The 126,566-nt window shown below is 40.4% G+C and overlaps 1 protein-coding gene and 1 pseudogene across 3 annotated transcripts; both read right to left on the bottom strand.

The window, feature by feature from the left end:
• Window positions 1–1,248: 1,248 nt before the first annotated feature.
• LOC127042114 (insulin-degrading enzyme-like) lies at window positions 1,249–60,559 on the bottom strand. 3 transcript variants are annotated; one of them, XM_050935759.1, is made up of 14 exons: window positions 60,526–60,559; window positions 42,216–42,400; window positions 40,409–40,616; window positions 38,445–38,614; window positions 33,140–33,262; window positions 26,184–26,296; window positions 25,556–25,718; window positions 21,796–21,888; window positions 21,100–21,191; window positions 17,492–17,572; window positions 11,971–12,074; window positions 5,682–5,784; window positions 4,162–4,284; window positions 1,249–1,362 (listed from the first exon to the last, which is right to left on the bottom strand). In XM_050935759.1, exons 2-14 carry the CDS (start codon window positions 42,373–42,375, stop codon window positions 1,264–1,266), a joined length of 1,632 nt encoding a protein of 543 aa, XP_050791716.1. In that variant the 5' UTR covers window positions 42,376–42,400; window positions 60,526–60,559; the 3' UTR covers window positions 1,249–1,263. The 3 variants fall into 3 exon arrangements, with proteins under 3 accessions (XP_050791716.1, XP_050791714.1, XP_050791715.1); XM_050935757.1 differs by lacking the exon at window positions 60,526–60,559 and adding an exon at window positions 60,205–60,398; XM_050935758.1 differs by lacking the exon at window positions 60,526–60,559 and adding an exon at window positions 60,261–60,357.
• Window positions 60,560–64,466: 3,907 nt separating this feature from the next.
• On the bottom strand, window positions 64,467–113,066 carry LOC127042115 (insulin-degrading enzyme-like; annotated as a pseudogene).
• Between the last annotated feature and the right edge of the window lie 13,500 nt (window positions 113,067–126,566).

The raw sequence follows: 126,566 nt of genomic DNA on the forward strand, positions 1-126,566 counted from the left end.
GTAACTACCACAAGGCCCTCTACACATATATTTGCTATTTTCTAATGAAGGGAGCATGATCACTGTTGCTGTTTTTCACTGTTGTGTATGCAACAGATTCTCTTAGAATGGCTCTATATGATGATCTATTATTTTGATTATATTATATGGATGGCAATTTTTTTATGCTGGATGTTTGTTAGGATACTGAAGAAACTCCTAAAGGTCTGCCAATAGCACCTACACCACACTCCTAATGGCGATTCAAGACAAACATTAACCCATGAATGACTATAACATCTCATACTCTTAATCTTTTAAAAATCATCACTCTGATCCATCAGGAAAAACAAGGAGAGGTTCTGAAATAATTTAGACGCTCTCTGGCCCAGCATGGGGAATCATTGTCAAATGACATTCAACAGTCAATGCTGCTTCAAAACCAAGAGCTGAAAATGACTGCTCCAAAAGCAAGATCCACAGCACTCGAAAGATCGACAGGTTTCCACATTCCTAGAACTATTTTCAGAGAATTCCACCTGGAAGTAAATCTCTTGCCTTGGCCTTTCTTGCTTTTATCAATTTTTTCAAATGGTACAACTCCCCATGAAGAAAATAATACAAGACCTGATTTAACTTTACTGTATATGCTGCCAATGTGATGTTATGTATCTTCATTTGGGATCCCCATATCTGTTGCTATCAAAGATGTATCCCCCAAAATCTAAAAGTGACTTGGTAACAGTCATAAAAATAAAAACTTTGAATAATGTTTAAATCTTATCTATGTATGCATTATAGAAGCTAAACAAAACCTACTCTGATTTGTGATTATATAAAAAGTATATAAAACCACATCAGCATAATATTTAATATGTAAAGTTCTACCATCAAATACTGAACTTGTAATTTATTCATAATTTAAAATATAACATCTTTGAAACAGCAAAGCGAATAATAAGTAGTAGCTGTTGTCAGATGTGTTTCAGGTACAGCAAATAAAGGATTAATATATACTGTTTTGAGACTGGATTAAGTATTTAATGTTATTACCAGCTTCTCATAAATATTTATCTGAACACCCCCAACTGCTTCTTTCTTCAACTATTGCATAATATATGAGGTTTCCTGATGTGTTGTATTGTCTAATATTACCAAACCAGAATAAACCAGTACTCTAGATCATTTTGAAGAGTTAATGCATGCATGAAAGTTTCTGCAACTTAAATGAAGATTTCCTGTAAAGAATAAGAAATTTTTGGGAGTTCAATTAGTGTGACATACTTAATATACTGCATACCTGAAAAACTCAAAGTTGAGACAAGCTTTTGGCAAGAAGAATTTGTCATCTTGCTTGAACCATAGTTTGCTCATAGCGGTGTCCTGTGTCAAGAAAAAAAATGTTTAAATTTTTTTAATGTAAGACTTTATATTATGCTGTTTTACAAACTGCATTTTATCACGTCTACTCTCAGTTCACATTTTTTCCTTAAATACATGTATACATAACTGGTGAACACAACCATCTGGCCTTGGAGTGAGATTCTCACCTCACTGGGCTCCTTGACGCCTGATATAAAGGCTATAATGGTGTAAAGGAGCCCTAAAAACTCCATGTCTAGCTGGGAGAGGAACTGTGGAAGAAAGCCAAAAAAGCTGCCATATGAGAAACTTTATAAGCTCTAGTGCAGGGATGTGCCAGGACAGGGCTGAATCATACAGAACTGTGGATATTATGGGTAATGTGTGGCTAATAGGTCAAAGTAGGGAGGCTGCTGTAACTCACTCCAGAGAGCAGCTGAGGAGAAGGAGGACACAAAGATGGCTTAAAGTCACCATAGCTGTCCCATTCCCTCCACCCTTAGCACTGGGCCTGCAGACAATCTCACCCCCAATACTTCAGGCTAAGTATATTATTTCTTAATCACCAGTCTCTTAATAAAATTATCAACACATATTACACTCTTATAATGATACTGAAAACAAAAATATCCATCCATCCATTTATAAACAGGAAAATATAGTGATTAAAAAAAGACAGTCCTCTAAAGTTTTATTTTAAAATTCTCAGTGGAGGAAAAAATTCAAAAGAACTGCAAACAAACTGATGTAAAACTGACGTAAAACAGACAATCTTCATATTTTAACCCTAGCTATCATTTCTCTCCCGCCCTCTTTATATATTTTAATTTCCATATACGGTGAAAGAGGTAATGTTGTTATGGCAGGCTGATTTTGTAGGGATGAGGCATTCTTTAAACATCTATTTGTCGCTGCTCATAGGTTTGGAATGCCAGTAAGTCCAAGAAGGAGATGGACTAGTGAGCAGAGTGCAAGTGGGACCATCAAAGATACACAATAAATACATGTTATTGCATGGCTTTTTAATTTATAACATAGACAATCACCTTTGCCACTACCACAAATGCTATAGTGTATAAAATTTACTTTTCACATGCTTTTTACATATAAAAACTAAGCATTTTCCCTCACTGCCCATCTACCTATAAACAACTCCTCATTTACAATGCAATGCTGAATTTTCCACATAACTTATTTCTATCGTAACAGAAATTCTCATTCTAGTAATATTACTGCTACTATGCAAAATTCACAATAAATTCTCTGCTGGTAGGAACAGAATAGTAAAATGGCAGTTACTGTGTCCATTGTGTCAGTTCAAGAAGCTTTGAAAGATTTTTTTTTTTTTTTAAGCAAAAAGAGTTAAAAAGCAAATCAAGTTTCAAAAGCTGTGACGCACTAACCACGGCTCATATCAAATGGTTTCTTTTGGTATGCTGCTAGCTTCTCAAGTTTTTGTAGAATTTAAGCTTTAATTTAAAAAAGTGTGTAGCCTTTGTTCTTGTGAAGATAGCTTTCTGAAAGCAGAATATAGTCTTGTTTACTGAACCTGATGTCCATCCCTATTCAACTCTATGACTCTAATTCAGGAAAGCACTTACGCTCAGACTTAAGTCATCCCTGTTCATGACAGCATGTACGCATGTGCTTACGTCCCAACGAGCTGGAACTTAAGCACATTTTAAGTGCTGCTCTGAATAGATATACTTTCCTGATTGGAAGTCTATGTTCACTTCAAATTCAAAAGACATCAATGTAGATTACAATATTTTACTGCTACTCACTGATGCACAAATATTAATCTCCTGAATTCTCTACTGTGGTTTCATGTCACAGAAATTAGATACTGAAGAGATCTATTAGATTTGGTGTCCTGCCAGCATACATGCTTTCAATATCTCTGGAAAAGCAAGAGTGAGAAGACCATAGAGCAGCAGCTCTCAGCCTTTACAGACTACTGTAGCCCTTTCAGGAGTCTGATATGTCTTGCGTAACCCCAAGTCACAGTTCACTTAAAAACTACTTGCTTACAAAATCAGACAAAAAAACCAAAAAGTCTCACAGCACACCACTACTGAAAAATTACTCATTTTCTCATTTTTACCTTTTAATTATAAAATGATTGGAATACAAATCTTATACTTACATTTCAGTATATAGTACAACAGTAATATAAATAAGTCATTGTCTGTACGAAATTTGATCTGTACTGACTTCACTAGCGCTTTTTATGTGGCCTGTTGTAAAACTAGGCAAATATCTAGATGAGTTGATGCACCCCCTGGAAGACCTCTACGTACCCCCACAGTTACATGTATCACTGGTTGAGAACCACTGTCATAGAGAACTCCCAGGTGTGCTAGATAAGCTACGTTCATTAGGTGATCCAGCAGCAACGGGATGGAGTTGCAGAAGGTTCATCCTACATCCAACTCAGCAAAGCTCATCACTCTTGAAAGAGTAAAACTATTTCTTGACTCTAAATAGACGAGAAATTATTTTCTGGTACTCAGAAATGTTGAACTTTGCTGAAAGTGTGAGGGGGGACCTTGCTTGCTGCTACCAGAAAGGTAGGGAGCAGATAGGTGTCTTTGCTTGCAATTGCAAGCTCTTTTCATGCACAGCTTCAATGGAATGACCTTTTCTACTTTCTGACTTACTAACAAATGCTCAAAAAAAAAAATCTGTATGAATAAACTATATATGACAGGTTAATCTAGATAATTTTAAAGCTTTTATCAGGGAATAAACAGTTAACCTTCCCAGCAAGCTAGCTGGCTGACATAACTTCCATTTGACGTAAGTAATACATATCCTTACCTTGATAAGAGCAGGGTACTGTGGTGCATCCTTTTCTAGTGGCAAAATTTCAAAGTTAGTAGGAATAAACTCATTCTTCATTGGAAGCTTGAATTTCCCATTTAGGTCAGCATTTTGCCATTTCTGGATAAACAACAGTATGGTTATTAGTTAAATTTCTGACTAGCAGATGGATATATACTTAAATCCTGTAGCTCTGTAACAGAAAACTGAAAACCAGCAGAAAAATGTCTGAACTGGGGAAGGAGGTGGGAGAAGGCCAGCCAATAGGAGAGAGTTCTCTGAACGAGGGAAATGGGAAAGTAAAAGATCATTAGAAAAGGTATATAGGGGTAGAGAATCTTTCTCCATTCCATCATTTTCAGCCCTGTGCATCCTCTTGTTTTTTGGCTCAATAAAAGCACCACATAAAATGTATACATAGAAATTCTTCCAGCTTTGGTTCTACTTGTTCAATTAAATATGCTGAATATGGTGAGGAATTTCTCGACTATTTCTGTTCTAAGCAGATTAGGATGTGTGGCCTGACAGAGCCTTAGTATTAATTTTGGGCATACTGCAAGGCCAACTCATTTTAAAGTGGATAGATAATTTTATCTGATGAGGGTTGTTTCACCCTTCCCTCTTTTTTCTAAGGTTTTCGTTTACAGAAGTCCACTAAATTTTATACAATATATTCATTCTATAAACTTGAGAAAAACAAACATACATTTTGAAACAGCCTCAGAACCATAGTTAAATGTGATGGCATTTCCATTATAAATTCCTTTTTCAGGACAATTATAGTTCACAAAAGTTACTTTAGCTTAAGTGTGATTATATAATTTTTAAAATTCACTCCTTTGTAGCAAAACAAACTTTTTATTTTATGTTGGATCTGTTTTTACAGAAGAAAGAAAATTAGTTTATAGCCAAGTCAGAAATCCTTGTTTTCTAACTAAAACTATATTTACAAACAAAATGTTGTTGATCAATAGTTTTTGGCACTGAAAACAAATAAATTGCCCAGGTTGTTTAAAAAAAAAAAAAAAAAAAAAAAAAAGGGTTGAAAAATCCAGGCCCTATTGAAGTCAATTGCACAACTACTATTGTCTTCAATATGGCTAGGATTTCAGACAAAAATTCACATAGAAGGCCAATCAGAAGTCAGTAGGAGTTTTACCATTAACTCCAAGGTCCAGAATCAGATAAATAAGCCACAAGTTTTTTGTAACTTAAAGTATGTATTGCATACTATCGAGGTCTTACAAAGAAAATGTGCAAAGACCCATTGATATCAGAGGATTTGATTTATAGCTACAATAACAAAATACCTCAATGTACTATTTTGTAGCATGCAATGAAAAGTCTTGAAACACTTTTAAATGAAGGTCTAATCTCCAGTGCTGCTGAATAGACTTAAATATCATTGCTAATGGCAGTTGTAAGTGCAAATTCTCCTTTCCATTAATAGGAAAATTAAATCTAGATGCAAAAAATTTTATTTCAGAAATGGAAATCTAGTAATTATTTTAACATGCCTGGATGACTTCATCAGAAATTGCTTCTTGCTTATACTGTGTTCCATACCACTCTTCCGTTCGATCAGTTTTTCCTTCAAAAGATTTAGAAACTATTGCAACCCTAAAAACAAACAGACAAAAATCAAACACACTTAGGTACCAAAATACTTTACCAACAAATATACAAAGTAGTGTGAGAGATCACTTCACTCACAGCTGAAATGCAGTCATCTCCAGCATGGAACTTAGAAGCTGTTCAAGACGCATACTGCCTGCAACTGAATACCATCTCCAAATGAAACCGCAGGAATATTTAGGCCAACAGTATGCATGTACCCAAATTTAACACACAATCATAAGCCCTTAATCATAAACTTTCAATTTGTACTTGTTCAGCCACAATAATTTTACGGTTGAGAGCAAATTAATCTCTAGAGGTCAGGATTGTGTGCAAACTTGCATGCCATTTCTGATTTCTTGATTCTCCATCTTTGTTTTATGATTTGCATTGAGCAGCTTTAGAACAATGATCCTAAGAGATCCTATACAAAATCTGTAATATGACTACTGCATTTTTCTCAACACCTACATCAGAGACCAAATTAAAGTAGTAACTGTACAAAGATAGGATTTTCAATATGCACATTTTATGCATGACCTAGTTTATAACCACACAGATTTAGGTCCTAATCCTGCATGCCGAACCTTGTATGCAGAGTTACACATAAATTGCTGTTTATTGGTTAGCAATGGACTTCTTCACTGTGGTAGCAGTTTATTTTACACTTTCTAAATCAATACACATTGTCAATCAGAAGCCTACAAAGGACATGGCCAAGAGGAGGAAATCTAGAATAGAAGAGGAGAAACAGTACAAGTAGCTAATTACAAATCAAAAAGTTTTCAAAAGTGTTCACAGTAAGTGCCAAGAAAACAAAACCTTGAATTCTATAACAGCTTTTACTGCAAAATAGTATATTCAACAAAAGCTCAACAGGAATTAAAAATTAGATTAAAAGGCACATAAAATTTATGAGAATTCTGAAACAGTTATTGCATATCCAGAAAGGTCATATCTTCATTATCTTCTTCATAAATTCAACATTTCATAGAGATGTTTAATAGCAAAATAATTAACAAAATGTCAAACTTTGTGCAGATGGTTAAAATACACACTAAGACACATGTGCTGTGTATATTCTATTAGACTATGATGAGCTCTTCAAGCTAGGGACAGTCTCCTATGTGATTGTACCACACAACTGGGTCCTGATCCCATAGGAGGGATGTGGACCTTTACCAGTATCAAATAAATAATAATGAGTATGTTTCTTGTGAAGAATTTCTTTTATAAAATGCAGTAGAAAAGTTTAAATGTATAGAATGTAAGTGTTCTTAATGTGCATTGATTTACATCTAACTATTCTACTAACTAATGGATTATGTGACCACATTTTTAGTGGGGCATGGAGGGGAAATCTGGAATATATTATACGTAACTTCAAATACAATGTTTCACTCATTCTAGAAATAAAAATTCAGAAATGCTTGTGAAATTAGTCTGTGCCTTCTAATAAAGGCACATAAGGGGTTGAGGGTGTCACCTGATGTAGTAAATGATAGGCTTGCTGCTTTTTTTTTTTTTTTTTTTTTTTTTTTTTTAAAGGAAATACTCCCCTACCCCCAACATCTAGAGTCACTGCCACAGAATATCACCAGAGGTTCAAATACTGAAGCAGGATTTGTACAGTAGGCTAGATAATTTTGAGACCAATATTTCTAGTCAGGCATGCTAAGGAGGGATGATCCAATCTCATGCTTCAGGGATACAGATAATTACTGCAGGGGTCAGGAAGATAATTTTTACTTCCCACCTCAAAAACCATTGGTCAACTGGCATTGAAAAAAAAAAAAGTTATTCAGAAACAGTAGCTTGAGACAATTATCAGAGACAGAATACTGATCTGATTTGCCATAGCAAATGTAATGGTCTTATAAACATTTTTATTCCAATCATATACAAAACTGACTCATGCCCTCATATATATTTAGTGTGTATTTTTATTTTTTAAAATAATATATAAATAAAAAGAAGGTGTAGTAAGTGAAGACCCTGATAAAGGCCCAGTATGAGGCCTGAGGCCTGAACTAAAGTAATGGTCAAGACTTTGCTAAGATAAAGCAAAGTGAATCTGTGAGCCAGAGGCAGGCCCTGCTCACAGAAGCTGGCAAGGAAAGGGCTGATGCTGCAAGAAGATACGTACCTAAAAGGTACTGAACACTAGAGATCAGAACATGCACATACTTGCACATTCCACACAGATAACAAGGAACAGACTGACTCATCCCAATGACAGGAGCAAAAGGGTAATATGATGGATAGAGTTGTTTTGATCGAACCAACATATACAAGGTGAGAGGCGGCACTTTACTATGTAGAGGGGTTGTACCTTATTACGTAGAGGGGCTGCACCTCAATACGTCAGGAGTGATGTGTAACTTGTTTGTACCCATGTATAAAAATGTATCCCTGGGGCGATGTCTTTGTCCGGCCTAGGGGGCAGTGGAAAGTTCCGCCACTGACTGAGCCGGGTCCATTGCCAAGAGGCACTTTCTCGTAGTATGCCCTGTAGAGTAACAATCTAGAGGGAACTGCAACTGTGTCCGAGATCGTAATAAACCTGGCCGACATGCCTTCGTACCTTACTAGACTCTGTGGTCATTGGGGGTTCTCTTCGGGTCTGCTGTGTCAGCTATCTGCAGAGCTGGGGCAGCGCAAGAGGGAACACACGCACGCAGCCGAGTGATACCAACAGAGAGAGAGCAGAGCACCACACCGGTAGCATCTGACAACACACTTCTGACGACAGAAGGAATGTTAAAAAGCAATAAGTAGCAGAGAGGAAAGCCTTCCATCATTAGAGAAGTATTTGTCCTCACAACACAGCAGATACTTACCCACTTACCACGATAAAACCTGCTAGAGATATTACTGATTATACAAAAATGAGCTATATAATTCAATTACATTTTACAATCTGACTTGGACAGCTGGTGAAGCAGCTCTGTTGTTTAGAAATGAAGTTGCTAAGAGACTATGAAAAATTAAAAAAAGATCTTTCAGAATTTGATGTGCTTCTCAGACTTCTTTTTAATGACCTTTTTTTTCCCCTTTGAAAGCATCCTACTGAACCTAAATATTACTTCATAAAATAATTGTTATAAACTAGATAAAATTCCATGGACTCTACTAGCTGAGCAACAAAACCAAGGTGTTGGATTTCTTCACAACTACAGCGGTGCATAGGTCCATATTTCATCCCCCTCACCTTGGAGACTAAATATCCCAAAGAACTAGTAGAGATACACTCATCTATCACACTGGTGGGTGGGGGAGGTGACTGAGAGAGACACAAACAAACTAGAATCTTTTTGAGAGAACAGCTGGTACATTACAGTCAATAATAGCTAAATAGATCTGGCAGAGATCAAGCTAAAGTCCTGGGAAATCACACTGAGATATATGGATACCAGGTGTAAAAAAACTGAACAGATTTTGGGTACCTATGAGGGGGCCTGTGCAGTTGTGAAAGCTTAGAAATACAGTAAATAAAGTCTTTGACAATATATATCTGATAGGTAGACAGCATCAGATGAAAACTGAGAAAATTCCTCCTCTCTCTCCATTTGAGGAACCTAGAGATTAGCGATGCCCTCAGTTGAGAGAGGCAAATTTCTGGAGCAATTAGCCACTGGTCCATTGTTTTGCCTTCTCATTTAGTAATCTGTAGAGTTTAGAAGATTTGGCTGCGAATAAGCAGAGTGAGGTGCTTGTAGAGACAAAGTGCTGTAAGTTACCTGCTGCATGGTTAACAGCTCCAGAACAACTGCATTATCCAACTTTTTCTGAAAGCTCAGAGGAAGTAACTCTAGCTCCTCCAAAAGTGAGCCGTTACCTTCCGTAACTTGATAATAGTTCAGTATAAGAAAGTAGGTTATTATGGACAAAATGCCTTCCACGTTCACATAGTTCCTCTTAGAGACTGTCCTCGTTAGATAGGTCACACTTGATTAGGTCAAAATTGCAAGAAACAGCAGGGACAGAAATGGAATGTCGGAAAGTTCTAGGTTAGTGCTTTTCATTAAAAAAGCAACTCACAATATTTAAGGATACATTGTCAGATGGGACAAAGGGAGTAGGAATGATTTTAGCTTTTAATGGTGGAACCAAGGAGGCCTTAATAGTAGGTCTTTTTCTAATAAATGCAGGTGTTTGCCTGAGGTTGGCAAAAATGAAAGAGTTCTCTAGACGTGCTCTTGCAAGATGCAAAGATCTTGACTATCAGAAAAACTAGGTGAGGCAGGAAGGAGAGACAAGGAGAAAAAGAGTCACATTCCCAAGGCCAAGTCCTATCTTGGAAGCCTAGGGAACTATCTGAACATAAAGCTGTTTTGTTGTTGAACTCTAGCTTCTTCTCTAGCTTAATTTCAGGCTGATGTTTGTTGCCTTCGAGAACACCAAAACAATGGCTGGGGGTACGTCCACGCTACCCGCCGGATTGGCGGGTAGCGATTGATCTATCGGGGATCGATTTATCGTGTCTCGTCTACATGCAATAGATCGATCCCGAAACACGCTCCCCCTCAACTCCGGAACTCCACCAGGGTGAGAGGCGGAAGCGGAGTGAATGCGGGAGCAGAGGCCGTCGATCTCGCACCGTGAGGACAAAAGGTAAGTCGATCTAAGATATGTTGACTTCAGCTACGCTATTCTTGTAGCTGATGTTGCGTATCTTAGATCGATCCCCGCTCCAGTGTAGACCAGGCCTGGGAGGTTTATCATAAGAAGTATTAGAGACCTAGTCAGGCTGGTTTACACTGCCCTGCTACAAGTGGAGTAGCTATGGGTGTGTCTAGTTTGGCTAGTTACTTTTTTCAGGAGCATATAATGGCTGTTACGATCAAGAGGAAAACATATCTCTACACTGCAATTAAACACCCATGACTGTCCAGGTTTTAGCAGACTCGGGGTAACAGGGCTCAGGCTATGGGGCTGTAAAATTGTGGGGTAGACGTTCGGGCTGGGGCTGCAGCCCAAAGCTCTGGGACCCCACGAGTGGGATGGTCCCAGAAATCTACACTGCAATTTTGAAGCCTCGCAGCCCAAGTCATACAAACCCAAGTCAGCTGACATGGTTCAGCTGCAGGTGTTTAAACTGCAGTATAGACGTATACCCTACACGTTTTCCTCTTAACCATAACAGCCATTTTATGCTCCTGAAAAAGTACCACAGGGAAATTCTGGAAGTAAAAGGGAGAGTTAAAAACTCATGCTATTCAGTCCATACACTCACAAGAGCAAAACTGGGGAAAGCAACAGTGCAAAACTGTTGATAATGTCTGCTAAAGGGAAGTCTACCGCTAGAATTAATTATGTTTTGTTTCTTGAGCACTCAAATGTTTGCTAGGCATTACATAAACAAATAAGGCGGCAATTTGCCTGTCTAGGGAGCTTACGATTTAAATATATGACAAGATGTAACAGTTAAGAGCAACAAATAGCATAGCAGAAGAGTTACATATACAAAGTTACGCAGTTAAGTACGCCCCATGTGCATTTTAAAAATTAGCAAGATACGTTACATTACTTGTCTTTCACAAAAGGGGTCATGAGACCCTTCACTTTCATCCAGTCAGCCAAAGTCAAGAAGAAACAACATTTTAACTGAAGTTTGTACTCCTGTCCTCTCGCTGTACACTTCACTGTAAATTAAGGGTAAGAGCCAAGTCCTAATATGGGACATGATCCCTTGGCTCAACCGCTACCAACCGAACCAAATCAACCCAGATTTATGATAGATTTACAGAAATGTGGATATAGACATACCAGCAAGTTTAAACGGCAAAATAAACCAACAACTGATGGGTAGCCCTAACTGAATGTTAATAAAAATAAAAATGCAAAATCCCCTAACACGTGCGTGAAAAGTAGCCACATGATTAGTGACCCTGCCATGTGACAACTGTCTAATTTTTTTTTTAAACTGTGACATGGCACATATCCAAGTGGATAAACAAATAAGAACTAGCTTGTCTTACCAGAATTCTTGTGTGCTACGCCTCTACCAGCCTGTGACAATTTTTAGCACAAATGGATCAAATAAAGTCACCCAAATACCTGGTCTCATTGTTTACTTTTATTTCCCTATCTGTCTGTATTAGTAGTAGTAGTTACACTCACTTATTCATTTATTTTCATCACAGAATATTTGGTTTAAAATATAAAAGTTATTGCAGAGTAACTTACCGGACATTTTCTGGCCTCAATTTATCCAGCACCATCTCTATTAAATCAGGCCTAAATTCTTCAAGTAAATATTCAGCAGCAAGCACTTCTTCTATGGGATAATACTAAAATAATAATAATTAAAAAAAATTTTTTTAAAGCCTTTTGAATAGAAAACCTTTTAAAGCAAAAAAAAAAAAAAGGCTTATTGCATTAAGCTACAATGGAATTTACAAATAATTACTATGACGAACAGAGAGCTTTTATATTAGGTTCTGTATACATTATTATATGGTAATCTAAAAAGCCAACCTAACTACCGTGGTTATTAATATAAAACTAAGTAAAAATCATATGGTAAGATAGTGACCCCTGGAGGATATTTTTAAAGTTAAAAGCAGCAAACAGTATGTGTACACAGACTCTCAAGAATTCAAGTTTCAGAACTCTAAAATGACCCTTATAACCGTAACTTAGCAAATTTTTCAAATGAAAGAACATGTCCAGTATCTAAGAACATAATATATACTGCTACAGTAATTTGGGGTTTTCAAATATTTCTTTAGAATGCCAAGTTATACAATCATTTTCCTTAAGATTCTACAGACTAAGCTGGATTTACAGGAAAAGTATATTTTTGGACTGTGTGTTCAATGGGCACAAAGTGAGGTACAAATTGCAACCTCTGCAGGCAGTGATGGTGGAATTAGGATTCAAACTGGGGAAGGCAAGCAAGCTATTGCAAGGATTTCACCAGGTAACAGCACAACCCATGTGTTACTGGTCCACCTCTGTGCCTATTCACAGAGCATATGGGTTGCTACTGCCCGCTGATACAGAGACTTAGCTTTTTAGCTCAAGCTGTAGTAGCACAACTTTAGGTCTAAGATCCCCCATTGAGTCTCTGGTGTGTATGCCAAAGGAGTGACAATGGCACCTGTACTTTCCTGCTGGGGTCTCTATCATTGCCTAACAATGGAAACTGCCTGGGGGAGCTACTGAAATCAGTGCATCTCCTAGACAGCCTGGCTATGGCTCTGCTGTCTGTCAGGCTGGACTTGCCTAATTTCTGATGGTGCCAGTTTGGCTCCTTCAGACCAGAAGGCTCCTTCAGACCCCAGCAGCTGTTAGCAGCTAAGCCCTGTCCCCTCATCCCTGCTGTGCGGAGATGAGTTACATAGGGGAGGGGACATCCTGACATCAGCATCCTCCCCTTCCCACTTCCACATAGTACAGCAAGCAAGGGGGTCCTGGGAGCAGCTGGTCTGGGGCTCCAAGGGAGAGGGCAGGAGCAACACGGCTGCAGAACAGCAAGGGGGAGGGACACCTGAACACACATCGCCAGATGTGCACAGTTCTGCTAATCAAGTGCACAACACTTGATTGACTCTTGGGCAGCTGCATGGTTTAAAGGGAACACAGCCAGCAGGATGGAGCACCCAGTGACATAGGGTATCAAATGTCTCTTGGCCAGTCATGTCTGGTCAGAGGCTGGAACCCTGCTCTTCTAGGCTTGAATCTGGAGCTGCATCTACTCTGTGCTACAGAGACTCCCACGGAACCTCTAACTCATCAGAAGAGAAGCCTGGATCCCAGACTACCAGCTGAACCAATGGTACTGATGGCTGCTCCTCAAGCCTGGCAGATGGGATGCAGAGGTGTAGCGAGCACCCTCCGTACCCTCCGACCGGAAGGGGCCCCGCAAGGAAGGGGGCCCCTAAAAGTGGCAAAAAAAATGTAAGGTATAACTAGGTAAGTGACATTTATTGATGCTATTGCACAATCCATGTCGGTTTTACTGACAAAACTGTGAAGTCATTATGATACATCATAATGCTATTGGCTACATCAGTTGTCTGTTGGTCAGTTTCAAATTTTAGTTGGACCCATTCAAAGAATGTGTATTTGCGTTCATAATGGCAGCCGGCGGATAAATGTTATTAATTTAGTTGTTTAGTTTTTTATCGTTTCCAACGCAGAAGCGTGCTTTGTGATGTCTAAGAGAATGTACAAGAGCGGAGCTAGTAAACGAAAGGCAGCAAAAGATGCCGAGAAGGAACTTGAGAAAATTCCAAAGTTGTCAACGTATTTTGCGCTGCAATCCAACGTACAGGTACAGGCACATGAAACGGACAGCGCTAGCAGCGACAAATTGTATCCAGAAGTACTTCAAGTGAGGTCGAAGGTGAAGCCAGTTGTTCTACCAAACAAACTCTGACAGATATTCCAGCTTCTGCCGGGAAAGAAGTATCTGAATCTGAACCACTGACTGATGATCCAGGAGATTGGCCGTCTATAATATCGGACAGGCAAGTGTGTGACATTGTTGCACGTGGCCCACCGCAGCAGAATGCAAGTTACAAATTTCCATTTAACGAGGAAAGACGGAGGTTCACAAGTACTCATTTCTATCGAACCATGGCAAATGGCGAGAAAATAAGACGTTCATGGTTAACGTACTCAGTTCAGAAAGATGCCAGTTTTTGTTGTAAATTATTTGGCACTGGCGACATACCGCTACGTCGTGGAACATCTGCTTGGAAAGCACTGTCAAAAAGACTTCAGCAGCATGAAACAGGCAAAGGTCATCAAGACTGTATGGTGAAATGGTTTGACCTTCAGTCAGGCATAGTAAACCGTACATCTATTGACCAACTCAAATTGCAGGCTTTTCTGAAAGAAAGGTTTCTGGAGAAATGTTGTCAAACGCATGGTTGATGTCGTTATTTTCTTGTCTGAAAGAAATTTGGCATTTAGAGGAAGTAATGAAAAGCTCGGCGATCCTTCCAATGGCAACTTTTTGGGACTGTTTGAATTGCTTGCAAAGTATGAGACTGTCCTCAGCGAACTTTTACAGAGGATTAAGAAGGCAGAGACACATGTTCAGTACCTCAGTCCACAGATCCAAAACGAGCTGATTCAACTTGTTGCCAGTAACATTCAAGAGGCCAACATAGCGCAGCTTAAAAAAGCAAAATATTATTCAGTTATTTTGGACTGTACTCCCGACGTGTCACATGAAGAACAGATGTCTGTGGTGTTACGCTTTGTTGAACGCAACGGTGAAGATGGTGTCAATATTCGTGAAGCGTTTGCTGGTTTTCTTAATGTTCATGATACAACTGGCGAGGGCTTATTGGAAGCATTTCTTGAAAAGGCAAACAACTTAGGAATAGACATTGCTGACATGAGAGGCCAAGCTTATGGTAACGGCGCAAATATGAGAGGAAAGAATAAAGGAGTTCAAGCCCGCATGCTAGAAATAAATGACCGTGCCTTGTATGTACCATGTGGAGCTCACACTTGGAATCTTGTGATCTCAGATGCGGCAAAGTCATCGAAATATGCCGTTGACTTTTTCGGTCTGATTAACAGAATATACTTTATCTTTTCTTCTTCACCTTCACGTTGGGATATACTTCAAGAACATATGCCAATATCTGTTAAAGGGTTATCGGACACTCGTTGGGAGTTGAGAATTGATGCTATGAAGCCATTGCGTTATCACCTTGAAGAATTGTGCAATGCTTTGTCATCTTTGCGAGAATATGCGCTCGAAAAGAAAGATGGCAATATAGCAACAGAAGCCAGTGCGCTTTTAGACCATGTTACTACGTGGCCTTTTGTTCTGACTGTGTACACGTGGTACGATATGCTATTTCACGTCAATAAAACCAGCAAATTAATTCAGTCACCAGACGTGTAAATTGACTTACTGCAGGCAGAAGTCGGTGCTACAATGAAGTTTTTGGAAGACTATCGAAATACAGGATATAACTCTGTGGTCACAAATGCACGTGAAATAGCAGAGCATATGGGTATTGAGCAGGCCATATCTTCTGTTTCGTCGCAATTTGACCAACTCGTGGAGTGGTATAAGTTATTTGGATTTCTGTACAACGCTAACAGCCTGAAGCAGTGTCACAGAGAAAATGAACTGGAGAATCACAGCAAAAATTTTGAAAGAAAAATGGGAGACATTGATGCCAATGAACTCACAATGGAATTGAATCGTTTTATTTATGTCATTGAGAAAGAGAGAGGACTTCTCACGGCAAACAATTTTTTAACGTACATATACAAGAACAGCCTTCAGGAGATATATCCGAATCTTTGCATTTGCATCAGAATTCTTCTGACCACACCAGTTACTGTCGCTGGTGCTGAAAGGAGCTTCAGCAGAATGAAACTGATCAAGAATATCCTGCGCTCAACCATGACAGATGACAGGCTTTCTACATTTGAAGTTATCTCAATCGAAAACAAGATTGCCAGATCTCTGGACTATGACGCATTGATTAACCAATTTGCGGAGAACAAGGCTCGAAAGAAGCGCTTTGTGTAAATACGGAATACATGTACACTGTAGGCCTATGTATACATAATATGAACCCTGTATATTGTATAAAATAAATACTGCATTCCAGTTTCTGCATTGTAAGGGGCCCCGGACATATGTTCGGAGGGGGCCACGTTCTTTGTTGCTACGGCCCTGGTGGGATGGGAGAACAATTCTGCATTCTTGGGATAATCTCTTCCTCTGATGGAACAATGTCCCTGTAACCGTGCGGCACCCATCTCTCACAAGCACTCCTTCTGGTCTGGTGTCTCTACAGTCTTTAAACAGTCCGGGCCCTGGTATCAGGCTGTATCCCAGGGCTTCCTCCCAGGAGGCAATTGTTTCACCCTCTTGGTCTATGCTGGTCCCAGCTCTTCAGCAGGGCCACTACCTAGTTCAGTTCCCCTTCTGGGGATTTATCACTATCTAATTCTAGGCTAGTTCCCCAGTGGCCTATGGGGGGGGGACGGGACCCAGGCCCACCCATTACTCCAGTTCCCAGCCCGGGGACCCTAAGAATACCAGCTACATTGCCTTCTCCATCAGATATTTTCTAAGTCTCTGCTCCCAACCCCCTAATTCAACTGAGGGGTGAGAAGTGACAGGGGGGCGGGGGAGGAAGAGTAGCAGATGCAGCAATTGGCAGACGTGTGAGCCTCACCCAGGCAGCAGAAGCAGCATTGATGTTTGCTGCTCACAGGAAAAAAGAGAGAGAGTGAGGGCAGGAAAAATTGTTTTTTGGACTCTGGGCATAATCCCAGACTTTTTTTGTGTGCAGGTGAAGAGGTTGAATTTCCCAGGTGGGGAAGAAATAGGGTAAAAATACTAAGTATACTATGCTATACTATGCCATAAAAACTACTAGACTTCTAAAAACCAACTATACACAACATATTTAAAGCTATGATGCAGCAGAAAGGAGCTGAGGACACCAATGATTCCAACTCAGACTCTGTGGCGGAAAGAAGAAAGTGGAGAGGCATTTTTCCACACCACCCTTTATGCCCTTGGTTCAGAGCACGAGGAGAACTACAGGGCATGTAAGGGCCAAATGACACTGCTTGTAAAAAGATTCCAGATTCAGGTGCATGGCACACATGCAAACCCACATGTGCAATACGCACAGAGACCATCACTTGTAGAAGAATAGTTTCGTATTTCTTTCCATTCAGAGATTGCCCAAAATTAAAATGCTTTACTTACATGCAAAATCCCTCCAAGCTTTGATGTATAACCTCGTGGTCGTTCTTTATCTTTAAATCTGAAAGCCACAGCATTTAGATCCTAAAAGAAAAAATTAAATCAAATTATGCATGGGAAAGCCATTTTCTACTTTGTAAGAATAATCAAAGCTTAATTAATACACTTTACACTCAAGATTAAACTAGTCATTTAGTTAAATAACTGAAAATAAAAGGACTGGACATTTGATCAAATGCCTGTCAGTTGCTTACCAATTTAAATAACCAAATGAATCAGTGTGTTACCTTTTTTTGTACACTATCATATACCATACAATAACTGAAAATCCTGTGATTTTATATCACTGGGTGATGACTTCTTTAGCCAGTAGTCCAGTGATATCAGCTATTACATTCAAATGCTTCAAAAAGCAGCTCACCTTCAGAAGGACAAAGAACAGAAAGGTGGCAAGATCAAAGGCTTGTAACTGCCAAGCAGAGCTGACTAGGAAGGCTCTGCTCCCAACCCAGCTCTGAGACTCCTCTTTCCTTAAATCCTCCCTGATTTACACATGGGGGTCTTGCAGCTCCTAGGCCCTAAGCAATAACATTTAATAAATCCATCACCACCTGAAGAAGATTCTTGATGCACAACTTCTCTTACAGACAAAGCCTTATCAGGATTTACATCAATTTCTTACTACTATGGGCATGTTAAATACTCAAACTGGCTATAACAAATATTCTTTCCGTTCTTCTTAGAACACCTAGAGTACAACACATTGTTGTCTTTTGCATATGTTTGAAACACGAAAGGCCAAACTCTCCTCTCAGTTACACAAAAGTGTAGTAGTTATTATTTGACATATAATAATTCAGTGCACACTAGTTGGTTCCAATAATGTTTCTTGGATCCATACCACTCCTACCACTGTTCACAGTAGAGAACTATACAGCTAAGTCATATCCTTCATTACCAGAAAACCATTTTGATTTAACTTATCAATATTTTGATTTATCCTCCCTCCCAAAAGAGCATGATAAAAATCTCTGATTACATTTTCTATTTTTATTTTTTATTTTTTTGTAAGACTGTATATCTCCTGCAGTGGTTTCCAGTTAATTCTTACAGAAAGTGTTATATTGTTTATGGAAACTGAGCCTAAGATTGTTTTTAAGGCCTGTAAAGCTTTCATGCTCTTTTCTCCTCTCTTCACATATCCAAATCCAAGGAAACTTCATAGGGAATGGGGGTGGGGGGGACCAAGCTGTTGAAATTTAATGAGCTCTGGCAGCTGTGAAAAGGCTATGCAGGAGAAAGTAAAATTTACACAGCAGGATCTTGAGAAAGAGGAGCAGCAACATGGAACTGAAGAAAAATTCTAGAGAACGGATCAAGACTAGAGGCTGAGTGGGGATAAACTGGAGAGGTTGATGGGGAGAAGTAGAAGGAGGAAGCTGCCCAATTAGCATATGTGAGCAAAGGGTTGGAATCCAACAGGAACACTCATCCAAAATAGCACTTTGGCAACAGAAGTTTAAGTTTTTGAATGAAATATTCAAAGTGTTACAATGAACAAGAATAAAGAAACTAACACCTGCACTTTTCCCTTTTTTCTCCTGATCAGTCAGCCAATGGTAGAAACAGAGAGGCAGAAGCCTTTCAGAGCACCTGCAGAAGGCATAACAAGGAACCAGGAGGGCGAGAAAAGGTTTTCCTGGTGCTGCCTTTAACCATATGAACTGGAGAAATCACCCCTCAGACTGTATTACAAAGAGAGCAAAAAGAGACATCTCTTTGCAAACCCTTGGCATAAAGATGGCAGGAATAAAGAAGACAACGGTTGCATTGCTGGTCCCTCTACAACAAAAGGATGAAGAGACATAATAGCAGGGGCTCCTGAAAGCCATGCGGTTGAAAAGCAGGGGTTTGATGTGAAGTGGCAATTGAAAGGGAAGAACTTAAAAAATGAATTCACTAAAATGGGAGTCCTAGTTAGTGTAATTCATGGTTACACCATGTAAGTTATATTTATACTCTGTAGTTTGTATTTTGGAACAACAGGTAATCAGTGTTTCAAATCATGATCATACAAATGGTCAATAGTCTCATGGTCAAGTGCTACTAGTTTGACAGAACAACATATATATTTGCTTATAATGGCTAATTTGCAGAGTAATATACATATCTACACAAAATAAAAAAAACACACAAAACTTCACACCTAAATAGAAAAAGAGAGAGAGAAAGAGAAAGGCCTTCCTCAACACTGTTACAACAGGGGGAAAGTAACTTTTTTCTTCTGACTGTCAACAAGGAAAGATTTTTAAGGGACCTTATGGCCATCAATAACAGAACTCCCTAAATAATTTTAGGTAGTACATGTAGCAAAAGTAAGTACAAGTATTCAGACAGAAAAGTGATTTTTTTTCAGTTGACTGTCTCTCTAAATTCCCGCAGACTGTGTGAATCCAGCACTGACGGAAGGAAGAAACTGCAGCTAGGGCGTAGCACAATATGGGAGGAATAGAGCTGATAACATTATATTTCCTTCCAAAATGTAGTCCCACAAGACCTCTGTCTGTGCACCAAGGACATTTTTTTTTTATTTAGTAAGTACCTCGGGAAACAAATTAAATTTTCTCCAGTGTACAACTAGCTGTTATGGAGTTACAGTCTATGGCATTCTGCAGCTTGTAAAGCTTTGAAATCTAGATATGTACATGACTGGATAAGACCCTTAATCATTCTATACATCTGATATTATCTTATATCTTGTCAAGTAGATAAAGATCTTCTGAATAGTCTAAGGGGAAACTATTACTAGTTACTAAGTTTGACAGGGTATAACTAAGGCCCTGATCCTGCAACATTCACTTGCATGAGTAATCCCTTACGTGAGTAGTTCCAGTGACCCAATGGAAACACTCTTATGAGTAAAGGGTTGTATTACATTTCACACCACCACTGAGAAGTGAAATTTTATTACTCAGTATTAATAAAGCACTTCCCAAGTTTGCTATCTATGTACACACAATCACACAGAACTAGATAAACTTTAATAATTAGTTCTTTAGAAGGTGCAGGATACAGCTCTACTGCCCAGGAGGAGTCCAATCAAGTAATTTCCTAAGCTCTTGTTCCACAAGGTAATAGAGAATACTAACCCCCCCCCCACATGCCTGTGCCAACAGAATTGTGCCCGTTGATACATGGGGAAGAAGGTGGTCCCATCCATTCCCCACTCACCACCCAGGTGTGCAGTTCCTGTTTTCTCCCACACCTGTCATGAAGATGGAAGAAAACCAGGCAAGTGCATTGAGGGGGGATGTAATACTTCTCCTGACACCTCTATGCAGCCACAGAAGGTAGGACTATGATCTAGACCACTCATCTGGCTCAGAAATAGCATTTTGTATTTATATTTAAAATACTAGTGTATTCAAATTATAAAGTTCTGCTTTAATTTTTTAATAAATGTTACAGTGTCATACAAACTGCTTCTGTAGATTTGTGAAAGAAATTCTAATAGGGATTGGACAGCCCTAACAGGAATTTGATCCTCTAACATCCAAATTCTATCTATAAAAACAGATTAATAGAGAATTGCTACTATAATATAAAACTACCTTGCATTCTTGGAAAACCCATTCTTGAGGTCCTTCTGCACGTAGTTTTTGAATATACTGAAACATGTGCAAAATTATATCTTCAACGTGCACTGAAAAACAAAGATTACACACTTAAAAAATTCCTTTCTGCATCTTGAAAAACAACGTCTTCACCTAAAAAATAGACTTAAAAAAATTATGAAAAAAAAAAGTCTTCAACTTTGGTTAATTAGGACTTAATTCAACAAGGTATTGAAGTATGTGCACGGTGAAATGAAATGAGGCATGTGTTTAAGTACCTTATTGAACCAAAGCTTTATTTTCTATATAATAATACTTTGAACAGCTTAATTTTTCTCTGTGCATATAAGCATTATTATTTCAATACAGATTTATATGGTATGTACCATCTAGCATGTACAGTGTAACAGCTTATTATATTTGAGGAGAAATTAATATCAAACATTTCTTTTGTGAAATGGTCTTATTCAATACTTTCATTTACAGTTGGTTTCTCACTGCTTGGTAAACAACACGCTTGTCAACTTATTAAGAGGATCAACGTCCAGAACACTTTCACGGGGCACAGTCAATGTACATAAATGTATCAGTTTGTAAGTTATTAATATAATTAGACTCTTTGGATAAGAGAATAAAAGCCAGAGTGCATCTTGCTTTTTAATAGAGGAGACTGAAAAACAATTCTTCACTTACAAAGCCCTTCCTCTGTCAGGTCCACGTTAATGATGAAGAACATGAAACCCCTAGCACCTTCTTTCTGTCCTCCAACCAGAGTATTTACCCAGCCTATGAAATTAAGAAGAAAACATATTTCAAAAAAAGTGTGTTGATTTATGCTGTTTCTCTAAACATTTTCAGTGATAGTAATTCATATATACACATATGCACTCTGAAGAAAATGTGTGTCAAACAATTTATATGTGGAGTACCTATTTCATAGACAGGTTAAAAGAAGGATTAAATACACACAATATTATCAGAAGCTGAAGAGGATATGTGCATGTAAACTGTAGTCCCCTTGCCAGTTTGGGGCTTCAGAGAAGCAGCTCACAGGAGCTCCCAGAAACACGATCCCATTCATGGAGAGATCCAGGCAGTTTGCCCCAGCTGATGTGGAAGACGTCCGGTAATACTGGCACCGGCTGACGGCTGCTGGCGTTACCACTGAGTCAAGAAGGCAGCATGCTTCTCCCATTGTATTGACCAGGAAGAAAATCAGTACTGTCCACATGCACATCAACTACTGGACACCCAACAACAGGACTATTCTGCCCAATACAGGATGTCATGAGTGGATGATTTTGGATTGTCTGACTGGGTACAAAAGGCATTTGCACTGTGTCTATTACTAGACTCCAGTGGGGGTAGAGTTCAAGGAGAAAACCGCCTTCATTTGTCCACTAGATTCTACCAGTTAAAGCACATGGCCCAAGACATCCCAGGTGCCTCGGCCACATTCCAGGGACTGACGGAGAAGGCAGAGAGAGACTGATGGCAGTCTTGGTATAGCTTGATGACTTGGCCGTATTCAACAGCACCCTAGAGAAGCATGAAATTTGGCTCATGAAAGTCCATGATCAGCTAAAAGAGAGAGTGGGTTGAAACTATAAATAGTAGGGCTATCAATTAATCGCAGTTAACTCGTGCAATTAACTCAAAACAAATTATTCACGATTAATCGCAGTTTTAATCACACTGTTAAACAATAGCATACCAATTGAAATGTATTACATATTTGGATGGTTTTCTACATTTTCATATGTATTGTATTCTGTGCTGTAATTTAAATGAATGTGAATATTATTTTTATTACAAATATTTGCATTGTAAAAATGATAAACTAAAGAGACAGTATTTTTCAATTCATCTCATACAAGTACTGTAGTACAATCTCTTTGTCATGACAAAGTACAACTAACAAATGTAGATTTTTTTTTTTTTTGGTTACGTAACTGCACTCAAAACCAAAACAATGTAAAACTTCAATGCCTACAAGTCCACTCAGTCCGACTTCTTGTTCAGCCAACTGCTAAGACAAACAAGTTTGTTTACATTTACAGGAGATAATACTGCATGGAAGCATGTCCTCTGGAAGGGTGGCCGAAGCATGAGGGGGCATATGAATGTTTAGCTTATCTGGCACATAAATACCTTGCAAAAAAGCCTTACATCCTACACACAAATGCCAGTCTTAGTGGGCATGAAGCTGTGCTTTACCAGGAGCATCCAGAAGGGTAACATTGTATAGCCATTTGCTAGCAAAAGACCATTAGACTCTGAGAAATGATATGCTGCTCACAAGTTGGAGATCCTTGTGCTCAAGTGAGCAACGGTAGAAAAGTTTCATGACTAGTTCTATGGGGTGAAATTCCAAGTTAGAATAGATAACCTGCTGACTTATGCACTCACTACTGCAAAACTGGGTGCAATAGGATAACGTTGCGTGTCTGAGTTAATAATACATGACTTAAGCCTGAAGTACCATCCTGGAAATATAAACATTGGTGCAGACACTCTGTCGTGTGTAGACCACAATAGAATAGAAACCCTTAACAGAACTGCCTGAGAAAAGTGATTGGACTGAGGCGTGACTGAGTGTCTAGTTGTTGTATAGACATATCCGAGAGGACAGCCCCTCTCATTACTATTTCTAGTGTAGAAGCAACAGAGCTAGTCTCTCTCTGGAAACAGACTAAGAATATTGGGAATACTTTAGTCATCGCTGACCACTTCACAAGGTATGCACAAGCTTACCTCACGAAGTATCAACTTGCCAACACATTGTAGGAAGAATATGCCAATGTATTGCACATTATTGGTTACCTACCAGAATCCACAGACCAAGGATGAAATTTTGAAAGTTGCCTCATCAAGAGCTGCTACACCTCATAAGAGTACCAAGAAAAATTAAAAAAAAAAAGGAACTCCCCCTTATCACCCACAGGGAGACCTTCAGAAGGAGAGGTTCAACGGCATGCTGTTAAAACATGTTGGGTACACAGGACTCTCATCAGAAACACAATCAAAGTCAGTGTCTCATCTTGTATATACCTACAATTATACACATAATGAAGCCACTGGACACTCACCTTAGCTTCTAATGTTTGGTCAATAAGCTATCTACCTGTAAAACATTGTTTTGGCATTTCTGCTAGTGGACTCCTACTCGGAGTAGTAAAGGCATGTCAGCATGCATGGACTTTACTGTAGAGGCCTAAAAGAGTGTCCTTTTATCACTGCTACCAAAACATCCTTCAGTCCTAGATCTGTCCTCTGAGCACCTGAATGTTGGATTTAGTCAGCTGTGGTAGGGAAGCAATGTACAGGCTTGTGAAGTAAACATACGCATGAGAAATAGCTTTTGGTTGTATCCCCAACTGGCAAATATTATGCCCTACATTGGAAGTTGTGGGGTGCCCTTAAAGATTACTATCTGGCCCACGGCCCTCACTTCAGATGGAGAGACATCAGTTCAGTATACTGTTTTCAACAGACTACCCGTCTAAAAGAACAACTTCAAGAGACATATCAACAGGTCACATCCGCTGCACAACAGAACAATCATAGTAATAAAACACTCTATGGCCCCCAGGCCAGACACCAAGAATTGCAAACAAAAGACAGAGTCCTCATCAGAAACTTGCACATTTTTGGGACACACAAAACTGTAGAAAAGTGGAAGTGAGCCACACACAGTCAAAGAAAAGATGCCTGGCCTGCCACTCTATCCACTCAAGCTATAGAAAGGAATGGGTCCCTCTACTATCCTGCATAGAAGTCATATCCTGACAATAGGATATTTGGTGAAGATACCGGTCAGGACCTCCTCACTTTCATCTATTACCACACAACAGATAATATGAGGGCATTGTTGATCTATTATTATACCTTGCAATCCCCATTGGCCCTAAGATGGGTCACAGAGCCCCTTAAAGAGAAGGAATAAGAGGCTACATCACCCTTGAGAATCAAGGGTGCCCCAGAAGAGACACAGAAAAAAATAAAAAACTCCTTCTGAGAAAGCAATATGTATAATTACCATAAGGGAAATATCAACGTCTATATTTCTTTGCAGTTGTTTTGGGCATGAACTTGTATTCTGGTGGTTAATGGATCTCTCAGTGGTATACACTGTAGGCATGGATAGTATTCAGTAAAATGGTTTGCAGTTAATAATTTTATATTAATAAAAATGATGATATGTACAGAAAGTTACCAATCACAGTAAAATGGGAACCAAGAAACAACAGTTTCAGTATTTGAGGTTTTCTTTGTAACCAAACAGAGAAAAAGGAATACCTAAGAAATGCCTTAGAATTAAGATTTAATTTATTTTGATTTCTGATATTTAAGCTTTTAATTTTCAGAGGTCAACCTCAAGTGACATATTGCTCCGAAGCTTAATGGCATATTTAATGCACTACTTTTAACAGTTCACTTCCAGTGGGCTTACCTTTAGCTTTGAGTTCTGATAAAAGACTTCCTGGACCTTCATGCCCAATGAGATGACCAAGGTAATGACCAGGGTTTGATTTATAGTATTTCTGAAGGTCCGGTATTGGAAACGTGACATAAAGATTTCTAATGTCCTTAATAGGTACCACTTTGTAAAGTTGCTAGAAGTAAAAATAAAACATTCCATTAATTCCAGTATTTCATCTTTTCAGGAGCATGTATTATACCCTCCTATACACATTGTTAACTACATACACACCTATATCATAAGAAAAAAAAACCAAAACATTTACTTAAGAGTTAAGGCTATTTATGTGCATTTCTTATCAACACAATTGTTAAAAATTCAGAAACAAATTAACCAACATTTACAATCATAGCAATCTCAACTCACAAGCCTTTGCACCCAAACACATATTTGGAATCTTCATTTCTCAATTTCTCTCAATCACATTCAAATGCACAATTTTAACTATGACCTTAGCTAGATTAAGCTGTATTGTCCATAGACACCTGTAGTAGTAGTTGTAGTAAAGTGTATGATGGTGTTATTTCTACATGAAAAAAAGCAGGAACACAGAGTTAAGGTCTTCAGAGAATGTATACCAGAAAGTCTCACAACTTACCCGAAGATGTTCTTCTTGGAAAGGATGTTCAGGAAATTCTGGTAATGGAACATTTTTGTTCTCTACTTCTGAAAATAGCTTCACTACCAAACCGGTCAGCTCATCCAAGGATTCTAAAAGAGAATAATTACAAACAGCACAATCATTGTCAGAATATTCCAGCAATCTGGGACTTATATATTTCTTTTAAAAAAATAATAATTATAAGATTGGACTTCATGCCTCTCCCACCACCACCACCACCAAGTGGAAAGAGGGAAAATATTTTGAGATTTATTTTTATTACTTATAGATAAGGTTATGTGCTTTATAAACAAGCTCTCAACTGTGGTTAAAATAAATTCCAAACTAAAAAAGTCTTTAAGTTGAAGTTAAGACTGCCAAGAACAGTTCAAGAGATGACATATCAACCGTATAAACACATACAAACATTAAAAACTATTAACATGTAAAAAACATAATTAACAAAGAATCCAGTATATCGATCCTCAGCACTGCCCCATGCACCTTACGCCTTTCCAGAGTGTGAGTTTAATTGCCAAAATACAAACAGTGGAAAACCAGAAAATACAGAGTTAAAGTGATATTTCCAATACCACCTTAAGTTTGCCCCCTTGGTTCTCTACCCTATGGAGTCCCTCAAGGAGATCACAACATCTTACTCCTCAGCCCCTGCCAAGCAGCAGCAAACCTCCTGGATCAATGGTGCTTCACAGAGCACAGTGAGAGTCTGCTGGACAGTATGAATAGGAGTGCTGATTTGGAGTTGTCTTGCATGCGGAGAACATGGCAATTTGGTTGGTGAGAGGAAAGGAACTATTAAATTCCCAGTTCCATTGCCATCCCCACAAGGCAAAGTTTTCAAATGTTTTGGTTTTGGTTTTTCCTTGTAATGTTAACCTTTTTATTTATTAAAACTTTCCCATTCTAGAATGGCATGAGGAGCACTGGGCATCTAAAACCTTAACTCCATGGTAAAGTTTTTTTGAATGTGAATTTTCCTTGTTTTTCTGATAAAGTGGTTGTGAAGAGGCAGCTTATGGCACTCCTTCCAGCACCTTAGTTACCAGATGGAGATACTGCCACACGGGTCAGGGGAGTCCTAGACTGTGTATTGCTTTCAAGGCTTTCAGCAGATTAGTGCATTTTAGACTGGCCCTTGGTATCAGACACTAGAGGAGTTCAGGGGCCAGAGAGAATATATTTTTGCGTGGATATTGCTCATAGTTTTTAGCTGGATCTACAGATCCAACCTGCATGAACTTAAATCATGGGAGTCAACCAAGGAGGGAGAGTTGAACTTACGGTCACTGACACTGCAGATCACTACCACTTGGCATAAGCTAGCAGCTGAGTTGTTCTATAGGTTAATCATTCAGCATCCCTCTTACTGAACTTGTCCATGAGGAGCCTGAGCACTGAGCTGAGCATGAGACTAAGCAATTTTCCTGATCTCAGCTCCCCACCCAGTCTCAGTATTATGTGCCTACAGGATGCATTGAACCTACCTATTTTCAGGTCCCCAAATCAGCAACCTGTGTCTGTGGTACACATCAAGCATGCCCATTCTCAGCTCTCCAGTTCTGTTTCACACTATGTAACTGTGACATGCGCAGAGTATATCCTCTCTCAGCTACCTTGTTTTCAGTGCTGCAGGCCTGATTCTAAAGCACTCTAAAAATTAAAGCTCACTTGAGGGAGAGGCTTTATCCTGGGAAACCTGCAATACACTGTGTCTAAATCTGCACCTTGTACTCTTGACGTGGCATAGCTATTTTCAAAGCAATCTGCCTACACATTAGAGCACTCTGAAAAATAAAAGCAGTATTTCAGAAACCTTTTGATTAGGTGAACCCAAATTTATACCTCAAACTGTATCCCATACTCTCAGCTGGTATAACACATTTCAAGATGACCTGAACATTTCTGAAAGTTTTAGAACACGTTGAAACCGACATGCTGTGTTTCAATTTCTGGTTTGCATCAGCCTTATGCACCCTGAGCACTGAAAGAACCAGGAAGAAATGGCAGTAACTTTTTTAAGATTGCACTGTGAAACTAGTTCACTAGCTGAGATCAGGGGAAGGAAACTGTTGTCATTTTCATGAGAATCCTGCCTACAGATTTTTACCTAACCACGGGCAAAAAAAGAGAAAAGGTTATAAGAATTAGTGAATTTTCAAATGAGGTGTTTCAGGAATCTCTTCCCCCACTGACCCCAAATTTGTACCATTAATTCTATCTCTGGCGCTGATGTGGTACAGCAATTTAAGACAATCCGTCTACGTGCATTTTAGAGAATACAGTAAGCTCCATTCTCATTCTTAACAACAGAGTCACTAACACACACTGCTCCATAATAGAAAGCCTAAATTAAGGTTATATAAGTACGGTGACACAAACTTTAACATTTAATTCATGTACAGAGACTATTAAAAACACACTCACAATAACCAGCACCCAAACAACTAATACTTTGTCACTGCTTTTGTGTTAGTATTTTAGGGTCCAATCAAGCTTCTTGAGTAATAAGACTTGGCTGCAATCTTACATAATTTTATAACATAAATTTAGATATTTGAATATATGTTTATATTTGTCCTGCAGCATTAAATTGAGGGTTCATTATGACATGAATACTTCCTTTTGTAATGCAATGAATATTTTTATCATCAAGTATAAAATTTATATTAAGTCTATGTTCATAAAAGTCTTATCTCTAATGATATTCATCTAATTAAAGTGGAATTAATGGACTTACTAATCAAGATACAAAGAAGAATGAAGAAACCGATACAAGGTGGGACTTAAAGCAGCAGGCTACAAGTTTATTAAACACATGGATGTGGCGATGGGGAGTGGTGATGTTAACAGGGCCCACTGAAAGGTTAACTGCCCTTTAGCCACACAACCACAGAGTAAGGATTAGCCCCCTTGCCTAGGTCATCCCTTACTAAGACAGAATTCAACCCAGCTATGGAGTCTACTCACAAAGGGGAGAGAGAATACAGAAAAGGGGTGCCTCAGTCTGCAAAAGAATCAAGATCTCCTTGTACCGAACAGAACAATGTGGACATGCCGGCCACCTCCTTGGTCCTATGCTTGGGTTTACCTAGGTGTTGGCCTTTTATCACACTGGATACCAGCCCTAATTTATTACCTTCATTAATTTCTCTCTTTTGTTCTATTTTAAATTACTATCTAATATTCTTTTTAACCTTAAAAACCGGGCTTCCAGGATGCTCCAAGGAAGCATAAAAGCTTATCAGATGCCATGCCAATTATGCCCAGCAGAAAAAAAGATTCCATCTTGACCTCAAAAAAGATGATTTAGTCACATGCAAAGCAAGCCCAAAAACAGCTCTGATAGATACAATAGTACTGTTAAAAGGTACTGTTAAAGGTAACCTGCAAAAAAATAAAAAATAAAAATATTAAGGGCTTTAATTATTTATTGTTATGCTTTGCTTTTGTATAAAAAGAGTTTTTTCCACTCCCACTCCAAAAATGTTTTTTCCTTATACTTGTTTTAACACAGAAATATCAAGTCCCGTTTTCCTAGGCCTACTCTACATTACAGTTCGGTTGACGTAAGACAGCTTATGTTGATCTAACTCTGTAAGCATTTACACTAAAATGTAGCTCCCACCAATCTAAGTCTCCCATTTTATTGACTTAACTCCACCTCCACGAGAGGAGTAGCACTTAAGTCAATGTAGTCACAGTGACACAGTGTCCATGTGGACACTGTGTTACTTACATCAACTGTTGACTGTCAGTCCTGCGTGGGGCTCACAGCTGGAGCCCGCCCTGTGCCAGGGCTGATAGCTTGGGCTATCAGCCCCCCGGGTGGGGGCTCCGGCTGTGAGCCTCAGAGCAGGGGGGCCCACAATGCCCCACTCAGTTAAGTCAGTTGTAGCACTCCTGGTGACAACACGCATCACTGACAGGAGCATAGTGTGAACATGAAACATCCCTTTAATTAATGTGGTGACTGTACATCGACTTAACTTAAGTCAACTTAATTTTGTAGAGTAGAATACCCATAGAGAACCTCCTCGGAGGCTTAGAATATGTGTATTTTGGAGTTCTCACACCTTTACTGAAAAAGTAAGCATACTGAGTCTTTAACAAAGACATTTAATAGCTAACATGTTAATTAGTTATCAAAATTAAACAAGTATCAACAAAGTTTTTAAATAGTGATTAAAAAATCAATTGCCCTCTCAGATACTCTACTTTCAAGCTTTTGCAATCTTACTAGCTCTCCACTGATCAGAGTTTTTTTTCAGGACAAACAAGTACTGAATTTACAATCTCAAAAATAACAATGAATGAATGAAAGAATAAATAAATAACATAGTTCTTAAACACCTTCACCCTCCTTCCTGTTAGGACATCTAAAGCAGTGGCTCTCAAACTATGGGTCAGAATCTGTTTTAATGGCGTCGCTAGAGCTGTAGTTTAGATTTGCTGGAACCCAAGAGCAAAGTCCGAGCCCTGCTGCCTGGGCCCAAAGCCAAAGCCCGATTTGCACTGCTTCATCCCGGGGAAATGGGGCTCAGACTTCGGCTTCAGCCCTGGGCAGCAGGGCTCAGGGTTACAGGCCCCCTACCTGGGGCTGAAGTCCTTAAGCTTGGTCCCTCCCCACCTCCAATCTGGAATGGTGGGGCTTGGGCCCCTGCACCCAGAGCAGCAGGGCTCTGTCAGGCTCAGGCTTTGGTCCCCCTTCCTGAGGTCATGTAGTAATTTTTGTTGTCAGGAGAGGGTCATGGTGCAATGAAGTTGGAGAATCCCTGAGCTAAAGGAAACAAGAAAGAACACCTTAAAAACAAACACACACACCAACAGTTTGCAGGTTAAATTAAGACTGTGGAAAAAAGGACGTTCACAGTTCTTAAATCAACATGTAACGTTACAAACCACATGTGCACCAATACTAAAGCAGGACAGCATGAGTCAGGCATGCGAGGCCTGATCCAGCAGTTCATACTTGCACAAAACTCTCATTAAGTAATACATAATAATAATACCACCTAGCTCTTATACAGTGCTTTTCATCAGAAAATTGTAAAATGCTTTAAATGGAGATCAGTATTTTAGAGATGGGGAAACCAAGGCACAGAAAGATGAAGTGACTTGCCCCATGTCATCCAGCAGAACAGTGGAGGGGGGGGTAATAGAACACAGGCAATTCAGTGGGCCTATAGTCATAATCCCACAAAAATAGTTAGTCAATTAATTACATAACTTGAATTTCATATTAAAAGATAGAAAAAGGCGAGGTACCACAGAGGTTGATGATAAAAAAAGCAGATGATGGAAAAAAGACAACTAAGGGGGGATATGATAGAGGTCTATAAAATCATGACTGGTGTGGAGAAAGTAAATAAGGAAGTGTTATTTATTCCTTCTCAGACCACAAGAACTAGGCGTCACCAAATGAAATTAATAGGCAGCAGGTTTAAAATCAAACAAAAGGAAGTATTTCTTCACACAACTCACAGTCAACCTGTGGAAAGAGGATGCTGTGAAGGCCAAGACTAACAGGGTTCAGAAAAGAACTAGGTAAGTGCAGGGAGGATACGTTCATCAATGGCTATTAGCCAGGATGGGCAGAGATGGAAACCATGTTCTTAAGTGTCCCTTGCCTCTGTTTGCCAGAAGCTGGGAATGGGCGACAGGGGATGGATCACTTGATGATTACCTGTTCTGTTCATTCCCTCTGAAGCATCTGGCATTGTCCACTGTTAGAAGACAGGATCATGGGCTATATGGTTCATTGGTCTGACCCAGTATGGCCATTCTTATCTTCTTATGATAGCATATACTCTTAGTAGCCCTGATTTAGGAATGTTCTTAAATATGCAAGTAGTCTCCATGAAGTAAGTGGGACTACTCATATGTTTAAGATAAGGTACTCAAGCACATGCATTAACTGGGATGTACTAGTCATTATACGGTTTGTTTATGTTCCATGCAATGTTGAATGTCATTGCCGTAGCAATTTTTTATTTTTTCTCAAAAGCAGTATTTTCTAAAAGTAATTTGACAGTTCATCCTGCTGTTCTTCTTTAACTCTTCCTTAAAGCATGAGTATTATCAAATTATGTTACTTAAGAGACAGACAATTTAGCAAAATCTATCAAATTCCATTATTTTAAAAATTAATAATTTATCTCACATATTTGGAAGTTTGAAATTGAAATATCTGCTTATTCAATTTTGTCTGATCATGTATGCACCCCCCGTTATATTATTGTAATGTGGCTCATGAATGCTGGTCTCCCAGTATATTTAAAAGTTTTTCAACACATTGTTATTAAGTTTCTTGAAACCCTCACAAAAAATATGGTCCTGATTCTAGGGGGTGTTGAGCATCTGCAACTTCAACTGACTTAATTTAGAATTTGAGTGCACAGCAGCTCTGAAATAAAGGCTTTGAATCTAATTTCTAAATTTCTAGAAAACAAATATCTAGATTAAACTTTGGCTCTTCTATCTTTGCTTATAGGTCATTGTGGAATTACACAAATATGCATCAGAGGAAAATCACAAATTATGCAAAGTATTTTCAGGGTAGATCTGCTAAACTGCTTGTGGTAAATTTCTAAAACCTCTCTTATCTGAGGCACAAGTACTCCTTATCTTGGAGTATTCCATAGCAAGTTTTAGGACTGGGAAAAAAAATCAAAAAAATTCTGCACAGATTTACACACACTCAACTGTGCAGGCAATGAGTATCCTCACTGACTTCAATGGGACTGTTCACAGTGCATAAAATTAAGCACATATTTACAGGATTGGGATCCCAGCCTCCTTTGTTTAAAAGCCTGGAGAAAAAAACTCTTAGCTTATTTAAGTATGTCTTATTTTCTTCTATAAGAATTCAAATAATAAATGTAAAAATCATACTCAGCTAACCAAAAAACTACCATTAAAAGTTTGGCACTCACCCCGTCCTAGGACACAAATCGCCATTAAATTTGATGAATAATAAGTAGAATGGAACTTCAACAGCTCTTGTCTTACATCTATTCCTTCTTTAGTTGGTCTAGTTTCCAAAGTGAATTTGTTCCCTGTAATACAAAGGAAAACTCATGAAGATATTTAGTGCTGGACATACACACACACATTATATTAATTTACAAACTGAAAAACCCTCTCTGATTACCCTGTGTTCTAGGTGCATGCACAAACTTCTATTAAAAAAAAAAAAAGTACATACCAAAAAAATCAGATTGGATCAATATCAGCTAAACTCATCAGGACCAATCAACTCTTCCATCCTCAACCCACTCCTTTCTTAAAAGGCTGGGAAAATAGATAACTTTGCAGTAAAACTTACAGGTCAAACAGACACTTTCAAATAAAGGAAAATTCCCTTTTAAATAGTTATTGCTATTGATTTTTGAAGGTGTCACATTAATGTACTGATGGCAATTTTTACTGTAAGAAAATATTTAGGTTCGTAGTTAAAGCAGCGGTCTTGGCTGCTGCAAGTAGTGAGGGGACACTAGAAAAAAATCAGATTTTGTGAAAAGCAAGCTGATCGGAGTTGGATTCTAGTTCATTCCACTTCATTTGGTAATCTTTTGTTGCGGTCACGTGGCTGTAAAAGAAACATTCTAGAACAAGACTATTTTTACATTACAGCCAAACAGAGAATTCAGAAAACAGGAGCACTCAATAAGAAAGTAGGAGTGTAGAAGCAATAGGGTGGAGGGAGATGATGACACAGGATATGCAACAGCAAGAAGGATAAACATGCTATTAAACAAATCTCCAACACAGGCAGCAATTAACATACATCACCAAGGCAACAAGTAAACACCAGGCATAGTATAAACTTGCACCAGAAGTTGCAGGTACATAGTCTCAAGGCTTCAACCAACTAAGAACCACAGGTAGCCAGTACACAAAGTCTTCATGAAATGATTTATTACTTCTATTTTAAAACTTATATTTGAAATTGAAGTAAAAAGAGCATATGAGCACATAAATATAGTTCTTTAACCGTATTTGTTTTTAAAATGTTGGTTGTTTCCTTTTCCTGATCTCCCTCTACCTCTGCTAAGCAGACAGACCACAGATGTCAGGAACTTACTGGCCTTTACAGAGCTCAGCCTGAAGCCAGAATGCAAAAGTACATGTTCCAAAGACTCCCCTAAATGTTTAAGTCTATCATTTCCATTCCCACAGAAATGGGCAATGGATTGGCAAAAACAGGGTAAGGTACCAGAAGATTATTTTATAAAAATTGTGCTGCTAGGATATATACAAGTTCCAGAAAGTGTCTGGGGTATGTGGGTGGGCAGGCAGAGCACCAGACAGTGCTTCATGTCTGGGAGAGGTGGTTGCGGGAAGAGTGCTGGAAGGTATGTGGAGTCAGGGGAGGGAGTTGAATCGCTGACAGATATCTCGGGCTGCTGGATTAGGTGGGCCATGAGTGTATGGGGGTTACTGGAGACTGAACGGTGATACTAGGAGGAAAGCTGGTGGGCTGACTGCCTATCAAGCACGAGAAGCAGCACAAGAAGTCTATGCTTGGATGATGGCAGAATAGGTTCCACAATGACCCGTGGTGCCCTGAAGTAGGAATTACAGCCATTCCTGCAGCCCAGCAGAATGCATAACATCTCAGCTGCAGACAGGGCTGTCACATGTGTGCATCGTGCAAAGTGTACGACAGGGGACGGCAACCTTTCAGAAGTGGTGTACCAAGTCTTCATTTATTCACTCTAATTTAAGGTTTTGTGTGCCGGTCATACATTTTAATGTTTTTTAGAAGGTCTCGCTCTACAAGTCTATATATTATATAACTCAACTAGTGTTGTATTGTAAAATAAACAAGGTTTTCAAAATGTTTAAGAAGCTTTATTTAAAATTAAATTAAAATGTTGATCTTCCGCCACTGACCCACTCAGCCCACTGCTGGTCTGGGATTCTGTTCACCTAGGCCGGCAATGGGCTGAGTGGTGCCTGCGGCTGGGACCCCAGCTGGAAAGGGTCTGGCAGCCAGAACCCCAGACCAGCAGCGGGCCGTGTGGGGCTGGTGGCCGGGACCCCAGACCAGCAGTGGGCTGAGCAGCTCAGCTCACTGTCGCTCAGGGGTTCCAACCTCTGGCTCCTGCCAGCCGGGATCCCAGCTGCCGGACCCGCTAAGCCCAGTGCCGGTCTGGGGTCCCGGCCCTGCCCACATACAGTGGGGACCTACCTTCTCCCTGGTTCTGGCCCATTCTCTTCCTCTCTCTGCACTGAGCTGAGAGTTGGAATAGACCGAGCACAGGGCTGGGGGCGAAGGGTCTGGCCAGGAGCTAGAATGAAGGAGGGGGCTCAGGGTTGGGGCAGGAGGTTTGGGTGTGGGGCACTTACCTGGGCAGCTCCCATGTGGTGTGAGGGGTGCAGGTGGGAATGTGAGTGAGGGTGCAGGGGCTCCCATTTGGTGCTCGGGAGGGGGTGGGGATGTGCAGGGTGCATGGGATATGGGGGGTGCAAGAGTCAGGTCAGAGGGCTTGGGGCATGTGAGGGGGTGCATGCGTCAGGGTAGGGGGCTCGGTATGGGTAGGGGGGCTGGGTATGTGTGGGGTTGCCAGTCAGGGCTGGAGTCATGGGGGAGGCTGAAGGAGTCAGAGGGCTGGGTGGTACATGGCTCAGGGCAGGAGCCTGGGGGTGTGTGGGAGTGCAGGGCTCAGACTCAGGTCAGAGGGCTGGGTGCGTGTGGGGGGGGTGGGGGGTCAGGGCAGAGGGCTGGGTGATTGCCCCCCTTAGAACCCCCAAACCCTCCCCGCTCCTTGTCCCGACTACCCCCTCCTGGGAACCCAACCCCTATCTAAGCCTCCCTGACCCTTATCCCCTGACTACCCCCCTAGGACTCTACCCACTACCTGTCCCATGACTGCCCTAACCCTTATCCACACCCTCACACCAAGACAGACCCCCTGGACTCCCATACCTATCTAACCGCTCCTCGCCCCCTGACAGGATCCCCAGAAGTCTGGACCCATACAACCCCTGCCCCCTGCTCCTTGCCTGCCCCAACCCCTCTCCACACCCCTACCTCCTGACAGTTGCCCCAGAACTCGACTCATCCAACCCTCGCAGCTCCTTGTCCCCAACCACCCCCTCCAGAGACCCCCCACACCCTAACTGCTCCCCCAGGACCCTCCTTGTTCCCTGTCCCCTGACTGCCATGACCCCTATCCACCCCTCAAACAGACCCCAGGACTCCCATGTCCCATCCGACCCCCGCTGCTCCCTGACTGCCCCCTCCAGAGACCCCCGCCCCTAACCACCCCGCAGTATACCACCACCCCCATCCAATCCACCCTGCTCCCTGTCCCTTGACTGCCCCCACACACACTCCGGCGCCGACCCCTTACCATGAGGCTCCTCACTCATCCGGAGCCCAGCCACCGCCACCCCTGCATGCGCAGCTCCACCCCACCCCTCAGAGCACTGTGCGCGCAGCAGCAGGGCTCCGGATGAGCGGGCAGCGTCTTTCCGTCCTACACGGAGCCAAACGCTGCCCCATGGGAGTGCCTAGCCCCAGCCCCCAGAGCGCTGCTCGAGCGGCGGCATAACTCTAGGGGAAGGCGGGGGAGGGGGCAGCAGTTTGCTGCACTCGGGCTGGCACTCCAGCCCGGGACCGCAGACCCCGCAGCTTGCCGTGTCGGCAGGATTTTTAATGGCACGCGGAGTCCCAGCAGGCAGCCACGTGCCATAGGTTGCCGACCACTGGTGTATGACATTTGGCAACCCTCTGTGTAATTAAAAAAAAATTAACCACAAATTAAGGCTTTGGTTCTTCAACTACAATCTACAGAAGGTCCTCTTCAAAATATCTAATTACAGAATTGGGGCCTAAAATAACACTATACGTATTGAGAATTATCAGCTAAGTATAATTACTATTGAATTTGAATACATTTCAGCCACCCTATCTAGAAAAACATCTGTAATCCTGACCAGCCATAAATTCCCACAGCTAGCTATGGATATGACAATTGCATAAGGCAGAAATATTTCAACAGAAACTCTTCTAACCTGCAGTAAATGTCTTCTGAAACTTTCCTGGATACCTCTTGGGAGAACAAGGATTTAAAATTATTCCGTCCCACTCCATCAGCACAGTACTGATTCATGACCACCGAACCCTGGCTCGCTGAGATTACAGAAGCTGTTCCTTCCTTATTAGAAATTAATCCACAGACACTGGATTTTTTCCCATGGATCATCAGATAGGTAACCTGCAACACTTCCCTTAGATTTTTTCTCTATACATTTTTTAAACAAATTCTTACTTCAGAGGGTCCTTCCTTACTAGGAGAAAGTCAACATGTCCTCATCTAAATGATCTTACCACTTTAGGACACTAGAGCCAATTAGTCAGACATTGCAGCTATTAATCAGCCTGAGAACCCTTCTGAAAGCCTTACATCCAAATGTTAAATATTAACTGAGAATCCAAGGACATTATCATCAATTGTAATAATGTTCTTTCTGCTCTCTTCAGCTGTTAAAGGGCACCTAAGGAGCAACAAACCCTGTAAAAGCCATTTAGCCACCTGATCAGTGTATTTATCCAAGGCCTCACTTTTCTTAGCCATCTATCGCTGTTGCCCACTGTGATTTATGCTCTGGATTTTGTGTTGATGCTCACATCCAATAATTGCGCCAGGGCTTTCCTGATTTACTTAACCTGATTTACTACAAACCTCAGTTTGTCCTCCCAATGCAACAGTTGTTAGCAAAATGCTATTTGGCTGCTGGCAATTTAAATACTCTTCATCCACTTTCTCTCTCTTTTACAATGATTTACAGTCCCAACTTGGGAGACTCACTTCCAGTCATTACAAAAGAATCGTCTACTGCTGAAATCATCGTCATAAAAGCTGTTTCATCACCAAACACCTAGTCTTGTATCAGTTTGTTCCATGTGTTTTATCCAGCTTTTTTTAATCTATTGTGTGAAAGATGTAATGAATCCTCACAACAAACATGTATAAAGGGAAAAAGGAAATTGTTTTCAGTTCGATCTTCACCAGTTTTACATAAACAGTCTCAGCATGGATTTTATGCAGAACTTTAACTGGGCATTTCTGTGCCTGGGGAGAGCAAGCATATTTGCATCCTCTACCATTTTTTTCCATCTTCTTCCACCCCATTCTTCCACCCTTGTGGCTGCTGCACTTCCCCACCCTGGTTACAGCCCTGATCTTATGTCAGCTCTAATAGATGGGTGATTATATTCTAACAAACCTGTTCCAAATTTACTGAAGGGATGATTGGGATTTCCAGTTGCTTTCTCCAACTGAAACAATCGCCAGGCATCATTCATTAAATTCTTTTCATGCTCGGAATCAACAGCATTCACCTCCCTTTCCTTGCAGCTCTCATCAAACAAAGGGCACAGGAAAAACTGGGCAAACCTAAAAGAAAATTTTACAACTTTACACAACTAAAAAGTAAACCTTTTCCAAGACAGGATTATTGCACATCAAAAAAAAAACAACAACAAAAACCAACCCCCAAATCATGAAGTCTGAAAACTCATGTAATGTTTTAATTTGTTGTTAATTAAGATTATAAGACTAGAACCTCGGAACTCCTGAAACCAGTCCTGGCTTTGCCACAGAGTCGCTGTGTCGTTTTAGTCAAATCACTTACTCTCCTCCTTCTCAGTTTCTCAAGCTGTAAAATATCAACAATGACTTACTTACCATAGAAGAGAGTGTTGTGAGAATCCAACACTCTTGTTAATACAGTGCACTGCATCCATGGAGGATGTCAGATGTTTATTTTTTAATATTTATTGAAGGTTACATAAATGTTATACAGACTTATGCCAACCTAAGTAAAACCAAACAAAATATATAAACCTTGATCTATACACAATGCCATAAATATTTATATATATTACATTATATCACTCACTATAAATGCATTTCCTGTAGCTGATGCAACTCAGCCCATAAAATTTCAATTTTTCATTTGATCATTCATTTAATAACCAAGATGTTCATACCATGTTATTTTTGTCACTTCCACCTAAAAATCTAACTATTCACCATCATGTCATCTTTATCGTTATAGCCTTAGAGGCCCCAACAGAGATCACAGTCCCATTGTATTAGGCATCTTGCAAACACATAATAAATAAGGCTCCGTATTTGTCACAGAGATCATGGAAGTCACCATTCCTTGACTTTCTGTGACCTCTGTGACTTCTGCAGCAGCTAGTGTGCCTTGCCCAGGAGCCACCTGAGCAGCTCGGGCAGCCCCTGAGCCAGTTGCACCGGGTGCTGCTGGGGAAGTCTCGGGTCCCCCCGCCCCCTAGCAGCAGGAGTTTGGGTGTGGGGGGGCTCAGGACTGGGGGTTGGGGTGCGAGGCCGTGCTTAGCTGGGGGAGGAGCTCCCCGGAAGAGCGACAGCAACTCCCACTCCCTCAGCTCCTAACTCCACTTGCTGCCTCTGCCCACAGGCACTGCCCTGACAGCTCCTATTGGCTGTGGTTCCCAGTCAATGGGAGATGCAGAACTGGGGTTTGAAGCAGAGCAGAGGCAGCACATGGAGCTAGGGTCACCGTTTCCCAGGAGCCAGGTGGGGAACCTGCCCCAGCCCCACACTTGCAGGGTGGCCCCCCCCCAGGCGCCTTCCCCTTCCCAGCACCTGCAGCATTTCTCAGACTGCCCTCTCGAGTCTCTCTCCCCCAAGTTTTAGTCAGGGGTATATAGAAAAAATCATGGACAGCTCACGGGCCGTGAATTTTTCTTTACTGCCCATGACGAGTTCATCAATTCTACTAAAAATACTTATGACTAAAACGTAGCCTTAATAATACGAGAGAGTCCCAGCCCAAAAAAGCTAACAGTCTAAATAGACAAAAGGCAGGAGAAAGAAAATATTGTCTCCATTTTATAGACAGGAAAATTGAGGCAAAGAAGGCCTGACTCAAAGCCTATTAAAGGTAATGGAAAGACTCCTACTGAATTCAATCAAGCTTTGAATCACATCTTAAATGATTTGCCCAAGATCACATGGAAAATCCATGCCTTAAACACAAGTCAACCTTAACAGTCAGTGCTACCAATCCCAGCTATAATACAAGATGTCATGCTGTCAGCAAGAGTTCAACATATAATTAACATGATTTTGTTTGAGATATCACAAATATCAACCAAAAAAAACTCCTCAGAAAACTAGAGGTAACAGAAATCTACTTACCTGTCCAATGCACCTTCTAGATGTTCATGTGACACATCAAAGTAATAATTGGTGTGTTCTCCACTGGTGAAAGCATTTGAACTTCCTGCATGCTCACTAAGAAACTGACTGTACTCATTCTCTTTTGGGTACTTCTTGGTTCCCAAGAACAACATATGCTCACAAAAATGGCTTAGCCCAGCAATGTTTGGGGGGTCTGATAATGATCCTGTGGAGAAAAATATACATTAAAGAAGTCATATTATAACATGTATAGTCTTTTAAAAATAATTTATATTATACTAGTGTGCAATCATGTGAATTCTGTAGTTATAAAACTCCACTTATCTCCAGCCCCACAGTCACAGGAAGCCAAACCCAACGTTCAGAACAAGTATTTTAAAATTTGCAACTTGGTTATCTTGAGAGGGCTCAAACTCTGTTTCTTCCTTTTGGGCCATGCTAGGGTAGGATCACTGCACACTCATGATTCCTAAATTGAGGCCCATGGACCATTTTTAGTCTGGAGAGAACTGAATGATCATATGGTTCTGGTTTCTCCTCTTTGTTTCCAGCAGCTACACTGCATTAAAAGGCAGCTAAGAATACACTAAATGCTTTCCTGATATTACATTTCCATACAAGTCATTGCTGCAATTTCCACAGGGTTGCTATGCAATTGTGAATAGAAGGGAGAAGTGTCACTTCAAAAGGGACTGGAGGTAGTCCATGAGAAAAAACTGTCTATTAAGATGTGATGCACACTATGAAAAATATCGATAAACTCTGCTGTAAACTCTGAAATTCATGTATCAGATTTCAGCATTGGAGAGGCTAGCTAGCTACTCTCTGAAGTGTGTAGATATGAAAAAGTCTAGACACTGATTTGTAACACATATCTTTCCTACAAGCTATGGAATATGTAAAGAGAAATATCTTAGACTTTTCAGATCTTGAAAAAGATTGCTTTTCTGTTACTGTAAGAGTCAGAAACAGATTAACTGCCTTTGTTTTTCCACCCCAGGCACTTTATGTCCACACTCTAAGAGCTTGTCTACATGGGAACACACTCAGGAACGTTATGATTAACTTTACATCTTTAGTTAATTCATGTGCACAAATTTAAGACATTTAAAATCGTGTGTGGATGCTCTCATTCAGAAGAAAAGTGATTTAATTCTCTCTAATCCTCCAGCTAAAGCCACTTTACTTCTGGATGGGAGCATCCACATGATGGTTAAAGGAACTTTTAATTTATGCACATTAATTTCACACCTTTAGTTAATTCACCTTAATTATCCTGAGTGTTCCTGTGTAGACAAACACTGCCATATCAAAGATTAAGGTTTTCCTCTTGGCACTTTATGCTGCTTTTCTTGCCCTTACTCATTACAATAAACATGCATGAAACAAAAATTTAGAATGGCAGATAAAGCAAGACAGAATGATTTCTCCATTTTTTTTAATTTTTTTTTTAAATGGCTCCTTCAGAATGTGGAATCATATGGTTAAAATTACAAGTCTGATTACTAACTAAGCATGTGTTACATCAGGAAATTTTAACCAGCTCTAACAATTTCTAACAAGATTTACGGAGAACTAAAACTGGAACTCCCAATAACCGAAGGTTGTGCAACCTGCTGAAAACAACAACTCCTGTAAATGCTACCATATTTTGTGCTATGTCCCATCGGTTTATTTGCAACTAAAATATTGAAATTAGTGGCACATTGAAAGTAGGTCAGATTCCTTTTCCTCACAAAAACATACTGCAGTAATTACTTGCAGTGCAAAGCTAGTGGAATAGAATACAAAATAAATTAAATACCTATGTGTACATCAAGTGCTGCTGAAGACTTATCTGTGGTGGGATCGCAGATGAGCATTGCTTTGATGCCATTTTCCAGTTCTAGTCCACGATATTCTCGCTTATCCTCAGGTGATTTGATAATTTTGTTTGCTAGTCTCTTAATAGCTGGATTGCTCATTTTGTTATGGGTATCCTTCTGAAGCCTAGAAGGAAATAGTAGAAATTCAAATTCCTAATTTATATTTAAGTAACTATCTCAAAGGAGAAATTGTGAGGAAAACCTAATTCCCTGTGCAGAACCCTTAAAACCTGTCCTGTATGCCGAACTGTGGTCCAGATTCAGAGAGATGCTGAGAATCTGCAACTCCTATTAAAATCAGAATATTTCATAGAGGAGTGGATCCTATCATTGAATCTACAGTCACTTCCACTCTCACAGTAATTAAAAATTAATAACTTAGCATCAAAGATACACGTCAGCCACCCTATTCAACTATAATAAAAAAAATTAAACGCTACAATGAATGCAATCTTGCCAAATCCATCTTCAACCTGTTGGTGTCACTAGGCATAACCCTAGATAACTCGGGTGGGTAGAAGGCCACGAGTGTCGATGAAGCCCTCCTCTTCAAGGGAAAAGCGAACCAAAGCCCCTCCATGTTGAACTCTACTCAACCTAGAAAGCTATCAGTCGCAGCACAGTTCATATCGGTCTAAAGCAGTAGTGATAAGGCCTCTGTGTTGAAGGACAAGATAACTGGCAGAAGGAAAACTTACTAACGAGCTGCCGTGGCCAAGATTACTTAATGCACCTGCACTTACGTAATTGCTACAGGGAAAGGAGTGGGGAAAAAAAAAAGAATTTAAAAAGGGAAAAGCCGCTTGTGTGTGTGTGCAGGATTTGAGATTGTTATTTCTCCCTTGCACCTTATTTGAGCTCAAATAAACTTGTGTTTTGCTTCTCCACCCTGTATGTTCATTGGCGCTACGCACTCTGGGCAATGGACCCCACTGTTGCTTGCCTCGGGCACCCTGTGCCGGCAACAAACCTATAGAAAAATATTTTAAATCTCTTTGTATTTATATTGAAATTTTACAAAAATCTACACTTAAAATCAAAAGAAAAACATGAAACAACAACAGGTATGTTTACTATCATGAAGACTACTACTATCCAATCATAAACTGCCTTTCATCATAGGATCTCAACGCACTTTTCTGAAACTGTGTGTTAACTCAGTTTTACAGATGGGAAAACACAGGCAGGGAAGGGTTAAATACTTGCCCAAGGTTTCACAGTAAATCACTGGCAAACTGAGAAACAGATGCAACCTTTCCTGTTCCCCAGGTTCCTCTAATTCAACTGCCTCAGTTCTTAAAAACTACTTTTAGAGCTCACTAGTTCTAGAGATACAGTAAGAAAGTCTCTGGGTGTGGCAGCAATATTTTGAAATCTTTAACACCAAGTGAGATTCTGGAATAACGTTCTCTTGTTATTTTAAATTTTAGGTAAACTGCCAAAATAAAAACACGAGACATCCCAATCATGAATTTTGACTTTTAAAAAGTGCTTAATTTTATTTGAAACCACATACTTCTTAAGAAAAGAAATCAGAGAAATGGGAAATGAGAGAGTAATATTTGAAGTAAGGCACCGTGCAGCCAGGTAGTAAATTTCCACATGTAACTTTGCCAATGAATCTTAATCTGCTTTACAAGATTTAACGTTTCAGTGAAGGACATGTTCCTAAGAGAGAATGATCAAACAAACAACATTTTTATCTGTGGCACAACATATTGGTAAGTGACCACCAGAGACTGGTTAATAGCTAGCGAACTAAACTCACTTGGGAGCTAAACCAGATTTGAGCCTAAGCCTCCAAATATGATGAGCTTGTGTAATAAATCTTTGTTTATGGTAAAAACTGCTGCAAGTACAGTTCCATCAGAAGCACAGTATAAGCTATTTCAAGGGTTTGACAGTATTGCTGCTCCTGTCTTCAACTCACATTGGGCATCAAAACAAAAGCCAAATTCATTTATTCTCAGAAGCTTTAAGACTGTATAGCGTAAGGCACTGAAATGACTAATGACTATAATTAGTATATTTTTTAGAGAGAATATTATGCAGCTCCCCACACATTTACTGTGGAATGTCTTCAGTCATGACATTTATTAGGCGAATACCATTTGGCTTATAAAAAACAATGTTTTAACTAGCTTTCTTGTGATTTGTGCATACCAACTGATTCTTTTAGAATGTTAACAGGACTTCAGAAGTGAAGCTCCGGAGGTGAAAATCAGAGTGCTTATTTACATAAAATACCATTAAAGGGAAGACAACTTAAAAGTTCCCCTTTCTAAAGCCATATTAGTATAGAAAAATGGTATAGGTCAGGGATAGGCAACCTATGGCACGTGTGCCGAAGGCGGCACACGAGCTGATTTTCAATGGCATTCACACTGCCGGGGTCCTGGCCACCAGTCCGGGGGGGCTCTATATTTTAATTTAATTTTAAATTAAGCTTCTTAAACATTTTTAAAACCTTATTTACTTTACATACATCAATAGTTTAGTTATATGATATAGACTTATAGAAACATCTTCTAAAAACATTAAAATGTATTACTGGCACGCAAAACCTTAAATTAGAGTGAATAAAGGAAGACTTGGCACACCAATTCTGAAAGGTTGCTGACCCCTGGTATAGGTCATCATTCATCTACATTACTTCCCTTCCACAGAATGGTGATGGCCACCTTGGCGCCAGCTACATGTGTAATTTACACCACTGGTGTAATAAATATCGTGGGTAGCTGATGATGATACTATGAGCATCACAATGAGGCGAATGTTAACACCTCCAGAATCGGAAGGATTCAAATGCTCTTAGGCTTTCCAGAATAAGGCCTTTACTGTATGTTTCTAACAACAAATAGTCCTTGTGGCACCTTAGAGACTAACAAATTCATTTGGGCATAAGCTTTCGTGGGATATAACCCACTTCATTAGATGCATGGAGTGGAAAATACAGTAAGTAGGTATAAATATACAGCCCATGAAAGTGGGGATCAGTGCTAACGAGGCCAATTCAATCGAAGTGGATAGGGCCCATCCCTCTGTTGATACTCATGCCCTCTTGTCAACTGCTGGGAATGGGCCACATCCACTTTGACCCCCACTTGGTAAGGCAACTCCCATCTTTTCATATGCTGTATATTTATACCTGCTTACTGTATTTTCCACTCCATGCATCTGATGAAGTGGGTTATATCCCACGAAAGCTTATGCCCAAATAAGTTTGTTAGTCTCTAAGGTGCCACAAGGACTCTTCGTTGTTTTTACTGATACAGACTAATGCGGCTACCCCTCTGAAACCTGTATGTTTCTACTTTTTAGTTAAACAAGAACAAAAAAGACATGTCATCATTAGTACTTCAGGGTTTGTAGACTCCTCAAAATGAAAACTTAATTCTGTATGAGGCACTATGTCTCCAGGTGAAAAGTCTAGAAATATAGACTCAATTTATATCCTGGCCGAGACTGTTAGAATATTTTTTAGTTCAATAGCCCTTATAAGTTGACATATAAAATTTAAAACTACACAGCACATCTGCAGAAAGGAAAACAGAACCAAACAACTCAGCCTTTCAAAGACATTACATGAGAGATTTTAAGAAAACACATAATGCAGTCTATATTTTGTATGATTTTAAGTTACTTTATTTACTAAATTCAGTGAGCCAAAAATAATCAAAATTATACTTAACATATTCTGGAAGGAAAAAAATAAACTAATTACACTACTGGATGGTTAACAATAAGTAAATTATTTACATTCCTCATCTCTTGATCAGTTCAATAGGAAAAGTGTTTTAAAGGGGCAACAGACAACACAATAAGATATGCTTGATAGCCTCCTCTCTTCCAAATTCCAGACTCTAACCAGCGTTCCCAAGTTGTGGTTCATAGAGGACTTTCTGGTAGACCACAAAGTTGGCTTTTCACATGGTGCTGTCTATCCTGCTTGCTTCCAGATGCTAAATTGCATTAAAATACAGCTAAATATATATTTTTCTAATATTACTTTTCACTGTAAGCAACTGTTCCTATCACATAAATGTTACATGATTACAAATGGAGGAAAGGTGGTCCACATGACTGAAAACAAAAGGAGGGAGATTGTCCATCAGACTCTCTATTACAGTATGGCTCACACTATGAAAAATTTGATAACACCTGGAAACTCCTAAGGCTTTTCATAGTTAATTTAGTGGTGGGATTTTAAACCATTTCAGAACATCAGTGGAAAATCCACAATCTTCAAATTATTCAGTGTCCAGGTCATCATCTTGTGGTGGATTTTTTATTTCAGTCTTTAGAATTCTAATGTAGTAAAAGAGCTAAAAGTATTACAGGGGCAGTAATTCTTACGATGAGAAAAATTAATAATTTAAGGAGCCAAAAATTCTGCAAGTTTAGAACATTTAATACCACTGAATTCACTATAACTGGTCACAGAGACTGCCCCTGAAGAACTGTAAAAATTTCAGGGGACCTATCCTAGAAATACTGCTTTTGTGTGTGTGTTTAATTAAAAACAGGATCTTCTTGTCACTAGCAAACTTAGAATCAGTTATTTCCCCTGCCTCTCTGCTATATTTTGTAAAAATAATCCATTTTGAACAATAAAATCAAAAGGTTTTGACTAGAACATAAAGATTAGGATTCTGTCACTGGAGCTATGAATGATTACATTTGATTTTATTACTCTGACATATCGAGGGAACAATCCAGACTAATGACTGGCTGTGTCATCCCTGCTCTCTAACCTGGGATGCTTTGCTTTGCTGCTGTAACCTCCAACTCTGGACTGCTCACAACCTCCAGCATGCAAGTCACTTCCAGCTATGTCTGTGGATGTGCTGCAGCCAGCCAACCACACATTGGCTTTTACCAGCTTTGGTTATACTGCTGGGTGACCCCAGCAACTCCCACCCAACAGGGTCCCAGAGCTCAAGCTCCAGCCCAAGCCCAGGAATCTACACAGCAGTGGAACAGCATCGCAGGCTGAGCCCCATAAGCCCAAGTTGGCTGGCATGGGCCAGCCAAGGGTTTATTCCTTGCTATGTAGACATAACCTCAGTCAAGTAAGGCAACAATGTGAGCATCAGATGCTGGAATACCTGAAACTTACAAAAACATAACCTTCTTTACTCCACTCCCGTTGAAAGTTTCATACAATAAGTAAGGAGGTGCCCTTAAATAAGGGCAAAACTTTATTACTCTATATTTTTAGACAGAGATACTGAATACAAAAAGCATCAGAAGAGAAGAATTAAAATCAGTGTACCTGTAAACAACAGTGAGGAACATGAACTCTTGCAAGCGTGTAGGAGATTGCTTTCTAAAAAAGTAGAAATTTCTACTAGCAAAACGGACACTATCACATGACAAATTATAAAACAGTGTTTCATTTGAATATCCATGTAAACATTAACAAACACAGAGAAATAGCAATCCCAGTCTCTAAATTCTAGTTTAAAACTACACTAACCATCTACCAAATTTTATCCTGTGCAATGGTTGAGCTGGTTGTGATCAGAGTTCACAAGTTATCCCATAATTGCCTGCTGCACAGGGTCATCCTCTGAAATGAAGCAGCTAGTATAGGCCACTTGTCAACGACTGGATATGGGACTATATGGACCACTAGTCTGATCCAGTATGGTAATTCCTATGTTTCTTGTTATGCCTCAGTATTATTAATGCTATGCTATAATGCATACAGACTGCTACAGAATTGCAGGATTAAATTAGAAATGCTCAACAGCAACTGGGTCCCTCTTAAATAAAAGCAATCCTGCTCTATTCCTACATACTTGAAAATTCAAACAGTACTTAACATCAGTTCAATCTGCTATGCCAGACAATGGGGAATATAGAAAAATAAAAGGAGCCTCCTGAACTCCTTGATTTCACCTTAACTATTAAATTAATAAACAGTACACATTCTATCCTCTTTAGTTAAATGTATGTCTAATTCGGTTTCAGACTTCAAAATGCTGGTTGCTTACTGGTGCATTAACCTTGGAAGCGTGTTCCACACACTTTCTACCCTGTATTTGATGACAATACACCTGATTATTTTTGTCACCTGCTACTTCCTTGTTATTTTTAACCCACCCCCTCAAGTCATGACGTTTTATCAATAGCTTTAATGATTCATCTACAATGGTGACTCAAAACGTTATGCCCACTGTGAAATCTCATGCATTTCAACTGATACCTTGTGAAGAACCACACAGAGTATACTGTCATAATAACAATTCTCTGTTTCTATCTCCTTCATAACCTAGCTCTAGTTTAGCACTCAAAATTGGGTACCCTGAGGATTACTCTCCCCTTCTCCACCCCCTTCTCCGCATGTTCCAAAACAGTTAGTTTCAAATCAAAGGATTGATCCTGCATGCCCTTACTCATCACCTCAATAGGCCTACTAGGAAAAGCAAGTTGTACTTACGCTGGGGTTCGCAGGATTGGGCCCTAACACTTAAGCAGGATAGAAAATAAATCCATTAAAAACTGCACACACCCAAAACATAACCTGCTGCACCAAACCCAACTCAGGAAAAAGCCAGAATGAATAGATAGTTCCTCCTCCCTTTTCCCCACCCCGTGCCTGGAAGGTCAACAGACTTGGGTTTATATTTCATTTACCTTTTTTATGTGAGGCAAATGCTGTCCACCAAGAATACTAAGCCTCCCGGGTGCTGAATAAATTATTAAGATATAACCCTTGGAGAGAAGAAAACATATGTGGAAAATCAATGGAAAAAAGGAAACGGAAGTATGTTTGAACATTTTTACAACAAAATCAGTGTAAATAAAAAAGGATTGAAAAACATTACAAGGTGTGAAAAGGCATTTCCTTACTTTTGAATGTTTTGATATGCAACCTTAATGTTCTCTTAAGATGATTTCTGGGTATAATACTAGCAGATATTTCTCCACTGCTTTTCATCTGAAGATTCCAAAGCATTATACACACTAACTTTCAGATCAAACCTCCATTTCCTTCTAGAAGACAGGCTTCCTGTCTGCCTTCTAAAACTTGCTTACCTCTTTCCCCTCACTTGTACTTCTGAGTAAGCTGCCCAATTCCGAAGTGCTGATTCCTCTCCTACGATGCTAGCACTAAGCTAATACTTCTGTTGCTGGTATGACCACAGCTAAGTTAAGCACCAAAATGATGACACACAAAATGTCTTAGCTATTTAGAGAAGACTCATTCTAAATAATTAAAAATAATATTTTTAAAATTAAGATACTTTCATGGTATTGCCAAAAAACCACAGCAACATTGAACGGCCCAACAAAATACAGGCAGCAGCAAGAAATGTTCCTTAGTACAGTGTTTTTGGAATTGTGCTGCTTGCTCAAAAAGTGCAAGTGAGGAGAAGATCTAAACAAAGGGCAGGATAACAGGCGAATGCAAAGAATGGGCTGAGCGAGGGGGGTCCGAGCGGAAAGCAGGCTCACATTCACTGATGGGGACCCATCAAGTACTCTCTTATGTCCCCCTCTCACCAAAATGCCCTCTTCGGTATAATAGATCAGGTACTGAGGAAAAATATCTGTTGATTTCTATTTTACAAGTAAGTAAAAGCAAGTAGTATACTTTAAGATGCTTTTTCTGCAATGAGATCCATGCAGGCAGACTTCTGCATACCCACAGAGCCTCACTGATTTCAATGGGGCTCTGAGGGTGCTGAGGTCCACCTATGAAAAACTAATTACATAAATGGGGTTTTAATTTTTAAACTGCATGTGATACCTATGTCAATCTATAGTTATTTTAGAAAACAATTTTTAAATGAAAATACAGTTGGCACATTAGCCAATATAGCTAAACCTCATTTACAGTATTTGAAACCCAGTTACCAGAGACCTCTAGCATTTGACAACAGTGCAAAAATTTTGGTGCACAGCCAAAAGAAATGGCTTGCTGAGCACTGGCTTCAAAATTTTCTTCAAGCCTTTGCTGTCTCAACAGGATATATATGTTTAAGCCATATTAGTAAGGCCCTACCAAATTCACGGACATGAAAAAACGCATCACAGACTGTAAAATCTTTTGTGTACTTTTACCCTACACAATATACACTTCATGGGGGAGATCAGTGTTTCCCAAACAGAGGGTCTTGACCCAAAAGAGGTGATGGGGGAGTCACAAGGATAATGTGTGTGTGTAGGGGGGGCGGTCACAGAAGTATTGCCACCCTTACTTCTGCGCTGCTGCGTTCAGAGGTGGGCCATCAGCCAGAAACCATCCCTATCCGGCTGCCCAGCTCTGAAGGAAGCAGCGCAGAAGTAAGGGTGGCAGAATAACCACCTCAAGAGTCTCCCATAACCCTCTTTTGGGTCAGGACTGCTACAGTTACAACACCGTGAAATTTGAGATTAAAATATATGAAATTTCAGCTTTTTAAAATCCTATGACCATGAAATTAACCAAAATGAACCGTCAATTTGGTAGGACCCTACACATTAGTCCACAAGTCTTGCTGAGCCAGATGAACATCTATAAATAATCATCATCTCTGGAGAATCAAGCTGAATGGCTATAGTTGGGATGCCAGCTCTGCAGATTTTGAAAACTGTGCTTGGTGAGCTCCTCCAGTCATCTGAAGGTTTTGGGTTTCCCTGAGACCTTCAGATAATCATGGTTTTACTATAAATGCACATCTCTGGTGTGCTGAACCATACTCAAAGCATATCTATATCAACCGATGAATAAAACTGCACAATTTATTTTTGTTACTGCTTTTTTGGGTCATGTTTCATATCCCTTTTTAAGTACACCATTACACTGCACTGAATTCACCACAATTATTATTTGAGCTCCACAACTGTCCTTGGCATTATATAAAGATTATGATTGTGATCTACTATCAATTCCAAATTTTTCACCTGTTCCAAATTCTGCAGACTGTGTCTGTATTCCTTACATGCACACATTATGTTTTTCTTCTAGATCCCATTACCCAGTAGTTGCCATGGATTGAAGTTTATGATGAGTCAATACCTGCCCATGTTCTCAATTTATCTAGATCTCCATCACTGGTCTACACTCTCTGAATTTTCGCTAATCCACCTATGTTTACATTTTCTGCCAACTTTCAAAACATTATAAATATGCTGCTGTTGACAGCACCTGGCGTGAAACTCTCAGGAGCTGGGAATTTTCAGTAGAAGGCTCTGAGCTTCAGGTCTCCCAGCCAGTGAGGATCATGGTGAATTTGTCTCTCACCTCTTTTACAGAGAAGATAGTGCTGAATTGAGTGCTCTGGAGAATATGTTGAAAAACTCATTATACTCTGGTGGGGCTGCAATATTAGAATACATCTCCATTCTCTTGTGTGTCATTTCTCCTGCTCCTTTACCCTACACATCCACTAGTGCTCTTGGAACAGATCATCACCAGATGGCAGGACTGTGACATCCTTATGAAAGCAATAGTGACACTAGAGGTATGTTATCCAATAATCAGTCTCCTCTCTTCACCTTCCCTCAATTCATTTGCATGCTACAACTGCATTGGTTAAAATGAGTTTATACTAATTAAGATTTTTCTTCAACTAACAATCAAATGTTTCATCAAAATTTGACACTGCACATCACAGAAAAATAAAATTCTAATAAATTGGAACAGAATTGGAGTACCTTACCACACATACAAGTAAACTAACATAACAGAACATCATTATAAAGGATGCTGCAGAACATTTTATCCTCATTTATTATATCACTAGTTCAAATGTAGAACAAAGCTATTAGGCTCCCCTTATTTTCTGGTTAACATACAATTTTCTACTTCTTGCTTACAAATTTGGGAATCAGGATTCTCTAAGATATTACACTTCCATAGCTTCAATAGCTATTTTAGGTAAATTTTTTGACCTCTAAATTTAGGTAACTCCCCAATATCACACCTAACTTGAACTTAAATAACTAGCATTGTCTGTTATCAAAATGTATGCAAACTGTTCAAAGTTTTGAACATATATTAGGCTCTTCTTCCCAGAAGAACTCATCATAAAATTTTGCCAAATGATATAAACACCCCTCACAAAAGTTCTGCAATAATTAATAAGTATAATTCAATCAACCCCACTAAAAAACATTATGAACTGAAATCTCTGGTCTTACAAAATCAGAATGTTTATCCTAATTTTATTCCTGAGAATATGTCTAACCCAGAAGACAACTTACTCTTAGCTTTTTTTAAAACAGTAATTTGCGAATGATCATTACTTTGACATTACTGCTTATCTGATCCATTTTGAGGAAATTCGCATCTTGCCACCATTCAAAATTTACTTCTCAGTGTGTGTCTGTAGAAGGCAAACTCTCATTGACTGCACATAATCTTCCAGAGAAGTAAAGGGCAATGTCTACACCAGGAAATTTAATCAAGAAACTCTTTAGGGACTGATGGTAAAAGTGATGAGAGTTTACACAACTTAATTTCAGATATGACGAAACACAGGAGGCAACAAAACAGCTGAACTACTGTAAAACCCTAATCTAGTTTCCATATCTGTTTTTAAAACTGCACCAAACTGAGTATTTTAAGAACGCACTCAAAACATAAGTAAATAAACTTTATCCAAGTTCACCTTAAAATTACAAGCAATCAAAAGTGGCAAACCAGTCTTTTCCCAATATTTTTAATGGACTCTCCAAATATGTCTCATTGAACCTTTTACAACAGTGCTGGAAATTAAATGGAATAAATTATGAAGAGGCACTTGAAAGTGGGAAACCAATGACCAATTTTAAATTTGTCTACAGATTAAAAACAAATTATTTATTTTCATTTTTACCATCCCAAAGCATCTTTACAGATATGGGGAGTAGTACAGTTTCACCATTCATTCCTGTCCCTGGGTTATTCCTCCATTAAGTCCATCCCGGTCATGTCCACATATACGATTCACTATTAAGTCTGTGGTCAGCTTCAAGGTCTGACTGACTTTGATTGTGTTTGCACTATTTTCTTTAGCATTCTATCATCTGTTTGTCTTCTCCAGTGTCAACACCCTCATAATCTTTTCTATTACAGCCAATCCCATATCCCGACTTCACATCCTACTCTCTTCTAACTTCATTTCTCTTAAAATCATTCCACTTTACACCTGCCATTTTCTCTCAGATCTACTGCTTCCTGCCTTCTGATGTCTGTTTCATGTAATGCAGCAATACAAAACACAGCACAGAAGGTTATTGGAAGGCATAAGCAAACAAGGAAAACCTGGACAAGCAACAAAACAAGACTATGACAGGAAAACTGTAAACAACTCAAGAATGCTGAGATAATGGAAGTAATAAAAGCATTGTACAAAATGGTATAGAAATCACAGACTGGACAAGTAAAAGGATCAGCAAGAAAACAAGATATGAAAACAATATACAAAAGGTTAAGTTGTAGGGAAACACAATCAGGCCAATGATGCAACAGTAGGAAAGGCTACTAGTGACTTGACAATAAATGCCAAAGACATGCTGAATGAACAGAAGGAGCACTATAGCAGTAGGAACTAATTCTGACCATCTCTCCAGGATGGTCACAGTGATTGTGAAATGCTCAGGGAGGTAAGAGAAGCTACAAAAACAAAAAGCATAGTAATAAAGAGGGACTTCATCTATCCCCATATTGACTGGACACATGTCACCTCAGAACAGGATTCAGAGAGAAAATTTTTAAACACCTTAAATGATTGCTTCTTGGAGCAACTAATCCTGGAACCCAAAAGGGGAGAGGCAATTCTTGATTTAGTCCTAAGTGACACACAGGATCTGGTCTAAGAGATGAATATAGCTGAACTGCTCAACAATAGTGATCATAATGTAATTAAATGTAACACTTCTGAAGAAGGGAAATAATAAAGAAACCTATCACAGTAGCATTTAACTTCAAAAGGGGGAAACTACACAAAAAATAGAAATCTAGTTAAATGGAAATTAAAAGGAACAGACACAAAAGTAAAATGCCTGCAAGCTGCAGGGCACCTACTTAAAAACACCATAAGTAGAGGTTCAAGCTAAATACATACCCCAAATTTAAAAACAAAACAAAACAAACAAACAGTAAAGGGAGCAAAAAAAAAATACCAACATGGCTTACCAGATTAAAAAAGGCAGAGGCAAAAAGACATCCTTTAAAAATTGGAAGTAAAATCTACTGAGGAGACTCTGACAAATCAATTGTAAAAGTATAATTAGGGAGACCAAAAAAGAATTTGTGGCGCAACTAGCAAAAAGATACAAAAAAGAGTTTTGTTTTGTTTTTTGTTTAAGTACCTCAGAAGAAGGAAGCCTACCAAACAATCAGTGTGGCCACTGGACAAATAAGGTGCTAAAAGAGTAGGCAAGGAAGACGAGGCTATTGCAGAGACACTAAATGAATTCTTTGCATCAGTCTTCACCGCAGAGAATGTGATGGAGATTTCCACATTCTTCTTAGGTGACAAATCTGAGGAACTGTCCCAGGTTGAGGTTTCAAAAGGGGAGATTTTGGGGGAGGAGGGAGGATGGTAAACTAAACAGTAATAAATCACCAGGACCAGACTGTATTCACTGAAGAATGTGTGTTGTGTGAAGAAGTACTTCCTTATTAATAGAATAGAATGTCAGGGTTGGAAGGGACCTCAGGAGGTCATCCAGTCCAAACTCCTGCTCAAAGCAGGACCACACCCCAGACAGATACTTGCCTCAAGTATCTCAAGGATTGAACTCACAACTCCATCTCATTGCTAGGAGATATCGTGAAGGCCAAAACTATAACTATGAATAATTAGATAGGTCCATCAATGGCTAGTAGTCAAGATGATTGGAGACACAACCCTATGTTGTGTATGTCCCTAAACCATAGGCTGCTAGAGGCTATGACTGTACGACAGGGGATGAATCACTTGACAAATGCCCTATTCTGTTCATTCCCTCTGAAGTATTGGCCACTGTTGGAACACAGGACACTGGGCTAGATAAACCATTGGTCTGACTCAGTGTGGCCATTTTTATGTTGTTAGCATCTCGACCAAGTGCTGAACCCTGTAATTCATCCAAATGCAAACATTCCAGACATGCTAAATGAACGGGACACCTTGGAAGACAGAACAAATGTCAGCACTTGAACCACTAATAGAAGAAGAAACAAAAAGAGTAGTGATGCAGTTGAAAATGGGAAAGCTGCAGAAACAGACAATAAAACATTTGAGATGCTAAAGTTGACTGGACAAGTGCTATCAAAACACTAGGAAAAATATATGGGAGAGCAAGAGGAGGTTCCAGGTGACTGGCTAAAAGACAATAGTTGTACCAATCTTGAACAAAGAGAATAATTACAGAGGTATAAGCTCATCAGGAGCCCTAGGAAAAAAATCACAATGAAAATAACTGTCAAAAGATTATAGCCAGTTTTAGAGGAAGCAGTAGGTGAGGAACACTGTGGCTTCTAACCAGGCCTAAGTTTCATTGATTAGATGGTTATTTATAAGATCTTAAATGTGCAAGTTGCTATAGACTGACTTCACAAAACAGATAGCAAATAGTTAATACTGAACATATTATATCAACAAACATTTTGGTTAAAATGTAAAAAAGCAATTCAAGTACAAAAAAGACTGAGAATTGGTGAGAGAATCTGATCCACGTATACCAAGATGAAGAATGTGAGGGTATTCAAAAGGGAAAGAGAGAGGGGTAAAGAAAAGAATTGTCCAGAACTTTCTTCTTTAGTTAGATTCTAAAGGAGAACTCTATTATTCAGTGTAATCCTCCTAAAACAACTGTCGGTAACATTAGATCTTTGACAAACCTAACATATCTACAAGGCTCAGTACTTTAAAAAAAAGTTAGCCACACGTAAAAAAAAAGAAATGCTCATGAGCTCCAGCAAAAGTTACACAAAAATACAATTTACTTATTGTGTGCTATATTGCAGAATTCTGAAAATATTTTATAATTAGTAAAACCAACATTGTACGTAAAGCATTTTCAGTATTAAAGCTACAGGGTTTTTTTGGCTTTCCTAATGTAGATAATTATAATTATGATTCAATATAAATCAAAGAAGTTGTGTTGCTTTTATTTTAAATTTGAAACCATCTGAATCAACTTTTGAACAAGTTGAACACAAAATCTATCATATTACGAATACAAAATGTTGTCATATTAGCATACAGCAGCCCATAGTCTATGGCAGGATCTAGATGGAAGAGAGGTTGAGAGCAGAAACCTGTTCATTAGCAGCAGCACGCCATGCATTTGTAGATACAATAACCATTAAACCAATCTCTGTCTAGCCCCAGTTGAATGGAAATATTTTTCATGAAACTTTTTATTTTATTAAAACATTAACACCTCAAAATAAAAATACACACAGTTGTTATATCTAATGCAATGCTATCAAAAATAAATTAGAAACAAATATCATCCCCAGAATGCGATAGCCCAAGTGCTCTGAAAGTATTTATAGTAGGTGACTTAGACAATAACCTGAAATGACCCTGGCAGTGAAGCCAATTTATTTCCAGCTCAGTGCAACAGGAGTTGCACTGTGGGCAATGTAGAGCGAACAGCCTCTCTTTTGCACTTTTCCCTCCTGGACTCCACACAGAGCCAAGGGCTACTTATGGCACCAGGCCCAAAGTGACACCCCACCTCATGTACTGTTGAGTCCTACCCAGGATGAAGCTCCTATAAGCCAGAGAGACATGACAAATAGCGAAAAGGAGCCCTGTTCCTGGAAATGCCTTGATATCAATACCACTAAGTGATCTTTTGTTTGCCCGAAGATAGAGGATTTCAGTGCTGGGAGCAAGGTAAGGAGGAGGAGGTTAGAAGGTCTAATGGAGGAATTAATGGGATAAGGAATAACTATATATAAAAAGGTTAGGTTTAGGGTTAGATGACAATTGTGTGAGAGAGAGAGAGAGATGGACAGAGCTAGTGAAAACCTGGGCAAGGCTTGGAGGTGGGAATGTGAGATGCCTAAGAAGGAGATGGTTTGGTTTTTTTTTAATGGAAGTGAGTGGAGAAAAGATTTAATGTCAAAGTGTTACTCATGTTCTCGTTTTTGGTCTATAATCCATATAGGTCCTGATTCTATAACTGACACTACACAAGCAGATCTCTGTCCTGTTGGGAGCCCTCCTGAAGTCAGTGGCATTACTCACAAACATAGAGTTGAACACATGCACGTATGAAAGACTGGAACCTAAAAGATCATTAGTAATTTGCTACAGCTAGTTTCTTGCACTTACATACTTTCTCTCCCTGTAACAGATCATGACACACCTTTTCTTCTGTTTCATTGTCTTCTTTCCCTCCATCGTTTTTTTGTCCTACCCTCTCTTTATCTACAAGGTACATCCTATCTCCTCCCCCATATTTTCTCTCCAATTTCTCAAATCTCTAATCAACTTCTTCTTTTCTATCTGAGGGGTAGCAGCGTTAGTCTGGATCTGTAAAAAGCGACAAAGAGTCCTGTGGTCCTATAAGGTACCACAAGACTCTTTGTCGCTTCTTCTTTTCTGTCACACCCATCAGCAAACCCACACCCATTCATCCACCCCATTCCAAACTCCCTTACCTATCCTCCCAATTGTTCATACACAAAGCTTGAAAAACATGTAATAGACAGATGACTAAGATGTAAGGGGTCTAAAGTGAGAAGTCAAGTCTCTTTCCTAATCCCCATCCTCAATACTGGAAAAGGGAGGGATAGCTCAGTGGCTTGAGCATTAGCCTGCTAAACCCAGGGTTGTGAGTTCAATCCTTGAGGTGGCCATTTAGGGATCTGGGGCAAAAATCTGTCTGGGGATTGGTCCTGCTTGGAGCAGGGGGTTGGCCAGATGACCTCCTGAGGTCCCTTCCAACCCTCATATGCTATGATTCTATGAAAGATACTGGGATTTTTTTCTGGGCCCTATTTGTGAGGGCCATCCTTTGCAGTCTCTAGTTAGTAGGTGTCTGAAATTTGATGCACCTTCTGGCTGCTGGAAAGGAGCACTCTCTCTGTTCTCCTCCCTCCTACCATCTCCTCCTGTAAGGCTGGTAGCATGCAAAGGAGTCACTGCTAATCTGCCCTCCATTCTGTTTCCCTCTCCTCCAGTGAAAAGTTCTGGTGACTGTTTTCAGCTTTCAAAAGAAGAAACTGACCTGGTTCTTGTCCCTTTCATTGCTGCCTACTGGTTCCCAATAGGAGGAGTGAAAAGTGACAAGTTCTGGTAAGTTTTCACTCTACTGCAGGTTAGCAAATGAATCAGTAGCAGGAGAAGCACCAGTTATCGATCTAAAAAAAAAAAAACCTCAGAAAAGCACTGAACTAGTTTATATTTGGTAGGTTATCTTTGTAATTATTAATAGATTATTTGTCCACCCCAAATGAAACCTTACACTTTGTAAAAGTTCATGATACTTGCCCAGAAGTGTTTCTTACTCAGAAGTGTGGGCAGGTGGATTTTCAAAGATCTGCCAATCATCTCATACTCTAAACTCTCTCTAGATAATCTTTGGCTTCCTGTTTTCTACCATATCAACTTCAAGCTCCTCGCCTTGACTTGAACAACCTTGCTCCAGACTGCATCTGTTCTCATTTCCCCCTACTCCTCCCACTCTTGGATCTACACTTTCTCTTGAAACAATCTTCCACTTCTCATTAGCCAAATAGCCTCTCTCCCTTCCTTTAAATCCCTCCTTAAGACTCACTTCCTCTATGAATCTTTTGTAAACTGCACTTCATCAGTTATTCCATGTTTTCTCATTTGTGTTCAAATGTAAGTTCTTCTGTGGAAAGAGAATATCCTTTTCTATGATTTATAAAGTACTCTATACACTTATGGTACTATATAAATAACTATGAATAACTTCAGACCTAAAATTTGACACATATTGACAGCAGTCACCCAACACTGTTTAAATGAAAATAGCTACCTTAGACAAAGTTACGAACCTTCTCTCTCAATAAAGGTGTTTGAAGTTTGCTATCTAAACTACAGAACTCACACACAAGTATTAAAATTATTTCCATGCCATGCTAGCCATCAATTATCTTGTTATGTAGTGAAGAAGCCCCTCCCATCAACAGTGCCATAAATACTAACATTGACAGCTGAAAAACTTGTTTCTGGTGAAACATATATCCTGTTTATTCTGTAGATAGATTTAACAAGTTATGCAACACTAAATATTACAATTTGGCAAAACACAATTCATATGGGGAATATAATGTTATACCACAATAGGTCACAGTGTGTCAGGTCCCCTGATTTTTATAATAAAAGCACAGTTCTCAGTATAAGAAATAAGACGCCAACCCTACTGAATATCATTTTTTCTAAATGTTGACCTATTTGGAATAAAACAATCAGAGGCAATAAATGTCTTTAAATGTGTTTTACAACATGGTGTGGTGCAGTATTAAGGCCTTAATGACGAGTTCAACAATACAAGGTATGTTACCAGCTTCCTTAAAGCACATGAAGTCTACCCCAGCACCCAGCAGAATGCACACAAGCCTAGAGCAAAGAGATGATCTGGTCGCATGTTCAGCTAGTTGGCTACCCTTTTCCAGCACTCCCAAAACTACTCTTCTCGCCACGGGTACAGAGTGCCCTCAGGACGTCCCAACCTGTCCTCTTCCCCCGCAGCATGATAAATCACCCAGTCTGCAGACGCATTTCGGGGAGGATGTTGCCACCCTAATCCCCTCCCTCCAGGAGACTCTAGTCCCCCGGCGCCTCCACCCCTTTCAGTAGCAGGCGGACACGATTCACGAGTTCCCAGATCATACGCCCCGTTCCACAAACAACAACGGGGGGGGGGGGCACCAACAGACCTCCTGCCACCCCGTAGCCTCTTACACAACAGGAGCAGGCCCACACCACAACCCCACACCCCCCGAACGGGGCGAGGGGTCCCCGCACATGACAACCATACCCGGGCGGGCGAGGCCACCGCTGCAGAAGAGGAGGCCGGGAGGCACCGGTGCTCACCAAAGAGGTCAGAGTCCTGCTGAGGAAAAGGAGCAGCCGCTGCCGCATATCCCGGCCCTGCTGCCAGAGCCCAGCCTCCGCTCGCTTCCTTCCCTGCGCCCGCCCCCTTCAGGGGAAGCGGCCCCTCAGCCCTCTGGAGGCGCCATCTCCGGCCCGCCGGCCAATCCCTCCCCAGCGCCCTCAGGCTGCTCTCCTCCCAACGGAGCCGCCGCCGCTGCCTGGCTCCGGCCGGGCCTACCGCCAAGGCCGCGCTCCGGGAACCTACCTGACGCTGCTGGGGGTGTCGCTCCTGCGAAGCGGGCTGGCGGGCGGGGAAGAGCCGCTGCGGGGAGGAGCTGGCTGCGCAGCCGGGCGGCCAGCCGGGTGAGCACGTACAGCTGACGCGGGCTGCGCGGAATCCGGGAAGCGCTGCTGCAACGCGGAGCAAAGGGCCCCTGGCACGGCGTGTAACACTCACGCTGTGCGGCAGAGCCGCAGTCCCGCTCTCGCACGCGCCAGGCATGTGACTGTCGCTGTGTGTGTGTGTGTGTACCAGGCTCTGTGTGTGTAACGGAAACGCGCTATGAGGGCGACGGATTCTCACGTTCCCTGTTTGTATGTAACTGTCGCGCCATCATTGTGTGTGTGACACTCGCCGTCCATGCAACACCTGTGCTCACTTCTGCTGTCACACACTCACGGCATGTAGCACTGGTACTGCGTGCGCGATACTCCTTCTCGGACCACATCAGTGCGGTCAGCGCTCCTCTGTGCCTGCCAGTTCACAGGTTTCACTGCATTTTCTGGCAATGTCTTTGTTTTCTTGCTGGTAAAAGTCAGTGCAAACGATTTTTTATCGTTTTATTTCATCAGCTGCCGTGACATTTTGTATAACTGATTTCCAATGTCTTAATGAAACAGATGGCACAATCTCCCCGCACCTTCCCCACCCCAGAGAGAGACGTTAAACACAACGAGTTCCCAGGAAGTAGTCTGCTTCTTCCAGTCCTCTTACAGAAGAGTTTTGGAGCAACAGGTTTGTGCTTTTTTCAGATTCATGGTCTTTTTATAAGATCTAGTATAGTTTTTGAAGTATAGGAGGGATTTTATTATAAGCCCTTGTTTTCACTTGCTCATAATTTCCTGGAGGAAAAAAAAATCTCTTAAGGTAACTGCACCTGCTTGCTCTCCTCTTTTGGGAAAGTTAGAAGATAAAGACCCAATCTGAAAGATGCTTAGCATCCTCAGTTCTTGTTAAAGGCAGCTGTTAGTGTTAGAGAAATTTACCAAACAATTCTTAAGTGTACACAAGGCTTCTAATGTTCTATCTTAATATGTTTTGGATCAAAAATGTGTCTTTATGGAGTTCTCTGTTTGGTTTCTTCCGAGTATCCTATGTCTCTGTCCCTTTTTTTCTCTAAACCTCAAAGAAGATTGAGGTTTTGATTTGATTAAAACAAATACTGGAGAACAAGAAAGAGAGCTTTGGGAGGGGTGGGGGTTACCACGGTACTGATCTGCCTGCATGGCTGCGAGAGACTGAAAACAGTCAGTTTGACGAGCCACGAGGCTTATCAGCTGCTTCGTGCTTTTCTTAGTAGCCAATTCCTTTCTCCTGCTTTGCCTTTGCCTCCACTCATGCATTTTCTCTCTCCAATCCTGCATCTTCTTACTCTCTCTGGCGTACTGATTCATAACTGCTTTGATCAAATCTTCTTTTGATTTTTGAGGATTTTTCCTCAAGTTCTGTAACCGGCGGGCAGGCAGTGATACTGCTGGATTACTCAAGGTCATTTAAAAAACATAAATAGAAACATGTAATACACAGAGGCTACATTGTTTATTATCACACAGTGAAGGAGTTTGTAGACTTTTTGTAGCATCATTCCCACATACCTAACATAGCACAGAGAGGCCATGGCAGCGAAGGCATGGTGAGCAATGGGGTGAGCATTTCTGCCGTGACTTCACCTGGGAAGGGGAACTGCCTGAGGGCGCACTGGGGTTTCTGTGCACTGGGGAAAGCAGAGAGCAGGGAGCTGGGGACCTGCACTGGGGAGAGCAGGGAGCTGGGGAGAGAAGGGAGCTGGGGACCTGCACTGGGGAGAGAAGGGAGCAGGGAGCTGGGGACCTGCACTGGGGAGAGAAGGGAGCTGGGGACCTGCACTGGGGAGAGCAGAGTGCAGGGGAAAGAAGGGAGCTGGGGACCTGCAGACCTGGGGACCTGCACTGGGGAGAGCAGAAAGCAGGGAGCTGGGGAGAGAAGGGAGCAGGGAGCTGGGGACCTGCACTGGGGAGAGCAGAAAGCAGGGAGCTGGGGAGAGAAGGGAGCATGGAGCTGGGGACCTGGGGACCTGTACTGGGGAGAGCAGAGAGCAGGGAGCTGGGGACCTGCACTGGGGAGAGCAAGGGAGAGAAGGGACCTGGGGACCTGCACTGGGGAGAGCAGAAAGCAGGGAGCTGGGGAGAGAAGGGAGCAGGGAGCTGGGGACCTGCACTGGGGAGAGCAGAAAGCAGGGAGCTGGGGAGAGAAGGGAGCATGGAGCTGGGGACCTGGGGACCTGTACTGGGGAGAGCAGAGAGCAGGGAGCTGGGGACCTGCACTGGGGAGAGCAAGGGAGAGAAGGGACCTGGGGACCTGCACTGGGGAGAGCAGAAAGCAGGGAGCTGGGGAGAGAAGGGAGCAGGGAGCTGGGGACCTGCACTGGGGAGAGCAGGGAACTGGGGACCTACACTGAACAGTATCCCTACATTCTCAACAGGGTTTTCTACTGCCAGATATATCACTGCTGCGTGTTACCTGTCAAGAGAGGGAAGGTCTTCTACAGCAATGTGGATTCCGCCCTGGTCCCTATGCAGCTTCCCTGTGTGCAGCAATGGTCCCCACACCCCTCGCGGCACAGTGGCGCGGACGAGTTAGCCTGACCGGGACAAGGACCACGGTGGCTCTCCCTATAAAGTTGCGCAAGCACATTTGCAGCCAGAACGTGGGCACTTTTCAAGAGATTACCGAGGCCGATTACAGAGACGTGGAATAGCCCATTGATTTGGTCTGTCACATGTAAGTATGCATGCAGGCAGCCATAACGCCCACCCTCCTCTCCCAAAACATTTCCATCCTAAAAATAAAATCTGCTTACCGGGAACACGCTCCTCTGCTGCTTCTTCACCAACAAGTTCCAGCTGCTGCGACTGGCTAGCCTCCTCCAAGCTTGAGAAGAGCTCCTGGCTGCATGCCTCCTGGGACTCCGGGGTGTCTCCCTCCACCCCAGTAGCCTCACTCTCCGCTTCTTCTACACCCTCCCCCACTTCTCCCTGCTCTGAACTCTCCATCGTGCTCCTCAGATTGGCAGTGGGATCATACCCAAGTATGGCATCCAGCTCCTTGTAAAAACGGCAGATCGTAGGGGCAGCTCCTGAGCGGCGATTTCCCTCACGGGCTTTGCAATAGGCACTCTGCAGCTCCTTTACTTCAACCCTGCACTGCACCACGTCCCGTTCATGGCCCCTTTCCAGCATGGACTTTGATATCTGCCCATAGGTATCATAATTTCTATGGCTGGAGCGCAGCTGTGATTGCACAGCTTCCTCACCCCAAAACACTGATGAGGTCCTGCAGCTCGGAAGTGTTCCATGCTGGGGCTCATTTGGGGCGTGGAGGCATGATCAATGATTGATTGATTGCACTCCACACCTGGCTGAGCAAACAGGAAGGGGATTTTTAAAATTCCCAGGGCATTTAAAGGGGGGGTCTCCTGAGCCCAGGGCAGTGGAGTGTGAAACGATGGGCAGAGTGGCTGAAAAGGTATGCTGGGATACCTCCTAATACCCTGGAGGCCAATAAAAGCGCTGTTGGTGTCCACACTTGATGATCACCACTGCATCACCAACGCTGGAATCGCTACACCCGAGGCAGACCAGGTGTACAGCCAGCGCTGCAACCAGGGAGTTGCAGCACTGGCTGTGCTTTGTGAGTGTGGAGACATACTGAGTTGCAGGGCTGTAACCCCATCACCAGCGCTGCAACTCTCCAGTGTAGCCATGGCCTTGATCTGTGCTTATGTCAAAACCTGAGGCTGTGATCTAGTGAAGCACTTATGCACATCCTTATAGTTATGCACATTTTTAAATGTTTTGCTGGATAGAGACCTAATATAACAATATACTGGGCAAAAAAACATTGGTGACCTCATCCAATTTATGAACTGGAAACAAAAGTGATATCAATTTAAAAATAAAATAAAAATTTATTATTCAACCAGAAGGAAACAACTCAGAGCAACCCTGAGAAATTGAATGAGGTATTAACAATCAAGAGACAAGCAGAGCACTCACAAAAATAAGATGGACTACCCAAGTGTTTCCAGCATTTTACTAGTTTGAATATAAAATGTTCCCAAATTTGTATATAAAGATTAAAACCATGCCAATATATTGAATTACTCTTCTTCTGTTAAAGACAACTCCCTTGTTTATTATTTTGTTGCAAGATTTCCTCTTTTCCACTGATCTACTTAACTCTTAAATAGAAAACAAGTTGGTTGCATTGAGGATCAATTAAAAAAAGAAGGTATCATTCAACACTTTATCCTTCAAAAAATGTCAAAGCTTCCTTTTTATGAAAAGTTTTGCTCCTCCCTCCCCCCAAAAAAGGCTTAATACTTTTTTCCTGACAAAATTATTATAGAGCTATTTTCAATGGCCTTTTGCAAGAACAACATGGATATTTTAAGCAACATCAATTTCGTCTGGAGGCTTCTTCAAATTCCGTTATCAAAATGATAATTTTAAGGGATATACTATTTTAAAAATATACTCATCTACAAGAGCCTTTAATATTCTGGTTGATTTTGGTTTTCAACAGTTGTTTTGTAATATAAATGACACATGACTACAACTAATTTTCTAATTCTCTGTATCCTTATCACACCATTAATGATGAATGAACCAAGAGTGAATCAGGGACTCTCAGAATGGACAGGATTGTTTATCCTAATAATCTTTAAGATGTTTGTTCATAATGAAATTCCTTGAAATTGATCCCTTTGCATTTCTTCATCCATTGGGATTCTTCACAGTTTTGAAGCCATGACATTGACATGTGGTTTCACCAACGGAAAGAGTGGTAGACTGTGTTTGAACTCTGTCATATTTTGAATCACATCAGGCTGCAGAGAAGTTTATTTGAAAAAAACAAACAAAGAAGAAAAACCTTTGCTCAGTGTCAAATAAAACATGAGAAATTGCTCACTTTCAGATTTTATCACTTAACTGTTCTATCCATATACGCACAAATCCTATTTGCTCTCTTTTGCCCTGAAATATCAGATCATCATCAGTTCCTCAAAAATATATCAGTGTTACTATTACACTCACAACCTAATAAAATGGCTTTTAAGCTTTAAACCCAATCAAAACTTTCAGATTTATTCTAAATTATTTCAGACTTTATTTATAATATATTTTTTCTATAGTGTAGGTCCTCAGCATACAATTACCCACTTCCATTTACTGCTTCTACAATGGATTAATAGGGACAAGGGCAACCGGAAAGCCCAGCATAAAGCAGAAGTTTCCTATTCTGTTTCAAAACACAGGATAAAATCCACACATACAGAAGCAGGCAACATATTTGTAAAAACGTAGAAGCTCTGGACAGTTGTGAGCCTGAACCTCGATTTGTAATGATAATGTCACAGGCAGGATTTCAAACTGTCTGTACCCTCACTCAATGCTCATTTTTCTATACTATCAAATAATTTTTAGTATCTTTTTTTTTTTTTTTTTTTTTACCTGTGGCAAAGGGGGTGCTGGTGCCAGATTTACGTCATTTTGGCTTGGAAATTCTCCAACAACAGGACCTATTAAACAAAATTAACTTAGAAAGACTGCAGCTTCTAAAATATCTTCTCAAAGAAACTACTTCTTAAAAGCTAGACAAATAGCTAAAAGTACAGTTTATGAATTTCAAGATCCCTTCCTGTAGTGTTTGCTTAGCAGAACCCACCAACTAATTTATATTATTAAATATCCCGGATCAATAAATAGTTAAAAGTGTTTTTAAATAAAAGACTTTGTGAACACTAGTCAATGCCACTTCTAATCACCTTCTATAAGAATCAGTATTTAATTGATAGCTACATATACCATTGACTGAATTTGTGTGAAGCAAGGATAACATCTCATGGCCAGTTACAACAATCATACATCTGTGTTCCCTATGCATTTTCCAGGGGCTACCAACATCCTACAACTATTACTCCCTTGGAAAAAGGTGGCAGATCACTCTAATTTAATTTACATTTTAAAAGCATATTTATGTTCTTCCTACTCATGCATTTTATTATCAGCTAAAAGAACTTAATGAAAATCAGTCAGTCATGGAAGTTAGAGATGGGAAAGTTATCTTAGAGCCTCAGAGTCACAACGTACACACAACCTGATGCAAACTGACAAATGATTTTCCACAAAATAGCGGAAAATTCGTCATCAATCTTGCAGATAATTACTGAAATCATTTTTTATTTTTTACATATTAACTCTAGAGAGGAACAGGATAGTTAATAATAAATGACAACTCAGTCTGTTTTCCAACTGATTAGTTAATTAATTGGAAATAAAATCTAAACAAAATTATTAGTATATGTATTTCAAGTATAGAATAATATGTTTCATATTACCAATTGGAGATTTATATTTTTCTTTCCTCAGAAATGCCCCAACAACAGACCGACATTTTGCTCTTGATCAGAACAGTCTATTCCATTTCTATACGAACATACTAAATAGGTATATTTTATTTTGCAGAGCAAAGTGTTTACAGGTTCTTTTTAGTGTCTTGTTATAAAAATAGAAGCTGTACATTTTAGGACATACCACTGTAACATAGCCAGACACTTCAGAATGGGTGAAGGAATGGCAGGCTCATCTTCTTTATTGTGGCTGGAAACCCACAACTATCTGAATTTCCCTCAAACTATTTTTAAATATTTGTGTGGAAAATACCTGGGTGAAAATACCTCCCTCCAAGAAGACATAAACCTTTCCAGAATTTGGTTTCATAGTGCATTGGACTTGTACTGCACAACACACTGCTGTATTGTCTGACTTGAACAGGAATAAATTAAAAAAACTACACAATACAATACTTACAGGAATCCATTTCCCTTGCAAGGACATGTACGGATACCTTGTGTCTCCTGGGAGCATCTACTGCCAACATCTCCTGCAGAAAGCAGCAAGGTCAGTTATTCCACAACAGAATCTAAGTGACAGCTAGCTGCAATCAGGAAAGGAAGCCCTATCTTGTCTACATATTACAAAGGGAAGACAACCATTTAATGTGCAACTTTAGTGGTAATTAATGTTATAGTCAAATTTTGGTTCTTTGAACCCATGTTGCGCTTGTCCCTGGAAATCTAACCAAAGTTCCAGTCCTTCACAGCTCTTAATGATTTCAGAATAGAGCTGCATGAGAGATTCAGTCTTGTGAAGTTAAAAAGCCCCAAGGAACAAGGGGTGAAATGCTGGCTCCACAGAAATCAACGGGAATTTTGCTATTGATTTCTATGGAATCAGGATTACACACTAGATCTTTGGTCCTACAAAGTTTCTACAGAGCTGTAATGGCAGAGCCCAGCAGTCTTGGGGAAGCACATCAACCCTGAGCACAGATGTCAAAGTCAGTTGGACCAGCTCACCTAACTACGTAAATGTTTCTAGTGTCCCCTCCCGCATCCTGGGACAACTGGATAATCATGCACTGTGTATTAGTACAAACATTAAAATGGATAGAAAGAAATCTATTCCAACTGGATGGAGTAGGATTCCACAAATACTGGTACCTTGGACAATCACATAGGTTATCACTTATTAACCATCTGTTAAAGAAATCTCTTCGTAATTTTTTATTTGCTGTCTTTGATTTTTAAACAGGTCTCTGTATGTTTAACTAATTGATGTGTGTAGTGTAGTTGTAGCTGTGTTGGTTGCAGTATATTAGAGAGACAAGGTGGGTGAGGGAGTATCTTTTGTTGGACAAACTTCTGTTGATGAGAGAGACAAGCTTTTGGGCCACACAGAGCTCTTTGTCATCTCTGGAAAAGGAACTTCCAGTCTCATCACAAAATGTGAGGCGAATAAATGGTTTAGCATCAAAAATCCAGGGACTGGTGCCTCAAGTTCAACCAGTGCCGCAAGCGAGAGCGACGCTGGGAATCCGAGCGGTGCCAGGAATCAGGACAGTGCACCCTTTTCAGTGCCGGGCATCACTGACTTGGCAATGTGGAAACGCACATCATTGTCAGCTTGCCGTGGAAGAAAAACTGTTGGCAAATGTTGGCATCATTGCTGGCTTGCGGGTGGGGGGGGGAATTTTCCGCAACTGTGCACGTGGTCCGCACACACCTGATTTGAATCGACATGAACAAGCACTCAAAGAAGAAACATGTTTACAATTTCTAATACTGGATATATATATAGTGTTGTTATTACGGTTGTCATGCTAATGTGAGTTGCAATACATGACTACAGTCAGGCAAATCACTGGGGCAGGGGAGCCATACTCCCATTAGATATGCAAATTCCCACTGAAATCATCAGGAGTTTGTAAATGAATAGTTCCACATTAACTCTGAACTGTAATATTAAGACATCTGGACCAATCATGTTACCTTTATAAGACAGGCATAAACGTACTAACTTATAATTCACACGAATAATTCCAAGCATATTTTCCTTTAGTGCCTATGTTTCTTAGTGATAAAGTTCTAAATATTTGACTAACTTACCTTATAGAACTGTATGATATCATCCTTGGTCAGGGTCTTTAGATACGCCACTTCAATGTTATCTGAACAATAAGTTTTAATTAAAACAAGTCTGTACAAAATAGCTAGTTATTTTTCAAAGTACTTTTCTTTCAAATTTAGACAGTGCAAATGATATGCTATTCATTCTTGACTTACAAGCTACTATTTGAGTCTATGAAAAATAAATAGCAGTGGAAGCTTTAAAGAATTACACAAAATGAGCCCATTTTGATTAAATGTGCTATAAAAGGACTAGAAAACAGCACACGCTTAAATAAAAACAAACAAAAAAACTGAATAGTATTCAGTTTCCAAAAAGGCATATCTATTTCTGAACTCCATCTTCAAAAAAAGAATGAATAAAATTCATAAGTGATACTGATTTAATAAATGGCTTTTCATTCACATTTACTATACTTAGGTAACCTTTTATTTAGGAAACAACAAGATAGCATGAGTTTTAAAATATATAATAAAAGAAAGAAAATCTGCATGGTCTTCAGTATGAAGTGTGGTCCAAAGTGAACAGGAAGGTCTTATAAATTAGTTTTGCAAAGGAGGTGACTTAGTAGCTATAGGACACTGCTAAATATAGATACATTGAAATGTATGTAAGTCCATGGTATAATGCCACTATAGAAGTGTAATTATTACAGAAACAGAGTCTACCACAAGGGGCAGCATAAAAGAAAGAGCAACCTTCAAATGAGACTTGTGAGGCAGGAGGATCCAATTTAAGAATTAAAACATGCAGGGTGATAAATACATGACTAAAAAGTCAGAAGCAGATTGGCATTAGTCCATGGTGAGTTTTTTAAAACAGAATTGAATTTTTAATTGAATTCAGAAATCATGGGAAGCCAGTGAAAATAACTGAACAGATATTGCCCTGGTTGGGATGGTGATAAGTAAACACGGGTGGGAAAAAAAGTTTGGTAACAAAGATGATTCAGACTTATAGCCTTTAGAGGAAAGTTAAGTTTGAATCACGTGGTGTGAAAGAGTAAGAAACATGGGAAAAAGAGAGGACATGTTCCCCCTTTGCATGAGTTGACTAACTTCCATTTTTGTCAATTTTAGTTACACAAAAACCTTCTACTAAATTCTTCTACATCAATGTAGGTAGATGGGAACTAAAAGGATCAGGGAACAAGTCAAGGGAAATAAAGAACTGGGTATCATCTGTATAGAGGAGATGATCAAGGATAAAGTTACAGATAGCCATGAGTCATCCTAGAGAGAGAAGCTATATGAACAAGAAGGCTAAGGATGGAGACATCTGAGGCACTGGAAAGTAGGACAGAAAAGGTGTAAAGCTTCTACCCCAGATAAAAAAGCAGCAGAGAGTAGGAATTTTCAGGCTGCTCCCTGCACCTGGAATAGTGTCAGAGGGGTAGCTGTGTTAGTCTAGCTCTGGAAAAAGTGACAAAGAGTCCTGTGGTACCTTATAGACTAACAGACGTGTTGGAGCATAACCTTTCATGGGTGAATACCCACTTCATCAGACACTTATGCTCCAATACGTCTGTTAGTCTATAAGGTGCCACAGGACTCTGTCACTTTTTACACCTGGAATAACATCTCATTGCCAGTATACCAAGGGCCCTCACTCCTTTCAAAAAGTGTTTTCTGAAAGTTGTACTAAGGCCAATGTATAGGACACTACTGGAGGATACACAGTTAAAGCAGTTTCTCATAGGACACTGACTACCCCAACAAAGCTGAACTTGGTACTGTGACAGGACAGCATGTTGAATGGAAAGCAGTGCAGAAGGCTACAGTGGGAAAGGTGGCCACAGAGTGTACAGATCAAAGGAAGGTTGGAGACTGTACTTCTGAGCAGTAACGTTCAGACACACCAAACATAAGGCAGAGTAGATCTGGCCCTAAAACCTAAAATCTGACAAGTCTTTTATTTGAGAAGATAATATATGTTTTAACTGTCAAAATGATTTATCTTTCTTGTCATAAATTGGATTTTAAAGTGTTTACTAAGTAAATAACGAACAAAGCCAAAATCTAAACTAGAATATTCCATTCCTTTTCTTTTTCTCTTTTCCTTTTGGGAGGAGTGGGAGAGAAACATGTTTTTTATCGCAAAACCAATTTAGCTTTCTCTGTGTCAAGCTGTACTAAGTAGTAATAAAAAATGATACGCTATCTAGCTCAGAAAATTTCAGAAAAAGATTATGGACTTGCTGGTGAAAAGAAAAAAATATATAGTTTAAACGGATGATCTAGAAGATAAATGTTTCCATATTGATATAAATTATTTTTAATTTATTTTCAGTGAGACTACTATTATTCTCACCCTAAACACCTCTCCTGTAATGTTTGTAACCTTTAGAATATAAGATTAAATCTTAGAGTGACATCTAGGCCTGCTCAGAACAGAGACAGACAACATGGTGGTTCAGACACAAGCTGTGGCCTACACTAGTGCTCCCACTCTTGCCAGCACTAGTAGAGCTGCACTGGTAGCAGAAACAGTGGAAAATTTTAGCAAGGAAAAAGCCTATGGTAAAGGCTAAGAATGTCTGCACTGTCATAAGGACTGTGCAAGATAACCATGACTGCACCTATCACAGGCACTAGGTGCACATGTAGTACAATCTTTAAAAATACATACAAAATAATTCAGGCTGACACAAAGTCAATATTTAATGCCTCCTATCATATATCCAATCCTTTAACACAGTTGGCCCACTTTATTGGTTCATGGAACTCTGCAAAAAAGAACTGAAGATCAATAAATGTGTGCTCTGTCCAGTCAAGGGGGAGAGTAACTTTCAGAGCATAGAGTCCTTCACTATGAATGTCCTCTGACAAATACTGCAAACGCAGGTATCCTACTGGATCTCTCCCAGGGTAGAAACACTAAAAGCACTCACACCACACAGAAATGCATAAAATTATGCACAAAAGGCAAAAAATTATGTCGCTAATAAATTGACTCCTATTCAGTGCAGCTGTAAACAATTTGCAATCAAATGTTACTTTTAAAAATGAGTGATACAGAACTTTTTAAACATACTTACTTATCTGGGCCTACAGTGTTAATATCAGCGCAGAACCTGTAGGGTGACCAGATGTTAAGGGGAAAATATCGGGACTGCCGAAGGGGGACATTTTTTTTTCCTTCATTACACTCGCCGGCCGAGAATTTGGCGGCAATTCGGCAGAGAGCCCTTCAGTTGTGGACAGTCTTCCGTTGTATTTTGGTGGTGGGTAATAAAGCTTGCCGCCAAAGACAGTCGCACCGGCCGCCAAAATACTGCTGAAGACCGTGTGCGACTGAAGGATTCTCCGCTAAATTGCGCTGAAGACCAGGAAACAAAATATCAGGACAGAATGGCGTCCCAACCATACTCTGGTCGGGACGCGGGACAAACTCCTCAAAATCGATTTTATCGGGACGTCTGGTCACCCTAGGAATCTGTAAGTTTTCCAATTGTAAGAGAAGCGTTACTGTCTCTTTTATATAGCTGCATTCATTAATAGCCTGAACAGTCTGAATTAAATTGTTAAACATTCCGAGTGGGGTCCCTTGTGTGGTTTATAATATACTGGGTGAAATAGTGCCTCTGTTAAAGTCAACAGGAGTTATGCCATTGACTTCAGTGAGGCCAGAATTTCACCCATTATCTTTACTGAAAATGCAAAGTATATTTGACTCCTCTTTTTTTCTTGCCTTTCAAGTTATCGACTGTGTCTCTAAGAGATTCCTGGAGAATATTTCTGTGTAAATTTCTATGACAAGCAGATAAGAGAAATGCAAGAATTTTCAGTCATTAAACTGTTATTATTTAAGTACAAGTGGAACTAACAGTATGTTTCAGCACTTCAGCCCTCAATTTCACATTGTCATCTGACAAACAATTTTCTGTTTTTCTTACCTCTGTCAAAGTTATATTGCTGGGAAATTATTTCTCCCCAGTATTTAGCACACTCTGCAGACAACTTCTTTGGTTTGTCTAGACGATGAATTGCTAAAGCTTGGATATGTTTCTGGAAAGCCTCCTCTGACATGTCTTCAATGCACTTCTCCATAGTTTTTAGGAAAGCTTCAACTCTGCTTTCTAAATAGTGCGGTTGTTTTTCTGACTGAATAATAAAATCCAGTCCTTGTATGCCATTAGCCCGTCGCGGACCACTGAACACAATGTAACCTTGAGAAAAGAGAAAAAATTGCAACTGGTAAAATACATCTATATCTATGTCCAGTAAAAATGTCTCAGTTTGCCTTCTCTTCAGTGAATTGTGGCTACTAACAATGTAGGATACCGTGACCATCTGTTCCGTATTTGTAAAAGCAGCAAAGAGTCCTGTGGCACCTTATACACTAACAAACGTTTTGGAGCATGAGCTTTCGTGGGTGAATACCCACTTTGTCGGGTATTCACTCGAGCTCATGCTCCAAAACTTCTGTTAGTCTATAAGGTGCCACAGGACTCTGCTGCTTTTACAGATCCAGACTAACACGGCCACCCCTCTGATACTTGTTCCTTATTTGTCAACAGGCAACACACCCTGTCCCATATTTTAGCAAGTTATTTGAAGTGTCACACACTAGAAATGAATCTATGATTTTACATTTTGTATGATTCCATGAATAAAACATTGCAGTGTTCAAAAATATAAGCTACATCTTGTATTTTTCAAAGTTATCTTTTATTTTCCTGAAATGGATGTGGTTGCCCTAGAGAAAGCGGAAAAAAAAGAAGGAAGAAAGGTTGTTTTTCATTATTAGTTTCTGATACTCAGATAATAAGTGTTATTAGGTTGAGCATTCAGAATAATTACTTAGATCTACTATTTATATCTAGTTACTACTTCTCAGTTTTATAAAAACTTTCATTACACACATACAAACCCAGAGCACTGGAACAGTCTCATTTTGAAGTAATTTTTCCATGTTAAACCTTCATCACTGAGGTTTGGTACAACTGTGTGCAATTTACACACAGCAATGCACTGGAATGATTTTGGAATTCATTCTATCGACTATAAAACGGAATTTTACTAAGTGGTCCTATTCATTTATCACAGCGGTTCTCAAACTTTTGTACTGGTGACCCCTTTCAAATAGCAAGCCTCTGAGTGTGACCTCTCATAAATTAAAAACAGTTTTTTGTATATTTAACACCATTATAAATGCTGGATGCAAAGCAGGGTTTGGGGTGGAGGCTGACAGCTCGAGACCCCCCATGTAATAACTTCGCGACCCCCTGAGGGGTCCCGACCCCCAGTTTGAGAACCCCTGATTTATCAGTTCCTGTAGCCATGTTATGATTAACATTCCAGCAGTTGTTTCCTCTATAGAGCTGTACTACTCTCTCAATGTATTATATACTGAAAAATATCACTATGGTTTAAAACTTAAGATTCTCAAGACAGAGGAAGGCCAGTGATCCTTGTTGAAATCCATACAAATAGGGAAATTCTTAGTAAAATGATCAAACCTCTAATATTTGGCTAAAACCTATATTACACACAATGGACCCCCATCTGTAACATTATGCAGCTGTACAGACCTGTGCCTAGATACTAGAAATGTGATCCCTTAATTGTTTATGTCCATGTTTACATAGGTTTAAGTTAGAACCCTATTGGTCTTTTACTAGCTTTTTTTATATCTCCAAATTAATATTCATTTCCAAGTTGATAACTTACATTATATTTTAAATACTGGGTGGCAAGCGGGACTTACTCAAAGTCTTTACTCAGCCTAGCAAGGCATTTTGTGCTTGGTATTCTGCATTTTCATGCAATGTTCCCCCCCCCACACCATACTGCTTATATTGTTGGTCACTTCTCCTTCAAACATAGCATTAGTTTACCTAAGGATAAGATCCTTCATAATGAAAAGTTCTATCAACATAACAGGTTTTATTGTTATTACAGTAGCACCCAAAATGTACTATATACTGTACTAAGGAGGATATGGATATAGTTCATGCTCCAAAGAATTATTTGTAGGTATTAAGCTGAAAGTGATTGTTTAAAACGTTTGATTTGCAGCCTGGCATGCCATCTAAAAAAGACCATTCCATGTGTAGTGTGTGTTGTGGAAGAAAGGGCAATGACAGTTCTGGGAAAGGAAGAGTGGTTTTACTATTGTAAACACCCGCCTAACGGAGCGACAAGTTTAGTGAATGCAGTTTAAGGAACTCAGCTAGAAGACTGTGAGGCTTCATTTTTTTCATTTTGTTGCAATTTCATAATTTAAGCTCTCTCGTGTGGTAGTGTCTCTGCCAAATCTAAGAGCAGCCGCTGGATAAAGCATGGGCAAACAGTGGCTCTGTCTCTGACCTGGGAGAGGAATCAGAGTGTAGAGGTATTGGTGAAAAATTTCATTTGAATTAGCTCTGATACATGTGCAGTCATATCCTTACTAACCATGAGTCATACCTAGGGATTTGTAAGCATTATTGATTACCACTTCCCATAAAGGCAGTGTCACTGATCCTCTGTCAGTATTGCTCAGTTTTCTTCTGGCAGTCATTTAGCTTTGGGAAGCTGATCTAATAATCCCACTCTCTCCTGTCATTCACAGCTTTAGATGAAAGAACGGGGTACCTTAGAGACTTACAAATTTATTTGAGCATAAGCGTAAGCTTTCGTGGGCTACAGCCCACTTCATCAGATGGATAGAATGGAACATACAGTAAGAAGATATACATACAGAGAACAAGAAAAGGTGCAAGTTGCCATACAAACTCTAAGAGGCTAATTAATTAAGATGAGCTATTATCAGCAGGAGAAAAAAAACAACTTTTGTAGTGATAATCAAGACGGCCCATTTCGGACAGTTGACAAAAAGGTGTGAGGATATTTAACATAGGGAAATAGATTCAATTTGTTTAATGACCCAGCCACTCCCAGTCTCCATTCCAGACCAAGTTAATGGTTTCTAGTTTGCAAATTAATTCCAGTTCAACTGTTTCTTGTTGGAGTCTGTTTTTGAAGCTTTTCTTTAGAGGAGATGGTTTCTGTACAGCCACTAAGACACCATTTTTTTCTGGAGTGAGGCAGTCTTCAAATATTTCAGTCTTGATCTTAAAAGCTATGCTTTTTTCATCTCAGATTACCTTTGTGAACTGTATAGTCTTTGGGGTCTTCATTAGTTAAAATAACTTTTATTTACCAAAATGTCCTTTAAATGGCAGTCAGGGAGCAGGGTAGAAGCAGAGCTATAGAAAGTCTATCATCATACTTATCCTTATTTATTACTGAGATATAGAGGATAACCCGGGGAAAACTCACCTAACTGTTCCTTGGTACGCAGAGTGTTGAAGCAAGGCTCTGATATAATTTGACAGAAGAGCTCCAAAAACACATTCTCAGAGGTACTCTGCATATCTGTTTGGTAATATATTTCTATGCCACAGTTGTTATGAACTTCATTCCTCTGTTGATAGACAAACCAACCTCCTAAAAGAGAAAGTTAAAGTAATTAGGCGCTCTCTCTCATACACACACCTTCCCAAATAGAGTCCAAGTAGAAAAAACAGACAGTCTAGCTGCAGACAGAATCTGATTACAAGAAAAAGACAGATTCAAAGCAAATCTTCGATTAATAACACTGGTCTACAGTTTGAGAAGTCATCTGCTTCAGAGATAAAATGTGATATTTATTATGTATTTTGATGTGCTGAATTCAAATATGACAATTAAAACAACTGATTGGCTACTGTTTCTAAGATATTTAAGTTTTTACGTTTTATGTCTATGTACATTGTGTAGATAGTCGAGTTTTAATCATAAATTGTAAACCTAGGTCTTTTCATGTGTTTATGGTTGCTTTACATGATAATATTTCACCTGTCCTGTTTATGTAACACTTTAAAAATCAGCAAAAAGGGTTATATAAATAAAATTTATTATGAAACAAAAGGCAAAAAACTATTATGTACATAGTTTAGTCCTATTCAGTGTCTACTCAGCGCTTCTTGGCTTGTCTCTTGTATTCATTAAATGGAGCATCTCTTGTCACTGTCCAGCCTGCCAGGAGATTCCACTGCTGTAGTCTGGAGCCCAACAGCTCTGCCTTACTCTTGGGTAGTTCCAAATCCCTGAGAAGGTCATTCAGTTCACCTTGTGTTATGAGGTGTGGTTCAGAGGAGGAGGAGGATGGGAGAAAATGCGGGTCTTGTGACATTTATAGTTCAGGACTAGAAGTTTCATCCTCTTCCTCGTCTGACTCGAGTGAGAAGGATTCTGGTGCATCAGGAACCGGCAGTCCTTCTCCGTGGGGTACTGGGCGTATAGCTGATGGAATGTTTGGATAATGCACAGTCCACTTTTTCTTCTTTGACACATCTTTCCCAACTGGAGGCACCATGCAGAAGTAACAATTGCTGGTATGATCTGTTGGCTCTCTCCAAATCATTGGCACTGCAAAAGGCACAGATTTCCTTTTCCTGTTCAACCACTAGCGAAGATTTGTTGCACAAGTGTTGCAGCATATGTGTGGGGCCCACCTCTTGCACTGATCTCCAATTTTGAGGCCAAAATAAAGGTGATAGGCTTTCTTAACCATAGTGGTTATACTGCGCTTTCATGATGCAAAAGTCACTTCACCACAAACAAAGCAGAAGTTATCTGCACTGTTCACACAAGTACAAGGCATCTCTGCTCACTTTGGCTCAACAGAAATGTGTCCCTTTGCAAAATCAAACACTGACAAATAAGAGAGCACAACACTGTATGATTTCTAGAGCTGATATAGGGCAATTTATTCAGCAGAGTGATGTATGCTTCATTATGATTGCATCATCCATGACTTCTAGGAATAACAGGATGCAGTTCAGATCATGTATGACGCAATACCAGCTTCAGATTGCATCATTCATTGTTTTGCCTAAAAAGCAAGTACTGTCCAAACCCAGTCATAGATTTATTCATAGATCGAGTCAAAGATGTATTTTAGTCATTTCTGCTTTAAATTGAGATCCCTTCCCTTAATAACTCACTTATCCTCCGCCATTCCCAAGTCAAGGGTCGTATATACTGACCCAATAGCATATCTTGAAAACTAGAGCCAATCAACAACTTTAAGCATCATTTTTGTTCTCAGTGACCCAGAATTAGTAAAGTTGGACTACATTTATTTCAGAAGCATTTTGGCTGTAGAGCAGTGTAATCAGGCAACATGTTCACCAACCTGTGGGAGAAAGATTTTTATAGTATGTTTACAAGGTTAACAAATCCTAGCCTGGAGAGTCACATGGGTAAGTGTATTCCAAAAGCAAAGGGTCCTCGCAGAGAACACCATGCCGATGCCTCCTCTCTTATAACGATCTCAAATGCACCTGCTGATTTCCCACTGATTAGACTTGGAGACTACTGCGCCCATCATATCCCTATGGATCAGGGTTGAGGTACATTTGTGTGATTGAAGGGGACGCTTGCACTGCCTCTCCTGTGCTTTATTTGTTCTCTAAACAGAAGACTTCAATTTCTACGACAGTCAATCCAACAGATTTATAAGCATTAAAAGTAATTCAATAAGTAATACCAATAGCTTCTTTGGTACAAGGCATTTCCTATAGGCTAATGATCAGCTAGAGATTATGGCCTTTAGCTGTACATTAACTATCTATTCGTACATATTCTCAGGAATTGTCCTCAATCTCCGTAGTAATTATAGCTTAAATCTTGACTTTTTGGAGAGTGCACAAAAATTGACTACTATAAATAAATTCTGTAAAATCACCATAGGTTAAAAAATAATCAGCTATTGGACATGGCAAGAAGTTATTTGGATAGAAACTACACTTTACTCAACGAAGCGAAGGGAGCAGCACTTCACTGAGTGTACAAGTGCAAAAAATGAAAGTTGTTCTCCAGGAGCTCTCATCATTCAATGTGGACATTAATACCTAGTACAGAATGAGGCAGGGCTCTCACTTTGACTGTGTAGAATAAGGGAGGGCTCAGATAAGGGAAGCATGTGTGGTGCCGACTGCAGAAGTGCAGAGGAGGTTCCTGGCACTGCGGTCCCCTAACTGATTCTGATACCACCACTATCCCTACTACTGGAAGAGCAGTGCTGGGATGTGGTGCCAACAGGCATGAGGATTCAGTGGCTCGCTCCATTGGATGTGCTATAGATGGCACAGACCTGGAAAAGTCCTAGACCAGTGGTGAGGTTGGGACCAAAAGGCAAAGGAGGTCTGCAGCTGCCTGGTACGCTGACGAATAAACACAGTCTGTACTGGCATCTCCCTCATCGGTAACAGACTCAACCGATGCCTGGGGGTGGTTTCTGACCTTCCCACTCAGTACTGGGGAAGGGTCACAGGCACCCATGTCTTCCTGCCCACCACCACCAGCTCCATGTCAGTCTGCGCTTTTCCTGAAGGAGGCAGAAGTGTTACCCCGAGAACTACAGTGGTCGTGGTTGGTCTTATGTGACATTTCATCGGCACAGTTGACAGGGAACAGCTTCTCTACCTCTTCAGAGAAGCACCTGCTCCCACACGCTAAGCCTGAGGGTGAGGGTAGTTGTTGGCCTGATAAAGGCTGCATGGCCTGCTCAAGGTGGAAGTCCCAGGCCACCTGAGTCCTTTTATTGAACAATCTGCAGATCGAACAATGTTCTTTAAGGCGGTCCTTGCCAAGCCAGAGCAGGCACTAGCTGTGGGGATCATTGTTAGTGACCACTCCCCCACATGAAGGACAGTCTTTAAACCCCAGTGAGGGCATCAACAGGGAAAAAACCTACTAAAGCTAACACTAACTACTACCTACCACTAAATACTAACTACATACAATTAAAAACTATGCTAAATCTGATTGCAAGGATGTACGGTTATACCACATAGAACTCTGACTCCAGCCATGGGCGGTAAGAAGCAACTGAGGGGAAGGGGTCAGGATGGTGCCATCTCAGATAGCTGGGCGTGGGGCCACAGCCATGAGGCATGAGAGCTGTCCCTCACAGGTATTGCTAGGCAAAATCTCTGGTGCACTAAGCACACACACCCCTAATGGAATACATGTCTGCATCCATTCAAAGAACAATTTTTACTTTAATGTTGTTTTGTTCAAATTGCTGTGCAAGTCACATGTCTGTATTCATCCTTCACATCAACACTCCAATATATTAAGCAGCTAAATATTATTTTACAGTTCTACAAAAAATAGTTACTAAGCATAACAGAAAGATTAATGTCACAGACCTACCTATACTACTTTTTTCATATAATGACATTTCCCATTTAATTCTGCAAGATTTACAGTGCAAAATCTTTTGAAGTTGATTTCTAGACTAACTACAGGTAATATTCACTTCAAAAGTCATTAGAAGACACCAGGAAACAGCTTTAAATTACTTGCTTTATAACATAGAAAAAATGATTCAACTTACTGTCAGGAAGCTGCACTTCTCTGTATCTTACTAGCTGACTGGGAAGGAGGGGCTTTGTATGAGCATGCTCAATGAGAGTGTCCTCAACCATTTGCATAATTCCTAATGCAGCCTGGAAAAGAAGACATTAAATACAAGTTTTTTTATTTAGTCCCTGACAATCCTAAATCTGGCAGCACACTGAAGGACAGCAGTTATTGTTGGTTAGATGCAAAATCAGTAATAGAAGGATGGAATGGTTCATTTAAAACAAAGTATAAGTAAGTGAAAAATAAGGTGAAAATAAGTGAGATTATTTTCCTTACATTAGATTACTTTTATTTTGTGCATTTATTACTATTTATTTTATAGTAACCAAGTGCTACTGGCGAGCATACCTTTGGCTACATTCATCTTTACACATTTAGCTAAACATTTTGGACCTATTCTTAATGTGCCCTCACTTTCTTACCCTTGAAGTATTTATCTGTGCAAACTTGGAAACTGCATATGTACTCCCCCAATTTATATACACAAATGACATTTTGTTAGCTGTTAATTTGGTTTCTCCAAGTCTTTCCATACCAGCACAGGTATTCACCCCATTTTGTTGCATTGGTGGAGTTGGGACTGTTGTGATCAAAGCAGTCCCCTTGTATACGGGGATAAAAATGACAGGATATTTTTTTCCTGTCTCCAGCTGCTGGTAAGGAGAATAGGAAAAATAATTTTGTCCAGCAGCCAGTGACAACTGTTAATTTGACAGCAAGTAAATTTCACTTGCATAGACTGAGTTCACAGTTGAAGGCCTGCACTTTCGGGCTGGAATTTTCAAAAGAGTCTAATGAAATCGGGCTCCAACTCCTAGTAAAAATAAATAAGACGCCTCTAACTCCCTTAGGTGAATCCCTTCCTAAAATAAGACCGTTACTCACCTTTGTAATTGTTGTTCTTCGAGATGTGTTGCTCATGTGCATTCCAGTTAGGTGTGCGCGCGCCACGTGCACGTTCGTCGGAAGATTGTTACCCTAGCAACACTCTGTGGTTCTGCTGGGCGCCCCCTGGAGTGGCGCCGCTATGGCGCCGGATATATACCCCTGCCGACCCAGCCACCCTTCAGTTCCTTCTTACCGCCCGTGTCAGTCGTTGGAACAGTGGAGCACGGCTTGGTGATGTCCACTTCCCTAGCTACTCGTAGTTCTCATGTATATAGTTATAATCCTTTTATTTATATATATAGTTATACGTTTTTTCTTTACTAGCATAGTTAGTTTAGTAATAGTTAGCGGGGTTCGGGGAGTAGCCCCTTCCCCGCACCTGGTGCTGGAGCCCATGCCTGGCTCACCAGGTTTTAAACTCGTGCTCGGCCTGCCACAAGCCGATGCCGACAGGAGGTCCGCACGACTCCTGTTTGAGGTGCCTCGGGGAATCGCACTTCACAGCTAAGTGCCCGATTTGCAAGGCTTTTAAGCTGAGAACAAAATGGAGCAGGACTTTCACTTACCCCTCCAGCTTCGGCACTGAGCGCTGGTCAATCGGCGGGCAGAAGCGCCTCCCCGGCACCGTACCCCGCCGGCACTGCCAAGGCCTCTCGGCACCGGCCGTTGCTGGCACTGAAGTCGACTCGGCATCGCTCCCTCTCTCCGAGGTCGAGAAAGCCCATGACTCCTCCTGCCAGTGCCTGACAGCTCCCCGGCACGCGCCGTGGTTGAGCTCCCTGCTCCTGCTGCTTCCATGCCAACTGCACCGCAGCCAGAGAGCTCGTCTAAGTCGGATCGCCTGACACCAGTAGAGGCACCGATGACTTCGGTACCGTCAATTCTGGTCCCATGAGGCCATCGAATACAGTGCCTGACTGCTCCCCGGCGCGTGCCGTGGTTGAGCTCCCTGCTGCTTCCGTGCCACCTGCACCACAGCCATAGAGCCTGTCTAAGTCGGATCACCCGGCATTGACACCTGCCAATGCACTGACGACGTTGGCACCATCGATCCCGGTCCCACGAGGGCCATCGAATCCGGTGCCTGACAGCTCCCCGGTATGCGCTCTGGTTAAGCTTACTGTTCCCTCCACGCCGGGGACATTCCCAGCGGCGAGGGATCTCATTGCCATGACAGAGCAGGTGCTGCCTGAACCCCCGGCATCACCAGTGCGGGTAATACAGTCTCTTCGCAAGCCTCCCTTGATACGACCATCCTCTGTCGGCACAGCAGAGCGGCACTGTTCATAATCATGGTCCCGCAGACGCTCCAGGTCCCGTCGGCACTCCCGCTCCCGACGCCACTTGCAGTCACAGTGCTGTTCTCCTCCTCGGTACCGGTTGCACTTGCCGCACCGGTCAGTGTCGCATTCGCCGACCCGCTACTCTTGGCACTGTTCCAGCTCCTGGCACTGCTACAGACACCGTGACTCCCGTAGCCGCTCCCGACATCAAGCCTCGAGATCTCGGTCGACCTCCCGACACCGCTCTGGTCGCAGGTCCAGATCTTGTTCCAGGTACCGGTACGCCTCCCGGTACCGGTCCCCGGTGCCGAGTTGGGCAAGGTCCGGTAGTGTCAGAGACTCTGACCATGATTTTTCAGCCTCCTAAGGAGGGTAGCACTCTATATGGACCTCCAGGTGGAGGAAGTCCTGGAGGTAGGGGACCCAGTAGTGGACATTCTATCGGCGGCTGCCCCACTAGAGGGGCCCTACCCGTTTATTCGGACCATCCAGGCGAATGCAGATACTCTAATGGGGGGTACGACTACTTGTATGTCCGTATTTATCAATACATTAGAAGCAAGAGGAAGACCAAGGACAGGGTAGGCCCACTGCTCAGTGAGGAGGGGGAAACAGTAACGGGAGACTTGGAAATCGCAGAGATGCTTAATGACTTCTTTGTTTCAGTCTTCACTGAGAAGTTTGAAGGAATGTCTAATATAGTGAATGCTTACGGGAAGAAGGTAGATTTAGAAGATAAAATTAAAAAAGAGCAAGTAAAAAATCACTTAGAAAAGTTAGATGCCTGCAAGTCACCAGGGCCTGACGAAATGCATCCTAGAACACTCAAGGAGTTAATAGAGGAGGTATCTGAGCCTCTAGCTATTATCTTTGGGAAATCATGGGAGACGGGGGAGATTCCAGAAGACTGGAAAACGGCAAATATAGTGCCCATCTATAAAAAGGGAAATAAAAACAACCCAGGAAACTACAGACCAGTTAATTTAACTTCTGTGCCAGGGAAGATAATGGAGCAGGTAATTAAAGAAATCATCCGCAAACACTTGGAAGGTGGTACCGTGATAGGGAATAGCCAGCATGGATTTGTAAAGAACAAATCGAGTCAAACTAATCTGATAGCATTCTTTGATAGGATAACGAGCCTTGTGGATAAGGGAGAAGCGGTGGATGTGATATATCTAGACTTTAGTAAGGCATTTGATACGGTCTCGCATGAGATTCTTATAGATAAATTAGGAAAGTGCAATTTAGATGGGGCTACTATAAGGTGGGTGCATAACTGGCTGGATAACCGTACTCAGAGAGTAGTTATTAATGGCTCCCAATCCTGCTGGAAAGGTATAACAAGTGGGGTTCCGCAGGGGTCGGTTTTGGGACCGGCTCTGTTCAATATCTTCATCAACGATTTAGATGTTGGAATAGAAAGTACGCTTATTAAGTTTGCGGACGATACCAAACTGGGAGGGATTGCAACTGCTTTGGAGGACAGGGTCAAAATTCAAAATGATCTGGACAAATTGGAGAAATGGTCTGAGGTAAACCGGATGAAGTTCAATAAAGATAAATGCAAAGTGCTCCACTTAGGAAGGGATAATCAGTTTCACACATACAGAATGGGAAGAGACTGTCTAGGAAGGAGTATGGCAGAAAGAAATCTAGGGGTCATAGTAGACCACAAGCTTAATACGAGTCGACAGTGTGATACTGTTGCAAAAAAAGCAAACGTGATTCTGGGATGCATTAACAGGTGTGTTGTAAACAAGACACGAGAAGTCATTCTTCCGATTTACTCTGTGCTGGTTAGGCCTCAACTGGAGTATTGTGTCCAGTTCTGGGCACCGCATTTCAAGAAAGATGTGGAGAAATTGGAGAGGGTCCAGAGAAGAGCAACAAGAATGATTAAAGGTCTTGAGAACATGACCTATGAATGAAGGCTGAAGGAATTGGGTTTGTTTTGTTTGGAAAAGAGAAGACTGAGAGGGGACATGATAGCAGTTTTCAGGTATCTAAAAGGGTGTCATGAGGAGGAGGGAGAAAACTTGTTCACCTTAACCTCCAATGATAGAACAAGAAGCAATGGGCTTAAACTGCAGCAAGGGAGATTTAGGTTGGACATTAGGAAAAAGTTCCTAACTGTCAGGGTAGTTAAACATTGGAATAGATTGCCTAGGGAAGTTGTGGAATCTCCATCTCTGGAGATATTTAAGAGTAGGTTAGATAAATGTCTATTAGGGATGGTCTAGACAGTATTTGGTCCTGCCATGAGGGCAGGGGACTGGACTCGATGACCTCTCGAGGTCTCTTCCAGTCCTAGAGTCTGTGAGTCTATGGGTCCTCCTCCCTGCTCACTAGTCGTTCAGTTCGTTAAGGAAAGGGAACGGCATGGCCAACAGGCGCCAGCCCCGAAATCAAAGGAGGCTAGGCGGATGACCCTACTCAGCTGCATGGAGTACTCTGTAGAGGTCTTATAGCTCTGCGTGGCAAATCAACAAGGCTTGCTTAGCCCATATCACCTGGGTGATGGTGGATAAGTTTATGGAGCTTCTCCCTCAAAACTCCCGCCAAGAGTTCACTGCTCTTTTGGAGGAAGGAAAAAGGGTGGCCAGAGCTTCCCTTCAGGCCTTGTTGGATGCAGCAGACTCAGCAGCCAGGGCTTTGACATCGGGTGTTACCATGAGGAGCATCTCATGGCTTCAGGTTTCAAACCTCCGGCCAGAGCAGAGGTATACCATTCACAACTTACCATTTGATGGTAAAGGCCTCTTCGCGGCGAAGACAACCCCAGGCTGCAAAGCCTGGAGAACAGCAGGGTCCTAATGCGCTCTCTCAGTGTGCATACGCCGACGACCTAACGCAGACCTTTCCGTCCCCAGCCACACCGCCGTATTCTGTGCCTAGCCACAGACAGGACTTTGGCAGACGGCGTGGCCGAAGTGGTCGCAGACGACCGTCAGGACCCCTAGAGGGCCAAGATCGAAGTCCCCCGCAATCACCACTGGGACCAAAGATGAACTTTCAAAGGTGCGCCCGAGAGCGGCGGGATCCCACTCCTACTTCCTCTTGGCGTGGTCCCAGTTAACTTCAGATCGCTGGCTCCTACACATGGTGGAGTGTGGGTACCACCTTTAATTTGTTCCAGCCCTGTCCCTCTTCAGGGACCCCTCTCAAGAGCAATTCCTCTTACAAGAGGTGCAGACGCCGATGGACGAAAGGGGAAAGGGGTTTTACTCCCGTTAATCCCTAATCCCCAACTCGTACGGAGGTCTCAGACCTATCCTAGACCTGCGAAGACTCAACCAGTTTATGATAGGTTGAAGTTCCGCATGATATCCCTGGGAACCATTATCCCATCTTTGGATCCTGGAGACTGGCATGCCACCCTCGATATAAAGGATGCGTACTTTCACATCGCCATCTTCCCTCCGCACAGGAGATACCTCCGCTTCTAGCCAACGGTCAGTACTTCCAGTTTACGGTCCTGCTGTTTGGCCTTTCTACAGCCCCACGGGTATTAACCAAGTGTATGGCCATAGTCGTCACCCACCTCTGCCGACGTCGGATATGCATTTTCTGTATCTGGACGATTGGCTTATCTGAGGAGACTCCGAGACACAAGTCACTCAGCATGTGGGCATCGTCAGGGACCTATTCACACGTCTAGGCCTGATGATCACCATAGAAACATCCATTCTGGTTCCCACGCAGAGGTTAGACTTCCTAGGAGCTATCCTGGACTCCGACCTAGCCGGAGCCTGCTTACCACAGCCGCGGTTTCAGGCGATGGCAACAATCATCCGAGGTCTGCAGACTTTCTTAACGACCTCGGCTCACGCTTTTCTTGCTCTCCTGGGTCCCATGGCTGCCTGCAAGTTTGTAATCAAACACGCCAAGCTCCGCCTCTGTCCTCTCCAAGTTTGGCTCAAATCGGCATACCGCCCGGACAGGGACCCAATGGTCACGATAGTCACCATTCCCTCGAGCACCCTAGGCTCCCCTAGAATGGTGGCTAACTCCCTCCCTGGTGTGGACAGGGATGCCGTTCCATCCGCCCCAGCCCTCACTGTCCCAGACGACGGACGCTTCATCTCTCGGCTCGGGTGCTCACCTCGGTCACATTCGAGCTTAAGGCCTTTGGTCTTCTCAGGAGCTGGAGTTCCACATCAATGTCCAAAGATGAGAGCAGTCCGCCTGATGTGCCAGGGATTCCAGTAGCAGCTGCGAGGCCGTGGTGTCTCAGTGTTTACAGCCAACACAACGGCCATGTGCTACATAAACAACCAAGGAGGGACATGGTCCTCCTTCTTTTGTCAGGAGGCCATCCATCTCTGGGACTTTTGCATAGCCCACTTGATAAATCTGGTAGCATCTTTTCTCCCAGGCGCTCGGAATGCCTTGGCGCTTCGGCTCAGCAGGTCTTTCCTGTCTCACGAGTGGTCGCTCTGCCCTGATGTGATGCATTCTGTTGCCAAAAGTGGGGATTTTTCCCCACATAGACCTGTTCGCTTACCGCAAGAACAGGAAATGTCCGAGGTTCTGCTCCGTCCAAGGTCTCTCCCCGGGATCGATCTCGGACGCTTTCCTCATGCCGTGGAAGGGCCAACTCTTTTATGCCTTCCCACCATTCACCCTGGCTCATTGGGTCCTGCTCAAACTTTGCAGGGGCAGGGCGTGCATCATCATGATCACTCCAGCGTAGTCCAGGCAGCACTGATTCACCACGTTGCTCGACCTGTCAATAGCCAACCCAATTACCCTGCCACTCCACCCAGACCTCATAACTCAGGACCACGGCAGGCTTCGCCACGAGGACCTGCAGTCTCTTCACCTCACGGTGTGGCTGCTGCGTGACTAAACTGGGGTAGCAGGAAGCCTTCCACCTGGTCACCGTACCTGGCCGAGTGGTAGCGTTTCTCCTACAAGTGCGAAATGCTTGATCTTACTCCTACTGAGGTCTCCATCCCCTCTATTTTGGACTGCCCTCTGGCCTACAACAGCAGGGCCTAGTGGTGTCATCGCTGAGGGTACACTTGGCAGCCATCTCTACCTTCCACCCAGGCTAAGGTGATCGTTCCGTGTTCTCGCACTCTATGGTTTCGAGGTTCCTCAAGGGCTTGGAGCACTTACACCCTCAAGTACACTGCCCCGCCCCAACCTGGGACCTCAACCTGGTTTTAACCAGACTTATGTCTCTCCCATTCGAGCCGTTAGCAACCTGCTCGCTGCTATACCTGTCTTGGAAGACAGCTTTCTCCATAGCCATTACATCGGCCAGATGAGTCTCCAAGCTCAGGGCTCTTACGGTGGTTCTGCCGTACACTATGTTCACAAAGACAAGGTGTAGTTACGACCACACCCAGCTTTCCTCCCTAAGGTGGTTTCGGCCTTTCATGTTAACCACACTCAACGCAATGGGGACAACAATTGCACTCCCTGGACGTCTGTAGAGCGCTCGCATTTATATTGAGCGGACAAAACCATTTTGTAAAACGCCCCAACTCTCGGTTGCAGTAGCAGACCGAAGGAAAGGCCTACCTGTTTCCTCTCAGAGGATCTCATCTTGGGTGATGACGTGCACCCGCACTTGTTATGATTTGGCTCACATTTCCCCAAGCCACATCACCGTGCATTCTACCAGGGCTCAGGCTTCATCTGCCGCCTTGCTGGCTCGTGTACCTACCCATGAGATCTATCGCGCAGCTCCATGGTCCTCGGTCCATACCCTTGCTTCGCATTATGCTCTGGTTCAACAGTCAAGAGATGCTGCAGCCTCTGGCTCAGCAGTTTACATTCTGCCACATTTCACTCCGACCCCACTGCCTACATAAGGCTTGGGAATCACCTAACTGGAATAGATATGAGCAAGCACTCGAAGAAGAAAAGACCGTTACTCACCTTTGTAACTGTTCTTCTTCGAGATGTGTTGCTCATATCCATTCCAAACCCACCCTCCTTCCCCTCTGTCGGAGTAAAAATTTTCCGACGAACGTGCACGTGGTGCGCGCGCACCTAACTGGAATGGATATGAGCAAGCACTCAAAGAAGAACCTAAATATTTCCTTTAGGGAGAGAGAACACAAGTTTCAAGTAAACTAGACCATCTTGAGTAAAAAAAAATTAGGACCACCATATTTTCTTTTCCCTGGGAAAAGTCAACTAAAATTTTCTTCTCCTAGTCTGGCAGGTTACGTTGGCATACGGAGATGCTGCAGGAAGCAGTTTTTAGACTCCAATTCAACAAATCATTTAAACATGTGAGTCATCCTGCCCCTATTTGCCAAAGTACTTAAGCACAAGCTTCAGTGCCACTAAAGTCAATGGAATTTAAAGCGTGTAGTTTACTGTATAGGAATGGGATGACTCACATGCTTAAAGACCTTGCGGAGTTCGTGCCTTTGTGCCCACAAACAGAGCACACACAATTAAGAAGTCAAAAAAAAAAAAAAAGAAGAGAGAGAGAGAAGACCTTGTATGTACAGGTATGTGACACGGTAGCAGAGCAGCTGTTATCATTTTTAATTGAAATCTATAAACTTCATTTATTCTTTCAGAAACCTTATCATATTTTTTTTAAAATACATTGAAGTATACAACATACAAACATCAATACATGGCAATTAACATGGCAGGAAATGCTGAAGTAATGTAATTTGGATGCAACATTGTTCTAAAGACAGAGAGTAAAATTTATAAAACTACCTAATCGACTTTCCATGAGACCCTGGTCTACACTGGTGGGGGGTGTTGATGTAAGATATGCAACTTCAGCTACGGGAATAGCCTAGCTGAAATCAACATATCTTATTTTGACTTACCTCCCACCCTCACGGCTGCGGCTCCCCCGTTGACTCCGCTTCCGCCTCTCGCCCTGGTGGAGTTCCGGAGTTGACAGGAGTGCATTCGGAGATCAATTTATCGTGTCTAGATGAGACGTGATAAATCGATCCCCGATAGATCAATTGCTACCCGCCAATCCAGCGGGTAGTGTGGACATACCCCTACTAGACTAGCTTTTTATAAATACACAATAGAGTGTTTATTCCTAAGCAGTACGAAAGTTATAGACATTTTCAGTAAATCTACAGTTTCAACCTGAACAGCATCAAATACATAGGATATTTGAAGTTCGTGGGGTTTTATGAAAAGTTGATCTTTTAAAAAAAAGCAAGGATTTCAGTAAATTACATTGAAAACTACACTTTAATTAAAAAAGTCTTTAAAACTTGACCGTGATGATATGGTGGGGGTGGGGGATGGGGTGTGTGAGAACAATATGTATGCCAACATTTTTTAAAAGTCTGAGACGTGTAACTTCAAACGGCTTGATTGCTAAGTGCCATGGCTTATATGTCGACAAGTATAGCAACTTCTTATAAAATCTGTTTCAAAATTCTATGCAGAAACCCAAACCTCTTACTCTGTTCTGCCATGTAAACTCACAACACAAAAATGATTTCTTGCAGAAAATCTGCAAAAGATCTCTAAATTTATGAAGGAAACTAAAAGGAAAAAAAAGGGATGAGGGAAAAATAGGAACTTTCATGGCAAAGCCAAAATATGTATTCTACTCTAGAAAACAACAAATTACCATAGAATATTTATAACACGGTGTCACTGTGAGCACCATTAGCCTACTATTAAGCAGAAATCAACACAACACCCTATTGTGGCAAAATACAAACGTCAAAACAGAAATCTAAGCAGACAAGTCAATTGCAAGGAGCTCAAAAGAAGCTTGCAGTTCATTTCTGATGACCATGGTCTCCAAATACATAGATGCACCATATGCAGTGATGTATATTTTTATCCCTCCAAAAGCCACCCACACAACTGCTTACAGAAAACATCTTTTTCATGATTGGATCACATAATACATATCAGCACAATACAAGGCTCAGTCCTGAGTAATTCTGTGGTGCTTTACAGAGGAATTTAGTCACATCTTGTCCACATGTAGAGGGGATTAGGGAGAAAGATGGGATTATTCTTTAGTTTACATTTCCATACAAAAAATGTAAAAGAAATTAAAAACAACTTTCCTGGAACTCTTATTTAAAGCTCGAACTTTGTATATCCTATCCTTCTGGCTCTTTCCCTCACTGCTGCTGGCCACTTCCCTCTCCACTGATCTGCAGTGTTTTAAGATAAGATAGTCTAGTGCTAGTGTACTTTCACTAAACTAGTATAGAAGCACATCTGTATCACATTTATCCAAAGATCTGAGTGCATTTACAAATACTGCATGTGACAATTCCTTTGTGAGAGAGTTAAAATGTTAACATGGCTACATCTATTCCCATGGACTGATATACCAGCATTCCCAATAGTATCATGACAGAAGTGCAATTCATTACAGTTTTAATGAAGGACACATTAAATAGTCTTCAGAGTAGCAGCCGTGTTAGTCTGTATCCGCAAAAAGAACAGGAGTATTTGTGGCACCTTAGAGACTGCCTCTTATTAACAGTGCCCTTTTACTTTCACAAGGAAAAGTAACTAGAAGTCTGATTTATGGACCCACACCTTAGCCTTGTACTTAATGCTTCACTTTGAAGGATTCTGATTTTTTTTAACCTTTGCTAGTCAGATGAGTCATATGTTTGAAGCTTGTAAATGGAAAACAAGGAGCTGTAGCACACAGTTACTTTTGCAGTCTAATTACTTATTATAATAACATGCAATGCAGACTTTAAAATATTTAGATCATAAACTGTTTTCTATTACAGTAAATCTAAAATACCAACATTCAAAGGGACATTGAGCCTGACAGACAGCAGAAAAAGCGTCATCATGATATACTGGTTGTAAAACAGCAAAAAATTAAGTGAAGACTATGAAATCATATCTGGCAAAAATTGTTTTAAAATTTGGGACAATTAAATAAACCCTTGCTTTTAAATCCTGTTTTTAATACAAACTATTTCTATTAAAGAAAATATCAGACCTGTTTTGTTATATTGCCATGGAGAAGAGCCTCGATGTGTAACCGTGACAACAGCTGAGATATAAAGGCCTTGAGGCGGGGAAGAGTGACATCTAGAATAGATAGACAGACAGTTAAATCAATCACATGAAAGTCTGGTCCTGAAGTTTTTTTGCTGCAGGATGGCCACCTTAAGGTCTGCTATAGTGTGGCCAGGGAGGTTGAAGTGCTGTCCTACAGGTTTTTGTATATTGCCATTCCTAATGTCTGATTTGTGTCCATTTATCCTTCTCCGTAAAGACTGTCCAGTTTGGTCGATGTACATAGCAGAGGGGCATTGCTGGCATATGATGGCGTATATTACATTGGTGGATGTGCAGGTGAATGAACCAGTGATGGTGTGGCTGATCTGGTTAGGTCTTGTGATGGTGTCGCTGGTATAGATATGTGGGCAGAGTTGGCATCGAGGTTTGTTGCATGGATTGGTTCCTGAGCTAGAGTTATTATGGTGCGGTGTGCAGTTACTGGTGAGAATATGTTTCAGGTTGGCAGGTTGTCTGTGGGAAAGGACTGGCCTGCCACCCAAGGCCCGTGAAAGTGTGGGATCATTGTCCAGGATGGGTTGTAGATCCTTGATGATGCGTTGGAGGGGTTTTAGCTGGGGGCTGTATGTGATGGCCAGTGGAGTCCTTCAGGACCAGACTTCAAAGAGAAACTGCTGAGCTTCAGTTCATCTGCAAATTTGACACCATCAGCTCAGGACTGAACAAAGACTATGAATGGCTTGCCAACTACACAACCAGTTTCTCCTCTCTTGGTTTTCACACCTCAACTACTAGAACAGGGCCTCATCCTCCCTGATTGAACTGACCTCCTTATCTCTAGCTTGCTTGCTAGCATATATATACCTGCCCCTGGATATTTCCACCACATGCATCTGAAGAAGTGGGTATTCACCCACGAAAACTCATGCTCCAAAACGCCTGTTAGTCTATAAGGTGCCACAGGATTCTTTGCTGCTTTTAAAGAACTAAAGATTAATCTTTAATTAAAGATTATGTCATGTGATGAAACCTGCAGGAGTAAGTCCAACCAAAAGTGGCAACCCTAAAACCCCCTATAGCATGTACAGAGGACTGCCTGCATGGAGCAGCTTTCAGGATCAGAGCCTTAAATAGTGGGATGCAACAATATACAGTATAGTCAGTCTGACCATATTGGATTTTTCTTTCCCTCTAAAACGATATTTCATTGGCATCTTTTAGAGTCGAATACATCAACCAAGAATGATTAAATAACTATCCTGCAGCACTACCCAGAAGTCTCAATCAGAATCAGGGCCTCATTGTGCACTGTACAACCACAGAGGTATTCCCAAGGGTTCCTGTTGGGAAAGATTTATACAATTTGTTTTTAAATTTTGTTGCTGATATTTTTCTGGTAAAAGCTTTTTCTTGTAATAATTGAAGGGTATACAGTGCTCAATATATTTTAAGCCTGCCTCAGTAGCAAGTGTACAAGATGTGCACACTCACTTCTTTATAAATACCTCACCGAGAGAAACAGGATGAGGAAATGGCAAGTTTACGTCTTTGCTCATGATGGCATTCAGCTGAAAGCAGTATTTGGTAAGGCTGGTTTCATAGGATGATAAGATGTCTGAAAATTAGAACATGGGAAGCAGCTACAAAAAGATAGAAATATAGGGCCAAATCCTGCCCACTTCACTAATATGAGCAGTGCTAACAAAGTCAAAACTTGCATGAGAAAGGCACGCTAGATTTGGCCCTAATTTACATCTTTTGAAGATTTGTTCGGGGTGGTCCAAGGAGATATTCACCATCTTCCTTCTGGAGGTTGCTCCAACAGCAGCCCCTTCTCATGTCAGGCCAGAGTGGGGTACTACATGTAAAGTTCACTAGCCTCTGCTAAAATTATAGATACATCCTCAGATTATTTTGAACTTGTTGGTAACTTTTATATTTTAAATTACCCTCCCAGTGACTATAGTGAGGGATCTGTTCTTCATTAAGGACTATTTGTATGAAAAGTTTGCAGGCTTTTTTCCAGATATTTTTGAGACAGCAGTCATCAAAAAATTAATACATAATTTAAAAAAAAAATCTTAATTCCCAAACTGAAATCTAATAACTAAAAAGCATTAATAGTTTTTTCCTAAAACTTTAAAAATACTGTGAGGCAACTGCTGTACAAATATTGCAAAATATTGTTCAGAGTTCAAAATATGTTGCTCCATTAATGTTGATTAAGTAATTACTTGTGAGGACGACAGACTATGTCCCCATTCAAAAATGGAAACTCTTAGCTCTACTGAAACAATACAAAGCTCAGGATTCTAAACATGACAAAAGTCAAAACAGGCCAAAATAGTGAATTCGGTAAAACAAACTGCTAAAAATTGGCAGGAACTCACCATCCAGAGCTTCTTTTAACTCATCTTTGGTCCAAGCAACTTCGGTCATCAACAGTTGGAGGTAATACACAACGTGCTGGTGAGGCTGTTCAGCTCGAAAGTTGTTAAGTGATCGCATGTACTAACAAGGTTAAAATAGGACATTCAATAATTACAAAACTTAACTTCTGAATATAACAGCAACATCACCCTGAATTACTTGGCTTTGTATACAATCCAAAACCCCACATTCCAGATGCCAGCAACTGTTCTACACTTGTGCTTTCTTGAGTAGCATAATACGGTAATTGGATTGAACTATGCTCACAATGATGCAGCTTTGCTTACATGATGATGAAGCTAGGAACTAAGCTAGTTTCAGTTTTGACAAACACATTTATTCTCAGAGTGCATTCTTCCATTAATTCATTATGACACATAACTCCGAACCAATATTTTTAATCATTCTAGTCAAGGCCTATATATTCTGTGGCAACTATTACCAAATTCATTACGAGCTGCAAACTATAACTAATTGTCCAGTGCCCTAGTCTCACACGGTCAGACAGAGACAGGGGCACCTACATACAAGAGGAACAACAAAAGAATCTATCCTTGTGAGTTTGGCTGTGACAACTCTTCTTTTGCTCAGTTTGCATCCAGGCAAAATAAACACAGCCATCTCCTCAAACAGAAAGAATAAAAAGAACAAGCTAACGGTCCTTGGCAACATGGGATCTACTGGGTCCCCATATAGCTACAGGTAAGCACACCCTCAATTTCACAAGAGAAAGCCGGCTGTTTTTCAGAGGCCAGTGAGTACATGGGAAATGCAATCCCTGAGATCATAAGGTGAGAGGGCATTGTCTGGACTGAGAGAAAAAAAGAGAACAGGTGTACTTATGGTACCTTAGAGACTAACAAATTTATTTCGGCATGAGCTTTCGTGAGCTACAGCTCACTTTGAGTGTCTCCTTTAAAGTCCCCTCCCACTTGGGAATTGGGAAAGGGTAGCCATGGGGTGGAAGGCATAACCTATGTGTGCAGGCAGGTCAGTAGGACTTAGGTAAGCCACTGGCCCCCTGCACATGGGGAGAGAGTATATAAACCCTACTCCCTCCAGCTGAGCCCCCTCCTAACCCAAGATTAATTTAGGACTGGATATTTTTCTCTGTTATGGGCATTGTACTAATTGCGTCATTTGTGACTGGGAATGACTTACACCCCACCATGGCCAATCTGGCAGTGAGAGGGAGTGCGTGTGTGGTTTTTCTTCCTTCCCCATGGCAGCTCAGGGACCTGCAGAGTAAATCAGGAGGTAAGGTTCAAGGTGTCACAACTTAGCAGGTGCCAGGTGTCCAGTGCAGCTATTCATTCCATAAGGGTCCAGTTCTGTGTAAAACTGGAATTGGATTTAGGGAAGGCATCCTCTAAAGAAAAGGAGGAACAAGATTAGGCCTCCAAGTGTCTGCTGCAGTACAGCCCCTTCACCTTCATACAAGGGGAGGGTGGGGACTGGAACCTGCTTTGGAGGGCTGATGGCACCTTGCATCCTGTCTTTCCTTCTGTGTTTCTGGGACAAACAGGAAAAAGTTGGTGGAGACTGCCTTCCTTCTTTCACCTGCTTCATAAGAAAAAAGGAGCTGACCCTTTCTTAACATGGATGAGCTTGTGGGAGAAGAAAATGTAACTTTCCCTTGTTAGATTTTGATTTTTTTGGTTTTTCCTTTATATTGTTACACACATGGATATACATACAATAAAAATTGTACGTAATCACAAAATATGCAAAATAATGAAAAATAAATTCTGAGCTAAAACTCCCCTGAGTTCTAGAGACGTAAATGAGAAAATATCTTATAATAAAGGAAAATCCCCAAGGAGTATTTATTATAGATAACGTGTAGATATATTTAGAAATTTCTTTGGGGTTTTCTTAGTTTTAAATTTAATTTGTGTCTGTTTTATGCTGCCATGTATGTCCGTTTACCACAGTAATGAAATTCAACGTGCCACAGATATACAGACCCTGATATTAGACTAAATCTTCCTTATATATGACGTTCACCAACTTGAATATTAAAATTAAAAGTTTCCTATTACATTACATAATGCTTTCTTCTTATGTAGACAACTCCAATGTAAACAACTACATTTCTAGATTGGACTAACAGAAGTAACAAAAAAGTTGTAACCTATTTCAAAAGTTTTTAAAAAACCATTTGTAAAATGCAGTATATGAATATGGATCACTGAATTTTGTGCCAGTTTTCACTTCCAGAATTCTGCATATCCATGTACTGCATATCCCACACCGTGAAATGGGTTATGATCCCCGGGGTGTAGAGGGGTCACAACCATCCCTCCTATCTATCCTGTTTCTTTATGGCTAGATCAGACTGAAATCCTAAATCTTTTTCTTGTTGTAAATGAGATCGGAGTATGGGAAAAGTTTGAGAACCACTGTTCTACTCTTTTTATAAATGAAAGGCACAATCCAGCAGTTAGAAAAAGTTCACCACACATTTTGTCTGAATAAAGACTGTAGGGCCAATACTTTTGAAGTTGTACAACTGTCATTTAAATACTTGGCTAGAAGTTCACCCAAAACTGAAGCCAATAGAACAGCTCCCATCAACTTTAGTGGGCTAGGATTTCACCCTATACTTTTGGGCAGATTTAGCTCTCAAATGCCATGAAAATGCTCACATTTCGCTCATAGTCAATGTATTCTGTTTTAAATTATCCCAATCACATTAAAATTCCATACAGCTTACCGCTTCCTTGATAATTTCAAATCTTTTCTCATCAATCTCAAAGGTGGTCATTTTTTCAATGATCTTCTTTAACAAGATATGCTGTTTGTCAGTATAACCTATCACAGAAAGCTAGGGAAAGAGTGTGTAAGTTCCTTTAAAAACTTGAAAAGGAAAAGAGCAATTTCTAAAAAAAATAATTTTAAGTGTTTATAATGGCCTAAAACGCATACATCTCAATTAGAAAAAAAACAGGTATTTGACTATATCAATTTAAAATCAATTTTACTCACAAGGTGATATAATATTGATGAAGACAATACTGTATGTCTTGGTGGTTTTACATGCAAAGGACAAATGTAAATTCATTGTAGCTTAATAAAGCAGTAATGTGTCTGAGCATAGATTAACTGTTTATTAGTATCAGCTCTAGCCAGTAAAGTATGTTTGAAGTACTCAAAAACATTTTTCACTATGGACTTCTCGTTACAGTAATAAAAACTAGCCTCCCAGTCTTCTCAAACGTTACCCCAGAAACCTATTTTCAACTCTATATTTAATTTTCCCTCGTGCCCCATAAATAAATATATTTCACTGGGATGGTAGTAAATAATATCAGGAGACTAGCATCAGTGTGGACACCTGCAGTCATAAAAGTCAGTATGATGCCAGCTTACAAAACCCAGGGTGTTAGAATAATAGAACATCAGGGTTGGAAGGGACCTCTGGAGGTCATCTAATCCAACCCCCTGCTCAAAGCAGGACCAATCCCCAATGTTAGTCTCAAATGTTATGAGATATGGGTACCTCTATACAAAGTCTTGATAAGCCTGTACATGGGGTAATATGCACATGGTATTAAATCACCTAAATTACAAAATGAGTATCTATAAAATACAAAGAAAGGCTACATAGATTCTTCATAGCATGAAATAATTATCTGACGAGAAAAGGCTATAAACAAAAGGAAAATACAAGATCTAAGCCCTGTTTGCAGGAATCAAAAGAGGACACACACATTATGATCACAGAATCATAGCAATGTAGGACTGGAAGGGACCTTGATGGGTCATCGAGTCTAGTCCCCTGCACTGAGGAAGGACAAAGTATTTTCTAGACCAGGGTGGGCAAACTTTTTGGCCCAAGAGCCACATCTAGGTGGGGAAATTGCATGCAGGACCATGAATGTAGGGCTGAGCCAGGGTTAGGGTGTGGGGTGGGGCGCTGTGTGCAGGAAGGGGCTAAGGGCAAGGGGTTGGGGTGCAGAAGGGGGTGTGGCAGCGGGTTCAGGTCAGGGGTTTGGGCGCAGGGTGCAACAGGGGCTCAGGGTACAGGCTCCGGCCTGGTGCCACTTACCAGGAGCGGCTCCGAGGTGGTAGCAGCGCGCAGCAGGGCTAAGACAGGCTCCCTGCCTGTCCTGGCCCCACGCTGTTCCTGGAAGTAGCTGGCCCTACGACCCTGCAGCCCCCAGGGGAGGGGGGGCAGTGGGCTCCATGCCCTGTCCTCACCTGCGGGTATCTCCCCCGAAGCTCCCATGGGCCGTGGTTTCCCGTTCTTGGCCAATGGGAGCTGAAGGGGGGTGGGGGGGCCCTGCAGGAGAGGGCAGCGCATGGAACCCTCTGCCTCCGCCTCCTCCTCCTCCAGGGTCCGCAGGGATGTGGTGCCAGCCGCCAGGGCTGGCTCCAGCTTTTTTGCCGCCCCAAGCAGCGAAGCAAAATAAATTAATAAATACATCCGCAATTGGCAGCACTTCGGCAGCAGCTCTACCGAGCCGCTTCATTCTTCGGCGGCAATTCAGCAGCGGGTCTTTCACTCTGAGAGGGACCAAGGGACCCGCTGCTGAAATGCCACCAAAGACCCAGACGTGCCGCCCCAAGCACCTGTTTCCTTCATTGATTCCTGGAGCCAGCCCTGCCAACCACTTCCAGCAGCGGTGGTAGGCCCGTGGCGCCACGGGAATGGCAATTCTGTAGGCCAGATCCAAAGCCCTGATTGGCCCATGAGCTGGATCCGGCCTTAGTTTGCCCACCTCTGTTCTAGACCATCCCTGATAAGTTTTCTCTAACTTATTCTTAAATACCTCCAAGGATGGAGATTCCACAAACTCCCTAGCTCACTGGTTTTCAAACCTTTTTTTCTGGGGACCCAGTTGAAGAAAACTGTTGATGCCTGTGACACAACAGAGCTGGGGATGAGTGACTTGGGGTGTGGGAGGGGCTCAGGGCTGGGGCAGAGGGTTGGGGTGCAGGGGTGAGGGCTGCAGGGTGGGGCTGGAAATGAGGGGTTCAGGGTGTCGGAGGGGTCTCTCACCCGCAGGCACTGCCGCCCACCCTGCCCAGCAGAGTGCGGAGCTGGTGCTTAGGGCAGGGGCAGCACATGGAGCCCCGTGGCCACCCTGCCTAGAAGCCGGACCCACTGCTGGCTGCTTCCAGGGCACAGCGCGGTGTCCGAACAGGTAGGCACTAGCCTGCTTTAGCTGGGCAGCACCACTGACGAGACTTTTAATGTCCCGGTTGACAGGGCTGACCAGAGCTGCAAGGGTCCTTAGCTACTAAGGAAAGTGACCCAGTGCCTTACATGCCACGATCCAGTACCCAAACTTTGACAAACATGACCTTAGGTAATTTGTTAGAGTCCTTAGCTACCTTATGGTGAGACAGTTTTTCCAAATGTCTAACCTAAATCTCTCTTGCTGCAACGTCATATGAAACAGTATCAAAAGCCTTACTAAAGTCAAGATATATCACATCTACTGCTTCCTCCTCTATCCACAAGGTTTGTTACCCTCTCAAAGAAGGATATTAGGTTGGTTTAATATGATATGTCGAAAAATCCATGCTATTACTTATCACTTTATTATTTTCTAGGTGCTCACAAACTGATTATTTGCTCCATTATCCTTCTGGGTACTGAAGTTAACATGACTGGTCTATAATTCCCTGGGTTGTCCTTAATCTCCTTTTCATAGATAAATTCTATATTTGCCCTTTTCCAGTCCTCTGGGATCTCTCCTATCCACCACAAATTCTGAAAGATAATCACTAATGGCTCAGAGATCTCTTCGGCCATTTCCTTAAGTGTTCTAGGATGTATTTAGCCAGACCCTGCCAACTTGAAGACATCTAAATTGTCTAAATGATTCTTAACTTTTTATTTCTTTCCTATTTTAGCCTCAGAGCCTACCGTGATGTTAGTCATCCAATCACTGCTAACCTTTTGATGAAAATTTTAAACCCCCCCTCCCCCAAAAAAACGGCATTTATCACTTCAGCCTTCACTGTGTTTTCTCTTATTGCCTCCCCCACTCAATTAGTAAGGGGACAACCCTGTCCTTGATCTTTGTCTTGCTTCTAATATATTTGTAAAATGTTTTTTGTTATCCTTTATGTCCAATAGCTAGTTTAATCTCGTTTTATGACTTGGCCTTTCTAATTTTGTCCCTACAGGCCTCTGGTGGGTTTTAATTTTTTTAATATTCATCTTTCATAATTTGATCTATTTTCCACTTTTGATATGACTCTTTGTGAGTTTCAGGTCATTGAAGATCTTCTGGTTATGCCAGGGTGCTCTCTTATCATACTTCCTATCTTTCCTATGCATTGGAATGGTTTGCTCTTGTGCCCTTAACAATGTCTCTTTAAAAACTGCCAACTCTTTTTGCCCCTTAGACTTGCTTCCCATGGGATCTTACCTACCAAGTCTCTGGGTTTGCAAAAGTCTGCCTTCTTGAAGTCCACTGGCTTTTATTGCCCTTTCTTCTCTCCTACCATGAACTCTATTATTTCATGATCACTTTCATCCAACTGCCTTTCACCTTCAAATTATCAGCAAGTTCCTCCTTATTTATCAAAATACAATCTAAAACAGCCTCTCCCCAGTTGCTTTCTCTATCTTCTGTAATAAAAAGTTGTCTCCAATGCAATTCCAAGAACTTGTTGGATAATCTGTGCCCTGCTGTATTATTTTCCCAAACAGGGGTCTGGGTAGTTGATGTCCCCCATCACCATCAAGTCCTGTGCTTTGAATGATTTTGTTAGTTGTTTTAAAAAAAAAAATCGTTCATCTCTTCTTCCTGGTTAAGTGGTCAATTGTAGGCCCCTACCATGACATCACCCTTATTTTTTACCCCTTTTATCTTTACTCAGAGACTTTCAACAGGTCTATCTCCCACTTTTATCTCGATCTCAGTGCTAGTGTATATCAAAGATATATACACAAGACAATAACTTCTTCCTTTCTCCCTGCCTGTCCCTCATGAACAAGCTGTACCCTTCTATACTAATATTCCAGTCATGTGAATTATCCCATCAAGTTTCTGTGATGCTAATTATGTCATGATTGTGATTATTCACTAATATTTCTAGTTCTTCCTGTTCTTCATACTACTTGCATTAATATACAGACATCTAAAATGTCCAGTAGATTTTGCCTCTATATTCCCTTCTCTCTCCTTTGTGCCTCCTATGAATCTTCCAGGATGCAATGACAATCTTTCCAAGGAAGGAATAAAATATTATAGTTATGATTGGAAGCTCCAGAAAGAAGATTTCATCCTATATAGTAGAGAGGGTTTTTTCATCACTATTATTAAAATATTGAATAATCTACCATATGATTTTGAAGTAGATATCAAAAATGCATTTTATGACAAAGGTTGATACATATAGTCATAATAAAATAATATACTTGAGTTGAACATAAACAGTTTGAGCACTTAGATACTACAATAACGTGTGCTATAGAAATGTATGTCTATCACACAACACTCTGGGTTTAGTATAACATTCATCCTTCTTTAGGATATTAACATTATAAAAGCATGTTGAATGTACAGCATGTACTACAGAATTGCAGAATACCTCTCACATATCTTCTACACTGTAAAAATATAGATATATAGACAAAGGGTTTCAGATACCAATTCAGAGTACTATCATTTTACAGCATGAAACTGGAATCTTCCCATAATTTTAAAATAAGTTTCCAAAATATGAACTAATTTAACTGCTAATAAAAAACTAAAAATCTGATAATAAATGAGCATAATTTCTTTTAGAATTAACTCTGACCACTGAACTTGAAAATGTTAGCAAGCTTTCAGAATAAAAATACGTATACGTTTTCAGCCAATTACGTGGAACCACTGGAAACAGGATTTTGTGGAGTTTAAAAAAGTCACGACGAAAAAGATGTTACAAGCCTTTGAGCACAGAAAATTCAAAGGCAATATACAGCACACTGTCCCACTAAGCTTGTATGTGAAGTAGCACTGTGTTCTATAGGAATGTGATGGTGTGTTACATAAAAATTATTAATAAAAGGCCTGTAACACAACTGCAAACTAGGTTTTGATAACTTATCAGAAATATGTTAGGAAAGCCTAAAGAAGTGACAATACATCATAAGATCAATATTTATTGCTAAAAATTGCCATAGTTTTGGATTTTAAAATGGTTGACAAAAATCAACTCCAAAGGAAATTCACTAAAATTTATTAGTCTGATACAAACATGCAGAAATGGATTCATAACTCACTGCTGATGAATTAGAGGAACTAAGTATACAGGAAATCTAGAGGGTTAATATTCACACAACACAAAATGCTTTTTATTTTGAAAGTTCAGAATTAATCCATTTTATATATAAACACACCATCACGCTTTCAAGGTTACTGTGTAAGCAGTTAAAAAATGTGAATTAGAACGCACACAGTTGCAGCGTGCACACATTCACTAATTAACCAAACTGTTCACTAAATGATTAAAACACTGTGGTTTTTAATCATCATGAGATAGATGCAAGGAAAAAACCATTAACCATCTTGTTTAGAAATGCTAAAGTCAATGTTTTCCTCAAACTCAACTTAACTCTCAAGCTGTCGCCACTTCTTCCTGTGTTTTTTTTTTCTTACTTACAAGAATTGCATTCATTCCTGATGCAATGCCATAGATCAAACCTGAGAGACATGCTGCATATGTATACTCTTTTAAATCATCCTTCAATAACTGATAAACAGGTATGTCATGTTGCAATGGAGAGGAGCAGCAAAAATATAGCGACTAACAAAGAAAAACAAAAGAAATGCTTTGATACCTCAAGCAGTGACATAGCAATGGATGAAGAAACACGACTGAAGAGTATGTATATGCAGCCTCATTATTAGTATCTCTTAGAAAAAGTTGAAGTGAACCACTTATTTAGCAGCAACGTGAAGATTTTTTTTTCTTTGTCAGAAAGTCTTTCAATAGCTATCTGACACAGAATGAAACTAAATTGAAACTCAGAATTAGGAGCAGAATCACTTTTTTTTCCTTTTTTGGAGGAGCAGCAAATTTTACAGCTAGCTAATCTGATGAATAGTGTAAAAGAAAGGAATAAATTTGCTTAGTATAAATGGAAATATTGTTGAACACTTAAAACAAGATTCAACTTAACATTCAAATTATGAGAAAGTATGGTTAGCTATCAAGATTTTAAAAGGAGTAAAAATAAAATCATAGACCATCAATGGAAAAAAAGCCATTTTTTAAATAAAAAATGCTTCCATCAAATCAATATAAAAATCTTTATGAGTGGAAGTAGATTAAAGGCTCTAAGATTTTCCTTGATTTGGGTACTTACATACATCCCATAGACGGTATTTTGGAGGACATAGTACAAGCCAGCTAGTCCTGCTGCATATGTATACTCGTTGAGGGAGTCTCTGAGTAGTTCAAGGTACAAATAGGCCATGTTACAATGTAAGGGATCCACGCAAGCAAATGGGCTGGAAGAAAATGTTGAAAGTAAAATATCCAGTTTAATTATTTCCCAGGTCTTTTTGGCCCTCTAAATTTGAGCTCAAGAAAATTTAATATTTAAATGCTATGCTGTTGGGTCCCCTTATGCAGTATTACGATTTCAAAACAAAAAACACACAGATAACCAAAAATAACGGTTGATTTTTCATAAGGTTTCAGTGTTGCCCCATTATAAATATACATTCAGGACTTTAATTTAAATTCCTGTTCTTTTTAAACTGGTAAATCATATCATGCTATATTAACTCTGCTGCTGAAGTCGGAGCTCATCAAGTGCATAATTAACTTAATAAACTCTAAGTATTAAACATAAATAACTTAGATTAATCCAATTACTAAACATCAAGCAAATTAATTCTTTCATGCGATCAGAAAATACAATAGTTGTTATGTATAAAGATGAACAGTTACCAAAACCATTGTATGCAAGGCACCGCAGGATTTCGTATACTCAGAGCAGGAAATAACTGCAGCATCTCCCATTCCATGGTATAGTAACAGTAGGAGATAAATGGTGTCTTTTTAATGAAAACCAACTGTACAAGTTCCAGTGTTTTCTTAGTATTATCTAATCTCATACAGTAGCTACACACATCTCTTAAAAGAGAAAGGCAACTCAAAGACTCAAGCCATGTTTCAACAATATTGATAACTGTTAAATATTGGTATTTTTATTAGAGCACCACAAGCTAAGTCAATACTCTGAATAAGTCATTTCTATTTTGGTCAGATATTTATTTTAATAGCATTATATGCATGTACATACATTTATAATAGAATGTCACAGACATAATAAGTAGTACAGGAAATAATTCCTTGCTGAAGTACTGATTACCAAATACATGTTAGTGTTCACCATATACATGAAGACAAGTCCCAGTTCCAACACACATTTGTGGCAACACTTAAAGATGAACTGCAAATGCTTTTTACACATTAAAGTTCCTAATTTTTTTTTTAACAAAACCTGGATCTCTCTCTCTCCTCCAACCCCCTAAAGATAGGGAATGGGATGACAAGAGGAACTAAAAGTATATGTTTCCTGTTACAGAAATTGAGTGGCCCTTCAGAGTCAGATTTCCAAATCAATGAAAGTTGCCAACCCACTACAATGCTACAGGCTCTGTTTTGACTGGCCCTTTCCTGAATACTTAGCATGAGGCTAAAATGAGTCGAGGTAGGATAGGGCTGTTATTTGCATTTCCCTCTATCTATCTAAGGAACATCCCAACAACTGATTAATTTGAATAATGTCCACTTATGCATCTCCCAGGATAAAATTCTGAAGTCAAGGTAATAAACCAGCCAACCATTTAGACTCCTAGATTACGCCACCCCAAATGGACTGAATTCTTCTCAAGAGTAATACCAGAACCAAGACTTCTTATTCTGGGCTATTTTCAGTATCTAGAGTAACTAGAACTCTTGCAATTTATTTAGCTGGTGAAGACCAATAGGGGCATTTGGGACTAGGACTGTTAATTCACTTTGTGAAAACAGAATGTAAGCCATCCTTAAAATGGTGATAGTAAGGGCATTGCTTAAGAAGCTTTTTTTAAGAGGCTACCAACCTCACCAGCTAGTGCTAATTTCTAATCTATCCTTTTTAAACAAATGATTGTTGAAAAAGTGTTGTTGTAGCAACTCAGTCACATGTTGATCTCACGGATGATATCCTGCTCTTACCAGCCAGCTTTCAGACATGAGTTTAGTACAAGTCCAATATTTTTGTGCATGGTTGTTGACTTCCTTCTAGCAACGATACAGATAGTGTCCTTGCTGATTTTTAAGCTCTACCAGCAGTCATTCAATAGCATTAACCACAAGGCTTCTGACTTGCCTATGGAGTCTTATTGGCAGAGATGGAAAGGCTCTTCTTATAAGGTTTGTTTCTCCTCTTAGATCCCAAAATGTGGCAATGAATATTTATTATTCTTTCCTTGTGCATTAAGCAGGACTCCAATATGTATGTATAACTGCTGGGGGCAGCAGTGAGACATTCTGGCCTGTACTTCCATAGATACGTTATGCCACATAGATCAACATTTTTTGGGGGGGGGGTTAAACCCAGGCATATCTGTTTCTATTCTAGTACCTGATAGACAGGGAAGTAGATAGGAGAAAAGTGGTTTATGCTTAATCCAGATAAATTAGAAAGGATGCTCATAGATAGGAAGAAGTGGCTTTGAGAAATGGCAAAAAATGGGATACACACCTTCTTTTGGAGGTGTATGTACAATCTTTGCCAGTACATTTCACAATCTAGGACAGGGGTCGACCTTTCAGAAGTGGTGTGCCCAGTCTTCATTTATTCACACTGATTTAAGGTTTCGCATGCCAGTAATACATTTTAACATTTTTAGGTCTCTTTCTATAAGTCTATATTATATAACTAAACTATTGTTGTATGTAAAGTAAATAAGGTTTTTAAAATGTTTAAGAAGATTAATTTAAAATTAAATTAAAATGCAGAGCCCCCCAGACTGGTGGCCAGGACCCGGTAAGTGTGAGTGCCATTGAAAATCAGCTCGTGTGCCACCTTTGGCACACATGCCATAGGTTCCCTACCCCTGATCTAGGAGTTCCAACTGAAGCCACTGCTGCTCCTCAAGTCACAACTTTTGCAAACAGTGCCTTATTTCCATGGATGCTTAGCCTGGAAAACTGACAGTTCCTTTGTGATGCTGACCTAGCCACAGTGATTCACACTTTTATAACCTGCAGACTGGATTATTTTAAAAACACATTATTAAGCCCTATACATACAAAATGCCCAGAAACTTCAGCTAGTGCACAACAGAGTGAGGCAAGGCCCTCTAAACACAAACAGTACTCTATACATGAAATTCAAGGTGCTAGAAATGATTTAAAAATTTAAATGCTGTGAGATCAAAGAAAACTCCCCTTCCTATGTCTGTCTTTCCATTGATGGCAGGGAATTCTCAGTGAAGGACCCAGGCCTTTTGAACCTGCTCTCTCCAGTGGTCTACCAGTGCTAAACTTTACGACACTTTAGGTCACCAGTTTAAGACTTATCTGTTCAGGCCTTTGAAAGCTTTCTGGCTGAGTTTAATAAGAGGACTGGGGATCAGCACTGGGATTTTCAAAGAAGCCTAAGTGAGTCAGACACTCAACTTCTGCTGAAAGTCAACAGGAACTAGTCACCTAACTCTCTTAAGCTTCTTTGAAAGTCCCAGCTTAGTTTCCTCCTCAAACCCCTCCCTCCGGTCAAATGGAGCAGACAGTTGCATCACTGGCCTTGAAGCTAAAATGCTAGCATTTGGCTATTTTATAATTCATTATTTTTATAAATGTAAAGCACTCTGTTGTTCAGTGATGCATGCCAATATGTTTCCAAATAAACAAAATTCCAAAATAGACTATGCCCATTGAAAAAATAAACAAACAACAGCACCGAATTTTAATAGCCATCTGCCTAAACCCTGGGAAATCTAAAATGTAGGTCTCCTGGTTTCCCTGCCAATGTGAATGACTCTACAGCCACGTTAAACAAAAGGTTGGAAAACTTCCTTATTAAACCATTATTTTACTTCTCTTTTTAAAAATGACTGATTGTCAAAATTTCTAAATCATTTTCTAGATAACACCCTATGGAGTGTCTGACAAGGCCTGCGGCCAGAGGCCTTTAATACAAGTTTCACATGATGCCTGCATCCCAGGGTTTCCAGAGTCTTCAACCCATCGAAGCTTCACAGAGTTCCATATCCTTGGTCCATGCTGAAAATTTTGGGGATGAGAGGGAATGATTGACTATCCTCATTTTCTTAGTTTTAATTTCATCAACACAAAAGGTGCTGTTAGCATCATTCAGCCAAAAAGTGCTCCAGGGATCCTGGCTGCTCAGAGCTGCAGGCAGTAGAAATCCTCCTAAAGGATCAAAGGTTATATTCCAGATGACTTTTTGGGGGTATAGTGGGGTCTGATGTAATGAGGGAGACTATTTTTCAATAGTTTCCACTGAACTCCACTGATTCAAAATAAATTCATTCGGGAACAGGTTATGGTGGCTCAAATCTTTTGCAAGGAAGGCAGACCTCTGAAGTAAGCCTCTTCACTATACCTCTGATCACAAAAATGTCAGTATTCTGCTCAAGAGAAAGAACAAAGACCGGAAAACCCTTGGATGCTTTCATCTTCCCATGGAGAAAGATTGATGTCCCACATTACTTCTTGTGACAGCAGTCCTGGCCAAGCTCAAGAGAGACAAATGTTCAATGTAACCTCATTGTCAAATATTAACACAGACAAATCTAGTTTCCACTTCTGTTGGAGATGATGGTGGTTAATCTCACCAAGCCACATATCTCCTCAGAATTGACCATATAAAATCAGGACACCTCCTTGATCCCGTCTCTGGCTCCTCACCTCTGATCATTGCTCCTCAGAGGAGGAAGGTGGATCATTCTGGCATTTTAAATAGGGTATTTCAAGTCCTTCTAGCTGTTCAGAAAGAACATACCAGGAGAGTCTATGAATTTAACTGGCAAAAGGTTCGCAGTTTGTTGTGAATACATCCAAGCAAATCTCTTCACTTGTTCAACATTAGAATATTTTTATTACTTTTTTTCATTTGTTACACACTGGGTTGCAAATGGCGCCCCTCCCAGTTCATTAGGAAGCTATTTCACAGCCTTTCATAAACCTGTAGAAGATAAAACCTGTCTCTCTGCATTCCAAAGTGCCCAGTTTTAGATGTACATATTGCAGTGGGAATCTATTGCAGCAGGTAGAAATGGAGAAAGAGGAGAAGGAAAGTTACTTACCTTTAATTCTTGTTTTTATAAGATAGGCAAGCCCAACAGATTACTATTTTATCCTCCCACCATTTTCTTAGACATAGATATTAATTAGTTTGCTCTGTTTTCTACTTTCAGTGGTTGTCCTGTAGCTTGAAAAGCGAGGTAGAAAGAAAGGCAGTGTCTAGCCAGGCTAGTGGCCCTCATATTAGCAAACATTCTAATGACTTGGAACTTTGTAGTAAGTGAAACCTGACCTTGGTCAGACAGCCAAGTATGATACAGACTGGTAATTTATTGCACCTAAATATTTAGAAAAGGAAATAAGTTTCCTCAGACTGGGTGCGTTGATAACTGTTTATATTCAAAGTATCTTCACTACAGGCAAGTACTACAGTTTTTTCAGTCTTCATTCCCATGCCCTCATACAATATGCCTGAACTTGGAAGGTAACTACCACAAGGCCCTCTACACATATTATTTGCTATTTTCTAATGAAGGGAGCATGATCACTGTTGCTGTTTTTCACTGTTGTGTATGCAACAGATTTTCTCAGAATGGCTCTATATGATGATCTATTAATTTTGATTATATTATATGGATGGCAATTTTTTTATGCTGGATGTTTGTTAGGATACTGAAGAAACTCCTAAAGGTCTGCCAATAGCACCTACACCACACTCCTAATGGTGACTACAAACATTCAACCCATGAATGACTATAACATGTCTGTTAGTCGATAAGGTGCCACAGGATTCTTTGCTGCTTTTACAGATCCAGACTAACACGGCTACCCCTCTGATACTATAAAATCTCATACTCTAATCTTTTAAAAACCATCACTCTGATCCATCAGGAAAAACAAGGAGAGGTTCTGAAATAATTTAGACGCTCTCTGGCCCAGCATGGGAATCATTGTCAAATGACATTCAACAGTCAATGCTGCTTCAAAACCAAGAGCTGAAAATGACTGTTCAAAAAGAAAGATCCACAGCACTCGAAAGATTGACACGTTTCCACATTCCCAGAACTATTTTCAGAGAATTCCAACTGGAAGTAAATCTCTTGCCTTGGCCTTTCTTGCCTTTATCAACTTTTTCAAATGGTACAACTCCCCATGAAGAAAATAATACAAGACCTGATTTAACTTTACTGTATATGCTGCCAATGTGATGTTATGTATCTTCATTTGGGATCCCCATATCTGTTGCTATCAAAGATGTGTCCCCCAAAATCTAAAAGTGACTTGATAACAGTCATAAAAATAAAAACTTTGAATAATATTTAAATCTTATCTATGTATGCATTATAGAAGCTAAACAAAACCTACTCTGATTTGTGATTATATAAAAAGTATATAAAACCACATCAGCATAATATTTAATATGTAAAGTTCTACCATCAAATACTGAACTTGTAATTTATTCATAATTTAAAATATAACATCTTAAGTAGTAGTAAGTAGTAGCTGTTGTCAGATGTGTTTCAGGTATAGCAAATAAAGGATTAATATATATTGTTTTGAGACTGGATTAAGTATTTAATGTTATTACCAGCTTCTCATAAATATTTATCTGAACACCCCCAACTGCTTCTTTCTTCAACTATTGCATAATATATGAGGTTTCCTGATGTGTTGTATTGTCTAATATTACCAAACCAGAATAAACCAGTACTCTAGATCATTTTGAAGAGTTAATGCATGCATGAAAGTTTCTGCAACTTAAAATGAAGATTTCCTGTAAAGAATAAGAAATTTTTGGGAGTCAATTAGTGTGACATACTTAATATACTGCATACCTGAAAAACTCAAAGTTGAGACAAGCTTTTGGCAAGAAGAATTTGTCATCTTGCTTGAACCATAGTTTGCTCATAGCGGTGTCCTGTGTCAAGAAAAAAAATGTTTAAATTTTTTTAACGTAAGACTTTATATTATGCTGTATTACAAACTGCATTTTATCACGTCTACTCTCAGTTCACATTTATTCCTTAAATACATGTATACATAACTGGTGAACACAATCCTCCGGCCTTGGAGTGAGAATCTCACCTCATTGGGCTCCTTTACACCTGATATAAAGGCCATAATGGTGTAAATGAGCCCTAAAAACTCCATGTCTAGCTGGGAGAGGAACTGTGGAAGAAAGCCAAAAAAGCTGCCATTGAGAAACTTTACAAGCTCTAGTGCAGGGATGTGCCAGGACAGGGCTGAATCATACAGAACTGTGGATATTATGGGTAATGTGTGGCTAATAGGTCAGAGTAGAGAAGCTGCTGTAACTTACTCCAGAGAGCAGCTGAGGAGAAGGAGGACACAAAGATGGCTTAAAGTCACCATAGCTGTCCCATTCCCTCCACCCTTAGCACTGGGCCTGCAGACAATCTCACCCCCAATACTTCAGGCTAAGTATATTATTTCTTAATTACCAGTCTCTTAATAAAATTATCAACACATATTACACTCTTATAATGATACTGAAAACAAAAATATCCATCCATCCATTTATAAACAGGAAAATATAGTGATTAAAAAAAGACAGTCCTCTAAAGTTTTAGTTTAAAATTCTCAGTGGAGGAAAAAATTCAAAAGAACTGCAAACAAAGTGACGTAAAACAGACAATCTTCATATTTTAACCCGAGCTATTATTTCTCTCCTGCCCTCTTTATATATTTTAATTTCCATATACGGTGAAAGAGGTAACGTTGTTATGGCAGGCTGATTGTGTAGGGATGAGGCATTCTTTAAACATCTGTTTGTCGCTGCTCATAGGTTTGGAATGCCAGTAAGTCCAAGAAGGAGATGGACTAGTGAGCAGAGTGCAAGTGGGACCATCAAAGATACACAATAAATACATGTTATTGCATGGCTTTTTAATTTATAACATAGACAATCACCTTTGCCACTACCACAAATGATATAGTGTATAAAATTTAACACAAATATATTTACTTTTCACATGCTTTTTACATATAAAAACTAAGCATTCTCCCTCACTGCCCATCTCCTCATACACAACCCCTCATTTACAATGCAATGCTGAATTTTCCACATAACTTATTTCTATCGTAACAGAAATTCTCATTCTAGTAACATTACTGCTACTATGCAAAATTCACAATAAATTCTCTGCTTATAGGAACAGAATAGTAAAATGGCAGTTACTGTGTCCATTGTGTCAGTTCAAGAAGCTTTGAAAAAAAATTTTTTTTTTTTAAGCAAAAACATTTAAGAAGCAAATCAAGTTTCAAAAGCTGTAACGCACTAACCCGGTTCATATCAAATGGTTTCTTTTGGTATGCTGCTAGCTTCTCAAGTTTTTGTAGAATTTAAGCTTTAATTTAAAAAAGTGTCTGGCCTTTGTTCTTGTGAAGATAGCTTTCTGAAAGCAGAATATAGTCTTGTTTACTGAACCTGATGTCCATCCCTATTCAACTCTATGACTCTAATTCAGGAAAGCACTTACGCTCAGACTTAAGTCATCCCTGTTCATGACAGCATGTACGCATGTGCTTACGTCCCAACGAGCTGGAACTTAAGCACATTTTAAGTGCTGCTCTGAATAGATATACTTTCCTGATTGGAAGTCGATGTTCACTTCAAATTCAAAAGACATCAATGTAGATTACAATATTTTACTGCTACTCACTGATGCACAAATATTCATCTCCTGAATTATCTACTGTGGTTTCATGTCACAGAAATTAGAGACTGAAGAGATCTATTAGATTTGGTGTCCTGCCAGCATACATGCTTTCAATATCTCTGGAAAAGCAAGAGTGAGAAGACCATAGAGCAGCAGCTCTCAACCTTTACAGACTACTGTAGCCCTTTCAGGAGTCTGATATGTCTTGCGTACCCCCAAGCTACAGTTCACTTAAAAACTACTTGCTTACAAAATCAGACAAAAAAAACCAAAAAGTCTCACAGCACACCATTACTGAAAAATTGCTCATTTTCATCTTTTAATTATAAAATGATTGGAATATAAATCTTATACTTACATTTCAGTATATAGTTCAACAGCAATATAAACAAGTCATTGTCTGTATGAAATTTGATCTGTACTGACTTCACTAGCGCTTTTTATGTGGCCTGTTGTAAAACTAGGCAAATATTTAGATGAGTTGATGTACCCCCTGGAAGACCTCTACGTACCCCCAGAGGTACATGTATCCCTGGTTTAGAACCACTGTCATAGAGAACTCCCAGGTGTGCTAGATAAGCTACGTTCATTAGGTGATCCAGCAGCAACGGGACGGAGTTGCAGATGGTTCATCCTACATCCAACTCAGCAAAGCTCATCACTCTTGAAAGAGTAAAACTATTTCTTGACTCTAAATAGATGAGAAATTATTTTCTGGTACTCAGAAATGTTGAACTTTGCTGAAAGTGTGAGGGGGGAACCTTGCTTGCTGCTACCAGAAAGGTAGGGAGCAGACAGGTGTCTTTGCTTGCAATTGCAAGCTCTCTTCATGCACAGCTTCAACGGAATGACCTTTTCTACTTTCTGACTTACTAACAAATGCTCAAAAAAAAATCTGTATGAATAAGCTATATATGACAGGTTAATCTAGATAATTTTAAAGCTTTTATCAGGGAATAATAGTTAACCTTCCAACAAGCTAGCTGGCTGACATAACTTCCATTTGATGTAAGTAATACATATCCTTACCTTGATAAGAGCAGGGTACTGTGGTGCATCCTTTTCTAGTGGCAAAATTTCAAAGTTAGTAGGAATAAACTCATTCTTCATTGGAAGCTTGAATTTCCCATTTAGGTCAGCATTTTGCCATTTCTGGATAAACAACAATATGGTTATTAGTTAAATTTCTGACTAGCAGATGGATATACACTTAAATCCTGTAGCTCTGTAACAGAAAACTGAAAACCAGCAGAAAAATGTCTGAACTGGGGAAGGAGGTGGGAGAAGGCCAGTCAATAGGAGAGAGTTCTCTGAACGAGGGAAATGGGAAAGTAAAAGATCATTAGAAAAGGTATATAGGGGCAGGGAATCTTTCTCCATTTCCCATTTCAGCTCTGTGCATCCTCTTGTGTTTGGCTCAATAAAAGCACCACATAAAATGTATACATAGAAATTCTTCCAGCTTTGGTTCTACTTGTTCAATTAAATATGCTGAATATGGTGAGGAATTTCTCGACTATTTCTGTTCTAAGCAGATTAGGATGTGTGGCCTGACAGAGCCTTAGTATTTCTTTCTGGCATACTAGAAGGCCAACTCATTTTAAAGTGGATAGATAATTTTATCTGATGAGGGTTGTTTCACCCTTCCCTCTTTTTTCTAAGGTTTTCGTTTACAGAAGTCCACTAAATTTTGCACAATATATTCATTCTATAAACTTGAGAAAAACAAACATACATTTTGAATCAGCCTCAGAACCATAGTTAAATGTCATGGTATTTCCATTATAAATTCCTTTTTCAGGACAATTATAGTTCATAAAAGTTACTTTAGCGTAAGTGTGATTATATAATTTTTAAAATTCACTTCTTTGTAGCAAAACAAAAATTTTTATTTTATGTTGGATCTGTTTTTACAGAAGAAAGAAAATTAGTTTATAGCCAAGTCAGAAATCCTGGTCTTCTAAATAAAACTATCTTTACAAACAAAATGTTGTTGATCAATAGTTTTTAGCACTGAAAACAATTAAATTGCCCACGTTTTTAAAAAAAAAGGGTTGAAAAATCCAGGCCCTATTGAAGTCAATTGCACAACTACTATTGTCTTCGATATGGCTAGGATTTCAGACAAAAATTCACACAGAGGGCCAATCAGAAGTCATAGGAGTTTTACCATTAACTCCAAGGTCCAGAATAAATAAGCCACAAGTTTTTCGTAACTTAAAGTATGTATTGCATCTTATCGAGGCGTTACAAAGAAAATGTGCAAAGACCCATTGATTTCAGTGGATTTGATTTATAGCTACCATAACAACGTACCTCAATGTACTATTTTGTAGCATGCAATGAAAAGTCTTGAAACACTTTTAAATGAAGGTCTAATCTCCATTGCTGTTGAATAGACTGAAATATCATTGCTAATGGCAGTTGTAAGTGCAAATTCTCCTTTCCATTAATAGGAAAATTAAATCTAGATGCAAAAAATTTTATTTCAGAAATGGAAATCTAGTAATTATTTTAACATGCCTGGATGACTTCAGCAGAAATTGCTTCTTGCTTATACTGTGTTCCATACCACTCTTCCGTTCGATCAGTTTTTCCTTCAAAAGATTTAGAAACTATTGCAACCCTAAAAACAAACAGACAAAAATCAAAAACACTTAGGTACCAAAATACTTTACCAACAAATATACAAAGTAGTGTGAGAGATCATTTCACTCACAACTGAAATGCAGTCATCTCCAGCATGGAACTTAGAAGCTGTTCAAGACGCATACTGCCTGCAACTGAACACCATCTCCAAATGAAACCGCAGGAATATTTAGGCCAACAGTATGCATGTACCCAAATTTAACACACAATCATAAGCCCTTAATCATAAACTTTCAATTTGTAATTGTTCAGCCACAATAATTTTACGGTTGAGAGCAAATCAAACTCTAGAGGTCAGGATTGTGTGCAAACTTGCATGCAATTTCTGATCTCTTAATTCTCCATCTTTGTTTTATGATTTGCATTGAGCAGTTTCAAAAAAATGATCCTAAGAGATCCTATACAAAATCTGTAATATGACTACTGCATTTTTCTCAACACCTACATCAGAGACCAAATTATTAAAGTAGTAAATGTACAAAGATAGGATTTTCAATATACACATTTTATGCATGACCTAGTTTATAACCACACAGATTTAGGTCCTAATCCTGCATGCCGAACCCTGTATGCAGAGTTACACATAAATTGCTGTTTATTGGTTAGCAATGGACTTCTTCACTGTGGTAGCACTTTATTTTATACTTTCTAAATCAATAAACATTGTCAATTACAAGCCTACAAAAGACATCGCCAAGAGGAGGAAATCTAGAATAAAAGAGGAGAAACAGTACAAGTAACTAATTACAAACCAAGAAGTTTTCAAAAGTGTTCACACTAAGTGCCAAGAAAATAAAACCTTGAATTCTATAACAGTTTTTACTGCAAAATAGTATATTCAACAAAAGCTCAACAGGAATTAAAAATTATATTAAAGGCACATAAAATTTATGAGAATTCTGAAACAGTTATTGCATATCCAGAAAGGTCATATCTTCATTATCTTCTTCATAAATTCAACATTTCATAGAGATGTTTAATAGCAAAATAATTAACAAAATGTCAAACTTTGTGCAGATGGTTAAAACACACACTAAGACACATGTGCTGTGTATATTCTATTAGACTACGATGAGCTCTTCAAGCTAGGGACAGTCTCCTATGTGATTGTACCACACAACTGGGTGCTGATCCCATAGGAGGGATGTGGACCTTTACCAGTATCAAATAAATAATAATGAGTATGTTTCTTGTGAAGAATTTCTTTTATAAAACGCAGTAGAAAAGTTTAAATGTATGGAATGTTAGTGTTCTTAATGTGCACTGATTTACATTGAACTATTCTACTAACTAATGGATTATGTGACCACATTTTTAGTGGGGCATGGAGGGGAAATTTGGAATATATTATACGTAACTTCAAACACAATGTTTCACTCATTCTAGAAGTAAAAATTCAGAAATGCTTGTGAAATTAGTTTGTGCCTTCTAACAAAGGCACATCAGGGGGTGAGGGTGTCACCTGATGTAGTAAATGATAGGCTTTTCTTTTTTTTTCTTTAAAGGAAATACTCCCCTACCCGCAACATCTAGAGTCACTACCACAGAATATCACCAGAAGTTCAAATACTGAAGCAGGATTTGTACAGTAGGCTAGATAATTTTGAGACCAATATTTCTAGTCAGGCATGCTAAGGAGGGATGATCAAATCTCATGCTTCAGGGATACAAATAATTACTGCAGGGGTCAGGAAGCTAATTTTTACTTCCCACCTCAAAAACCATTGGTCAACTGGCATTTAAAAAAAAAAAAGAAAAAAAAGGTTATTCAAAAATAGTAGCTTGAGACAATTATCAGAGACAGAATACTGATCTAATTTGCCATAGCAAATGCAATGGTCTTATAAACATTTTTATTCCAAATCATATACAAAACTGAGTCATGCCCTCATATATTTAGTGTGTATTTTTATTTTTTAATATAATATATAAATTAAAAGGAGGAATGTTAAAAAGCAATAAGTAGCAGAGAGGAAAGCCTTTCATCATTAGAGAAGTATTTGTCCTCACAACACAGCAGATACTTACCCACTTACCACGATAAAACCTGCTAGAGATATTACTGATTATACAGAAATGTGCCACAGCTATATAATTCAATTACATTTTACATTCTGACTTGGACAGCTGGTGAAGAAGCTCTGTTCTTTAGAAATGAAGTTGCTAAGAGACTATGAAAAATTAAAAAAAGGTCTTTCAGAATTTGATGTGCTTCTCAGACTTCTTTTTAATGACTTTTTTTCCCCCTTTTAAAGCATCCTACTGAACTTAAATATTATTTCATAAAATAATTCTTATAAACTAGATAGAATTCCATGGACTCTACTAGCTGAGCAACAAAACCAAGGTGTTGGGTTTCTTCAGAACTACAGCGGTGCATAGGTCCATATTTCACCTCCCCCACCTTAGAGACTAAATGCCCCAGAGAACTAGTAGAGATACACTCATCTATCACACTGGTGGGTGGGGGAGGTGACAGAGAGAGACACAAACAAACTAGAATCTTTTTGAGAGAACAGCTGGTACATTACAGTCAATAATAGCTAAATAGATCTGGCAGAGATCAAGCTACAGTCCTGGGAAATCACACTGAGATATATGGATACCAGGGTGTAAAAAAACTGAACAGATTCTGGGTACCTATGAGGGGGCCTGTGCAGTTGTGAAAGCTTAGAAATATAGTAAATAAAGTATTTGACAATATTATCTGATAGGTAAACAGCATCAGATGAAAACTGAGAAAATTCCTCCTCTCTCTCCATTTGAGGAACCTAGAGATTAGCGATGCCCTCAGTTGAGAGAGGCAAATTTCTGGAGCAATTAGCCACTGGTCCATTGTTTTGCCTTCTCATTTAGTAATTTGTAGAGTTTAGAAGTTTTGGCTGCGAATAAGCAGAGTGAGGTGCTTGTAGAGACCAAGTGCTGTAAGTTACCTGCTGCATGGTTAACAGCTTCAGAACAACTGCATTATCCAGCTTTTTCTGAAAGCTCAAAGGAAGTAACTCTAGCTCCTCCAAAAGTGAGGCATTACCTTCCGTAACTTGATAATAGTTCAGTATAAGAAAGTAGGTCATTATGGACAAAATGCCTTCCACGTTCACATAGTTCCTCTTAGAGACTGTCCTTGTTAGATAGGTCACGCCTGATTAGGTCAAAATTGCAAGAAACAGCAGGGACAGAAATGGAATGTCGGAAAGTTCTAGGTTAGTGTTTTTCATTAAAAACGCAACTCACAACATTTAAGGATACATTGTCAGATGGGACAAAGGGAGTAGGAATGATTTTAGCTTTTAATGGTGGAACCAAGGAGGCCTTAATAGTAGGTCTTTTTCTAATAAATGCAGGTGTTTGCCTGAGGTTGGCAAAAATGAAAGAGTTCTCTAGACGTGCTCTTGCAAGATGCAAAGATCTTGACTATCAGAAAAAGTAGGTGAGGCAGGAAGGAGAGACAAGGAGAAAAAGAGTCACATTCCCAAGGCCAAGTCCTATCTTGGAAGCCTAGGGAACTATCTGAACATAAAGCTGTTTTGTTGTTGAACTCTAGCTTCCTCGTTAGCTTAATTTGAGGCTGATGTTTGTTGCCTTGTAGAACACCAAAACAATGGCTGGGGGTACGTCCACGCTACCCGCCGGATTGGCGGGTAGCGATCGATCTATCGGGGATGGATTTATCGTATCTCGTCTAGACGCAATAGATTGATCTCCGAACACGCTCCTCCTCAACTCCGGAACTCCACCAGGGTGAGAGGCGAAAGCGGAGTCAACGAGGGAGCAGCAGCCGTCGATCTCGCACCGTGAGGACAAGAGGTAAGTCGATCTAAGACACGTAGACTTCAGCTACGCTATTCTTGTAGCTGAAGTTGCGTATCTTAGATCTATCCCCGCTCCAGTGTAGACCAGGCCTGGGAGGTTTATCATAAGAAGTATTAGAGACCTAGTCAGGCTGGTTTACACTGCCCTGCTACAAATGGAGTAGCTATGGGTGTGTCTAGCTTGGTTAGTTACTTTTTTCAGGAGCATATAATGGCTGTTACGATGAAGGGGAAAACATATCTCTACACTGCAATTAAACACCCATGACTGTCCAGGTTTTAGCAGACTCGGGTTAACAGGGCTCAGGCTATGGGGCTGTAAAATTGTGGGGTAGACGTTCGGGCTGGGGCTGCAGCCCAAAGCTCTGGGACCCCACGAGTGGGATGGTTCCAGACATCTATACTGCAATTTTGAAGCCTTGCAGCCCAAGTCATGCAAACCCAAGTCAGCTGACATGGTTCAGCTGCAGGTGTTTAAACTGCAGTATAGATGTATACTCTACACGTTTTCCTCTTAACCATAACAGCCATTTTATGCTCCTGAAAAAGTACCAAAGGGAAATTCTGGAAGTAAAAGGGAGAGTTAAAAACTCATGCTACTCAGTCCATGCACTCACAAGAGCAAAACTGGGGAAAGCAACAGTGCAAAACTGTTGATAATGTCTGCTAAAGGGAAGTCTACCGCTAGAATTAATTATGTTTTGTTTCTTGAGCACTCAAATGTTTGCTAGGCATTACATAAACAAATAAGGCGGCAATTTGCGTGTCTAGGGAGCTTACGATTTAAATATATGACAAGATGTAACAGCTAAGAGCAACAAATAATAGCATAGCAGAAGAGTTACATATACAAAGTTACGCAGTTAAGTACGTCCCATGTGCATTTTAAAAATTAGCAAGATATGTTACATTACTTTTCTTTCAGAAAAGGTGTCATGAGACCCTTCACTTTCATCCAGTTAGCCAAAGTCAAGAAGAAACAACATTTTAACTGAAGTTTGCACTCCTGTCCTCTCGCTGTACACTTCACTGTAAACTAAGGGTAAGGGCCAAGTCCTAATATGGGACATGATTCCTTGGCTCAACCGCTACCAACCGAACCAAATCAACCCAGATTTATGATAGATTTACAGAAATGTGGACATAGACATACCGGCAAGTTTAAAAGGCAAAATAAAAAAACAACTGATGGGTAGCCCTAAATGAATGCTAATAAAAATAAAAATGCAAAATCCCCTAACACGTGTGTGAAAAGTAGCCACATGATTAGTGACCCTGGCATGTGACAACTGTCTAATTTTTTTTTTAAACTGTGACATGGCACATATCAAAGTGGATAAACAAATAAGAACTAGCTTGTCTTACCAGAATTCCTGTGTGCTACGCCTCTATCACCCTGTGACAATTTTTAGCACAAATGGATCAAATAAAGTCACCCAAATACTTGGTCTCATTGTTTGCTTTCATTTTCCCATCTGTCTGTGTTAGTAGTAGTAGTTACACTCACTTATTCATTTATTTTCATCACAGAATATTTGGTTTAAAATATAAAAGTTATTGCAGAGTAACTTACCGGACATTTTCTGGCCTCAATTTATCCAGCACCATCTCTATTAAATCAGGCCTAAATTCTTCAAGCAAATATTCAGCAGCAAGCACTTCTTCTATGGGATAATACTAAAATAATAATAATTTAAAAAAAAAATTTAAAAACCTTTTGAATAGAAAACATTTTAAAGCAAAAAAAAAAAAAAGGCCTTATTGCATTAAGCTAAAATGGAATTTAAAACTAATTATTATGACGAACAGAGAGCTTTTATATTAGGTTCTGTATACATTATTATATGGTAATCTAATAAGCCAACCTAACTATCGTGGTTATTAATATAAAACTAAGTAAAAATAATATGATAAGATAGTGACCCCTGGAGGATATTTTTAAAGTTAAAAGCAGCAAACAGTATGTGTACACAGACTCAAGAATTCAAGTTTCAGAACTCTAAAATGATCCTTATAACTGTAACTTAGCTAATTTTGCAAATAAAAGAACATGTCCAGTATCTAAGAACATGATATATACTGCTACAGTAATTTGGGGTTTTCAAACATTTCTTTAGAACGCAAAGTTATACAATCATTTTCCTTAAGATTCTACAGAGTAAGCTGGATTTACAGGAAAAGTTAATTTTTGGACTGTGTGTTCAATGGGCACAAAGTGAGGTACAAATTGCAACCTCTGCAGGCAGTGATTGTGGAGTTAGGATTCAAACTGGGGAAGGCAAGCAAGCTATTGCAAGGATTTCACCAGGTAACAGCACAACTCATGTGTTACTGGTCCACCTCTGTGCCTATTCACAGAGCATATGGGTTGCTACTGCCCGCAGATATAGAGACTTAGCTCTTTAGCTCAAGCTGTAGTAGCACGACTTTAGGTCTAAGATCCCCCATTGAGTCTCTGGTGTGTATGCCAAAGGAGTGACAATGGCACCTGTACTTTCCTGCTGGGGTCTCTATCATTGCCTAACAATGGAAACTGCCTGGGGGAGCTACTGAAATCAGTGCATCTCCTAGACAGCCTGGCTATGGCTCTGCTGTCTGTCAGGCTGGACTTGCCTAATTTCTGATGGTGCCAGTTTGGCTCCTTCAGACCAGAAGGCTCCTTCAGACCCCAGCAGCTGTTAGCAGCTAAGCCCTGTCTCCCCACTCCTGCTGTGCGGAGATGGGTTACATAGGGGAGGGGACAACCTGACATCAGCATCCTCCCCTTCCCACTTCCACATAGTACAGCAAGCAAGGGGGTCTTGGGAGCAGCTGGTCTGGGGCTCCAAGGGAGAGGGCAGGAGCAACACGGCTGCAGAACAGCAAGGGGGAGGGACACCTGAACACACATCGCCAGATGTGCACAGTTCTGCTAATCAAGTGCACAACACTTGATTGACTCTTGGGCAGCTGCATGGTTTAAAGGGAACACAGCCAGCAGGATGGAGCACCCAGTGACATAGGGTATCAAATGTCTCTTGGCCAGTCATGTCTGGTCAGAGGCTGGAACCCTGCTCTTCTAGGCTTGAATCTGGAGCTGCATCTACCCTGTGCTACAGAGACTCCCACGGAACCTCTAACTCATCAGAAGAGAAGCCTGGATCCCAGACTACCAGCTGAACCAATGGTACTGATGGCTGCTCCTCAAGCCTGGCAGATGGGATGCAGAGGTGTAGCGAGCACTCTCCGTACCCTCCGACCGGAAGGGGCCCCGCAAGGAAGGGGGCCCCTAAAAGTGGCAAAAAAAATCTAAGGTATAACTAGGTAAGTGACATTTATTGATGCTATTGCACAATCCATGTCGGTTTTACTGACAAAACTGTGAAGTCATTATGATACATCATAATGCTATTGGCTACATCAGTTGTCTGTTGGTCAGTTTCAAATTTTAGTTGGACCCATTCAAAGAATGTGTATTTGCGTTCATAATGGCAGTCGGCGGATAAATGTTATTAATTTAGTTGTTTAGTTTTTTATCGTTTCCAACGCAGAAGCATGCTTTGTGATGTCTAAGAGAATGTACAAGAGCGGAGCTAGTAAACGAAAGGCAGCAGAAGATGCCGAGAAGGAAATTGAGAAAATTCCAAAGTTGTCAATGTATTTTGCGCTGCAATCCAACGTACAGGTACAGGCACATGAAACGGACAGTGCGAGCAGCGACGAATCGTATCCAGAAGTATCCAGAACTGCTTCAAGTGAGGTCGAAGGTGAAGCCAGTTGTTCTACCAAACAAACTCTGACAGATATTCCAGCTGCTGCCGGGAAAGAAGTATCTGAATCTGAACCACTGACTGATGATCCAGGAGATTGGTCGTCTATAATATCGGACAGGCAAGTGTGTGACATTGTTGCATGTGGCCCACCGCAGCAGAATGAAGTTACGAATTTCCATTTAACGAGGAAAGGCGGAGGTTCACAAGTACTCATTTCTATCGAACCATGGCAAATGGCGAGAAAATAAGACGTTCATGGTTAATGTACTCAGTTCAGAAAGAGGCCATTTTTTGTTTTTGTTGTAAATTATTTGGCACTGGCGACATACCGCTATGTCGTGGAACATCTGCTTGGAAAGTACTGTCAAAAAGACTTCAGCAGCATGAAACAGGCAAAGGTCATCAAGACTGTATGGTGAAATGGTTTGACCTTCCGTCAGGCATAGTAAACCGTACATCTATTGACCAACTCGAATTGCAGGCTTTTCTGAAAGAAATATTACTGGAGGAATGTTGTCAAACGCATGGTTGATGTCATTTTCTTGTCCGAAAGAAACCTGGCATTTCGAGGAAGTAATAAAAAGCTCGGCGATCCTTCCAATGGCAACTTTTTGGGACTGTTTGAATTGCTTGCAAAGTATGAGACTGTCCTCAGCGAACTTTTACAGAGGATTAAGAAGGCAGAGACACATGTTCAGTACCTCAGTCCACAGATCCAAAATGAGCTGATTCAACTTGTTGCCAGTAACATTCAAGAGGCCAACATAGCGCAGCTTAAAAAAGCAAAATATTATTCAGTTATTTTGGACTGTATTCCCAAAGTGTCACATGAAGAACAGATGTCTGTGGTGTTACGCTTTGTTGAACGCAACGGTGAAGATGGTGTCAATATTCGTGAAGCGTTTGTTGGTTTTCTTAATGTTCATGATACAACTGGCGAGGGCTTATTGGAAGCGTTTCATGAAAAGGCAAACAACTTAGGAATAGACACTGCTGACATGAGAGGCCAAGCTTATGGTAACGGCGCAAATATGAGAGGAAAGAATAAAGGAGTTCAAGCCCGCATGCTAGAAATAAATGACCGTGCCTTGTATGTACCATGTGGAGCTCACACTTGGAATCTTGTGATCTCAGACGCGGCAAAGTCATCGAAATACGCCGTTGATTTTTTCGGTCTGATTAACAGAATATACTTTATCTTTTCTTCTTCACTTAACGTTGGGATATACTTCAAGAACATATGCCAATATCTGTTAAAGGGTTATCGGACACTCGTTGGGAGTTGAGAATTGATGCTGTGAAGCCATTGCGTTATCACCTTGAAGAATTGTGCAATGCTTTGTCATCTTTGCGAGAATATGCACTCGAAAAGAAAGATGGCAATACAGCAATAGAAGCCGGTGCGCTTTTAGACCATGTTACTATGTGGCCTTTTGTTCTGACTGTGTACACGTGGTACGATATACTATTTCACGTCAATAAAACCAGCAAATTAATTCAGTCACCAGATGTGTCAATTGACGTACTGCAGGCAGAAGTCGGTGCTACAATGAAGTTTTTGGAAGACTATCGAAATACAGGATATATCTCTGTGGTCACAAATGCACGTGAAATAGCAGAGTATATGGGTATTGAGCAGGTTTTTCAAGAAACCAGGGTGCGACGTAAGAAGAGAACGTTTGATTACCAATGTGCTGATGATTCGAGTCGTCTTTCTGCCGAAGAAAAATTCAAATCGCAGTTCTTTCTTGTTCTCACTGATCAGGCCATATCTTCTGTTTCGTCGCAATTTGACCAACTCGTGGAGTGGTATAAGTTATTTGGATTTCTGTACAACGCTAACAGCCTGAAGCAGTGTCACAGAGAAAATGAACTGGAGAATCACAGCAAAAATTTTGAAAGAAAAAATGGGAGACATTGATGCCAACGAACTCACAATGGAATTGAATCGTTTTACTTATGTCATCGAGAAAGAGAGAGGACTTGTGACGGCAAACAATTTTTTAATGTATATATACAAGAACAGCCTTCAGGAGATATATCTGAATCTTTGCATTTGCATCAGAATTCTTCTGACCACACCAGTTACTGTCGGTGCTGAAAGGAGCTTCAGCAGAATGAAACTGATCAAGAATATCCTGCGCTCAGCCATGAGAGATGACAGGTTTTCTGCGCTTGCAGTTATCTCAATCGAAAACAAGATTGCCAGATCTCTGGACTATGACGCATTGATTAACCAAGTTGCGGAAAACAAGGCTCGAAAGAAGCGCTTTGCGTAAATACGGAATACATGTACACTGTAGGCCTATGTATACATAATATGAACCCTGTATATTGTATAAAATAAATACTGCATTCCAGTTTCTGCATTGTAAGGGGCCCCGGACATATGTTCGGAGGGGGCCACGTTCTTTGTTGCTACGGCCCTGGTGGGATGGGAGAACAATTCTGCATTCTTGGGATAATCTCTTCCTCTGATGGAACAATGTCCCTGTAACCGTGCGGCACCCATCTCTAACAAGCACCCCTTCTGGTCTGGTGTCTCTACAGTCTTTAAACAGTCCGGGCCCTGGTATCAGGCTGTACCCCAGGGCTTCCTCCCAGGAGGCAATCATTTCACCCTCTTGGTCTATGCTGGTCCCAGCTCTTCAGTGGGGCCACTACCTAGTTCAGTTCCCCTTCTGGGGATTTATCACTATCTAATTCTAGGCTAGTTCCCCAGTGGCCTATGGGGGGGGACGGGACCCAGGCCCACCCATTACTCCGGTTCCCAGCCCAGGGACCCTAAGAATACCAGCTACATTGCCTTCTCCATCAGATATTTTCTAAGTCTCTGCTCCCAACCCCCTAATTAAACTGAGGGGTGAGAAGTGACAGGGGGGCGGGGGAGGAAGAGTGGCAGATGCAGCAATTGGCAGAGGGTGTGAGCCTCATCCAGGCAGCAGAAGCAGCGTTGATGTTTGTTGCTCACAGAAAAAAAAAAGAGAGAGTGAGGGCAGGAAAAATTGTTTTTTGGACTCTGGGCATAATCCCAGACTTCTTTTGTGTGCAGGTGAAGAGGTTGAATTTCCCAGGTGGGGAAGAAATAGGGTAAAAATACTAAGTATACTATGCTATACTATGCCATAAAAACTACTAGACTTCTAAAAACCAACTATACACAACATATTTAAAGCTATGATGCAGCAGAAAGGAGCTGAGGACACCAGTGATTCCAACTCAGACTCTGTGGCAGAAAGAAGAAAGTGGAGAGGCATCTTCCCACACCACCCTTTATGCCCTTGGTTCGGAGCACGAGGAGAACTACAGGGCATGTAAGGGCCAAATGACACTGCTTGTAAAAAGATTCCAGACTCAGGTGCATGGCACACATGCAAACTCACGTGTGCAATACGCACGGAGACCATCACTTGTAGAAGAATAGTAACGTATTTCTTTCCATTCAGAGATTGCCGAAAATACAAATGCTTTACTTACATGCAAAATCCCTCCAAGCTCTGATGTATAACCTTGTGGTTCTTCTTTATCTTTAAATCTGAAAGCCACAGCATTTAGATCCTAAAAGAAAAAATTAAATCAAATTATGCATGGGAAAGCCATTATCTACTTTGTAAGAATAATCAAAGTTTAATTAATACACTTTACACTCAAGATCAAACTAGTCATTTAGTTAAATAACTGAAAATAAAAGGACTAGACATTTGATCAAATGCCTGTCAGTTGCTTACCAATTTAAATAACCAAATGAATCAGTGTATTACCATTTTTTGTACACTATCATATACCATACAATAACTGAAAATCCCGTGATTTTATATCACTGGGTGACGACTTCTTTCGACAGTAGTCCAGTGATATCGGCTATTACATTCAAATGCTTCAAAAAGCAGCTCACCTTCAGAAGGACAAAGAACAGAAAGGTGGCAAGATCAAAGGCTTGTAACTGCCAAGCAGAGCTGACTAGGAAGGCTCTGCTCCCAACCCAGCTCTGAGACTCCTCTCTCCTGAAATCCTCCCCGACTCACACATGCGGGGTCTTGCAGCTCCTAGGCCCTAAGCAATAACATTTAATAAATCCATCACCTCCTGAAGAAGATTCTTGATGTACAACTTCTCTTACAGACAAAGTCTTATCAGGATTTACATCAATTTCTTACTACTATGGGCATGTTAAATATTCAAACTGGCTATAACAAATATTCTTTCCGTTCTTCTTAGAACACCTAGAGTACAACATATTGTTGACTTTTGTATATGTTTGAAACATGAAGGCCAAACTCTCCTCTCAGTTACACAAAAGTGTAATAATTATTATTTGACATTAGTTGATTCCAATAATGTTTCTTGGATCCATACCACCCCTACCACTGTTCACAGTAGAGAACTATACAGCTAAGTCATATCCTTCATTACCAGAAAAGCATTTTGATTTAACTTAT

This window comes from Gopherus flavomarginatus, unplaced genomic scaffold (genome assembly GCF_025201925.1).
Source record: "Gopherus flavomarginatus isolate rGopFla2 unplaced genomic scaffold, rGopFla2.mat.asm mat_scaffold_267_arrow_ctg1, whole genome shotgun sequence".
Lineage (NCBI taxonomy): Eukaryota > Metazoa > Chordata > Testudines > Testudinidae > Gopherus > Gopherus flavomarginatus.

Bases quoted from the DNA above. Each gene is read 5' to 3' on its own strand.
- LOC127042114 (XM_050935757.1), bottom strand. From the start codon at position 60,308: ATGCGGCAGCGGCTGCTCCTTTTCCTCAGCAGGACTCTGACCTCTTTG. The intron at 21,889-25,555 runs GTAAGCCCACTG...TTAATTTCATAG, and splicing joins ATCAGAACTCAAAGCTAAAG to GCTGGGTAAATACTCTGGTT. The intron at 21,192-21,795 runs GTAAGTGAAGAA...TTTGTTTTTCAG, and splicing joins CCTGACAGAGGAAGGGCTTT to TGCACGTTGAAGATATAATT.